The sequence below is a fragment of the Xiphophorus maculatus genome, chromosome 23 (genome assembly GCF_002775205.1).
Source record: "Xiphophorus maculatus strain JP 163 A chromosome 23, X_maculatus-5.0-male, whole genome shotgun sequence".
Taxonomy (NCBI): domain Eukaryota; kingdom Metazoa; phylum Chordata; class Actinopteri; order Cyprinodontiformes; family Poeciliidae; genus Xiphophorus; species Xiphophorus maculatus.
Genome location: NC_036465.1, coordinates 19,771,028 through 19,895,548, shown reverse-complemented (window position 1 = coordinate 19,895,548; position 124,521 = coordinate 19,771,028). Strand labels below are relative to the sequence as shown.

The 124,521-nt window shown below is 37.6% G+C and overlaps 1 protein-coding gene across 5 annotated transcripts; it reads right to left on the bottom strand.

The window, feature by feature from the left end:
• Positions 1-3,968: 3,968 nt before the first annotated feature.
• Positions 3,969-99,430, bottom strand: frmpd3 (FERM and PDZ domain containing 3). 5 transcript variants are annotated; one of them, XM_023328565.1, is made up of 19 exons: positions 99,152-99,430; positions 98,939-99,055; positions 51,943-52,028; positions 47,988-48,064; positions 20,594-20,706; positions 19,486-19,640; positions 19,303-19,405; positions 18,969-19,014; positions 18,228-18,332; positions 15,739-15,846; positions 13,572-13,703; positions 12,427-12,546; positions 11,540-11,676; positions 10,937-11,063; positions 10,509-10,598; positions 10,129-10,308; positions 9,086-9,221; positions 7,576-8,460; positions 3,969-7,035 (listed from the first exon to the last, which is right to left on the bottom strand). In XM_023328565.1, exons 4-19 carry the CDS (start codon positions 48,048-48,050, stop codon positions 4,217-4,219), a joined length of 5,319 nt encoding a protein of 1,772 aa, XP_023184333.1. In that variant the 5' UTR covers positions 48,051-48,064; positions 51,943-52,028; positions 98,939-99,055; positions 99,152-99,430; the 3' UTR covers positions 3,969-4,216. The 5 variants fall into 5 exon arrangements, with proteins under 5 accessions (XP_023184333.1, XP_023184336.1, XP_005795412.1 ...); XM_023328568.1 differs by lacking the exon at positions 7,576-8,460 and having other exon boundaries at positions 99,152-99,429; XM_005795355.2 differs by lacking the exon at positions 47,988-48,064 and having other exon boundaries at positions 99,152-99,429.
• Positions 99,431-124,521: the final 25,091 nt, after the last annotated feature.

The window sequence follows — 124,521 nt, the reverse complement described above, 5'->3', positions numbered from 1 at the left end:
TACAAAGTAGTGCAGAACTGTGGAATGGAAGGAAAGAACACATGACAAAGTGTATGTGCATTTGTTTTTATGGCCAGACCACAAGATAAAATCCAGGCATTTCCCTCTGAAGGCACCTACTTAATAATCTGCATGTGATTTATTCTAAATATTAAATGCTGTTCTATGAAGGCCTCAGAGGTCTGAAGCAGCAAAGAGGGCCATAGTAATTCTGGCGCAGTGACACAGATCCATAGGTAAGGTGGGAGTATCCTTTGACAGGACAATTATTTTCCTTGCAGCTCAAGGAAATAGATATAGGATGGAATTAATAAAGCAGGCTAACATTAAACAAATGAAGTGAAACAAAAAGTTCCAACTTTAAGACTATTAAAAATGTGTGAATGATAATTTAAATCCTGGTACGTGATACATGTAAGGATTAACACAAATTAACACATGGCCAGGGGTGCAGGGGTGCAACATTTTATTGGACATTTTAATATTAGGAGAGGGCGTATAAATCTTATCCTGTCTGTATCCTGTTGACCTTTTGTGGATTAGAGATAATAAAAAAAATACAAAATACAAACCTGTGCATCAATATACTAAATTTAAAAATGATTGAAGGTATGTTTTATAATTATCTCATTAAAGAAAACATGGTAAAAGCCCTAAGTTAATATTGACATTCAGGCATGTGTTGATGTAAGCCTCTGACAGCCACTGTGAAGACATTTTATTTAAAAATTGTACATTGAACATTTATCATTTTTATAGTCATAAAGGTTTTGATTTATTAGGTAATTTCTTCTCTATCTTTGTGTTACACTAAGATTTTAATTAAAATTTTATATGCATGATTTTTAACATCAACATTTCTTTTGTGAATTATACTTAAAAGTTGCAACAATGCAAAAACCTTGATAGAGTTTCAATGTAATAAACTGAGAGTTGTTAATTAGGAACACCTGATTACTGTTACTAGGTACTTTTTCTCACATCACCTCAAGAAAGTGGTTATCATGCTTGTGTGTTGACTCAAAAACTGGTTTTGAAATTTTAAGCAATCAAACCAACAACACAATATATAAACATTACTACTAGCTTGCAATTGAACATTTTACACTTTTAAGTCAACATTACTTTCTGCCCAAGGGAAATGAGGTATGTTTCTTTGTTATCAGTCTTGCATTTGTTAAAGGTTGCGTCAACAAAAATGGCATATTAAATTAAACTTCGTTCATTCAATGGCATTTCCAAATTCTTTGAAATAGTTTATATAATATTCTTTATTGCTCTTAAAACATGAATTAACTTTGTACACAGACAAAAGACCACAGTGTCGACAAGATCATTGACAGTGAATTAAGACAGGAATGAATAAGTGTACAAAAGAAAAACAAAAGACCAAGTCATGGTGGTCATCATTATGTGAATGAAACACAGACTGATCAACTTAGCACAGCGCTGGTCATTTCACTCCTTCACCAATTTGTACTTTTTTGTCGACCTTTTGGGTATGAAAAGGAGCTATCTAGAGACTGTTAGGTAGCCTAGAGGTTATATAACAGCTGTGCATCAATTCATACTGTCCTTGGGGTTTTTATGGCAACCAAGAGTTTAAAATAACTTAATCTTAACTACAATTAACCTACTATAAGAAAATCTTGTGACTCCTATAAACATTTATGAGCAGTTGATCAATGAAAGTCATTTTGCTTTGACTAAAGATCTTCATTGGACAATCTTCAGAGAGTCAACTGCCCAAACTGGGACCACAATCACGTTAAATGGAAATAGGGTAGTCTATAAATATATATAAAACATATTAATTGTAATTTTAAGTTTTTCATACTTTTAGTAATATTTTACGATTATTTGTTGCCATGCATAAATAAAATAATGATTTATCGGGAGAAATGTTTGGATAGACAGTAGTGTATCTAAATACAGTAGGCACAAATTGGATGCACAATTTGGTGAAGGAACAAATTGACCTGAAGTCCATTTAGCAAAGCAACAGAAACAATGATAAACACAGAAAATGTTTCTTGAATGCTGAAATGTTCTCAGGCTGATGAGGAAACATTATCTGATATTTTTTGTTTATAAAAATAAACATGTCCCATGCTTTGTACTGATATTCTTCAAAATATATGATTTCGCTATTAGCCTCTATGTTACATTTAGACTACAAATAATTACCTCACAGACATGTCCTATTTACAAAATAGTGAAGGGCTCGCATAAATCTTAATATTACAAGTAATGATTTAAAAGTATGTCTTATTCTCTCAAATATTTTATCACATCATTTACATCTGCTGTGTAAAATTATACATTCCCATACGGGATACCATTTGCAAATTGTGAACTTGGTTCCTCTTTCAGTTTTGTCTGCTTTTCCCATTTTAAAAAATCTGTACATTATCATCACCTCCAGCTCCAACATGTGTCCCTGAAGGTTGCAAGGGAAAAAAATACGTACAGTGAGAAAAAGAACATTACATAACTGTTATGAAATTGCAGCAATAGCAGCAAAGAAAAAAAAACTGTTAAAAGAGAGTGCTGACAGAAAGTAGTGTCTTCTAAAGCCAAATTTTATTTCAGGGCTAGATTAAACAGTTATTTTCAATGAATAAATATGTGGTGAAGATTATATTTGCTGTATGATATTGTTTGTCTACTACTTTTAATCACATTACCCTTAGACTTACCTTTCCACCAGATTGACATACCGTTTATGGTAATAAGTTTCTTGAATTTTTGAAATAATCATTTAACCTTCCCTTTTCATTTTTACTGGTGCAGAAGAAATGCCACCAATGATTTTGTTTTATTGTACTTTCTTTTAACAGTCTCCATGATACATTATAGGCCAGCACAGGCATAAAGATCATTTTCAGCAACGCCAAGAGGATCTGACAAAAAGAAAGATTTCAGACAAGAAATGGTGTGTTAGTTTTATTAAAATACATAGAAAACTACTTTGTGTGTTTAAATATTTGCTAGATTGCACAATGTGTAACAGCACATAGAAAGCAGATTTTATTATATAGTATCTTAAAATATTAATAAAAATTAAAGAGTATCTTGAAACAGGTCAGCTTTAGCAGTAAGGAGATGAACTGTTGTAATGTTGACTCAAGTAAAGTTTTCAGCAGCAGGATGAAACAAAAACACATATGTAAACATTAAAGGATACATTTAACTCCGAAAGTCATTTTGAGGTTGTGCAAAATCCTAGTCACAGGCTTACTCACTTGCTAGTGAAGGTATTTATTAATGTCATTTACAATCAGTGAGATACAAGTGAGTCATAAATTGATAAAGGTGTAAAGTACACAGTTTGTGTTACAAATTATACTGTGGTAAAGTCTTTTTTACAGCTGAGTGATGTAATCGCACTCATTACTGTACAGTGGATAAAACTGTGACTTGGGTCTCTGCTACATTGTCTGCTTCTGAACGTTTGTGTTTCATATCTGATTTTTTTGTAAAGAGAGAGTGAGGCCCCAGTAGTCAATATAATCACTTTTATAATTTTGTTTTTGCAGTTTCCAACTCATTTCCTTGCATTTTGGCCTCTACATTGTATGTCACACATTGCCAGCACAGCCAAAAGAGATCATGTTTGCATTACAACAGGTAACAAATTCCACAAACACATCACCACCTAACCAACCAACCCTTTGGACTATTCAGTTTACAGAAGTCGCTACTTGACAAGATCTCTGAACTATTTTAGTCCAACGCATACATGTACTTCTGATGTATTGTTAATTTTATAATTATATTACTTTAGTATATTTTAAATAAATGTATAATTCATTTTCTTCACCAACTTTATATTTGCTGTATAGACACAACTAAAATATACATAATATGTATATAAAATATTTTACTATACATATATGTATATATATATATATATATATATATATATATATATATATATATATATATATATATATATATATATTTCATCTTGTGAATGTTCATATGAGGTGATTAGCCCTGTATCACCCAGCCTGCTGTAGAGTTCTTGCTCCATTGTGCATTAGTTTGGTGTATATCTGTTTTCAAAACAAGGCTACCTCAGGGCCTGTAAACATGGGATGAAAGAGTTGCATTGCAATCGAATGATTCATTGCAGATTTAGTAAAAATTGTAAAAGCTAAATAAATAATGAATTTGGCTAAAGTAGCCACCCATGTTCCTGCCAGATTCATTCCTACTGTGCAGGCAGAGTTTTGATGGGTCGTGTAAGTGAGCTCATGTTATTGGTATTGGAGCAAATCTGAGGGCTCATTGTCTTTGTTGGCAAACTGCTTGAGTGTCCCATGGACTCTTCCGCTGCACGAAGAAGTAAAGTGTAGTTGATAGCGACTTCCTCAACTTTCCTCAACAGCTGTAGCCTTTGGGCGTCTGAGCGGACTCCTCTGACCAGTTTGATGAAGGTCTGAGTTAGTTCACATAACACCTGGAAGCTGTCTGAAACAACAGCAAGCATTCGTGTTGGGCTTTTTTCCACACTTGCCACTCGTCGACATGATGCCCTGAACTCTTTGAACCGCACTGCCAGTTCCTGTTTGTACTCTGCAATCCGTGAAGACTGGAGACGAGCTTCGCCGTCAGCATGTGGGCTGTTAGCACACTGTCGAAGGATAGCTAGCAACTCATTAGCATCCAGCTGAGCATTTAGAAAACCATCAGGTAAACTGAAACTTTTCCCTTGCAGAGCCTGTACACGTGCAAGGCTCCCTTCCAGTGTGCCACAGGTTCTTAGGTCGATGTCTTGTGTCTGTGGTTCCTCTTCCTCTTCCTCTACCTCCTCTTCTTCCCCACTGCAGTCCTCTGCATTTAAGACCTGGAGTGTTTTGCTTACAACAGGAAATGTGCGCGAGTCCATCTCCATTCCTGGAAGGACCTGTAGAGGTATGGAATATGAGAGTTCATCTTTCTCACTGCTTTCATCTGCGGCTTCACACTTCCTATAACAGAAACAAAATGAGCAGCATTTGTCTTTGTCATCACTATCTTCACTGGGCAATGTAAGCAAAACCTCCCCAGTTCCTTCTTTAGTATCACGTAGCAGTTCCTCTCCTTGAATGAAAAAGACACCCCTTTTCCCTTTACCGTCTGCCTGATGAGACTGAGTGTGAATTGGCTCTATAGGAGTGGGAAGCCTTAATCCTGTGGCCCTCACTCTTTCCATTTCTTTCTCCAGACTTTTGGGTTTTGCTTTCACCTCAGCATACACAGGTGTGTTCGAACTATTGTCTAGCTCTCCAATGCTGTATCGTCTCTGAAGCTTTTTGTATTGTGGAGCTCCTATGCAGTCGGTTTGAGAAGTACAGGTGGGCAAGCAAGAGCTCTGGTCTCCCCTTGGCTCTCTTGACTCAAGACTGGTAGATCGTATTCTTGTGGTTTTGATCTCTAAAGTTTGAGGTCTCCTTGTAGCACTTTGGGTATGAGGAGTTTTGGAAACAGCTGGAGGGGTCTTTGAGATATTTCTCTCTCTGCCTCGATTTTTTGTCTCTGTGGTTGTGCCAACTGGTGTGTCAGGTAGTCGCATACCCCTGCACATTCGTTTACAGTCACAACTGCGTCGCTGCTCCCTGGATATCCCTGGAGCTTTAAGAACAGGACTGGTACGGAGTTGGCAGGCGCAAGGAGTGCCTGATGGCACAGGAGAGGATCTTTGGGGTATAAATTCCCCTTGTGATGACTTGGGCTTCAGCAATTCCTCTAAAAACTCTAGCTCATATTGCCGAACTTTTTGCAACTGTGCTCTTCGTTCATCTGTCTCTTTTCTCATTCTTGCAGGAAATGTTGCTGAAAGAAGGTTCCTAAAGCTCAAAAAAGGAGCATTGCGCTGTGACTTCTTGTCACTGCCTTGCTTCTTTGAGTCTCTAGCTGGAAGAGTGGAGACTTTTTCCACATTGGGACTTGGTGTTGTGAGATCATCTAAAATAGGTAAGGATTTTACAGTGGATTTCTGATTCTGTGTTTCTGAGTGGGATTTTACCTGGGCACCCTCAGTCTTGTTTTCAGATGTTTCTTTCCTTTCTACCTTTACAGGCAAATGAGGGGATAACTTACTTTGTATTTGAGGGCTTGCCTTTGCCAAAGTAGGATCAGCACCTACTCTTGTTGCATTTTCTTTATTATTTGCCAGTTGGAGGCCTTTGGCTCGAAGACGCTCATCATCTGTGGGGGAGGATGACTGAAACACTATCATCTTTTGGACCTGTGGGTCTTTTAGCCTTAGTTGAGATGTGGGTTCCTGTTGCACAGGGCATGTGCAGAAAAGGTCATCCACTGGCAGAAGATCTGCAGAGCTTGAAGGCTTCATGGTCTCACTGGAGGCAGTCTTGGCTTCTTGGCACATATTAGTGGAGATCTTGACAGAAACACTTGTGTCCACAGGCAAAATTTTAGGTAAGGCTTTGTGTATCGGCTCTATAGCAAGAGGGGCTGCTGTCTTAATCTTCACACCATCAGACAGATTTTGAGATTGGGATATTTCTGAAGAGTTTGATATAGTCTGGTCAGCATTGACTTGAGTTGTCAATGACAGATTAACTTTTTTAGGTTCTTCTGATTTCTTAGAATCAGGCTCAGTTGTGTTTGCTTTGACAGATTCTGATATTGCTTTTAATTCTACTTTCTGTTCAGTCTGAGAAGTGTCTTGAGTGCCACCTTGTTCTGTCACAACCCTAAGTATTGCTGAATCTTGGCCAGGGTTTACTTTAAAGGGAACAGTCTTACTCAGGATTACTTGCTTGGGTGGGCAACCAGCACGAATCTGACCCACAGTAAAAGCCCCAGTCCCTATGGTCTTTGCAGTGCAGCCAGGGATTGCCATGGGGAAGTCACGACGGCAGAGAATACGCTCTTTGTTGATATGGTGAGCTAGAAGATATGCCTGGTTCTGGTTTTGCTTCATTGCTGACACCATCTCAGAAACATCTGTCAATTCAGAGGAGTTGGTCTCATGCCCTGAATCCAGTGATGACTCAGGTGTAATGGCAGCTAAGACAATCAACCCTGAGGACGACACCAACAAAGCACACAGTTAGTATAATCAAAGAACAAATATCTGCACAGAAGTATATGGATGTGGGTCACAAATGGCATAAAGGATTGAAGTAACTATCTTCAACCAGTTATTCTACAGTAAATTTATATGCCTTGTGCAGGATTTTTTATAGGATAAGCATTGCAGTTTTGCATGCAGATTAAAGGTTTTGTTTAATTTGGAAATATTGTAGCTTTGCTACTCATAAAAAAATAATCCTGATAAATGATCTTAAACATGTTTTCTTTCTTTTGGTCTCATTGTGACATACAATGTTTGATTAATATCTTCTTTGTTTATATAAAGCTTATATTTTAGTAAAAATACTCAGGAATATTTTGAGTTTTAGCTATAATTTCGGAGTAGAAAACATAGATAACTACAAATGCTCTATGCATATAGGAAACAGTACATCAGTAATACCATACATTGTTAATTTGGTATCTGTCTGATCAGGAAAATGATGCTGTAAGTGAAATGTGAGCAGTAGTATGACTGAGGCTGTTGACCTGCAGTCTGTGTTGGTTGTTGAGGATGATGCGGGTAGTCTTCTGAGGCTGCCAAAGCCTCAAGTGCCTGTAAGGTGGACACCAGAGCATCATCAAGCTCCTGGGCATGGTCTCGAACTGTTCTTGTGGCCACATTATCAATCAGTGTCACAGGCACATCTTCTTTAGCTTGTGCCTTCTTTCCTGTAGCAATCTCAATATTAGTGCTAGTTCGGGCCTTCTTTGCTCTTTTCGGATCATCCTCATCAGAACTGTTATCCCTGAAGCCAGGTGGTGGGGCAGCAATGGCAGGCGGTGGTGGTTGCAACTTTTCACCTCCACCATCTGCCTCCTCCTCTTCTTCATTGCCAGGAGGTGGGAGGGCCATAAGGTCTACTGCCCCGGCATCTCGAGAGGCACAAGCACTGGAGCAATGTCTCCCCGAGCTCCCACTGCTGTTTGCTGCAGTTGAATGACCCTCGGCCTTTAGCCTGGCTTTGCAGGAATCACAGAAGTACCGTGAAGTTTTCTTTGACTGACCCATTGTTTGGGCCCTCACTCGAAATCCTGTCTTCTCTACAGCTGTGCTCTCTAAAACCCCAACTATTTCCTCTGTAGTCTCCTGTGTGGGATCTGATTTGGTACGAGGTCGACCAGGTGGCTCATGAGAAATGAAGTTCTCGTTAATGTCGAGCTCGGTCTCTGGGTGCACTTGGAGCTCCTGGAATTGTTGCTGCTCTCTAAGGTGAATGTGACACAAGCCTAGATGTTGAGGTTCTGCAGGAACCACGGGTCTTGAACTTCCTGACTCTCTGTGGGAACTTTCCCTCTCCTCCCCTCGCCGCCCTCCACTTTGCAATCCAGCTGCCCCAGCTCGCGGATGGGGATGGTGGGAACTTCTGTAATCTAAGGATAGAATGGTCAGAGCAGTGGAGAGTTTGAGGTGTGAAGAACTAGTTGGGATAGAGAAGATCCAGATGGATAAGCAAAGGCAACAGCTGGTGGTCAGATGGGGGTTATTTACTTCAAAAATGAATGTTAAGGGCTGAAAATTGTCTGAGGTTGGAGGGTTAGATTCTGATGTAATGCAATGATAAAATGGTAAGAATCTTCTTACATGTAGACTACAAACTGATGCAGAAGATGGCTGAAGATCTGTTCACGATTGAACACTAAAAGTTTACCATTACAGCAAAAAGCAGATTTCATGTTACTCTATTTTGGGAAAGCAAAATGGCATTCCAGTCCAATGAGTTAGAATGAAGATGAAAGAAGAGACAGCAGAGGGCGCCATGAGATGGGAAAACCAGCTGGATAAAATGACTTCATTCAGTGAAAAAGCAGTGTTCATCAATCTCCATGTAGACTTGACACATAATGCAGATAATTACAAACAGTATCTAATGCAGACCTATAAGTCTATTTTAACAATTTCAACACATTTACATGCTTGATCAATCTTTGCTTAAAATACTTACCATATATATGTATTTGATAAATATTGCTTGCATAAAACTATTATTATATTTACCTGGCTTGGTCAGCTGAGACTGACCAAAGTTACGGTTGTAGATGCTTCGTTTGGGGTCTACAAATAGCTTATAGTAGCCAGAAATGAGGCACGCAAAGTTACTGGCATCAGGCCATTCCATGAGTAAAACCAGAGGCTGCAAGATTGTAGAAGAGATAGAAATATAGATGGATTATTTTACAGTATTCTGTTCAAATAAAGTTGTTCAAATAAAGTTACAAAGATCCAGACCTATGGTTCTCAAACTGCAAGCAATCTTTAGCAGCCCTTAGTATTTTGTTTGGTAACTACTTATTGTATAGTTAATCATTAAAACTGCTGAGTAGTTCAAGTACTTTGGTACATTAGAAATATAATACGCATAGAAGTGCTATGTAAAAATTCTGAAAATTATATTAAACACAACCAATCATAAGCCAGTATGATTTGCAAAGTGATTTTCTAACTCCAACTAGCAGTAAAAGCTAGTTGTAATCTAAGAATACAACTAACTATAAAAGCTACTTGTAGTTAGCTTTCTGTGTTTCTCTACACTTGTACTTTAAAAATTGTAGCTACATATTTACACATGTATTATATAACGTCCAGTATGCCTTAAAAAATTATATGAGAATAAATTCTAAAACAATCAGAAAATCATAATTTTACCTGCTGCCATCACTAAATTATAGATTAAATGACATTATTTTAAAAGAGGTTTGAGGAACCTTTTGTTTCCTCACTAGGAATTTTGACTTCTAGATATCATAGATATCTTATTGTTGTTATTTCAAACTTCAACTTTTTGGAGTAAAGGTTACCTTGTTGTATCCTTCATGCACTTCCACCTTATTGACTGTTTTGTTAGTTTTATTATTCGGACACAACAATTAAGTCCTGCTGTAGTCCTTTCTTTCAAAAATGTTAGTACAGTACTTGCTGTAAAACATTTGAGAATCACTGCTCTAGAGCAATTGTTTGCAAGCTCTTGTGTTATTACTATGTGAAAACACATTTAAAATGATTAAATTTTGTGTAGCTGCTCACAGGTTACTCTGTATTACCTTGGCCTCATGAATTGATACTTCAACACGAGCTACTCCTTGACTCTCTCTATAAAGCTGGATCTTGGAAATCCTACTGAACTCAGCCAGAACGGTTGTGAGATTGTTTTTGAGATCAATAACATGACTGATTCCATGTCGAGGCCCCACTAGAAGTGTTGTGGCAGACTGCTTTTCGTCCTAAAACAGAGTGCAAAAGATAAAATAACAAGTTGTCACATATTCTGTCATTGGAATACCTCCTTAACAGTTTTTATATATTTTTATATACAGGTCTGAATAAAAGATTTGAAAGCTTAAAAATATTTTAAATAAGGACCTATTGAGCAAAGAAGTAATTTGTTTCTATTTTTGAATGCAAATATTCAAACATATATTACCAATCCCACTGTGTGAAAGAGTATTCCACCAAAAGGTGGAAGATCGTTGAGTATTCGCATGTACTGCAGCTTTCCCTGGAGTGGAGGAACCTGCCAGCATAGTGATAATTAGAAAAAGCTGATCTGTCAAAGTAAAATATTCCTGCTATAAATCCTAAATGCTCTTGGGGGCGCTGTTGAGACACTATTCTGGAAAATAGACTCTTATGCAACTGGTATATGTACATGGCTGAAGAGCATGCCCAAACGGCTTGCGATCTAGCAGTCATAACCACGTAAACAAAAAGCTTTATTTCCTGCAAAGAATCAGTAATGTATTGAGAAATTATGTTGATTGCAATCAAGTGTGTGTCAGCTTGGCATTTTTCATTTTTAAGTAACAGAATTGTTACAATCAATGCAAAAAAGTTTTTTTCTAACAGAGTCACCTTGTTCCCTGATGGTGGTGGATGTTGGTATGTCTTCAGCAGCTGAGACAAGGATTTACACACATTTTTCTCCTTCACTGTGGGAAGGAGAGTGAACGGAAGAAAAGGCTCTAATCCCCACTCTTTCCTGTGACCAAGACAAGAGAGCAAAAACACAGTAGCTTTCCATACGCGAAGGAGAAAATATTGTACAAGACAGACAGTACATCTGAAAGGACAAATAAAATTTTTTTTTCATTCCACAGGAAGGCACAGTGAGGGTAAGTAACATTCTCCTCAATCCCTGGTTTCATTTTGTAATCTGAAGTCTATTACAAGCACAGCGAATCTGATCTGCTACTGTGGATATGATAGCACTAACTAATTACTTGCTAAGTTAAGGTTTGGAATAATAAATGGGCAAATTTAGTGAGATGTAATTTCACAAAGCAATGGATTTTGTGATGGATAACTACCTAGGGAAAATGGTCCTTGAATAATTAGAACTTTTAATACTTCTTGGAATGAATTATTATTCATTTAGACAGTGAATGAGCAGACTTTACTATGGGGCGCATTGATATGCTCCACAGAGGCATTAATGGAGTTGTTTTGAAGACTTACTCAACATGTTTGAGAGAGATCTTCTGATTAGGCCTTGCAGAGGACACAGTGATGTAAATGTGGAGCGCAGCCAGTCGTAACGTGACGTCGGATTTCCAGTCCATGCTGAAGCGCTCCTTGATAACGTCATTGCGACTCTGTGAGAACATAATGGCATGCTTCAATGGTCTCTTTAGAAATCAGAATCCTCCCCATTCAAACTTGGACTGAAATGTTATAAAGAGCTTCTGGATTCCTCTTTACAACTAAAACTATTTTTTTGAACTCAGTCTGTTGGGGTTTATGAACAGAGTCAGGTGGTAGAAAACTCTCAGCATTTTCTTATTGATAAAAAGACTGTGAGGGATATTGGCACACAGTTGCTGAATATCCTTGATACAAAACTTGTGTGCCACTACATCCTAAAGGTTTTTAATATTCATACTAATTGGCATTCTTGGTTGTTACTTTGGCTGGTGTCGTCACAGTTCATAGCAAAGACTTCTAAATCTTAAACAACTTTATGTTCACTATTTAATCAGAGCAAAGAAAATAACAGAGTTACCTACTGCAGGTGAAATATTGTCTGGCTACAACCTCTTAAAAGAAACCTATTTTATAAAATGTGAACTGTCCCTTTAATTAATTGCCTTTAAAGTATTTAAAAAAGAGCACACAACAAAACCTACACTTTTAAAGCCTCATGCACATTCTTATAATGATCTCTTTTTTATCTCTGTCTCCAACATCATGTAACAAAGGTATACACAATCCAATAGCAAACTTGGAAAAAAAGAAACTTAAAAGCTTTGACTCCCACGTGGCACCCACTGCACATCAAAGAGACAGCAGTCCAACAGTGCCGTGAGACTGTGCTGCTTAAATCCCCCAATAATCCAGCATTTTACCTGTATATAGAGGTACTCAAATGCAGCAGGGTCTCTTCTTAACAGGTCTGCAGGGTCTTTGGGGAAGAAGCACACACGGAACAGACACTTCATCCCCTGGAAATAGGTTCTGTGCACCACCTGGGGAAACAGGGCTTTGTCAGCTAGATAACAGCAACACCTTTAGTCACATAACACTGGATCATGTTTTTCTAAGTGGGCCTGATTTCTGAATGCAGTGTTTATCTTTGCAGGGTCACAGTGAGGTATTTTTGTGCTAGGTTTCCAACAAATCACTCAGCTGTACAGGAAAGTAAAGTCTTGAATTAAACAACGAAATGCGTATATGACTGGGATTATGATACACCGACACAAAGGAGTTCATATTTGTGAAGGGGTAGAAAAGGCCTTCTTGTAAATTTCTTTTTACAAATAAAAATCTTAAATTCCTCCATATGTCAATACTTTGTAAAACACATTTGCTGTACCCTAACAAGTTTTCTTCCAGTATTATCTTGTATTTAGATCAATTTGTCTTCCTTTAAACTCTGTCCAGTCTTCTTGTGACTGGCTAAGATACCCATCCCAGAGATGGTGGACAATGGGTGACGGTGGCTCAGGGAATAGGGCTTTGTCTTGTAACCAGTGGGTTGCTGATCCAATTCTCTGCTCTGTCTGCCTCAGTCATTGTGGTCTTTGCAGCAATGACTGACTGGTTGTTGGTGGTTAGAAAGCCTGGTGACACTAAATGAATAGCAGCCTCAGCCCAGGGCAGCTGCGGCTACAGAATAGTTTTCCACCATCACTGTATGAATGGGTGAATGACTGACTGCAGTGTAAAGTAGTTGGGAGTCCTTGGACTTGACAAAGCATCCTACATTTACCATAAACCTGCCACCACAATGCTTCACAGTGAGGATGGTGTTTTATATTTTCTTTGATTACATAGAAAAGAAAGACAGACTATAGTTATTCTTGTTACTTTTCTTTTATCATATTTTATTATTAGTTTCTCCGGGTGCTTGTCTGTATGACCCGTTTGGCTTGTGAATTTTGTGCAGCAATTATGATTGAGTGTCTCCTGTTGCTTTTGCCAATGCCTTCAAGCTGCTTGGTTCAAACTGTTTTTGCACACATCTGGCCAGTCCAGATTACTGGAATCTTACATGTGTCAGTGGCTGATTCTCCTGCAGCAGATGCAACCTCTGATTCTGGTCCAGCCCACCTGCCTCCAGCACCAAAGCAAAGTGCTCAATGTAGCGCAATGAGAGGCGGTCCTGCAGGGAGGAGATCACATCCTGGAAGGAAACAGATGGAAGCAGAATGCATTTTCAAGAGGAAATCACATTTACACCACAACAGAAATGAATTGATCCATGGGAACCATTTTCACCTGAAATCCTTCCACGTTCACTGCAATTTCAGATGCAGTTTGTCAAACTGATACCCCTTCAAGGAGCGTTTACTGTCTTATCTCTTTATTCTGTCATGCATTTTTGCTTTGAGCAATAGAAAGCTTTTATGAAATTTCATTATTCTGCATTGTGAGCAGATGTATTTCAAGGAAATAATGTTCAAAGCAAAAATGTTGCTCTTTTTTGCAGATCAGTATCTGTGAATGATGCAGAGATTTTCTCAGAGAGCCCTATCTAATAGAAAACTCGTTGCTTATCATGTCTGGGGAGGAATTGCCTCAGGTATCTAATAGAAAACTCTGTGCTTATCATATCTGGAAGTGGGCTTTGCCTGAAGATAGAGTTTTTGAACTTCTGTGTGCTCACCATATTTAAGTCAAATTGACTGTGAAAAGGATTTTATAATTGTGTTTTGTCACTGTAATCTGCCTGTGAACGTCAATACAGAGCCTCATTAAGAGCAAAAGAAAGGCTGCATTAGAACAGGGTTCCTTTGAAATGCAAGGATTTTTAAAGCAATTGACAAGCTTGGTTTTGTTTTAAATGATGGTAAAAAAAACCCCCAGACAATCAAGTGAAAGTCTCACAAGTTGTCGAGACCTGAAGATGGTCAGACAACTACAGTAGTTTTCCTGCAGTGCCACTGATTCAGTCTGTGGCAGTGCAATATTGATCTGAGTTTTTTTACTATGCTGAAGTTCCATTTAATTAGACTGACAGGAGAGCGCATCATCCATCTTTCCTTAAAAGTGCCCCTTTGTGTCTCCCCCACGCTTCATGAGCATGGCAAGGGATATGTGAAATCTAATAGAGCGCATTTAATAAGTCTAATACAAGATGTCAAGTTCATGTTAGAGCCTGAAACAGAAATAAATGTGTCCTCTGGCTTACAAAGATAATGTCCCAATTCCCAACCTTAATGTTAATATTTGTATTTTATGTTATAGAAAATGATAGGATGAAGAAAGTTGTTGTAATTGGCTTTTTTTTTAAAACAAAAAACGATTTGTAATTGACAGGACTCAAGAATGAGAAAAATTCCCAATATTGTATTTAATGACACCTTGCATAGAAAATGCAAGACAGACGCTGATGAATTATATTTCACAGTACTCTATATCTATACAAATTCATTTATAATATAAAAGTATAAATAAATAAATAATGATATTAGGCTGCTTGGTAAAACCACAGTAATCAATATTTTTTGTCAAAATGAGTGATGTCGCTGGAGGCTGTAAATGAAACCTTGGTGTACAGCTTCTCTTATGCTTTCATTCATATTTTTGCTACCCTCCTTAATCTTCATCTCCTTACACAGATGCTCCATCAGATTTATGTCCAAACTTTGACAAAATGCAAGTTGGAAAGAAAAGAGCATGTTGGTAAAAATTGCTTTACATCTATCCCCCAGGGGTACGAATGATTTTTGTCTAATCTGATTTTTGTCTAATCTGGACAGATCCCCTCTCAAGCCTGTTTCTGTCTAAGTGGCACCTAAAACCAAGAAAGCTTTTTTTTTAAAAAAAAACTGCTTTTTGTGTTTTCATATAATTAAAAATGTGATTCAAACAATTGTTCAATGTAGAATAATCCAGATCAAGTCTGAGAGGTCAATATATATCACCTTTTACACTATAGATTGTCAAATGCAGTATTGACTCCCTAAAAAACATTAAAAATAATTCTTTACTCAGCACTAATTCACAAACTGCTTGTCTGAAACATTATTATTGCATTTAGTCATCTTTGGTGTGCAGCAGTTTATTCTTACAAAAAAGTGAACTAAATGAAATTGAAGAGCCTCTTTTTTCTGAAATACGTCACTGTATACATATAATGTCAGTTCAATTTTTGCTATTATAAAACTATTACCTGAAATTCTTTGTCACAGCAATTCGGCAGCCTTCATACATACCCTGACAGTAGTGCGGCTGTCAAACGTAAAAGATTTAATCTGTCCATTCTCCAAGAACACCTTCAACACATTTGGTATGAGCAGCAAGGAGTCGTCCTTAAGCATTGTCTGAAAGAAAGATCGAAGAAGAAAAATGGGTTGTTTAGATTAAAGACTGTGGTAATAAGTTAAAAGGTGATCGGGAATGAACATAATCAAATGTAATGGTTGGTCGGCATCAGACGGTGGGAATCAATGGAAAGCAGAGGAGATAAGATGCCTCAAATAAAAAAGGAAGAGATCTTTTAACTTATCTGACTGAGAAGGAGCAAAGCTGTGCCTTAAGACAGCTATCCATGCATTGTATTATGATCAAAGAAGGGATTATTCATTTTCTCCGGCTTACACATCTAATATTTATGCCATGTAAAGAAAATTGGATGTAGGAGAGTCATAAATGAGGGGCTAAATTCAACCTTGCTGCCTTTACTCGGAGCACTCTGACAGAGATAAGATCTGATATGCAGTGCAGTTTTTCTTAACTTGGATAAGATGAAAAAGGAACTCTCCTCTTAATGTCAACTTATTTTACCTTATGCAAAAGAATTACAAAAAAAATGACTCTGTTCTCAAAATGTAGTTAGATTTGTGATCAGAAAAAAAAGGAAACCAAAAATAATAAGACATAAGCAGAGATTTTTCATGACATGCAAGAGAGAGTCTTACACCCAGCATGAAAGCCTTAGCAAGTTTTTGCAAAGATCGCAGAATTTCTCTTAACATTTCGTCTACTTCTTATTTTCTATGACTTTCTTTTATCCTAAATGTGAGATATAGGAGACACTTGGGCAGCTCTTGATCATCAAAGAATAGTTGTAATGTAAGAGCATGTCTCGAACCAAAAGCTCTCAAAAGGCTGTTGTTCTGTGCAGAGTGAACTGATTTTCTGGTTACAGCCATGGTGCATTGGTGAAAACATTAAAACCAGCTCCATTACTTCCCTTTACAAACTCCATTATCCATATCTGTTCAAAAAAAAAAACTCTTAATTGTCTTAATAGCTTGGTTCCCATGCTAATTACCAATGGCCCTGTCAGGACAGAGCAGATGTTAAAGTCAGGTGTAATGAAAAAGCTAAATAGAAGTGGCTCCACAAGAGTCGGTTGTTGCTTTATTTAAAGAATCGTGACTTTGTGGGTGTGATGAGCAATACTGCTGTCTTTGTTCTTCCACCAGTTTCAACTAAAAAAGACCAAAAAGAATTTATCCTTTCATGTTTGCTCCTTTGTTAAATTGATGATGCTTGACATCTTTGTGAACTGTACAGCATTAATGTTATTTATAAATCATTACTGTAAACGTCTTTGGTTGGAAGGTGTGAGCGTTTAGTAAGGAACGACGTTGTTTCTCTGCGCAAATGATAACAACTTTCTAATAACTTTCCTACTTTCTAACACCTAAACTGCAGCCTTGACTTGCCTTGCTGGTTGATTTCACAACCATTCACATTCTGAAACATGTGAGTAAAACAACTCACATATTGGTTTTATTAGGAGGAATCCGCAAGTACCTGCACATTTTAGTAAGGTAAATTTAAAACTTAGAATAAATGTTCAAAATAACTCAAGTTACTGGAATATTTTGCTAACCTAATTTGCTTTATTAAACTTAGTCGTAGTGTATGAAAGTTAGATACTTTGTCTGCTGAAGTTGGATTTTTTTTTTTTAGCTCCGGTGTTTGACATCAGTTCTTTTCCACCTATACCCAAGTTCAATGTTAGAGTAAATGAAGTTGAATTATTTATTAACTGATTTTAGCCAACCAACTTTTTTCATCATAAAGGAATTGGTCATAAATAACAAAAGAGAATGTATTCATTTTCTACCCCCCAATAAGCTGTAGAAGACAGCTTTATTGGAGGGAAGACATTTTTAAATCATTTACTAGATAGCTAAATGTTTTTGCTTAAAGTTCCTTACTAAAGGGTGCTTAGTGCCTTACATTCCAACTTTTGTCTGGGCAGCTACCCAAAAAAAATATCACAGGAAGTGTGTTTGGGTCAGCAACCCACTTGTCCTTACTGTCCCTATTAGTGTAATTCTTCCATCTACCATTTATAAGCTAGGAGCTCCCAGCACATTATCAGAACCAAAGACTTTTGGATGATAGGCGAAGCATCCAGTTGCTTTATATTTAGCACTTAGGATCGTCATTATGTCCTTCATAACTGGAAAGCTGGAGGATTTTTTTTGGTTGTTTTCAAACAACTAACAAAAGAGTCACAAGTCGCACTTGAGAGAAGCCAAATCTGTCAAAAAACAAAAAGCAATTTATTTAGTGTCAAAAAGGTTGACCAAACTTCCCGTCTCTGCTCGATGCACTCACATAAAGAAGAGATAGAAGAGAGAGATGGTTTTGCTCTTTTTTATGTTTCCTGCTAAAAAATAAAAGCTTGCAAAGAAGGGGATGAAAGGGCAACAGCAATTATTTGAATGCAGCTAAAACTTACTGAGTCCGGGTCGCTGATCGACACTTGCTCTGAAAAGCGCACTTTAGGAGGGTTGGTTCGCAGGCGGGCCTTTTTGGCTGCACTTATGAAGGCAGACTTAGGTGACTAAAAACATAAGGAGAGTGATGGTTACTCTGTGAAGCATTGCTGATTGATGTACGACTTACAAGTGAGTCATGACTTGCACTAAAACGACATGCGTTAATGAACTGGCAATAAATTGGGTGTAAAGTTGCAGCTGCAAGATTTAAATGCAAACTTCATCCACAAAAAAGTCTCTTTATTTGAGATTTGTCTAACTTTTAGAATTTTATGCAGACATATCATAACTCTAGCCTCCAAAAGATAAGATGCTTTATTTTAATGTTTGTTTTTTATCTTTATGCAACAAACAACATAAAATCTTCTGGTGGTTCTTAGTAAGATGAATTGTACATGTCTATTGTTTCTGCAGGGAATGATGCATCCACATAAAATTCTTGTTTATTAAAGTCTCATGTGGCTGTTTATGTCCCCACTTGGAGTTGTTGTGCAGGGTTACCAGGAAAAGAAATTACTCCAGTGTACGGAGCAAGGTCATGAATACTAATGTACGTCCTCACTCTGCACCACTGGAACAGAACACTGTACTTTGTTTAGCCGTACGATTCAAATGGAAAGGGAATAGTGCTGCGTCTGACGAGGACAAGGAGGGATCTTTAGGGAGGACAGGATGAAAGGGAGAGCGCCCCATTGTATTACCTGATGGGGCTGCAGCACAGTGAGAACTATGGTGTCTTTGCAGCGTCTGTTGAGAGACAGCCGAAAGTAGAGGGGGTTAGATAATGCCACACGGAGTGCAGCATTGAAAGAACAGTTTTTATCTGCTGCTTTATTGCTGCTCCTTGGCTGCAAAAGGACTGAGTCATCCTCAGGTTTGTTGTTGATGCTGTAAGAAACTGTTTCTTCTTTTGAGTCCATCCTCTTTACCCAAGTCTTTAGAGTTTTGTTCCCATTTGCCATTGTTGCTGGTCCCCTGACTTTAAGACCCTCTTCCTCCTCCCGCCCTCCCTCCTGGGACAGTAAAGGATGTTACCTTACAAGGTCTATGACTCTCTCTCGTGGCGCGTCGCTCACCGTCTCTTCGTTTATGGCCAAGATCTGGTCTCCAGGGAGAAGTTTTCCAAAGGAGGGGCCGTCTATTGACAAAGGACATACAGTAAAAATTATAGTCTCGTCAGATGAAATCCATTTTTTCCAAACATACATGCTGACTAACCGGCAGAGACGGAGCGAACGATGACAGGCCTCTGGCTGCCTGCTATGAAGCCGAAGCCTTGAGTAGGGTGGCGCTTGATGGTAACCTGTCGAGCTGAAGGAGGACTCAGGGTGCCACTGTCCATACCATCGTGGCTCTCCTCTAACATGTCAGTGCTGTGAAGTAAATGCAAATTCAGAAATTCAGAAGTTGCAAATTCAGGCTCATTTTTGATAAATATTGAACACATGGTGTCACTTTGCAATTCCAAACTGGGATGTATTTTGTTGGGATATTATGTGCACATTAAAAGGTGTGTCTTTCAGCATTCCTGAGTCAAGACCTTGCGAATAATCTTTTACTACAAATACAGCTGCCAGTCTTTTGGATAATGTCAACACCAGCTTTGTACACCTAAAGACTTCTGGCTCAGCTCAGTCAGACTGTATGGAGGGTGTCTGCGAACATATATTTTCACAGACACTTGATGGGTTTTAGGTCTGGACTTTGACTGTGCCACATCTGCATTCATATGCTTTGATCTAAATTATTCCATTGTAGCTCTGGCTACATGTTTAGGGTAGTTATGTTGCTGAATGGTGAACCTCTAACCCAGTTTAAAGTCTTAAGCAGCCTCCAGCAACTTTTGTTACTGGATTGGTCTGTACTTATCTCTAACAAGTTTCACAACAATTTTCTGGCTAAAGAAGAAAAAAAAATCAACACAACATGATGCTGCTGACCGCCTCGTTCCATCGTGTATTCAGTGTGATGTGGTTTGCAAAACGCAATATATGACTTTTCATGTGGGCCAAAACATTTCATACTAGTTTCAACCACATGTTTGCCACATGCTGTCTGTGCACTGTTCCAGATGCTTTTTCTTCAGCACCGATATTTTTGTCCTTCACTTCTTGTGTAGTCTGACTAATAGGTGTCGCACCAAATCTGTTGGAACCTAAACCCACTTTAAATTTCATGACAGATGAATCTTATGGTTGTAAATTGTGAAAATGTGAGCAGTTTCAGGAAGCATCGCTATTTAAAAAACACTACCACCTGACCACTGAGCAGGAATAAAACAATCCCATGCTGATTTATTGATAAGCTGCTCGCAAACAATCTCCACCTTTCACATGTGTTCGTGTGTCCATCCTGGACCTTGGCCATTCCCTGAGAGGAGGGAGCAACATGGGACGGGGTCGCGCTGCAAAGGCTGCTCTCTGTGTCGCAATCATTCACCTGTTTAACGGGAAGAAAACAGAAATAAAATCAAGCAGGTGAGACGTTCTCACTCGCAACCGATCTGCCCCGTAAAGTTTTTCCACATAAAACAAACTGAAGTAAAATAAAAACAGAGTCAAGGATGTTGGAAAATATTTGCCTCAGGTATCTGGCAGCAAAACCCGCAATTATGAGGAACCAGCAGCACACAGAGGATGTAACACATTAAGGGCTCGGAATCTGACAGTTTCTGCCTGTGTGGACCGCACAAATGCTGCGAACCACACATGCTCTTTTACAGATGCCTGCGTGGGTGGCCGCGAAAGCAAGGCTACTGAAAAAGAGTGAGTGTGTGTTTCGGGCAGAAAAAAAAAATGGAAATCATTGTGTGAGGGAGAGCAAAACCAGATATTTATGCCCATATCCGCGATGATTGCTGACTCAAGATGAGACGCGGATTGTGATGTTAATGGTGCAGATGGGCTGGAATAGAAAGATGCAGACAAAAAGCATGGCTGAACTGCCCGGGATTGTTATGCAGGGACACATTGTTGAGAGCCAATATCTTTCTGAGTGCTACAGTCAGTGAAAAGGAGAGGGCGAGTCAAAATGGTCAATAGTTTAGATTTATATTCTTCTAGGATGTTGTGCTTGTGCAGGGCTATAGGGGAGCATGGATTATTTACAGTTGCATCATGCATCATTAATTTCTACCTTGTATCACTGTGTTAGATAAGCTTATTCCACATCAAGAAATGCATTACATTAAATACAATTGGTATTTCAAAAAGAATCATTTACATTGGGAAAAGTATTTGCACCCTCAACGATTTTATCCGGTTTCGTTTTCTAGTCACTCACATGTTACGTGCCATTAAATAAAACCTATATAACCATGGTAATTTTTTCAAATAATAATTTAATCTTTTTAAAGAAAAAATCTGGATATCTGGGACAAAATAATGGCTCTTTAGAATCAAGAAATCAGTGAAATGGAACATGTCTGACAACAGGAAGAAAGGCATAAAGTCATGCACTGATCAAATAAAATTCAAAATCAGATAAGAAACAAAGTTAATGATGTCTGTCTGTGTTGAAAGGGTTATAAAGTTACTTATGAAGGGGGATATACATCAGGATTGTTGCATTGTGTCAAATCCCACCTTTTAACACATGTTAAATGAAGCAGACTTCTCAATTCCAGTTTTAGATAGTTCTTTGAGAGTTATTATCCTCAACTGGAGAAAATGTGAACCAGTGATGAACCTTTTCAAAAGTGACAGGCCCAAATTTCTCCAAGAGCGCATTGACTGGTCATCCAAGATGTAAGAAAAGATCTCAGAAACACATTTGAAGAACTGCAGGCTTCTCTTGTCTCGGTCAAGGTCATTGCTCATATTTTAACAATAAGAAAGAGTCTTGGCAAAATTAGACCCATAGGATACTGTAGCTGTAAGAAAAAACACTTCTAACCAAAAAAAGAACAAAAATCTTCATAAAGCATCTTGATCTCGATGATCCACAAGACTTTTATACAGAGCCTTATACAGTAATTCATTCTGTGGACCAACAAAAGAAAATTCAAACTTCTTGATATGGTATCTTTTTTAAAACTAGCACACAGCTTCAGACAAAGGAGCTCATGATGACAGTGGTGAGGTGGTGATGTTTGTGTCTAACCCATAACGTTTTGCCAGCTATGGGTCTGTATCATATGCCACAATTAATGAAATCACGAATTTTGCTTTTTGACAGAAAATCCTGAGGGAAAATGTCTGACAGCCTCTTTGTTGTCTTTGGCTCAAGAGCAAGTTGGTTTTGCATCAGGACGGTACTGTATTCTTATGCACAGCAAGTTCATCTCTGAATGGCTCAAAAAGTAAATGAAAGTTTCGGAGTGGCCTAGACAAAGTTCAGTATTGAATCTCATTGAGATGCTGTGGCATAACTTTAAAAGTGTTGTGCTTTGATGGGAGCAAAATTGATAAATGGTTATTGTAAATGCCACTGGTCTGGAATGGGTGTGGAGGGGGGGGTGTTACTTTTTCATATTAAGCTAGATTAGCTGGGATTGCTTTTTTCTTGTAATAAACACAAAAAACATCTAAAAACTGCATTTTTTTATTGCCTTTGATAGGTTTTGAATGCTACAAAAAAATAATTAATGATCTGAAACATGTGAGGGTGACAAATAAACCCCAGAATAAATCTGTAAAAAAGGAAACATGTTTTAACCAATCTGTTTATAAAATATTAATTTCAAAGAATCTTTCAGTATTCAGAGTTCGTGTCTTTTTCACTGGCCTACTATAGACATATCAAAGGTGCACAGCGGAGATCAAAGATCCTACTCTTGCTTGTTCTGCCTCTAAAAGGAATCGTGTCGTTTTGATACTTCCAATTTATTCTGGCGGAGCTGATGTTACCCATTCATCCTTCCACTCTCTCCTAATGTCATTTTCTTTCCACCATCTGTTACTGGAACCAAACCCATCCTGTACATCTTCCCTCTGACTGGCGGTTTGTGAGGGACGTGCAATGATTGCAGAGGGTTAAGTCAGAAACACCTTCGGAGCCTGATTTGTAATTTCAGTAATGAGAAGATGACCTTGTAGCGAGTAAGGAACACACTGGAACTAAAATAAAGCTGAAATGATGCTTTGCCACCAACCTGATTGTTATCCAAAAAGATGTTTCACTCCTCCCCCTTTTCCCTGTTTACTGTCCTGGGGCTTTTTGGATGGAACTCAGAGTTGGCAGCTTTAAATTCCTATCACAAGTTTTGGGGATTAGTTTCAGCATCCAGAACGAGTGGAGTGGTAGGACCTAACAGATGGGAGGATGATAAAGGCGGCCAACGGCCACCGCAGCTTACATGTCTGCAAAGATAAACAGTTACTCAGCAGAGGGAGCAACCTTTCGCTAAATGAAGACACAGGGGAATTCTATCAAGAAATGATCCCCAAGGACTTTGGCAGGCCTTCTGTTGCTATGGCTACAGCTTTACTATGCTCGCTGAGGCTTTGGTTGACTAGTGGGTGGACGGCAATAGGGATGCAGTGGCTGTATGAGAAAGAAAGCTAACCAGACACTCTGATTGCTCTGCAGCAACCATGGACAGATGCCAGCATTTCCTCAGGCACTGGAGGTCAGAGCCTCACATACCTGCTCTGTTCAGGCGGCAGGGTTTGCAGCAGCTCGCCGCGCCTCAGGGTCTGGAAAACCGACCTTTCTCTTATTAACCCTGCGGGCCTGAACTCAAACACGTTTGTTGCTGACTCCGTAACAAGGGTTGCAGCATTTTTATTCAGCATGTATGTTCCCCAGGGAAATTTTAATTAATCTTAAGGTCTTTGTATTTGGTATTTTTTATTATGAACATTATCCTCAGTGTCTTTTTTGTATGTATAAATTTGCATGGGTACAGAAAGTGTCTGTGCAACTGTGAGGAAACAACTGCTTCACATGAGATTTGCTCTTCAGGACAGATTTGCTTCTTGTTTTATACACCAATCAAAAGAAATATAAATCTAAATCAATTCCAATCACACATTTATACTATTAAACAATCTTTGTTTAGCTCTATTTAAAACAAATTTAGTTTTAGTTCAATAAATGTTTCAACTGTGGTTATATCCTAGTTACATTAGAGTAAGGAGCAGCAGATTTTCTTTAGTACATAATAAAACATGAGTACATTTTAAGACTGTGTTTATTATTTAATTATATTTAAATACATTTCTTTTACATGGTAGACTTACATATTTGCTGCAAAATGAGTAGGAAACTTTCATGAAAGTGTTCAAATATAAATCTTGTCGACAATAATACCGGCTGGTCTTTTCGAAACAGATGAACTGAGAACCATTGAGTACAACATAAAAAAAAGACAAGTTCTTCTTGTCCAGTCCAAGATTCTGTATGAATACAGGACACTTGTTAATAACCAGCTTGTATTTTCTAAGAATTCTTCTTTTTTTTTGTATTTTCAAAAGATTCTGACATTATTGCATCCTACTCTGATAATATTGAAAAACAGAATGCCCTGGATTGAAAGGCCTTACCTCACCACAAAAACATGTCAATGCATGTAGAGCAAGACACTTAAAAGATATTGTATGTCAAAAGAGACTAAAGTTTCCTTTAAAGAAGAAAGTATGGGTAGTAAGTGTTTAAGTGTATTAGGCAACTAAACCTTGGCATGCTGGTTGCCAGCCTATCTAAAGCTATTGTAAGTGAGTAAGTCTCCTTCTCAATTGCCCAGTTGCCAGTGCTGGACTACCATTATAAGCTGAATTCAGAATGGCTATAGGCTCCTGTGACATCGGATGGACAATAAGCACAGGTAAGTAAGAAAGCGGATATACTTGTGGCACAATAGGAAACTAACATATTGAGGGAAAATACAGGGTGATCCATCCATCCATCCATCCATCCATCCATCCATCCATCCATCCATCCATCCATCCATCCATCCATTTTCTAATACCCTTGTCCCCCAGTGGGGTCAGGCGGGCTGATGGTGCCTATCTCCAGCTAACGTTCAGGCCAAGAGGCAGGGTCACCCTGGACAGGTCGCCAGTCTGTGAACAGGGTGAACCAGAAACACAAAAATAAACATAACATTTCACAGATATACCCAGAAATACAAATGTAACAAATCACTAAAACACAATCTCCAAGTAGATCAAAATTAGGCAACTAAACAAAATTTCAACAAATTGTGGCACATTCAACTTAACAAAAATCTAAATATCTTGATTTCGGTATTCTGACTGTTTAATATTGATATTAACTGGTTTGAGGTGATATACGTTGGATAAGAAATTTAATATATGTCCAAACAACTGGACCGAGATTTATGGCTACATAAGGCACAGAAACAAATGCTTTCAAAATAAAACTACTTAACAAAATACTGATTTCTGCCTTTGGAACTTCCAGTAGTTGCTGTTTTTTTGTTTAATTGATACATCAGTCACAGATATAAGGAATCTATTTCAGTTCCAGTGAGCATGACACTTCCTCATGGCACCTTTAATTATCCAACCACTGTCTTGTTACGCTTGAGGAGTTTCTGTTTACTCATTTTATTCCAATAATGATTGTTAATTGTTATACCCACTGATTAACTGTGTTTCATAAATGTAAATGCCAGAATTATAAATTGTAATTTGTTGCAGAGATGAAATCACATTCGAAAACTGGGATTTGGGTGGCACTAATTGGAAACTGGGGAGAGCAATGAATAACTGGATCTTATGGGATCTTTGACTTTGGAATGCACACAATTGCTCATTACTTATTAATTATGTAAAGAGAGAGCTGGTATCCTCCATGTTAGGTCAGACACTAAGAATTACATTAACTCAATTAGAATGACGCTAACCAAGCAGATATATTTAATGTTTAATGTTTAGGTCAAACATGCTTTTTTTTACTGCAGCATCACAGAAAAATCCTTATTCACCCTTGAGTTCAAGCTTCCAACATTTCGCATTAAATGCAGCAAATCCTTGATATTGGAGAAATCCTATTAGTATTACCAAAGAGGCAACACAATAATCTCTCCACTGTACTGTGAAATGAGCCTTCCCAGACAAAAAAATAAAAAAATCTCTACCTGTTTGGCCTACAGTAGTTTTACAAATATAAACACAACGTGGAGACCTGACTACAATATGCTTTGAGCTTCAAGTTTCACTTAGAAATGTGACTTTGTGTTGACATGATTTGAGATTTGTGTCTTAAAGTAATTGGGCTTTGGACTGAAAGACTCAAATGAAAGATTCCACTGGGAGTGAACTTTATCCTGTTATTATATATGAAGGCTGACCATGACAGACACATAAATCCTACAGGAAAGCCAAACCTATTCCTTCTTCAATTGGAGAAGTTATGTTAGAAGTAGTCCCATGGGTCCTCTCAGATCAAGTTTTCGTGGTGTGTTTTATCCGGACAATTGGATCATTTAAAATCTTTGGCAGTCCTCTGACTAAAATTGGATGCAACTCCCATTGTTTTATCATTTTAATATCCTGTCCTGTCTTCCACCATTACTTCGGTTTTATTCAGTGCGCCAATAAAGACAAATTTATTATTTGAGAACAACGCCTGCATTACCCTTTTTAAACTAAAAATTATTTAACTTTTCTTTACGTTAAGCCTGCTTTAGATTTTTTCTGACTCACGGGAATAGATTTACAGGGATATATCCTCCTTTTCTCTCCTGCCTACTAAACAATAAAAACAGAATCTCTTTTGGTCTTAGTTGTCTTGATGTTAATGCAGATATCATTGCTTTCCTTTGAAATATAATAATAAACCATGTTGTGAAGATCCAGGTTTCACCCACGGTTTATGTATTACCTCACTCCCATCACTAACTTCATTTGTCTCTTTGCACAAATGTCCTTTAGAGATTGAGCCAGATTAAGTCCATTTATCAAACTCTGCAAACCTTTTCGTGACTTTCACTTTCTGAAGTTGTTGCCCATACTGCAGCTCTTTTATAAAAGTTTTGGTGAAGATATCCCTTGAATGTTTACAGACATTTGTTTGACTTCTCAATTGTGTTGTCTAACCACACAATGGTCTGCTTTGCTATTTGCGCAGTCAATGTAGAACCATGCCATGCAAATGTTACGTCATGCTAAGATTTAATTTCATGAATGAACATTGTCTGCCTGCCTCCATAGGAATGATTACTACTCAAAGATCCTTGGTGTGGCATAATGGCCGATTGCCTAATAATATTTTGTCCTCTTTTTCATACAAAACAGCAATAAACCATTGAGACATTGGTTCCATCAAACCTTTGAAGGTTTACTGAGGTATCTGGGGACAAGATGTTAGCAGCAGATGCTTTTAGTCTTTTGTGTTATTTATATTCTCAAATTGTTTCTGGACTATTTTTGCTTTGTGGGAGGGCACATTATCCGGCTGAAAGAGGTCTCAGCCATGTATTATTTCCAAGAAAGGGTGTAAAGGATCTGCAACAATGCTTAGGTAGGTGGCTGAACATTGCCCAGAGCATCACACTCCCACGCCGGCCTTGCCTTCATCCTATAGTACATGCTGGTGCCATGTGTTCTCTGGAAAGTAATGATTATACCACGATCATGCATGCAATCTAAAGGAAAATGCCACTTATGAGACCACAGAATTTTGTCCAGTTTTCTTGGTCCAATTCTGATGTGTGTGTATTGGTGCACAGGTTATTAACACAACATAGTCTACAGTTCAAAGAAAAATGAGTAGCATTGACGGTTTGTTGTCAATCATCACAATGGCGAACTACTGAACATGAAGTGATTTTCAAGTGTTAACTCTGAGCTGACAAGGAGTGATGAGAAGGTAATAAAAGCTGGAATCAACAACAACAACTGCAAAGGAGAAGAAAACAAAAAAAAAATCTAAAACTATTTCTCAAAAATACTGAAAAGTAGCTAAACACAAAGAATTGGTTTTAACTGGAATAGAAGACACAAAGAGGCGTCCCTCAGGATGATTTTTATAGATGCTGTAACTCATTGAACATGCTGATGTCTTGTCATTCTGTTCTGAACTCCAAACTTCCTCTGTCTTTTTCCTCCCTCCTCAGTGAGTCACTTTGTTTTTTTTTCAGCACATTGATCAAGACAAATGAATGATGAATGACAGCGGACTAACTCTGACATAAACTCTCAGACTTTGCTAGGGCATTTGTGATGCGTTTCTGCTGCTCATGATATGAATCGTGAAAACGGTTTATACAGCTCATAACATGGACAGAACAAAATGATGTATATGCCTACTTCACGCATCAATAATTAAAAACCTCCCTCCCTCAGTGTGCGTTTGCTATGTTCTGTTATTGTGACAGAGGATTTTTTAGGTGTTCTGTTGTTTGTACTTGCAGATTATGTATAAACAGGCATGCTGTGCAGCATAATAAATGTTTTACCATGGGTTAGATCGCTAGGAAAGTAAATCTTAGGTGTCTTTGTGCCATAGATCCTCACTTACTGTGCCATTACAAGTATGAATATTCAAACAAATATCCCTCTCCATCATGCAAAAAATTTATATCCAACCTTCACAAATTAACTGTTTGCAGCTCCACTTAATCTTTGAAGTAGATGGGGCCCGGATGAGAGGCAGAATATAATTTCAGGGATCCAAGCCTTTATCACACAGGTGTCAAAGTCCAGTCCTCAAGGGCCGCTGTCCTGCAGTTTTTAGATGTGCCACAGGTACAAAACACAGGAATGAAATTGCTTAATTACCTCCTCCTTGTGTAGATCAGTTCTCCAGAGCCTTGCTAATAACCTAATTATTCTACTCAGGTGTGGTGCAGCAGAGGCACATCTAAAAGTTGCAGGACACCGGCCCTTAAGGACTGGACTTTGACACCCCTGCTGATGAGAGCTGGAGAAGGTGGGCCCTCTCCTGTTGAGCATGGTGTATGTAGGATTAACATAACCTGCATCCAACAGAATTACTCAACTCAGTCAGTTAGTTTTGGGAAAAAATTGTGCAAAGTACTTTGTGTTTTGCTGGTTTGCTACCATCATTCTAACACACACCTGTGCACACCTGCACAGCAGCAGCAGGTCTCCTTCGCTGCCGCACAGGTTTAAACCCAGCGCTAGCGTCGTGGCGCTCATGTTGCGTTTAAAGGCGGCTCGGAAAAACAGGTCACGACGTGTTAACAAGATTAAACAGTTTTAATGGCTGAAAAAAGTGACCGAAGGCGCTGATATTGGAAGTGCGGACGCCCCTACTGTATCAAATCGATGTAGGAATAACAGAGAGTTGGCCACTCAAAACATGGAGTGGAGTTTTTTTTTAACGGATTGAACTGGTGAGGAACATAGAATAGCATAGAATAGAATAGAATAAAATAGAATAGAATAGAATTACTTTATTCATCCCAGCAGGGATATTATTTCGCAGTTACAGCAGCATAGAGACAAGACACACAACAACCACCACTGAGTAGCAGTTGTAGACAAAATAAAAATAAAAATAAAATATAACATGCTGTCAATATAAAAAGCAGCTTAGAGCAGTCCTTGCAAAGATTCAAAAAATGCAGATACAGTATGTATATGTAAATATATGTACAGTAAGTGTGCCACAGTGCAGTTGTGCAAAATTGGACTGATTAGTGCAGAACAATGATTTAGCTTTTATTGTACAGTGAGATGGCATGTGGCAGGAAGGATTTCCTGTATCTGTCCCTACGACAGCGGAGCTGGAGAAGCCTATGTGAGAAGGTGCTCCGCTGTCTGTCCACTATGTGGTGGAGAGGGTGCTGTTTATTGTCCATAATAGACAGAACCTTCTTCAGTGTCCTCCTCTCCAGGGACTCCAGCCTTAGTCCCAGTACAGAGCCAGCCAGACAACGCTTGAAATGAATTATTATTATCGTTTGGAACTGAATTTAACTGAACCGAAAAAAGCTGGAGCAACGTCCCACATTATGTTAAAGAATTGTTTATTATTGTTTAATTTGTGTGTGTATGTGTGTAAATATATTTGAGACTTGTGGGGAAAATGGTGGTTGTTGGGTTTCTTTCATTTAATGTTTAGAGTAATAAGCAGTTTTGTTTTACATGCTTTGTGTGGGTTTTGTGTCCAAAGCTAAATAAATATAACTGAACCTCTTATATGTGGAGAGAGACCCCACAAATAAGGTCTCTCTCCTTGATTGTACGTGCAATCAAAGTGTACGTGCAATTTGATTGCACATAACCATCACAGTTGTAATTGGAAAAAAAAACAAAACAGAAACAGTTAAAGATGAAAGAATACTCTCAGAGTCATTATCTTAAGTTGTGTACTTTTAAAAATAAGAAGATGCTAGCAAGGATGAAAGTGACAAGACTTAATGCATCTCATACGTCTTTCCTCCATAGGCACAGTTTCTCTCTGTTCAAAGCTAAGCACATATTATGATCAACATTGAATAAAAACACACTGTCCCTGAACATGATCTGTGCAAAAGCTGGATTTATTTATTTATTTAACCTTAATTTACACAGGTTGTCCCATTGAAATCCAAGCCATTGACAAGAAAAATGATTTATGTTTACATTTTTGACCTTTTACCCAAACTATACTCTCATTGAGTCTTTGATAATTTGCTTATCTCTGAAAGCTATTCATCAAAAATAACTGAAGTAATTAAGAAAATAAATTATATATATATGGGAGAATGTTAATTTGAAAGAGAAGCCTGATTGTGCTGAGAGAATAATTGCCAAACGAGTTGTTTGCAGAGTAAATGGAACCTTAATTTCCAATGATAAGTTGTGAAAAGGAGAAAAGGAGTATTCTAATCACTCTTTAATCAAATGGTTAGCTATTTTATTTAGTTCCGTGTTGACTGAAGTATTGGAAAGAGAACTGAAAAATGTTCTAGTCATTTATCCAGTCACTGGAAGAATAAAAAATTACCCTAATATTAAATTGCTGTTTTATTGTTGAGTTTAAAAATGGCTTCAGCCAACATAAAGTATAAAGAATGTTGAAAATATCAAAGCCTTTTAAGCTTTTTAAAAATGATATGCTTATTAAGACACTATAAAACATTTACTGAAACATAAAATCCTAAAACATCCTGTTTAAGTAACATGCAGGTTTTAGCAGGTTGTTGTCTATGAAAATATTCCTACTTTTTTGTTTTAATTAGGTCAATCATTTTTGACTGGAATGTTCACACTTGAACATAATTGTGATTCACATTTTAGGTCCTTTCTAAAATATTTGGACAGATTTAGTCCCACAATCTACCTTTGGTAAGTTCATCTTGGGGATCAGTTTTGGGGTTTTTCAAGCTTCTGTTGTGTTTTCTTGGCAGCGGGCTTCAAGCCGTAGTCATTTGTAAACCCATGAAATGTGGACTTTATTTTTTAAATATATCTACAGCTTTCTCTCCACAGTGAGTAGGCTGAAATTTATTTTTACCAGAAAGTATTTCAACTACTTTTTTTTCCACACCTGTGGTGCATTATAAAGCCACAAAGCCTGGACAGTATGAGCAGATTTAAATTTGCAGCAGTGGCTGGTTTCTAATATAAGAGGGATGGAACTGGCCAAATGCAAAGCTAAATCGTCTCCACGCTGGGATATTGTGAATATAGAGAAAATCTTCTACTTTATGCACCATGAAGCTGAAGCTCAAAGATGTATAAATAGAAATGTGTTTTTCTAACATTCAAACTCAGATTTGCTTGCTGCTGCGATACATGTAAAAGAAAAATTTTAATAAAAATCAAAACTAAGGTTATACTTAGATAATACTGTATATGTATTGTAGATAATATTCTTCTATTTCTTAATTAAAACAGTCTATTTTTCAATATTGTAGCCCCTTACCAGCACCCCTGAATATGTTTGCATCTTTTAAAGTCATGGCATGATGATGCAAAAGGGCGGCAATACAGACACAGTCCTAAAATAAAACTACATAGTTACAGGGAAGAAATCGAATGCTTACAAGATGAAAAACCAAGACATAAATGATCAGCCATCAGCTCCCAGTGACTGAGAGGAGATTTGTTTTCTCTGACGGTTTCTTTTGGATCTATGATTTGGGTCTTGGGATGTTTGTCTTTTGCTGTTTTGAGGCTTGCATCAGCAAGTTAGAAGAGACTGCTTTCTCTTGAGACATTTTGAAGCCACTTGTATTCTGGCATAAATCCAATACTGAGCTTTACCTGGACTCTGCATATTGTTGAACTTTTTTCTCTCATGTAACTCTTTACTGCACATTTCTTTTCCAGTTCTGTCTTTCTAAGTTTCATGGATAGTATATTTGAGGCATTAGTATTAAATGCTGGTTATGAAACAAGGCTATCAGTGAAGGCTAATACACCTGATCTTTACAAATTCGATTCCTAATTGATGTTTTTTATTGGGTCTTGTTCACAGTAGAAATGGACTGGTTACCGGTATCAAGGTATGCCAAGGTTTTAAAATGTGATGCTTTCAGCGCCATTAAAATTGCTTTTCATGTCATTCCTACAAATTGAAATCATTTTAATACGATTCCAGAGAAGGTACTGTGGAAAACAAAATTGTTTGAGGTATGGAGTAACGTATTCACTTTCAGCTGAAAGTGAATATTCTGATAAGGAACTGCAGAATATTACCAAAACAAACAATATGTAATGATGTTGGTGAATGTTGCTTGCTATGTGATAATGATATGACTTGCAATAAGTAATGAAGTACTCAAGAGAGTTATTTCTTTCTGCTTTAGGTTCGTTGTAGGCATGTAGTTTCTTAATGTCTTTACACTTAGCCACCAAATTAAGCATCAGACACTGTTAGGAAACAATGCATAGTTAAATGATTAGCAGTGATGTTGCAATAAATTTGCATCAGGTAGTGCACCCGCAATTGGCTGTTTCTGAAATGTTTCTGTGAAAACGAATGGAGCTCACCTGCCACTCTATAATGTAACACTGTTCTAAAACTCCCGTTTTTGCTTAAACATAGTGTACAATAATGTTTGATAGAATTTTTATATCATGTCAATATGTCAGTACATTAGACGCAGCAAAAATAATGGTGTTTCTACTCCAATGCTTTTGTGTGCAAATACAAATAAACAGTTATTTTTCAAGGCTATTATACCATGAGAATCTCACAGAGTTCACAGCCCAGACAGAGATGTTGTAGTTTTTCCACACACAAAAAAATAGCACGGATGGCCGCAGAGGTCCAGCGGCCTGTATAGCCATTTATATCATGCAGTCGCCCACGTCTGGAAAGTGAAATGCAGAGTGGCTGTGACAGCAGCAGAGCAGCTCTGTCTCTTTGCTGTCACCCTTCACTGAAGCAAACAGTTCTCTGCAGCTTGCTTGACAGCGGAACGATTCAGAATGACACTCATTCTTAGAGAAGTACAGCATGGCTGCTTCACCCTCCCTCTCTCTGGTGTTCTCCGACCCATGAGATATCACCCACATGCCCCTCCCTGCTCCGCCCTTTTTGTAACTACCAATAAAGTGCTCTCCTTCCGCAGTCTGCAGTACTCAGCTCATTTCCCACACTATCTACACTTTCTGTGTTTGCGCCTCGGCCTAATATCCGTTTCCCACAGTGTAAACACACATTTCGCAAACCCTCTGCGTGTAATATATTAATTCATACATTGTGTTTAACTGCACAGAAAACAGTCTTTGGAGCTTCTATGCTCGGTTTCACACAGCAACATAATGAGCTGAAAAGAGAATATCAGTAAGCTTGGTACAACGGCTCGCTGCTGATTTAAATGTATAATGACAAGCTGAGGACAATCCAGAACAATTCTGTAATGAGATGATTTGTGTGGTCCCCTAACCCAGCTTCAGTGAGACACAGAGCATGTTCTGTATTTGTTGTTGCTGCTTTCCAATAGATTTCAAGCCTGACGAGTGCTGCTGTTTATTTACCTGATGAGATGATTCCACTCATCAGAGATTAAATGTAAAATGTCAGATTTCCTCCTCTAACGCAGCATGTTGGCTCTGCCTGTCAAAAGGCTCCATGCCTCAGGTTCACGCAACAGTCAGGGGTTGATTCATGACCCAGGCTCCCCGCTGTCAGAGGTCTCGCTGATTGAAGCGTCTGTAATAGTTCTCCCTCTGCTTCCTGTTCCCTTCTCTTACCATTGACTTATCGAGGCCTGGTATGTCTTAGTGGGTGTGCAGAGAATACCAAGTGGCTGTGCCATCAGGGTGTGTAATTATATAGCCTGCTGAGATGCTATGCTCCTGCAGCCTGCACGCTTTGGCCCAGGTAGGATCCACTCATCCACCACATAGCTTGGACCAAAGTCTGCTGTGGCGAGCAGTTTTTTTATTCTTTTTTTTTTTCATGCTTTTCTAATGTGTCAGCACAGGTTTCTGTAATGTGTCTCTCTCTATCTAGCTGATAAAACATGTTCAACAGCCCATTAATGGACACTATATACTGAACGTAACGACCCTTTAACCGAAATTTTAGGTTTTCCTACTACATAGCATGTGTTTTATGTAGCAGCTTTAGTGCTCTGACCAGGAACAAGAAAGTTCTTTGTCCTATCGTATGTAGGTACATATCATTGGAAAAAGTGAGTTAAAAATAATTCTTCAACTCAAAAATTTACATTCGTTGTCTAGATATTCATTACACATAGTGATATAATTTACTACCCAAATTTATTTGGGTAAATTTTGGGAAATTTATCTTATCAGTTTGGTACAACAGCACTTTGAACTCCCTTGTTGCTGAAAATGTGCTACATAAATAAAATTATCTTACCTGACCTTATTTCATTTTAGAAAATGTCATATTAGCCTGCTAATAAATTACATTTTTGATTTTTTTTTTATGATTTTGCAGCTGCATGGAATGGCCTGCCTCTGCATTTCTCCTAATAGTATTCCCAAGCCCAATGATGTGTGGCATTAAGCCTCTGATTGAGCTCTTCATCTATTTTAAAGCCCACAAGTTTGGATTTGACCTCGATCAACAAAACGTAACCAATCTCATTACTGTGCAAATACTGCATTTCTGAACTTTATCAATTATTTTTTTAACTTCTTCATTCATACAAATTGATGTGAATATGCCAGAATCTTCTAAATCTTTGAATGACAGTGGACATCAGTTTGGTATACACTTTCAACTGCTTTGTTGCTGAAAACTATGCAAACAAACTTGACTTCACCTAACTATATTATCCCGTTTAAAGTGAAACATTTAATGTTCCCATCAGAATGGCGCTCCAGTATAATTGTAGAAAGTAATGCCTAAAATGCATGCAAAGCATTGTGGGCAACAGGAATAAAGTAGCTAAACTGGATTTGGTTTGTTTTGTGCATTGCATTATGCCAGGAATCAAATTGGTTATTTGATTTTCTTGATTTGATTTGATTCAAGCAGATAGAATTAAATAACTGAGCCAGAGCAAAAACATTACAGTTGCCATTATTATAAGGACTAGCAGTAGCAACTTGCTGTGCAAAATTAGGTAAATCTTCTGCATTATATATCCAGCATTGGTGCTGTTCTGTTTTCTCTCTTCATTACAACATTGATCTATCTTTGTGTGTCTGGTTCTGGCCAGGTCCTGGCCAGAACCCCGGTATCCTCAGATGACCAGTATGCCTGATCCACTGCAGTAGTGTTTCTGAAACTGCACAGTAGCTGAAAGCATTAGCAAGTTAATGACCTGTCACACACAGCAGACCAAGAAAGCCTATCCTATCCAAAGGGAAATATCAGAGATTCTCTGTAATGAAGTAGCTAAAGTTTGTCCAAAAAGTCCATCTGTTTTCACCCATTCAATTCTAGAAAAGAAAAATGTCCTTAGTGGCTGATAAACTTATCACATTTCAATGTTATAACTGTTTTGTGTGACTGCAAATAAGGTGGAAAAGCTTTTAAAAGCTTTTTTTAAAAAAACAATCCATCATGAAATTCACTTCATAAGAAGATATTTAATCTTCCCTCTGATTTGGAAAGATGGTCCTGAGACATTGAGGCACTCTATAATATTCTGGTGGCTGTCTGCTCTCACCTTCAGTGTGGAGGAAATGAATACATGCTTGGCTGCTCTTGGTGCTTTAATCCATTTAATGCACCTTAGGCAGGAGATGAATATGCAGCTTTCTGTGGTCGGGCACGTTTTAGGAGTCTCAACTGTTGTATTGAAGCAGAACTGCTGACTGCATGCAGTTCTGATTGCATTTATCATTGTCCTGCCCAGTCTTCTTTCACACGTTAGTCATGGAGTTCCATATTTGGGAAAATAATATGTAATTGTTGTCCTGGTGCTTGCTGCTCTGACGCTGTTCACCTTTAGTCATGATTTATAGACCTTATCACCAACACAGGTTGCTTGTATTGCATGTACTCCCTTACAGCTATACGCCTCCAGATTTTCTTAGCTTAAAACACTCAAAGTTTTTTTTTTTTTTTTCTGGAAGGTACCTGATAGAAAGTAAACAAATGCTTATAATATTTGTAATCATGGCTGGGCAACTGTATGAAGACTGCTAGGATTTGTGATGAATTAGCCAAAAATTGAGCACTTTTTGTTTTTTTTCATTGTTAACAGTGAGGTCAATAAGATCGTTCTGTATCAGCAACCACAGGGTGATTACTGAGCATGGGGGGAAAAATCAATACCAGTGTGGAGATTACCAACAAGATTGCAGGTATACTAGTGTGCGGCCCATCATTTTGAGCTTTCTGCAAGACCATTTTAAGAGATCACCCTTTTCTGCTCTCATGTTGGTAAATTAATAAAGATGGATCATAAATAGCAAAATTAGATCTATTTTATTTAAGCTACAGTTCTTTTGAGATGCTTTACACTCATTGATATTAATGCCATTTTATCCTCCCATTTTAATTAAACATTTGAACCATGCTATGTTCTCAATAGAATAACAACTTACCAACTTCAAAGAATAAGAATAACAAGAACTGGGTGTACAAGTTTGAATTTCTTGTGGATTTTCTCTTGTCTACGCAGTGTCACATAAATAAATAAAAGCTGCATCTCATCTATACACCTACCATAAGAAGCGTAAATATTACCCATTACATTCAAATGAATTTATTATGCCACAGAATAAATCTTCTTAAACTAGATTTCTCACCAGAATAGAAAATAGACGTGCACTTTCTGACAAGCGTCTGATGCTACATCTTTTCAAAAGAGCAGTTAAAATTTCAGTCAATACTGTGCTCTGCAGCTTACTAAAGGGGCTCTAGTGAAGCGTTGAATGTCTAACTTTAATTGTGTAGATTGAAGAAAATCCACGTTAAATTCAAACTTGTGCACCCAATTATTGTTTTGGATATTTAATGGAGAGGGACTTTTCTAGTCAATATTTAAACCCCTAAAATATATATTTCAATAACATTTCTGCTTGGTGGGTATATGTAGCCTTTTCACCACAGTTGTACTGGCTTTATAGTAATATCACCAATCCCTTAAGTTTGCAGTATTTTCTTCTACTTCCTTGCTTCTTATTATAGACAGCATAATGTGTCTTTATAAAGTCCTGGGAGCTCAAGCTGACAAATGGCAGGAGAAAATGCTGCTGTCTGCCTCAGCATTTTATGGTAAATTTCACATCTTTGAGTCAGCCGGAAACTTGCAGAGGTGGAGTGGCTTTAAGGTAGTTACTAGCTGCTCACTGCCTCACTCCTTGAGGCTAAGACCCTGTCACTGCTAATTGTCACAGCTCGTATCCTCCCCGCCTTTCTCCACCGCTGTGATAGCCGGTGCTTAGCCATGTGTGTGAAGTTTGAGAAACCAGTGTTGATTACAAAGTGGTGGTGTTGTGACAGGTCCATTGAAAGATTTATGCATCAGTATTTGTTTACGCATCTGTGTCTGCGTGTTCATATTCCTGCGGAGACTATAAACTGTCAAAATGCTGACCAAGAGGACCAAACTGATGTCCTGTGCACAGAGTGCCTTTTGAGTCCTTTGGATTTGAAGCTAACACTGGGATTACAAGTTGAGTAAGTGCACTTTTTAGGATTAAAGTTGAAAAAGATGAAGATTTATGAGAATTTATTCATCCACGTCGTGAGGTGCAAAACACAAAAGGAGATCGTTCAGATTATTTCATTGTGTATGTGCATACAAATACATTTATAGTAGCTGGGAAAGCCATGTTTGCAATGGTCAAATAAGCTGCGATGAATGAAATGCGGCAACCTTTGCTTCCATAGTTATAAATAAGTAGTTTTTGGGCCGTGTGCAGCTTAATCTTCAAAACTTTACACTGTCCTCTTTATCTCTGAAATTGAAAAATGTAAAAGTACTTACAGTGATGGTTTGTGTATGGTTGCTGATTAATGTTTGTGACATATTTGCAGAAAAACAGCAGCAAAACTGAACTTCTAAGTCTGCATACCACCTCTACTTCCCTCATTACAGTTTTCCCTGCTGACAATGAATGACACTTCCCTTGCAATCAGCTTGTGTAGTCAGTCAGGAGACAGGTGAACAGGTGTCGAGCTCAGATATGTTTCTTATCGTCAAGCTACCTGCTCCTGGCTCATCAGTGCAGAGCACATGAAAGAACTTTCACACGCATCAAAATCAGCGCACACAACAGTGCACACCCTTAAGTGTGAGAGGGAGGAAGAAAAAGTTGAAAAAGGGTGGAAATTAAGAATGTTGAGAGTTCATGTTTCAGCTTTTCAAGAGTAAAAATTGCCTTTTGTGTTGATTCGGTACGTGAGATTTTCTTTTACCCCGAGCCCTTCATTCACTGTTCATTCCCAAAAATATGGCCCATGGCTGCATAATCCTGATGACATCTCCCCGTTTCATGAAGAGTCATAACCAGGAGGAAACCAAGAAGAATAGCCAGAAGCTTTGAGTTGACATTTACAATTTTAATGTGAGAGCTGTGTGTATTAAGAAATACCATGGGACGCCATCCGGGCTCGTCGTCACTGTTCCCGGAAAGCTTATTTCATGCTCCAGAAATCGCCACAAAACAAACACGCACAAGCAAGTCTGTCTGTCTGCATGAGAAATGTACAAGAGGAGACAAAACGAGGATCAGACAATTTTTAAGGACATCAACACACTGACAACAACAAATTCTGCATCTATGCAATGCTGAAGCATCTATACCCGCTTATCCTTGCAGGGTCATGATTATCTCCTGAAGTCTTTGGCCGAGAGGCGGGCTACACCCAGGCAGTTTGCCAGTCCATCACAGGGCAACACAGAGACACACATAGCACACAACAATGCACACGCATAATTTTGATTAACCAATTAACCCAACAATCATATTTTTGGACTGTGGGAGGAAGATGGAGTTAAATAAAGAATGGCCTTAATTGAAGTAAACCAAACAATTCATATATTGAATATAGAGACAATAGGACTTTTATATACAAACTATTTGCCAAATGCAATAAATATGTAATGTAGCAAAACTATCCCCTCTTCTGAATTTTAAGAATATTTAAAATAGTGACAAATTTCTAAATTAATAAAAGTCATATCCATAACCATAACTGAAATAACCATTTCTGGTTACTTCTCAGGAAATAACCAGTTTTTTGAAAACAAACAGCCTGATATGTAAAGAAGTATGGATGAAAAACAATAAAAGATAAATGAAGAAAAAAAAATACCCAGTGCATAAAATCTAGCAAAATACAGATAAAAGTATGTCTGAAAATGTGCTTGGCTTTGGATATCTAACTTATTTTATAGCACATATTTTAAAAACGTATAAAACAACTGAATTATTTTTGCTATTTTTTTTAAACATTACAAAATCACATATTTGTTAGGCTGTAGCAGAACTGAATTTTTAATAATTTACCTGGACCTCCTTTGTGTACTGGTTGTTTCACCACTGCTGGTGTTCAGAAATCTTCAGCAAGTTTCTTTTCAGCAGCCTGTAATCCCGTTCGACATTTTCTCCAAATAAAATAATTGCCTCCCACTTCTTTTAAAATACCTTCCAACGTGGAAGGCCATAATTTACATGTTCCTTCGGTCAGCGGTCACCATAGCAACCAGCGGAACATGGAGCAAAGCGGCATCTGTGCGGCTCTGAGCTTCAGGGAAGAATGAACGAGGAGAGGTTGTGAGGAGTAAAACCAGACCCCGCGTAAACACCTGAGACTAGATCATCACCATTTTATATCGCCGACTCGTCTCTCTGAACGCTTCTGAGGCATACCTGGAGACAAACGCATGCTGTCAAATTCAGAGCCATCTATTGACAGGAAGTTTCCTTTTATTGCAGTGATTTACATTGATTCACAAACTTTGCACCTTATTTATTTTATTTAAGTCCGTTAATATTGACAAACTGACGCTCTTATCTGAAGGTTATTACTGCTCCTCTCATCTTATGAGAGCACTTTGCACATTGGATTGTGGATGGAAAGTGTGTGTGCGGTTGCTCGAATGTCCTCAGAGGCTGCTGTAGTACGAATCTGCGGCATCGGTTTTCTGTTTTCCAAACCAATCTGAGATTGTTTTCCTCTTTTCTTCTTCGCTTTGCTTGTCTCTCTGTGTCAGTTTTCTGCCGTCAAGCATGTGAATCTCAAAAGAGTTAAAGAAAACGGAGCCTCTGGTAACTTTAAGTAAGTCTGAACATCTTGTTCTGTGGCTTAGTTGAAGAGCATTGTTGCTTTGAATTGAAAACTGCTGCCTCAGAGTTTACATTTATCTTTATGACATTATAGAATAAAAAGCTCACATATATTATATATATTGTTACATTTTTGTTAAATTTACATCTTGAGCTATACTTACAAAATGACAATTATGTTACAGCTTTCATTGACATTCTGCCTTAAAGCTATAATCAACAGTCTATTTAAATCATTTAAAGTAAATGACAAGAGGCAACATTTCCTTTTCAGCAACTGTTTAATTATAATAAAAAAGAATAAAATTCTAAATTTCACATGCTGGATTTTGTAGAAACACCATGACACTTTTACATCATCCATGTTGCTATTAGAAAAATTTATGAGATATGGTGAGGAGATTAATAAACAAATAGCATGTACTGAGAGAAACAAGTTCTAGGTAGATGTTAAGGAATGCAACATTGGACAACTGACTGGTGATTTATTCTAACATGGATTTTGTAGCATTCTCATCAGGTTAGACAAACTCTTTCCCCGAGGAAAACAACTCAAATGGATAAGTCCATAAGAAAGATCTGAGAGATGGAGCGTTTAGGCTGCGAGGAGTACAACATTTCTGAGCTTGAGCTGGAACATGACACACAGGCTTTACATGCCATGATGGAGGCTAACATGTATGCAGAGGCTGAAGAAAACCGTTGAAAGGATTAGTTTTGTAAGTGGAGCTGAAACTAGTACAAATATTTTATATTCTTTGAAGTTTGTAATCTTATTGCCTTCCAAACATCTTCACTACTCATAAATCGTTTTCTTTTGGTATCGCTTCCCAGCCTGGTAAAAGCCAGCCCCTTGTACTGCACTTTGCTCACACACAGGATCTGGGCTCTCAGCTATTGAGAATCGTTTGATTCCTGGAGGCACCGACTCTGTTGAAGTTTTAAATTTGACCCAATTGTGAACGTTTGGCCATGAGGTATGCAACACGGCAGTTCCACGTTATGAAGCTTACTGGACATTGCCTCCACTGTAAACAACAATCCTCAACTGTAAAGACAGAAGTACCGATCTGAACGAAGTGGCTGTTCGTGTTAATTCAATATTGCTGTGGGTGGGTGCAAACCCATCACGGTTTGCTTCCACCCAAACCAAAAATCTAAATTTCACATGCTGGATTTCATAGAAATCCTATGCTTTTACAAGACACTTTCACATCGTCCATGTTGCTATTATAGAGGTCATTTTTCCAGTTGTGGTGAATAATGCAGCAGGCTTGCAGATTCCCATCAAATATATAGTTACTAATTGCCCCAGTTCTCTTCAGTCCTCTTTGTTAGAATTATTATGTTTTGTTATCTTTCTTACATTAGTAGTTTTATATTACTAGTTGGTTTTTATTTAAAGGTTTAGTGTTCTCACACCAGAGAGGAGGAACTTGTTAAACTGTGTGTAAGACATAACTAACCTTTCCTTTACCTCAAGCGTGTTTTTGCAGGTGATGTCTAAATCTTCTTTAGGAGATCTTCTTGAGATACTCCTTAGTTGTAAAATTGTCTGTGTGTAGAATTTAGTTTCTGTTTTTCCCCTTCCTTGTTATCAGGGTAGCCCCCCCTCTTGTTAAGATCACTCTCCCACTTTCCATTCACTCCCTTTCCCTGCTAATAAAAAGACAAGTTCTGCAGCAGAATGGCAGAACGCAAAGAGATCGGCTTGTAGGAGCTGAGCCTCTGTGCCTTCTCAATTCTTGCAAGAATTTGGTTGAAAACTAAGTAACGTTGTCTGTGGTTCCTTTCATATAGGTTGAGAAAATACCTATCACTCTTCACAAACCACTTTCATTCCATTCCATTTTTTCCTGCTAAATTATTTAGAAAACTATGCAGCATTCAGGGGTTACCACCGAAACATTTTGTTGGAAGTTCACTGCTTCTACGTAATTTAATTCTCATCAATTTTCCATATTTTGTCTGACACCAAATTTTGAAAAATATAGGTCATGTTGTTATTCAGCACATCGATTATCTTATAATGGAACCTGGCATCTCCCAGCTTATTGATATCTGTTCATTTCTCTCCCGTTTTCTTCCCAAAACAACTGGACTGATTCACATTTTGCAATGTCTTTGTCATCAGTAAACAAAAGGAGTCTGAAATTTTGAACCTAATGTAGTCCCTTAGAATTGTGTTTGTAGATGCAGACGTTTAAAGCACCTCTTAAACAAAATGTGAGAAAATAGCCACTCAAAGATCTTAAAAACAACATTCATGCTGGATTTTTTTGGCTTTGTTTACCTATCTGATATAGAAGTTATAGAATGAACTGAGCTGTGGCTTCATCAGCCCAGCTCTAAATGTTGCTGAAACTTAAAGTGATGATGAAGAAGGCGTTGTTGTCAAGTGTAAAGTTAGGGGGAAAGCAAAGATTATCAATAATGGGTATCCACAAGGACTGCCTCTGTGTTTATAACAGCTGAACCATGGCTGTACCAACACACAGAGCAGCTCTTGTGGCTATTTCATCTTCCCTGCAAGCTCTCCTTTTTGATGGAAAGTGTTGATTTTGTTTTGGGCATTAAAGATATCCCAAAAATGCAGGTAACTTCTTTAATTCCCAAAGACTCCACCATTAGACGATGCCCTTATGAAATAGGCTACTGCTTCAAGTTCATCAAGTAAAAAAGGCAATTATTCCGTTTCAAAGTTCTCGAAAAAGTGGCTGCATGAATGTGTTCAACACGGTGTACAGAGTACAGCTAAACCCAGAGAATAAAGCAGAAATAGTCATACTTTTAGCACACTGTGGGGACTTATTACTCCATTCTTATATTTTCACTTCTGTTTTCAAGGTTCGATATGAAGTAAAGAAAAAGATGATTATAATGATAGGAAGGAGTTCACTATCTAAAAGACCAAGGCCAAAATACTAACTAATTTAAGATGATAATTTACGAATAATTGTGGCGGGTTCATTTTGTTCTGTATATAATATTGTAAAAATCGTTAGCGAATTCAGAGAAATTTCCATATGCTGGGAAGCTTTATTGAATAGACTTGATCTTTTGTGGCTACAGGCAACACTACATTAAAAACAAGCGGGAAAATTTATGTATGGCTTCAAGAACATTTAAAAAAAACATAGTCGGTGGACACAGTTAACGGCTGCATCACAAAATAAAAAGCTCAGTAATGTAATAAAAAACATATATGCAAAGAAGATGCAGAAATGTGGCCTAGAGAATGTTTCAACAGTGACTATGGGAAAGTAGAAAACTGAAGTAACAGAGACGTTTTTTGTTTTAAATTACAGTTTACTGGGTTGTGTGATTGCCCCGAGAAATTTTCACATCTGTGTGGATACATTATTGATTCATAACAACACATCAAAGTTTTAGAAGAACACACTCGATGTGGCACTACATTTGTGCCTTGTGTTTATCGGCTGTGTTTTTGTTCTGTTTATTAAATAATAAACATTTTATGGCTGAGTTAGTTTTTCTTGATTGTCTTGGGGGTTTTTGGTCTCTTCGCCAGATGTCTCTGTGCACTGAGTTACACCAACTTGTCTTCAGTCACTGAGCACAGTTTGATGTTGATCAAGATAAGGGAGTCAAATATAGACCATTCAAAGTAAAACATGGAGCTTGATCACTAAAATTTCCTAGATGCCAAATGAGGACCAACCACAGAAGGTGTGTGCCTTTCTTTGCAGGAGTTATAACAATTTGAGTTTTTGGGACGTAATTGAAGTTTGAGGCTTGACCACGGCCCTTCAACAGCATGAAAAGTCAGGATTTTGATAACTTTGGAGGTCTGGTGCCTTTTGACCAAACTCACCAATTTTCATGCTGATTGATAAAAACCTCGGGAAGGAGTTTGATCAAACGCAGAGGCTAAAACTGGGTAAAAATTGTTGAAAATCGTAGGTTCATTCCAAAATGGCTGGCCTCCTGTTTGTTTTACAGCATGGGTGCAAGCAAGTTTTGTATAGGTCTTGGAAAGTTCTACATGTTAACCAAATTTAATATGTTTATGATGAAGTAAGGCATATGAAGAGGCTTTTTTCAAAAGGTTACAAGGGGGCGCTGTTGAGCTATTTCTGTTGAGACTTTTGCAAAACTCTTAAAATGCATAAATTTCTGTACAACTGGCATGTCTGCACAATTTTGTGAGTTCTGCACATGATCAGGCCTCCAAATAGCCAAATCGATTGAGGAGAGAAGAGTAGCAAAAAACATTAAAAAATAAAGAAAAAGCTTTCGGAGTGAATGAGCTGTTTCGGCCTCATCTTCCAGCGGGAATTTGCTGAGGTTATAATACAATGTGTTTCATAATGTGGAGTGGCCTACACTGAGATCAGAATCACAACCAAACAAATGCAGGAAAGAATAAAAACTTCCAAAACTGATCAAGAGTTAATTTAAATTAGATATAGGAATTCAGTATTTTTATTTGCAGTTCAATATTAACGGTCAAAATATTGACCTGCAAATAGAAATTAGCCGATTTACAAAAGCTAAGTTCAAAGATTATTTTAAGGTAAGAAAATGAAGTAGTAAGGCACAGAAAAACATCATGTGTCCTCAAAACGAAGGTGCAAATAGGCCTGAATTGACCTCAAGCCCTCTTTTTTTTAATCACACCTTGTGCCATTATTACAATGTTACACAATGTTCTAGTTTGATAGAGAACCCTAACTTTGATGTATTTTACTTAACAATTTTACTTATTTTCTCCTCATTTCTTTCCCTTTGACTGTGAATCTGAATTTGGATCCACCTCTGTTCTTCTACAGGAACGTATATAAATCTGTTAACTGAAATTAAAGCCGAACCAAGGCTCTGTAATAAAAGTGTACCTGCGTGCAGTGAGCCACTTATATTTGCCTCTTCTTAAGGAAAAATGTGAATGCAACAAAGTGAAGCCACAAAGTGGCTCAGTTCTACAACAGTGCGAGTAGGAAACAGGTGATGCAACACAGTTGTAAACATGCTAATTTGCCAGGAGTTTTGAAATGTGTTGCTGGCATCGTGTTCAAAATATTTAACCACAATGAAATGGCTTTCTTTATTTAAAGCTTCAACAGTGCATAAGGTTTGAATTAAACCAATTTACTCAGTTTGGTCTTGTCTGATCTTTCTGAATCTTTTATTCAATTTTACTTTTCATCTCATATGATGTCGAGTCCATTATCAACTCAGCCACCAACATTTTTTTTTACCCAAGGTAATCCATCTGAAAAAAAAAAAGATCAGAGATTTTAGAGGTTGCCAGTCAGATAACTCGGATGACCTTTTAATCCAATTAAATTAAAGTAATTTTCACCTGCCATGTTAAAACATTTGCTAATTTTTATTCTTTTGCAAAAGCCAAAGTTTACAGGGAGAGTGCAGAGGATCAGAAATAATCTCAATGTATGAAGATATAAATCAGGAGGATACAAAAAAAACAACCAAATTCATTAGCACATGGAAGAAAGTCTTCAGCAACTAAATAAAATAGGCAGAGAACAACAAAATATAAAAACTGGACTCTGTTCAAAAACTTACGAAAGACAGAAACTTGTAAGGAAGCCTGCCGAGAGCCTGACAGTAATCATTTTGGAGCTGCAGAAATGTCCAAAACATAGACACAAAAACAATACTAAATAATAAAAAAACAATTCCCACAGTAAAACACTATGATGGAAGCATCACCAGCCAGGTATATTTTTCAGAACTAGGGTTTATTTCAGAAGAGAGAAAATTGTAAATGCTTGTAAATATCAGTCAGTTCTGACCCAAGATCTTTTGTGACTGCTGGAAAAATTAAGATAAAAATAAATGTGTATTATTCAGGGTTACAATTTGACCAAGCCTACACCCAAATCTGTAAGATAATAGCTTAACCAGCAGAAAATGAAAGATTCCAGAGTCCAGAACTAAACCTAAGAAATTATGGGTTCTCCCAAAGATGTCTTCACAATCTGGTAGATTTGGGGAATCCTTGTAGCACAAAGTGTGCAAACATTTACAAGTCAAGATGTTGGATGACATTCAAAGAAATGCTAAAACTGAATCAAGCTGTTCCTCAAGAAAGTTGTAGCTTAAGGTTGCACACACTTATGCAATCAGGTTGTTTGCTTTGTGTATATTTTTTCAGTTGAATTGTATAGAATAAGCATAACCTCATGTGCAGAATGATTTTTAAATCTTGATTCGTTATTTGACATAAGAAATTAAACAGGTGTACTTTGTAAAATGGCCAATCGTTGTATATTTATATTTAGCAGCTTACCATCCATATCAGACTTTATTATATTAGCCCCAAGCTTTTATTATGTATATTGGTGCTTCTATTTTATCACCAAAATAAAACAATCTACCACCCAAAGGAAGCAGAGACCTTATATTTTGGTTGTGACAAACTATAGATCTCACTGCTACTCTAAGTTTGTGCCCCACAACTCTTTATTCATTATCCCACAAATTAAGAGAACAAAAAATTAGAGCAAAGATAAAAAAGAAAAAGAGTCAGCAACACCAGGATGAAAGCTGTATAAAATTAGAGAGTAGGTCTAATCATAACCGACAGCGTCATATTCATAGTTTCATTCATGGTTTCCTTTGTCAACTGCCACTTTTGCTTACTCATTAGCGCCATGCCTTCAAGCCTTTTTACGTGTAGCTTTGTGTCAGTGTTTTTTTTTTTTTTTACTGGGAAAAATGGTTGTCAAGATGAAACTCTGGGAATACATAATGACTTCACTAGTGGTACTTTTCTGTGATTAATTGGAGTGCTGTGTCACCCAGCGTGACAGAGAAGCTCAGCGTCACTGTTGTGACAGAAGACGTGTAGCATGTTGATGAATCAGGGGATGATCACACCCACAACTTGTAAGACACACACATGTACGGTCACACACATCCGGTTTTATATTGGCACAGAAATCCCTCTGTCATCTCTGCCAAACAAAAGATCTGGCTTTAATCCAGTCCAGCTCACAGAAAAGGAAGCACTGCCTATTTTTCATAGGCCGACTGTAGTCTCGCAGTACACAGCTTTGATTAGCAACACTGATGTCACCACATTCTTTCTTCTTCTTCCAGTGCCTCGTTGGCACAAGCCCAGCTGTGTGATCACTCTAAAGATGCTGGCATCTCTCTCTCTAAACAGTGGAGGGAAAAAAAAAATCCAAGGGAACTCACTGTCTCTGAGCTCAAGGGGCCAGATAAATATGTTGTGTTCAACGGTTTCTTGGGGTTCACCATCACAGAGCGTTCAACTGTCAAGGAGCAGAAGGAGAAAACAAAACATATGTGTGGTGTATACAGAAGTCAGGAAGGAGATGTAGGATTAAAGCAGAGGAAGAATGGAACATAGTAAAGTCAAGCTTTGTAGCTGCACGGAGAGGCCAGGGATAAAGCAGAGCGAGTCTTTCAGGCGTAAGATAAGAATAAGCTACAAGAGGCGGACAAGCTGTCTGTTCATTTTGATCTGGTAAATGCTTCCCACAAGGAAAAACCAGTCTGGCCTTTGATGGATTCATTTGACTGCTGCTGTTTGCTGTGACTTTGAACAGGGCGTATGGAGTGAGTGTGGCAGGATGATCCTGCTGCACAACTCGAGAGACCTTTACAGTGTAAATTCAAGTTGATCAATTTTATTGATGCAACTGTTGTGCTGGGTCTGCTTCCACATCAGCGATGCAACAAAATAGTAAGGGACACATCTTGACCTGATGGGATTCCTACCTGAGCCAGTATTAAAGCATTTACTATTCAGGATTAACTCGTTGGCACAGGCTCGATTCAGGGAACAGCTTTATTGGGAGGCTATTTTGAAATGTTTGTATGTCTCAGACATAAAGACTTAATGAAGCACAGCAATCTCATCAATTTTCTAAATTGCATTACATCTGCAATTAGATTTATTTTTTTCTGCAATGGATTCACAAAGCAGATTGCATTAAATACATTTGCAAGAAAACACACACATCACGCCCACATCACTGCCCTCTCTTTAGCCAAAAACACAGTGATCCCAGGGAAGGATTTAAAGACGTTGAGAAAAATGTTAATATATTTTATTATTTGAATCAAACAAGGCTTCCAGGTCCATATCGTTAAAAACAATATCTGACTGGAGTGTCTAAATGTTTTTTTCTTAATCAGTAATTAATGCTGCAGGTTGCATGGGAAATGGTTTGTACTCGTATTGCACTTTATCAAGTTCAAAGGACCCCAAAGCGTACTACACTACACTCAATCATTCACCCCTTCACACACACATACACACACTGATGGTGGTCCTTTGACCTCATGGAATGATGCATTCCTTTAACTAATTAATTTGGAAATAAGCATTTGCTGAAAATAAAATTGTAGAACATTTAGTTTGTAAAAACAGACTGTTCTAGATTATAGTAATGTGAGAATAAAAAAACCACTTTATATTACATCATCTCAATTCCCCTTGATGAATGTAAAGCTTCTTTTTCTGTTGAGCCAAAATTATGACTGGCTTTCAGCAGATGGTATTTTTTCCAGCAGGACGTCTGACCAAGGCGGGTGAATTGTCTTCCCCAGATGAACCACTGCCACCACTTTAGCCCCCAGTCTGTGTCTCATTTCAGAAGTCGAAGCGCGCACAGGGTCTTGACTGCACACATTTTGTGTCTGGTTGAATATGGTCTAATGTAAGGTCCAAGATCTAGCTCTACATTTTTAATGTTTTATTGTCACAAGTAAAATATGCCTGATTGATTGACAGTTGCTTATTAACCACAGCCTTCATACATGCTGGATCCTTAAAGACTAAGATGTTGCTGTTCTTTAGCTTGGTTTCTCATGAACTCAGAGATCATTAAAGGCAGAGATTGCATAAGAATTTTCTTGCTAGAACATAATTCCACACATAGAGATGCAGAAAAACAAACTCTCTTGTGTTTAGAATAGAAATAGTTTTACATTTGCTTGTTATATTCCTTACACAATATTTTTTTATGTCTTTTCTGGTGTTGTTTGATCAGCTTGCCAAGTGCTCTGTGGCTTTCTCTTTTCGTCAGTTTGCTCAGATCAGTGTGAAGTGTTGAAGGACACTAGCCTCTCCTTTCCAGTGGGAACACTGAGATATTCAAGAGTGGCACTTTATTTGTTGGGCACAACTAGAGGAAAATGTCAAATATGTTTACCTCCTAAAATGAAATATTTTTTCTCTTATGCCTGTGAGTTGGTGAGTCTTCCTGCTGTGCTGTCCACCACATTTAAAAATATCTTATAGCTCCATATTCCTATTGTGTCATATTTATTATAACTGGAATTACCTATGTATGGCATAAAGCAGTAGAGTTATATAATTTGAAAAATGATGGATAAAATTGGACTTTAACTCTGGTCTACTGCTTATTGCAGATTAATGAAATATTTCTCTTGCTACATTACGGGTGTAATGATTCGTAAAACAGATGGGAATTCCAAAACCTATGATGATTCCTTTCAAGCAAGACATGAAGAGATAAGGGAACCTTTATAGTTTAATTTTATCACATTAGTACCTATTGGTAAGTAAATGTACTGATGTTGGGCACTGCTCAGTCCCATATGTATTTATGGTTTTACTCATTACATCACAACCATGACAAAAATGCGACAGCCTTTCATGATCACAATTCTTTTAGCATTGTTGCATGATAAAACTTAGTCTTTGCTGAATATGGTCATGTGCAAGTAACAAATGCAGGTACCAAAGAAAAACCTGCAAAACATCAGCAGTCTAGTTTACTGCCAATTTAAAGAAATGTCCTACTAAAGAATATACAACACATTTCTTACTCAACCAAAACTTTTTGCATGAATATATACAGCAGGTAACATTATTTGATTAACAATCTCCATATGTTGCATTAAGAAAGCTTAAAACCCCCCGATCAGAAATAGATTATCAGCTGATCACATGAAACCAGAAATGTCCTCCTTTTGGACAGTTCCTGAAAGTAAATATACCGTTATGAGCTCTCCCTCAGATTTTCTAAATGTGAATGCTACATTTGGACACATGACTTATGACTTAAGTAGGAACATTTTCCATTTCAATTTTCCCTGCTACTGATCTGTATTAAAGAGTGGGGTGAGATTTGTGGCAGTGATTCAGCAGAGAAGAGGTTTTACCTACGCTAAGTGGCAACCACGACGAGACAATAAATGGGCCAGTGAATTAATTATAATGCTAAAGCATTGTGAGGAAGAGCAAAATGTTTTTGATGTTTCCAGAAATTGTATTTAATATGGTAATTAGATAAAGCATTTTACTCTTTCTGCATAATACAGTGTTGGCTTCACTGATGGATTAACACAAAGATTAATGGATGCTTAGAAACACTTTAATACTGGTATACCACAGACAAAATATAAAAAAGCATTTGTAATCTTCATTTAAATGGATTTAAAGTACATTTCTTTTTAAACGCTTATGGTTGCTTCAGATTTGATTACTCTATTGATTGCAGACTTTTGCCCTACAGCATTATTATAAAGTCCCTTGCTCTGTTTAAGCACTGGCAGGTACACTGGGCCATCACAGAGGACCCCATTCGGTCCTGGCGCTCAGCTGTCTGGCATAGAATCAATGCAGAGTTGCAGATGTGAGCAAAAGCCGCAGCGGACAAGCACACACATCACTGCTGTTGAAGTAATCGCACCTTTACTGCAGTGTCATAAAAACAGAGTATTTCCATCGAGACACAGCTTTGAATAGATGAACATAATGTCTCTAAAGAAAGTCAGCAAGGCTGAGAAAGTTAGAGGTAAATCACTGGTATTCATGGTACACTTTGAAAGGCTTATTATTGTATGATCAGACATTGATAAAGAGGATATACGGTTAAGAAAATATTCAGCTTTTGGATGCGGCTCATTGATAGGGGATTTGGCAGTTCGTCTTTGTACAATTAGGTTTTATTTGCCTTTGTGTTCCTGTCAGGTCAAAATAAAAGAGACGGAGATAGGATATTGCCTCACACATAACCCATGCTCTGTCTAATAGCCCTTTCAGCTCTAGATTAAACCGTCTCGCTGCAATATATTAACTCAGTGATTCTCGCAGTAATATAGGGATTTGGTAGAGTTAAAACAAAATAGAATGGAAAATACAGCATTTACTTACGATCTCTGAGTGCTGACTTCTGGAAAGAAGGTCTCTCCTTCAGCAGGAAACTCCCACAAACACACCCGAGGTTGCAGTGTGTGTGTCTGTGGAGAGATAAATAAGGAGAGACACTCAGTTCTTCATACTCACATCGGGCTACTTATGGAGGCTTTTTTTTGTGAACTGTTCTATGAAACAATTGTAAGTACAGGACATCAAACATAATGTAAAAGAACACCCAAGCCTACAGTACACACATACCAGTTTATTATTGAGTTATTTATTCTTTTGTTTGTTTCTGTTAGGAGTTTGTATTTTGTTCAAAAAGTTTTTCAGATACTGTAAGTTCTGTAAATAAATGAAAATGGAGAACTGAAACATATCCATGCGCGTGGGTGGGAAAATAACACATATAGGTATAATGCTGCTTATATAATGGTGGTTATCAAGATGCAAATACTTAGACTTCCTGCAGCTATAATGCATTTGCATTGATGCAGACCTCTCACTGAAGCCACTCAAAGCCATTTACAAGACTGTGTATTGTTTAGCTACTGAAAAGTGGTGTAAAAAGCATTGGTTTATGTCCAGATGTAATCTTCCTGTCAGAGGGCACTTGGTTGTCTTTTGATATCAAAGTTTTGAGGGAAACTCAAGAAATGATTCAATCTCTTGAAAGAAATATAGTACCTTTCTTTGCCAAGGAGGGGTAAATCTGTACCAAATGTCTTTATTTTGATTAACTTCAGCATGACTTCAATATTCAATATTTGTTTGGTTTATATATGTATATATATATATATATATTTATGTTTCTTATATGCATTGTATGTTAGGGCTGAGAAGGGAATTCAGTCAAATAGCCTATGACAACCTTGACCTTGATTTTCTCTCAAATGGAGACACTTGATCCTTCAATGCTATCTACTCCGACCTCAGCAGGTTAAATATTACTGGTGGCCTAGATTTCCTCACATCCATCTCTATTATGGTAGCTATCATGGGTCATAGGTCTTTCAGCTGTTTTGTTTATTTACCATTCATTGGCCAGTTGAGGTCAAACAATGCTGAAGGAAATCAACCCACGGTGCTATTATTTGAAAACTGCTAAAGCCACTTCCAAGTAATGTGTACCCATGTTTTCCACATGTTTGGGAACACTAATCCTGATTATATTTGTTACTAATGCAAACCTAGATTATGTTTTCTGTTACCCTTAAAGAAACAGTTGTGCTAATTGTTTGAAGGAAAGTTTTTTTTTATACTTTATCTCAGGTTAGAATAGTTACAGAAATTTGTTTTTTGAGGAATAGTTTTATATTTATTTGTACTTTCGTTTCCTAAAATATGGTTTGAGCTGCAGCACCTCAATAAGACTATCTTGCAATGGAATCTGTGTTGCAGTGCTATATTAATGTTACAACATTGAGAAAAAAAAAACTCATGTTTAAGTTTTAGGATGCTCATTTTTATGTTTAGATGTAATTTTACTTAAAGTGGAAAGTAATTTAGTTAAACTTAGCTTTGAGGAAGTTTTAAAATCTCTTGCACAGTGGCTCAGCCTTTGCTTTTATGTGAAACTGATCATTTACCTGGGTGGCAAAGGGAGCTGTTGAGTGCAAGAAAACTGCAGAGACTAATTGGACTTATGTTTTGAGTGAGTGTATTCTCACACAAAATCATTGATCATGCTCTATCATGGTATCTGACCACACTTTCTAATTACAGACCGAGGGAAATACTTGGCATCATCAGAGGATGTGATTCAGAGTTCCACCAACTTAAAAAAAAAAACAATTACATTTCTGCCCCAAACAATGTAGCTTTGATTGTGGAACCAAACACAAGAGAGGAACTCGGCTAAACATTCAAAAACTCTCAGTAATAGTCAAGTCAAGCACTGCTTCACGGAGTTTACCCTGGAGGATGTAAAATCTAATACACAAATTTGTTGCCTGAGAGCAGAAGACTAATAACCCTATTCAGCTTCAGTGGCTTTATTCGTGCTTGTTTGTTCACATTTCATAAGGTTTAAGAAAGCAAAGCCCAACTATTCTGGCACAAAGCATGATCTAATTCTTTTTCCACAATTAACCAAACACACATCTGTTTGTGCCCTGAAGCAGATTGTTTTTGTTTGGTTTTGGTAAAATGCTTGTTGATTGAACAAATTCAAGGTCCCTTTAATTTCACAGAACTTTCAAACATATTTTGCTTCTAATTGTTCTAATTGGCTGACCTCCATTTGGCTATATGCTTATGAAAATGTCTTCTTTTTTTTTATATTTTGTGGCACTAGTTCTGATCTTTATTGATGGTAATCGGACAGAGACACGGAGGTGCGGGGAGACCTGCAGCAAGGAGCTCAGGATCAGGAATTCAACAGCCATTTGCATAAACCATCTATACCATTACACCACACACTTCCCCAGAAAATCTATTTTTATGTATTTTTCATAAGAACTACAGCTTTCACCAAAGAATAAATGAATCCAGCCAAATCACCAAGAGCAGCAAATTCATTGTAGTAGCAGTTTCAATTGTTTTGTGTTGAATACTATGGTGGTTTGTCGAATTTGAGTGATATCCTTCCAAACTGGTTTGATAATCTGGTTCAAGTTTAAAGCGGAGAACCACCCAAAACCTAAAGTGAAGCTAAGACACCACCACTGTGCTATCTGAAAGTGACCACTAGGGGCAGACGGGGGCAATGCTGACCTCTGAGTTAATCTTTAAGCCAAAGAGAGAAATGTAAAGGAGCCACGGGAGGATGCAGAAGATTCCATGAGCAGCTGATACCAGAAAACGTGTCAGATTCAAAAGGCATTTTCCCTTCATGACCAGAACAGATACTGATGTGAATGCGAGTGGAATCTCCAGTGACCTTCAACCTTTTCCTATTTTCATACCAAACTCCCCTAAGTGATAAACTCTGAAATAGATCATCCTCAGCAATCTTCCTCCTGGCATCTGATAATCAAACATATATTTTATATCCAAGTTATAGACAAGAAATATTATCTCAGGCAACAAAGTGTTGTGCATCTTAGATTTAGAAATGCTTGTCTGGTAGATAATTTATATAGTTCATCAATGTGATGTACATTTTTGACTTTAAAAGCTTCAGTTAACTGATTTCTCATGCGTAGTCTTTAAATAAATACTAGTCATAAATATAATAAGAAATCTGCTCTGCCTCCTTTTAGAGGAATTGTTAAGAACTCAATGCAAAGGTCAGCAATTCATCTTTGGATTAATTAATTTTATTGATAAGTGAAGAGACAGATGGGACTTTTTGCAACCATTGAGACTGCTTGTGCTATGGATCTAAAAGTCTATTAAAATAATTGATATTCGCTACACATGTGAAGCTCATACATTTGTCTTGAGCAGGCAGTCCTTGTCTGTATTGTTTATTTTTTGCTTGGCTGTTCTCCTTATGGAGGCAACAAGCACAGCCGGCAGTTTGTGCTGTTTTAGATAGATGACAATACCATGCACACTTAATACTGAGAAAAATATTACTGCTTTCATTTTAAGCTTGGTTACACAAACATTATGTAGACAACCGGTCCTAATAAAGAGGAAAAAGAAAAAGAAGCGTGTTCCAGCACATCCGGATATGTCTGAACATTTGCAGCTCTGGCATATTTAATTAACGGGCAGCATTTTGTACGCAACATCCATATATCAACACAACACCCACTGGCATGGCATCTGCAGAGTTTCTATGGTAACCACATGCAACGACTCATTGCAGTCATTATTTGTAATTAGAGCTCACTAACCCATTTGCGTAAACCTTGATTTTTAAGCAGTGAGGCAAAAATGAAGGTAGCCAGAATCATTGTTTAGTCTCCTGAGATTGGCAGAACAAACTATGAAGGCAGAAATGAAAAATATAGTTAACAACACAAACATGAAAGCTTGAAGTATGAATCAGCAGTCCTCCTACTTGCCCATACTTATACTTAAATACAACTGACAATGAAAAAAAAATTTCTTTGTCTTTGGAGCTCAAAATAATTTGCTAGAGAGCAACTTGAACTCTGCGACAGACTGGCGACCTGTCCAGGGTGTACCCCGTCTCTCGCCCGAAACGTTAGCTGGATATAGGCACCAGCACCTCCCGACCCATTAGGGACAAGAGTGTTAGAAAATGAATGGATGGATGGATGGATGGATGGATGGATGGATGGATGGATGGATGGCAACTTGAACTGAAGACGTTCCCTGACCAGCCTACAAACTTTAATATCGTCTTCATAGCAATACCTTACACTTGGCAGGAAATGAGTGGTTAGAAACAATCCTCTCTCTTTGAAGTTAGCTTGTTAGAAGCAGAAAGCAATAGTGTTACAGCTGGTGGCCTTGTATGTTTCCTTTGTCTCTTTCTTTTCTGTATATCTGCAGCTTTCTAATGAAATTAACTCCATTGGGAACTGACTGCAGCCCTAATCCTCCTGCGCCACTCCCTGAGGTCTACAGCAGAGCTGATTGGCTCACCAATTATCAGCTCCACCAATCCCTGATGAGGCCTCCCTTTTTAAACCCAAGACTTCCTGGAAGAAGGCGCAGCTGATTCTTTACTGAGACAGCTTGCCACTTTGCTGAGTGTTTGTTGACTGCTGTATACCGCATTGTCTTTTTGTGAGCTTTTGTAAATCTCTACCTGTGATAGTCCCTGTGGGGGCTATGTATGTAAGCTTATAGTAGCCTACTGGAGTTTTGTTGTTTGTTAACCTTAGGTTTTGGTCCTGTTTTGTTTGGTTAAGACCTTTGGTTCTAACTCCGGTTGTTTTGTGGATTCTTGTTTTATTCAGTGTTTTTCTTTTCGGTTACAACACCTAAATTAATAACCAGAATCGCAACTTGCCTTGTTTCACATAATAATGTTTCACTTGAAATTTTTTTGAGTTGTTGGCACATTACTTAATGCTCTTCCTCTGTGTCCATCAGTGTTCTTCATTCAGCTGTCATCTTCTGCATCTGCTTGCTAATGGAAGCTTTAAATAACTATTAAAAAGGAAAATGATGGTTAAACAATTCAGATGAATTTAACAAACCTCTTAGCCGTTTCATTTTGCGCATTAGTAGTGATCATCCAGCGGTGGAGGCTGAGGTAAGGTGTCAGCTAAAAGCTCATAATGAAGCGAACAGTTTGTCAGGCAGGAAGATAAAGCCTGTAATTGCACAAGGTCCTGTTGTCAATATGCATCCTAATGCTTCCAGGGGCGCTATGGTAATAAGAGCAGGTGCGTTCGCTTTCTTCTCCTTCCAGATAGCACATGGCTTTGCCCTTCTTGACGCATGAGAAGGACTGGGGGAAAAAGTGTTTTTTTGAGTTTGGATATTCATAATAAACCAGGTGAAATATTCAGGCACAGTGGTATCTCAGTGGTCCAGCTGTTTTCAAGCCCACATGCTTGCACTTTGAGGCAATCCTATTGATTAGTCTTGTGTTTTTGCATCTTTGTAGAACTTCAAATACATGCCATTTGGAGCAGGCTCTCTTCATATATAAAGGTCTGAATGTTTTTAGTTTTTCTTGTGCTGCTACTGCAATATTTATACTACCAGTGTTTGCATAATAAATCATGACAGATTTAAGAAAACTGTGGCTTGATTTCGTAGCAGAATGTCAGTGGAGACATTTTCTCTAAAAATTAAATCATTTGCACCTTGTAAATCATTGATAAGCAGTTTGGTAAATAAGGCAACAATAAACGTGAATTTGTCCCTGCATCTGTTGTTTTCTGACTATGATTATCAGGTTAAAGAAGCATCTGCTTGATCTTTTCAGTTCTCGCCCTGCACCAATTAATGGAATAACTGCAGACAATCTTATGCATGTTCTTTACCACGTTGAATGTATTCTTGCTTTGTTAAAGTGTGCATGCTAGTTCATTCAGCCATACGACACAAAGCGTCATCATGGTTGATATGAACAAAATCAACGAACACACTAATTAACGTACTTGAACCTATGAAAGAAACACAGCTTTGCTTTTGATGCTACTGCATTTTGTGTTAGGTTTCTGCTGAATTCTTCAGTCACCACACTTTTTAGCTAATGAGTTTATATCAGCAAAGAGCCTTCCAATACTGTATGTGTTTAATAACAGTTACTAAGTGTGTGCAACTAATTAAGAACTTAATCACAAAATAATTTAGAAATCCTTCCAACTAGGCTCTCTGCATGCCTTGGGCAGCAACTAGGCAAGCGAACTGATTCTAAAAACATTAGTGAAAGAGTTGGTTACTTGTAGGACCTCACTACATTTTTGTAATGTGATACATTCAAAATTTCCCTCTGCTGAATGTCCTACAGTCAACTGGTAGTGGTGTTATCACAGTTAGAGCAGCTGAAACACTCAACGACAAACTTAACAATGTACAACTATTTTTCCTGCAAATATTCTCTACACATGGAAACACTGAAGCGTCCTACATTTTAACAGGCAGTACCTATGACAACCTTAACCTAGGATTGTGCAGCTTCCTCTAAATGAAACATCACCACTGCTGCAGATGCAATGTAAAAGTTCAGTTTTCAGGAACCTCTGTTTTTTTCACATGAACATCAGCAAGGTCAAAAACATGCAGTATGCTGAATAGACGGCAAAGTGAAGAAAGTATACCAAAATGTCACACTTGCTTTACAAAGGGCCATGCATATGTTTGTCTTCCAATAGAAACCCGTGACTATAAAGGATGCTAAGACTTACCCTTATATATCTTCTCTTATTATCTGCACTAGTACCTTCTAAAATAATATGTATATGTGAGTAACTCAGATAATGCTTAATACAGTACAACACAATGCTATACTGTTTTGCCCACAGGACAAGTTGCACAGACCATGAGAAGTTCATTATGAGCTTGCTTTGCAGCTTGATGTTTACACCCTAGGACAATTATACATGATTACCCAATGCATACAAAGGCAAAACAAAGCCTAAAGGAGATCGGTGAATGGGGAGGTGGGCAACTAATTAATACAGCCTTTTCACAGAAAGAAAGTGTGTCTGTGTTGCACATACTTTGTGTGTGTGTGCTTGAGGGAGACTCTGTAGAGATACTTATTGGTGGTTGCTGGATGGTTGCACATTTTAATTCCCTGCACATCTCACAGATAAGGCTGCCGTCGTGGGACTCCTGACACTTTCTTATCTTTAGAATTATTACCAATTACTGAGATAATTTCCACCCAGGTTTTGGCCCAACAATTCACCCGATCTTATTATTGGAACAATGTGAAGAATGCATAAAATTTTGGTCAAGATGGGTTTCCCAAGTACACACACAGAAAGGAAAAAGACATGGAAAACATAGAGGCAGGGAAACAACTAAGAGCACCACATGGTAATAACATGTGTAGGTAGAGGTGTATCCAACAATGACTTAGAGTTAGGAAGCACAAAGCTAAAATCAAGTAATTACATGCACGGCAAAAATATAAAAATCCAAAACAAACAAAAGCAAAACCACACCCACACACAACCTGATCCTCTAAAACGGCGTTTCCCAATTCCGGTCCTCAGGCCCCCCTGCCCTGCATGTTTTAGGTGTTTCCCTTCTGCTACACACCTGGATTGAATATATGGGTGATCAACAGGTTTCTGCAGCACTTGATGGTCATGGAATCATTTGAATCAGCTGCTCTGGAATAGAGGCACATCTAAAACATGCAGAGCAGGGAGGCCTGAGGACCGGAATTGGGAAACGCTGCTCTAAAAGGTTTGTGTATAAAAAAACATGTACAAGTTTGATATTATACACAAACCTGATCTACAAGCAACACGCAAACAGGATTTTCTGTTTGCAAACAGAATTGCGAAAGCAAAATGAGGAGAATCACAGGTGCAATAAATTTAGCTTGTCTGCCTTCATGAATATGCAAACCAAATGCTGATGATCAGAAAGTCTAAAGTACTGAGAGGAGGGTAGGCAAAAGTAATGACCTCCTACCTGCAATACGAGTTATTAAACCAGATTGCTGGATGCTGTATTTGCATCTATGTTTTTACGTAAAAGTATGTGTGAACTGGCATTCAAAGATATATGAGTTTTCCAATGACTGAAGTCATTCCTTGCTTTAAAAAACATAAAATAAATTGTACACTAATTTACATGAATTGTATTATTATTACACATCCAGTATAATGACTTTCTACTTCATTTTTCTTTAACGTGTACTCTGCTCTCCAACATTCTCCATGATGACAGCCAGTGACTCAAGCAAATTCCTCATTTAAATACGGTCGTCTGCACCACTGTTGCTCCTGTAATCAATTTCGCGGTGAATATTTGTAGATTGCGTGCAACGCAACCACTTACTGATGCGTGGATTCTCTCCAGGTACTCCGACTTCCTCCTGTAAACCACATAAAATGGGGACGCTTCCTTAAGAAACAGAGGTTAGGGAAGCTAGGTAGTCCAGCTAGCCAATAGTAAGTTTAGTTTCAGCCAATCAGAATGCAAACTGCCGCTGCAGGTCCCGCCCTTCTTCTCCGTGTCTGCAGCAGGTTTGTGTGTGCAGGAGAGATCCGACATGAGAAGACCGCTGAGCTGTGCAGCGTGAGAGTCTGTGTTGTTTAAGACGGAAAAATACTAGATATAAGCCCTTTTGCAAATAGAATTGCAGTTTATCATCCAACTTCTGAGCTGGAAGTAGTGAAGTGAGTAAACAGACTGAACTTCACTTCTTCTGCCGAGCACTGTTGGAGCTACCTCGTTAGCTTTTATTGGCTATTGGTTTCCTGGAAGTTCATCTCGTTTCCGTTCAGCTGAAGGTAAAGACTAAAATATAGTATATTCTTTCTTTATTCACGATGAAAGTTCATATTATTAAAGTTAAAGCATGAAAAATTTGCCTTGTTACATTATTTAGTGCACCACATGAGAGCCACCATATTGTTGTCCCAAACGTGTGGTATTGAGATGGGTGAGCATATTCTGTGCCCTTCATTTGGGTTTTTTTTCTGTTTTTCACATAGTTGTTGAATAATAGCCTTTATCTGAACTATTTAATTATACAAATGTAAACTTTTACTGATTTTGGATAAAATGTAATGTTTATTATTGTATTTGGAAAAGATTTTTGCAATTAACAAAAAAGTGAATTGATAATGCTATGAAATGCTGCATTGAGTTAAAAGAATTGTTTTATTGCAAATTTGAGCAATTTAATGACAAATTGATGTCAGATATGATGTCTACAGAAACCTGATTTGTGGATTAAAGCTAGAACAGCTTAATAATTATTAAGCATGAAGTTAATAATATTAAAGTTAATAATATTATTAATAAAGCATGAGGTTAAAGCATGCTTTAATCTCATGCTTTTCCTCCTGTGACTTTGATGGCGAGCCTTCCCACCTGGACTTGGAGAACTGGATTCCTTCTTTTCCATTTGGAGTCCTGCTGCACCCTCCTGTGTGGTAGGCCTGCATCACTCACATCTTCACACACAGTTGGTTATGCGTGAGACTGCCGACTGACATTTTTCATTCCTATGGTTTCATCCCGGAATTTTGGAAATTACCTTTTGGACAAGTTTTATTTTGGGACATTATAACAAACTGCTGTGTAGGAAATTCTCCTCAAGTTAACGGTGTTGAGTTGAACCTGAATTGGCACTGAATTTGATCAATCTGTTTGTCATGGTTTATAATTCAGATTACCAGGGTGCACCAAAAATATTTAAAACTGAGAATTAGCACTTGGCGAAGTATTACTACTGTTTTGTGTATTTTATTTTGTGTAATTTTATTTTCATAATTGTGAGTCTTGTACAAGTGTCTATCAATTTGATGGTTTATTTGATAGATAGTTTGCTTTAAATTCCTCCAACTGCTTTTGTGTCTCATCTAAACACCCCACTGTGCTCCGATAGCCGGACCTATTGGCCCATTCATTTAAAATATATATACTACTCTTCACTACTGTGTTACACTCCCTCAGTCCAAAAACTTAACTATTATAGGTTAATTGGTCTTTCTAAATTCTCCTTCGGTGTGAATCTGTTTCTGTGTTGCCCTGTGATGGACTGGCAACCTGCCCAGGATGTACCACGCCTCTGACCTGCTGGCCGCTGGAGAAAAGCACCAGCACTCCTTGCGACCCTTTGAGGATAAGCGTGTTAACGACTGGACGCCAACTTACTGCACATGCTGTTTTTTCTTCACGCTCCTTATTTGGAATCTCATCAGGCCAACATTGTTTTCTTCGCAAGTTTAAGGTGTTTAGCTCATTGTAGTTGGTTTGTCCCCCCCACCCCCCTTGTACGCAGTTTGTGATCCCTCAGTAGGTTTGGTTTTTAGGTTTTGGATCCAGTTCTGTGATTTAAAAAAATCTGCTGAAACAACTGAACTGCAAATCCTTTTAGAATCTGTGTAGACTGAAGAGTTGTGTAGCATGCCCCCAGCTTATGCGTATGTAACCTTGTCAGTGTGAAGAAAGTAAAAATGAAAACGGAGAAAAGTGTAGTTTCATTTAATATAAGGCTTTGAAAAAAGAGGTTATTTGTTTTTGATATAATGTATGTAAATATCTGTGTTCAGCTGTGTTGGGATGTTGATTACTGGAACAGGGAACAGGTGGGTGTGATTAGCAAAAAGGCTGCAGCTGGGAATGAGCCAAGAATGGGAAACTGTGAATGGAGAAAAGACACATGGCCAGTATAGGAATAAGGTAGACCATACATAAACTGAAACATTACCCAACATGAACATATGATAACAATAGAAATCATAAGAGTTTCCTGAAACACAGGTTATGTGGCATTTGTCACAAGGAGAGGGAGTCAGTGCACAGGATGTAGGGGACATTCCACACACTTTTTCCAACCCTGAAAGCTGATGACAACAACTTCAACCATGTGACTGATATGAATGCATCAGTGGCTTCGGTGAAAAGACAGAGTCTAAAGTAGCTTCATCAATTAACTTTTAGAATATGGCACATTTCAGGCTGTGTGTTTGTATGACTTCTAACAGTATATATTTCATTATTTAACATTTATGTGGCCAAAGGTTAACAATATAACAAACTCTGATTCATGTGTATTTGACCTCAACCTGTTGGCAAATACTTTGTTCTCTGTTTTATAAGAATCTCCTTCCACACCACTGCATCATCACTTCTTTCTGGGTGATGCCCTTGCTGACTGTTAAAGTATTCACTTGCAAAATAACACAAATTGAAGATAAAGGTAACCAACTCAGATGCCTTTAACTCGTGACAAAAACGTGCTTTATGTTCCCGAGCAGCTGTATGTTGCATTTGATGATGACTTGGAAATCTTGTGCTTTTTTTCTCTTTACCTGTGGATATTTGGCAGCTGGAAAGACTAACACCAAAAGGGGACAAAAATACAGGGGAGAGGTAGTGTTGCACTATCGGGCTGCTCTCCTCAGAGCTGCATTGAGGTTGAATAAAACAGATCAATAAACAGATGTAAGACAAGCCACTTTTATTATATTTATTGTTTTGTGGCGTTCTCTAGACTCCTCCTTACTTGGACAGAGAAAGCAGACTCTGTGAATGGATTTTTCAATTACATAAATTGCATAGAAATGGGCAGAAAACACTTTCTAATTACATTTTTATGTATTTTAATTTTTACCAAAGAGGCTCCCATAAACAAAAGTTTGATCTTACTTTAAAATATTATTTTATTTTTCCTGAGAACTTGCCTGATTAAAAAGAAAGTGCTAAAGATTTTTACCTCCTGCCATCCGGGTTGAAATTTTCCTGTTTTCAAACACAGTGTGGTCCACTGCCTTGAATGACTGGAAAATTATTAAGCCAAATGAATAACAGTATTAAAAAGAAATAAATAAATAACTTCAGCACTATTGAAGTGGTCTTTTGGGGAAAAAATTGTGTTAATGGACTCTATTGAGGTGCATGATTTCACTTTTTATTGCAATCCTGTAAAAATAAAAATCTGAATCACTAGTGAATTGGCTTTTATGTAACTATTGATTCAGTTGGCAAGCTTTCATGTATGGCTTTGACAGATTTTTGTTTTTATGTCTGTTTTTCCACCTGTCTATTGCAAAGATAATCTGCAAATATTGTGGTATATGTGCTTTACCAAGATATAATCATAACTTCTGTAGTTAAAGTCCAGATCACTGTAAGTCCTTCTAGCATCACTGAGTGCCCCTCATGAATACAAGTGCAATATTAAATTACTTAAGTGACCATTTAAATCTTCAGGAAAAGAAAGAAAAGATTGCAAAATTGATTTATCCAGAAAGTCCTGTTCCCTTCATCAGAATGAAATCTGACATGAGGTGAAATGGATTACATTGACTACATATAAAATTTTCATGCAGAGACATGCAGTTTCTCACTGTTTTCCCTCTCTCTCTCTCTCTATCTATCTATCTATATATATATATATATACTGTATATACAGTATATGTATCTACAGATAGATGGATAGATATCCCTATATATAGGGATATGTATCTATCTGTAGATATACAGTATATAGATATACAGTACAGACCAAAAGTTTGGACACATCTTTCTAATTCAATGAGTTTTCTTTATTTTCATGACTATTTATAAGGCAGGAAATCCCACATATTAACCTGACAAGGCACACCTATGAAGTGAAAACCATTTCAGGTGACTACCTCTTGAAGCTCATCAAGAAAATGCAGAGTGTGTGCAAAGCAGTAATCACAGCTAAAGGTTGCTACTTTGAGGAAACTAGAATATAAGGGGTATTTTCAGTTGTTTTACACTTTTTTGTTTAGTACATATTTCCACATGTGTTATTCATAGTTTTGATGCCTTCAGTGTGAATCTACAATGTCAATAGTCATGAAAATAAAGGAAACTCATTGAATTAAAAGGTGTGTCCAAACTTTTGGTCTGTACTGTATATAGAGAGAAAACAGTTTACTATTTATATTAAGAACCCTGAATTAAGTCTTTTGTGATATATTAGCTTTGAAGTAACAGTACTTGCACTGTGCTTTCAGTTTTTAATGAGTTGTAACTAGTTCACAATTAGGGTGAAGGGCTACTGGGGCACTTAGGAGTCCTATTACTTCATCCAATAATTTATTTTGTACGTACGGCTCTGTAGGTCACAGTTCAATAACAGCCGTTATAGGGGGATCATTTTTTAAAATTTCATTATTGATTATTCTACTAAAAAGACTGCACTTTACTCTTGAGGTTGTTTTGTATCCACATGGCATTGTTCCATCACCATCTGTAAGAAAATCAGTCTGTGTATGGATTTAGCATGAACACATCCAGTTTCACTAAGTAATGCCTCTGTGTATTTTAAGATGGAGAGCATTTCAATGCATTGTACCTCTGTAACTTGTACTTAAATGTACACCTCATGGTGTCTGTTACAGCCCACTCATCTATGCGCTGGAATCTGTCCTTTATTACGTGATTGTACCCGGGGCCCAGCATAAGGAGTTTACGTCAACAGCCAGAACACCTGTGACTAACCACGTCTTTCACTGCACTCTTCCCTTTTTATCTTTTAATGTCAAACTGCTCCCAAAATACGCCCACGCACCACCACCGCTTACTCTGTGCAGAAAAAAGGACTATTATTCATGCTGTACTTTGCTGTGGCGTAACAACAAAGCAACAAAGGAGGCAGTGAAGTCAAGCAGTTTATGATTTGCATTTATAAGGGAAAGGAAAACAATTTAATAACAGTGTGCTTAGCTATTTACTGAACAAATGAACAACAAGGCGACTCATTAAGGCAGATATAATGCAAATATCCAAGTTATCTCAAAGTTTTGTTGCTTTTTATATCAGTTTCTTAACTTGACAGCCTATTATTAGACCATTTTAAAGATAAAGCTACAACAACAACATTTGTGTAATTGGTCAAGCTCGGTAAAACTTGGTCTGAAAAACTGGAATTCATTTCACAAGAATATCCATTTAAGATTAGCAGTGTACAGCGACATGATTTTGTTTATCATCAACACATCAAACTAAAACAAAGCAAATACCGTTTTCTACAGTTTCCTGTAATCAGCAGCTGTTTGCTCATAATCACTTTTTGTATTTCAAGCAACCATTTGCTGTTGTAATCACAACGCATTCAACCATTGCCCTTTCATGATTATAACACATAGATATTTTGCATAGAAAGGGTTTGACAACTGCAGACAATTATGAAATTTAGCCTTAAATCAGAAAAGGCCTGTGTGTTTTGATTTGGTTTAAAAGTAATTAGATTAAACATGAGTTGAACGTGTTATTCTGAAGACTCGCTTCCTGACGTAATGTCTGTGATCGCACCAGCTGACAGCTTTGCCTGGACCAGGGACAAGATAATCTTAGATGTGTGCCCCCACTCGCAAAATGCTGTAACTAGTAGGACATTTATCAATGTTTACAGTTTTAAGGCATGATTAATCTTGAACACACAGGCAAACAATTCTTTGCAGAATTTTATTTGTAAAATAAAAACCATTAATAATTTTCCTTATATGCACAATTATGTGTTGGTCTACAACAATCTCACTAAAACATGTTGAAGTTTCTGTTTGGTCAAAATATGATAATGTGAGTAGGAATACTTTGGAAAGGTGCTATGAAAGCTGAAAAGAAGACAAAGGCTGGTTTGAACTGTATTAAGATTGGATCAAATTCAATTTGCTCTTTTATTGAATGTGAATCTATGCTGAACTCAAAAGCAATGATGACAATTGAATGAAGTGACTTGGATTGAATTTCATATAAAGGGTCTAAAGATTACGTTTCTTTCTGATTTCGTGTTATATCAGTAAATTGAACCAAAAGATACAACTCGCAGCAACAGCCTGTGGATGATTTATTACCAATACTTTGCATTCTATCTGTGTTGCGGCTTTTGTTTCTTTCTTCTTAGGCATTTGTAACATCTGTGAACAGCTGCACTCAAAAGCAGCTGCTGTATTGTTAAGTCCTTCATGTTGGTATTGAGCCACACCCAGAAAGAAACAAAACTATATCATGTTTTTGTGACACTTTGCTGATATAGTGCGTACAAATAAGTCAGTTGCTTGTAAAGATTAGAATAGCGTCTCCATTCATAGGTGCAGCTTCTGAATAAGATAAGCATTAAACTATTTCCTCCAACTCCTCTAGATGTTTTTAAAAGATAAACTTTACAATAAATGTTTCAGTTTTGCATCTGATTGTATTTTCTTGTGTCACTCAGTGCATGCTCTTTTCTTTGAATGAATGACAAAGAAAACTGTGCAAAGCATCATTCGATGGTCCTTCCATCTATTAAGGTCAGGGGTCTCAAACTCCAGGCCTTGAGGGCCGCAGTCCTGCAGTTTTTAGATGTGCCACAGGTACAAAACCAGAGCCTTAATGACCTAATTATTCTGTTCAGGTGTGGTGCAGCAGAGGCACATCTAAAAGTTGCAGGACTGCGGCCCTCGAGGACTGGAGTTTGAGACCCCTGATTAAGGTGAATGCTCTGTGAATTAAAATGAATCACATCATATCTAAAATCAGGTGACACAAATCTCACTAGAAACATGAGTCCTCTGATTTACTGCGAAGCACTTTGGTGTCATCTTATGCAGCCAATTATAAGTCAGTAGCATAAGCTAGAATTTAATGCTTTATGCTTCAAAGAGCACTGCATTGACCTCTTAAAAAGTCAGGTCTAAAGGAAAGTGGTAAAAGCATTGCATCATAACAGGTTTGGCCCGTTAGAGCGCTCGAGGCCATCTATTGCTCATCCAGAGAAAGCCATTACACAGAGAGGGTCACAGAAACACTGTCTGTGGACCTTTAACAATGTTGAGCACTGCAAGTAATCTGCAGAGAGGGAGCTATTTTCTTGAAATAGATTTTTTATATATACATATATAAAAATGAAAGGACGTAAATGTAAAGATGCATAAAAGAAATTTTAAGATCAGGAATATTTCCTTTGTAATGTGCTATTTTATATCATAACTTATAAACTGTGCAGTCGAAACCATTCATTTAATAAACACCAAACCATTTTTTTTTTATATAATCATCAAACATTTAATCAAAACTAAACCATCTGATTGGTAATCAGGTTTAAATATATTATTTCTTGCTGCTATAGTCCAGGAATTATGGCCTTATTTAGGAAACTTACAATGAAAGTTTTACATTGTTACTTTCAATATAATGGTTACAAAACCAACAATTTCAGAAAGTTCAGTTGGTGAGGTTCTGATTTATTCTGATTTGAGTTGAATGGAGAGACACACTATCAGAAGAAATCACTACAAGTGTCCTTTGAAAAGTTCCAGATGCCTTAATATGCCATAATCATCAAAAAGGCCAGTATAAATTCATAGGAAAGTCCCGTCAACATTCAGGATGAAGACTGGCCTTGTGTCTTAGAATTGAATGTGCCCTTATGCTAAATGTATATGAAACAATCCCAGAAAAAACAAAACAAAAAAAAACAACCTCAAGACTTTGTGAAGATGTTTGTGCTTAAGAGGGTGAAAATGACATGGAGGAAGGTCAACGCAGAAAAAAAACTCTACTGCAAAATCAATATTAAGAACGTCATTTTACTAATGTACCCTGGGTAAAAAAAACAACTTGATTTGTGTAGATATGTCTTGAGGTCTGATAAAAGTAGAATGTGTTTGGACATAATGAGTATCATTATTACATTTAGAGAGTTAAAGGGGGAAACATTCAGACCTGACTTCATCCCAGCTGTTAATTGTAGGGATGTCAGCCTCAGGATTTATGTTTGTGTTGCTTGTGCATTTCACAAAACATATGGCATCATCAGTGCAAAACATTTTGTGAAAATACTAAAGCACATCCCTAGATATCAGCCAGGAAATTCAAGCTTGAACACAACAGGGTCTTCCTAAAGGGTAATTATGCTTATGAAGGATAATTATTTGCACGCCTCCAAATTACTTACAAAAGCCAACAAAGTCAGTGCTTTGGTGTCGCCATCACAAAACCCTGATTTAATTTGCATAGAACAGTTTTGAGCAGAGCTGAAATGCTCACAAGAACATTTTATGCTCTGAATTTTTTGAAAATGATGAAAACAAAATCTTGATTCAGCAAAGTGATTAAAATTAGGAATGGTTTACTCTGATTAAATGTTAGAGAAAAATGTCTTGTGCCACAACATATGCAAATATATGGCTTTCAAGCAAATAAAACATACTTCAGAAAAATATTTAAGTTTTTTTCTTACAACAGAGAGCCTTTTTATGTATGAAGCAAAAAAAAAATATAGCCCATACCAGTGAGTAGACCTACAGGGATTTTTCTAAATGAAGTGCAATAGACTAACTGTCACAGCAACATAATAAGAAGCTTCTGCTTTACATGTCAGGAAATTGTTCTCAATTCAACAAGATGATGTATCCTCTCCGATAGCTCTGAAGTGATCTTCACATGCTGACGCACAGATAGGACCTAATGACTCAAAGAGTGCTACTCTCCACCTAAAATGAAACTGTTCATGCTGAGAGAGGAAAACGGTAAAGGAGAAAAAAAATGAAGACAAAGGTCTTTGTTTAAAGCTACATGCACAACTTCCAAGCCTTGCTATGCTCTTTGTGTGGACAACTAGGTTTAGACACCGAGGTAACATTACATTGGTTTAATTGGAAGATTAGCTCAAGTTGTTTGTTATTGACTGGCTGTTAAATTCCCCATTTTCACCTCATTAACTGATAAAATACACCATTGCTGCACATAATGTTTTGTTGAAAAGCTAAAAGAAAGTTCACTTAAGGTAAACACATTCCTTACGTGTTTATGCTGTACAAAATGCATTCAGAATATTTTTTTTCTCCTGCAGTAATGTGAGGAAACATGATATTTATTAATCTGTGATATTAGTTTGCCTGAATTCATGCTTTGTAGTTTTCTCTTAGCTCAGATGTGGAAATTTCAAAAAACACTGCCTCTTCTGATTTTACCTGCGTAGTTGAGCAAACCAGTGATCGTTCCTGCTTTCCCCGGAGCTGATGGAGAATATGCAAAGCAGCTCAGGTTGCGCTCTGCAGAAACCATAAATTTTCTGCGAACAACTGAGAGGAGCTCATAAGGGCTGTGATTAGGAAATGAAGTTCTGTTGTTGCAAAGCTGTGCACCACCACATCCCTCCTGCCTCCTCAGCATTCCCGTCACATGTCCTGTCACGTCACGCTTTTACACATTCCCATAAAAACAGAGATCATCAAAGGCAGCTGCACTGAATCACTGAGGCTCAGCACTAATTTTAACAAACAGACACAGGAACGACTTTCACACTCCTCTTTGTTGATATATCAGGCATCTGAATGCAGCATAAGATTCTGCATCCCAGCGAACGCTGAAGGTTGAGGTGAACATTGATCAGTCGAGCAGGTCATCCCCTAACGCTGCGTCAATACGTCAAAGTTGCCCTTTTCCTCAGCACAGTCCCAGTTGTGACTGCAGATTGTTTGGCTTTTAAAATGTACGACTACTGACAAAAAATATTGAGCTATAAAGAAAAAATTCAGAGAGGTGATAATTTAAGTGGAAACCTGAACCCTTAAAGTGAAGAGATCTATTGCACCATGTGGAGCATTTTGCTAAAACAGTTTAAATCCACTTGTTAGCTCAGAGGAAGGGTCACCATAAATCTATATTGGCTTATTCTTAGTGGTTAGTGAAATCCTATAATAAAACACTTGAACAATAGAGGAAGGACTGAATTTGTGACCTGGCATTCTCAAACAGCAAGCCTTGCACTGAATGAACACAGATGGCTTCTTGCCAATATGTAAGGATTTTCTAAAATGCTTCAGCTTCAAGTTGAAATTCTTACCTGGGCTTGTCATAAAAATGAAAAGAATAATAAAAAATTAATAAACTACTTAGAAGAAAATAAGAATAATAACCAATAAAATGATGCTGTGATATTACAGATTACTGCAAATATGTATGATTAAGAAACAAAGTTTTCTTTTGAGGAACTGGGATTGATTGATTTAACTCTGATAGGTAATGAACAGCTGTTGCTATGTGTTCAAATAAGCAGTACTTAATGAAAAGATGAAGGGAAAATAAAATGTTTTTAATAAAGTAATGTTTTTTTTAAATACCAGAACTAGAAATCAATAACCATTTGAACAATTGATGGATTATCAAGATGATACCTTAAACCAGATATAGACTCATAATTAGATAATCTATCCTCAAGCTTATTTTCAAATGGGATTTCTGTAACTGAATATGCAAACAACAGACCCTTATTTAATTTTGGATCCAAGGTTTCTTCGAATAGGCATTCTTTTACTCAGTGAGGACACACATGTCCAGGCTGCGGCAGCCACAGATAAGAAAACAAAACAAAACAGCAACACTGCTGCAATCCCTAGTTTTGTTGTGTTACAACGTCGCATGCATTTCCACTGTGACTCCTCTTTGCTGGGAGATGTGCATGGGCATTCTGGTATTTAGAAATTTTCATCATTCTTTTGTCTTCTGTGTGCAGTTTAATCGTTTTTGTTCCTCTCCTGGCTTGACCCAAACTTAGGATCTCTAACATGACTTGAAAACTGATGTTCTCCAACCAATCTGACTAAATTTGAGCAATTTTCCATCCACTTTTACAATTATGTACTACTTTGTGTTAGTCTGTCACATAACATCCTAATAAAATACACTGAAAGTTGTGGTTATAATGTGAAAAAATGTCCAGAGTCTATCAGTACTTTTACTTTTAGGTCCTTTAGCCATGTAAAATTCATGCATGTTACATCATATTCTGGTAAAAGTACAGAAGCGAATATAATTCTAAGCTATATTTAGTTAAAATGTAAAAGTACTCCTTTTGCAGCCAAAGTGACTGACGTTCTGTAATATATTACCTCATTAATATTGATGCAACAGTGCATAAGGAGCAATTTTTAACTGGTTTCCATGGGATTAGCTAGTATTGTGTGATAGATTCCAACAGGAATGTTGTCCCATTTAAAAATGCATCACTACTCTATGATACATAAGGATTATTTATCAATGGACTGTTATCTGATGGCAGATCTTTTCCAGCTAATTTTAATGTTTAGTTTTTGGTTTGAGCTGGAATATTAGCCTAACAGTTGAAATAGTAGCCTCATATTACCATACATCATCAATCACTGTTTGAAGGGATAATCACAGTATTTGTAAGGGGAAGAATGGCTTCGTTTTGGGGGCATTCGGTACTTTCAGATAAATAGATTTTCTCCGCACAATGAGATTTTGTGTTCTCACTGCATTTATATCACAGCTTAGCCTTGCAGCCTCCTGTGAGAGCCCAAACCCGAGGCAGTTAGTCACATTAGAGCTGCCTCCTTCATGCATCACAATGCCATGGACCTGTCAGCTGATGGCAGCGATGGTTTTTTTTTTTTTTACACTCTCACCTTTCCCCCCCTCAAGTTATCAGAAAAAGAGCCCTCACTCAAAGAGGCCCTGAAGCTGCCAGTCAAAGAGTGATGGGTGTTGAACACAGAGTGTTTGTGCGTGGGTGTGTGAATGCTTCTCTTTTTTTTTTTTTTTTTTTTATCCTGTGTTACTTCTGCCGCATTTCGGCCTTGTATCTCTGATGAAGTCACATCTTTGCTGCTGTGGCGTGCTCAAGTCCTCCTTCCCAAGCAGCTTGAGACGATTTAGGTAAAACAGTGGAGATTAAATGCAGATTTGAAGTTTCTTCCTTTTCAAAACCAGCCTTCGCTCAAGCAGCTGCGATATCTCCCCACTTCCCCATCTTAGCCAACTTCAAACTTTGCAGCAAAAACTGTTTGAGTAGATGGTGAATCCTCGAAGATTCCCGGGTTCAAACAGCTTTCACAGAGGCTGTAAAAATAGAAACCGTCACAAATTCATTAATCATTTAGCTGTGCATGACTCCCAATCAGCTGGGCCCTGACTGTAACTGTGCAGCAAGTATTCCCCAGGTTCAAGCGGGACTGGGAGCGTAATCGCAGGAGGCAGCTTTGTCCTCACAGCCACATTCGATGCTTTGATTGCTATCTGAAAAGAAAATCTGTTGAAGTCACAAGTTTTATGTCATAAGAGACTCCAGCTTTTTGCTCAGTGAAAAATCTACTTAGCGCTTGTACTCACACAGGCACTCGCACAAGCAGATAACAAATACGGATCAGAAACCAGCTGAAGCAGGAACACAGGGACCGCGTGTCAGTTTCTCCTTGATCCTGAGACAATCTGCAACCTGAGGAGCTGCTTCAAAGAAATCATGTGACGTTCTCAGAAATTCAGAGTTCCCCTCTGGGTGAATGCTATCCTTTTAGTCTTCTCCTGAATCATAAATTATCAAAATGTTTTAGTATTTTCCTTTATAAGAGCTATGGAATAAAGAAAAATATACCCAAATGCTTTCTTTGAAAGCATTAGGGCACTAGAGGCAGGAGAGACAGGAAGACTTTTTAGTGCACGTCTTATTAATGCTTGAAAAATAAAGCCTCCAGTCACTAGGTGGCAGCAGTGCTCAAAATAATTTACATGCATTATGTTTAATCCGGTTGGAAAAGTAGCACACTGGTGTGCAGCACTGGGAATTTTGGTATCAGTACATTACCAAATAAACACAGGGCAATTATCACCGATGCCAATTTTCATACCAATACCAAAAAGTTTTTTTTTTTAAATTAACCAACTAGAATATTAAACAATATAGCAGAAAAAAATAAAACAATTCCCCTTTTACCTACTACTATACCCATTGTTTATGAAATAAGTCAGCAACTGAAATCTGAATGTAACCTGAATAAGAACACTATCTTTTCTTCAAAAGCCATATTAATATTTGGAAGCACTGCAAAGGTATGGAATCCAACTCTCAAATTGAAACATATAAGCTCTTGATATTTGGCATTTTAATTCCTATAGGTGATGGCATGAACTCTGAGCAAATTTTAGTAATTTACTTGACAGAGAGAAACTGAAAACAAAAGTATTGACCTCATCATGTTAGCATTGATCCAATACCAGTACTCACCTTGTCGATAGTATTGATATTTAGATCAATAAGCCCAGCCCTACTGGAAGAGTTTATGACAGTCAAAAAAAAAACAGTGGAGGATTGCTAGGTTTAAAGTTGACAAAAGACCAATAAACACAACAAAGTCTATATCACCTTCCAGTTTACTGTCGATGTAAAATGTTGTGCCCTTTTCATCTCTTCTAGCAAGCTAAAGTAGGGCCAATTTTTACACAAAGTTCTGCACCAAAATGGTGAAAAGTATATACCTTTTTGAAAAGGAATATAACCAATGTTTGCAGTTTCAAAAGGTTTTACAGTTAAGTGTGAAAATCACATCTCAGTGAATTATTTGCACTTTTTTTCCTTCCAGAACCTCACACACTGAGCTGTCTTAATTAAATATTACTGAGTTAATGACCTGAATTTGAACACTGTGTTGAGACTTAAAACTTAAAATGAGCTCTAGCAGCTTAAAATTGAAGTTGTCTCGTTTTATTCATCAGCTCTGATAACTAGGTGATGCTTTTGCCAGTAGTTTATTCGGATAAACAATTGAACATTATCATGTTCTCAATATTTCAATTCAGTGAGGACATAAAAAAATTATGTTCCCCAGAAGGGGAATAACGTAAAATTGAAAATAATTAAGAAACACTGCTTTAGATTAAGGTTAAAAACTAATTTGTTGCCTTTTGTTAATAATAAATAGAGCATATATAATTTTTTTATTTTATTATAATGATGATTTTTGTTTTTCCTTGATGGCGACATTTGAGAAATGATGTTTGTTACTTTGTCGTTTTTCTTTTGTTTGTCTAATATTGTTCATTATTGCATTTTGTTTGTTTTCCTTGTTGCTGAAATATGCTATACAAATAACCTTGCATTATTTAGATTTGCAAAGCCAGCAAATCTCTGTCAGATGGGAAAGCCTGCAGGAATGTATGTAAGTGCAGCATGTGATATACAGAAAGGCTCCTGGGCTTCTGCAGGAGACCAAGCTGATTTATTGTGTGCCAGACTGATGAGTCTGTGAGCCACGCAGTTATTGGCCACACTTGGCATGAGGGAGAGGGATTACAGCTTTTAGCTGGGAGAAGCACCTTTGCCCAGTGAGACGTTTGGCAAAAGGCGAACTGGCCACATGTTCAGGTTCCAGCCTCAAATTGGCAAATAGGTTTATGAAGCCGTCAGCTGCCAACACACACTTTAGACACCAGTGTTGTTTCACATCACACTGTAAAAAGAGAGTGTGGACCAAACTAAATATTTGTCACAAAAATTATTCAAAATTTAATCAAGCATAGTAGTTTTTAAATTCAATGTTTAAAAATGGGGAAATTCTAAAAAAAAAAAAAAGAAATTAAAAAATGCTTCCTTGTGTAAAGAATATTTCTTATCTGAACATTTCAACAAGTTGTTTTGTTCCATGAACAGTCATGTCTTCCCTTCATCATATGCCAGTTGTTTGGATGGATTGCATTATTGAAATTTGGAAACTATCATAAGGGTTTAGAAAGATTCGGTACAGAAAGAATAATAAAATTTGTATCCAGCTCTAGCTAGTTAAACAATATTGTAAAATTGAAACCAAGTTGTGCTTCTTAATGCTGAGTTAATAATTGACAATCACCAACATAATTATCTTAGTAATGTTCTGAATACCAATCTGTCAGAATGCAAACTTTATTATGTTTTCATTAAGGTTGCATGCTTTAACAAGAAACCAGTTCTGGTTTTGCTAACATTAACATGGAAAACAAAAATCCCAGATAAAATGGCTTTAATATATAGTTAGAATTTAACAAACACAATTAAATAAATTTTTAAAAATGTATAAATTTCACTTGTTAGGTATTATTTTACCTTACAGACTCATGTAATTTCTAAAAATAAATATTGACTGAAACCTACTACACTAAAATATAAGACAATAATTGCACCACTTTGGTGATTAACATTTGTTTTATCAGTGCATGCTATTAAAGTTACACTATTGTTTAAAAACAGATTGACAGAAAACTAATCAGACTGCAGACTGGAATGACCAAGATCCAGCAAGATGTTTAAACCTTAAATTCATTATGATCTTCCTAATGAATTAAGTTTAAGTTTTTGTCAATTTGTTTCTCATCATTGCTGTTCAGACACATTGTGAAAATTGAACCAATCTAAAAAAAATAAAAATGCAAATGCCAGTAGACCAGATGGACACTCAGCTCAACTATATTTGGATCACTGTAGTAGCTGCCCTCACAAATGCAAATTTTCTAATTCCGTGTTTCCTCTGTGTTCAACTTCAGCTTGAATGGTCTGCAAATGTGCAACTTAAAAAAAAAGCAAGCAGGCTCAAATTCAGCACATCATGGCAACATTAAACATTTACCTACAGATCCAGATTTTATTTTGTTATGGATTGTAGCTTCTGATGAGCATTCAGTTTAGCTGAATCAGATTGGTTCATTTGAAAGTGCCTTGCACCTGTTTATATTATGCATCTGTCATTGTCTTCTGGCTGTGAGTTTCTCTAGATTAAAGCATTATGTTTTTTGGTTTTTTTTTTTTACTTGGGGCTAGTTTTTTCCCCCTGATAAATGAAATCATCATTTGAAATCTGCTTTTTGTATTCAATCTGGTTGCCTTTGTCTAATTTTAAAATTCACAATAAGTTTATACTCCACTTTTTTTCAATGTGAGATCATTAAACAACAAAGCAACTTTAGAAAATTTCAATAGTAAAACTGATTTCATAGGTTTAAATATATTTTCTATAATCCAGTCAAGGTCAAAATTATACACACAGACTCAAATATTAGATGCACCATAAACACTAGCATTGATTTTGAGAGAGATCGCTAATAAACCAACCCATAAAAATGAACTCTTCCATTTCTGCTAAAAAAAATTAAAATATCCAGATAGATTGATCCTAAAAGCTTGTTAATGATTAAAAAAAGCATATGGTTAAGATGTTGTTTTGTCAATGACATGCCCATACATTAGCGGATACAATTTTGTCTTCATGTATACTTCTGACAAAGTAACTTTTGAAGTTCACTGAAGTTGTTTGATCATTTCATCTGGAAACAAACAACAACAAAAAAACATTCAAATGCATCAACAAAAAACATACAAAAAGAAACCTAGAGCATAACTTTTAGATGACAGCACAGCCATAGATCATCAAAATCTGATCTACCTTGTTTCCAGAATAATGTTTTGAGCTTGAAAATCTTTATAGTAATGCTGGAAAAAGTCAGATAGAAAAACTGAGAGAATCCTTTTATCTCCAGGGGGAAAACCATACAAAAATAATGCTGACTAAAGCAGTTAACTGTCATAAAAGTGATACTTCACACATTGAGAGGCTTTACTGTCTCCATACCATCTGCTATGCAACACTACTACAGAGTGCAGAAATGTATCATTATCATACAAGGAAGTATTTCCCTTCATAACAACGAAAGAATGTGTTATGAATGGAGAGATATTTTAATATGTATTTTTTGTATGTCTTATTGACTGGCTATGTAGCACTTATAGAAGGCAGAAATAATACTGCTGCATTTCATGGAGACAAAGACAAAACACTGCAGATCAGCTGCTGTGATTGCAGATGCAACAGGATTGAAGTGATTCGGCCCAAATTAGATGCAGTGTTGCAGCAAACTCTGAAAACTGATTACAGTTTACTCATTCAGATTAAAGCTCCATACACAGACATCCCAATAGGCTTTTCCACGAATAAGTTCTTATTCTAGCTTTCCCCTTTCATTAGTGTGTGCATTATTCATCTTCCATATTTGCTGTTCTGAGTATTGTCAGCATATTTGCTTGGAGCAATTCACTCTGAAATATGACTTGACATAGACAGGATTTAGTGTATTCCTTGCAGGACTAATAGGGTATTACCAAAGGGATTTGTTTGACTCCAGACTCTTTAACTTGGACTTGCTGAATGAGACAGGACACTCCTAAAAAATGGTGGTTCACCACCAGTCCTGTAATTATAAACAAACATGTCCTCAAGGTTTCATCTATGATTAAACAATTTAAATAAAGAAGCAAATGTTGGCGATGCTGCCACACCATGTCTCAGTTGATCATCTTTGATGAATCTGATTGAGTTTGAGAGAACTCTTAGTGACTTTTAATCATGGCTGTAGTCTCTTAGCAGGTGGTCTAAGTGCCCTTCATTACAGAATGATTCCTCTCCAGAGAATGGACTGCACTGGCTGATGAAGACGGCGCCTCCTATTTTACCTGCAGACCATTAATTAACCAGAGGAGCGTTCCATCTCAGCAGTGGCCCTCAGTTCAGATCAGACATAGCCTGTAAAATCCTGGAACAAGATCAATGGTCGTTCTGTTTTTTATAAATCAACATAAAGACACCCTGCCAGGTAGTAACAACCAGCTAATGTCAAGAGGGAGAAGATATTAGTGAGAGATGATCCTGCTTTCTGCATGACTCCACCTCAGGGTGTGCGCTTGAATTTTTTAAGTCTATTTACTTCTCAGTAGGTCCACAATCTGCTCACCACTGGAAAGTGGTGGAAGATCTTTAAGTCTTTTACTTACCGACTAAAATCTGGAGTTTGGGATACATTTGACTTCAGACTGAATGTTAGAACACACTGACATTAAATATGTAGAGCATGATCACAGTCTCATTCTGAACTCACTGAGATAAATATGTTGAACCAGAAGCAACGCTGCACAACTTCTTGGTTTCACATCACAAACAGGCTGAAACACATGTAAACACCACAGGGTTGTTCATTATTGCTACAATTATAAAAGTTCAGATCCCTTAGACATTTTCACACTTTGTCATGTTACAGCCAGCCACTGTTACCTTGAAAAAGTAGTCTAAGTAATGATTACTGATTAATCCTTTAAAAAGTAACAGTTACTTTGCTGACTGCTTGATTTCAAAAGTAATTAAGTTACATTATAAGTTACTTTAATAGATACTTTGAGTAGCTGCCAAAAACAAACCTAAAAATAACAGCTGGTTTAGCCAATACTCACTTTATAATAAGTGCATTTGTAACAGCAACTAATGATAGGATGTCTGACTCTTTGAAGGGAACAGAATCGAATGCAGTTCAAAATATAAAGATTTGAAACTAAATATAGTTCTATAAACATTTAGAAAAACTAGTTTTTCTATCTGTAAATCACAGAAAAAGTTTCATGATCTGCATTAAGTAAAGTTAATATTATTCATAAAATATACAAATTTTAAAAATATAAAAGATCAAATACCCAAGTGTTTAACATATGAATCCTGCAGCTGCCACCATGACCTGATCCTGGAAAAGTGGAAGATAATGAATGTGATAGAGAAGCAAAATAAAAGGAAAATGTAACAAATAGTAGGGAAAAAAATGGACATGAGAAACTTTTGCAGAAATAAAAATCCTCTTCTGCACCATTAAATGTAATAATTAAAGCATTAATAGTAAACAACACTCACTCAAGCATAATAAATAAGGAGCAACAGGCAAGGAACAAAAACCCCCCAGAAAGGAACACACCATTAACCGTCTGATCATATATAATGTCCAGACCATTTCTCCCGCCGCATGAAATTTGTGTGTGTGTCACAGCCAGGTCACACACAGTCTGCTGCCCTGACATATGAATAAAATAAAACAAACAGCAAATGGCCTGGCATTCTGTATACCCATACGTCCACCCTTGTATGTATTTGCCAAATATCTAAATATAATTTTAAATTGAATAAAAATAATACTAGCAGTTGCAGAACAGCGAGAACAGCTCTCACGAACTGACTCGAGTCCCATTGTTAAAGGTAAAGAATCAGATTGGTCGTGAACGTTGGATCACTAACTGTAACGTCAGCGATGTCTCTCCTGATATTTCAAGTTTAACTTAAGACCTTATAGATGAACAAATTAGTTGGAAGTCACATATAAACCAAAGTATCAAGACACCTAGCAGTATTATACGTATAAACAGATTCTGAATAGAAAAAAAACTATATACTTTGCACCGCTCCCTGCCATCAAGGACATCTACAGGAAGCGGTGTTTGAAAAGGGCCGGGAAAATCACAAAGGACTTCACTCACCCAGCACACACACTCTTTTCCCTCCTGCCCTCTGGGAGGCGTCACAGAAGCCTACGGACCAGAACCACCAGGCACCGGAACAGCTTCTTTCCCACAGCTGTCACGCTTTTGAACGCCTCCTGACATAAAACATAAACTATAAGGACTGTACTCCCCTATCCTCTCATACAACAATAACACATGGACTATCCTCACACACACACACATCACGGACTGTTTTCTTCACACACACATACAATCTGTAAATTTTATCTGCCATTATTTATCTTGTATTATATTATATACATATATAATCCATTTCCTAACATTCTTGTATATTCTGTATAATCTGTGCATATAGCTCCCATATTTATATTTATATTTATACATAATATCTACGTATATCTCTTTGCTATAACCCCTTATAGTCTATACATACATAGTCTTGTACATCTGTAAATAAATATTTATATCTTGTAGAGCACTTCTGGATGGATGCAAACTACATCTCGTTGCTTGTACTTGTGACAGTGCAATGACAATAAAGTTGAATTCTATTCTATCTAATATTTCCATATTTAAGCTACTATGCTGAGGTATGAAGAAATAATTATTGAAGGGTCATTTCTCCTCTATTAGCAATATTTTGCAGAATAAAAAAAAATCACTGTGTTTAGCATCAAAACTGGTAAAACATGTGGATTGTCTGGAATTATAAATTATACAAAATATATTTGAAGCCAAACACAATCTACACACGTTTCTTTTCACACAAATCTTATATTACATTTAGTAGTATCACAGTAAAGGAGGCCAAAAACAAATGTGACCCACACCTTTTAGGTTTTCGGTACAAAACAAAAACAAATCTTAAAAGCTGCACTGAAGTTTGAGGTTGAACAAAATATGAAAAAAAGTCAAGGAGCAGGAATATTTGTGCAAATACCATAAAAGCTCTAATAATATGAATGTAAATACGTAAAAGAGTATTACAATGTGCACAATTCCCCTAACTTCTTTGTAAATCAGTCGTTAAAGTGAACCGTTCTCTCATTGTGGGAGCTGTTCTAGTCAGAAACTTTGGGTTCTCTTTCATCTCTGGAGATATATTTTAACAAATGGATTTGTTGCCTTTTCTCTTTGACGAGATAAACACCCTTTATTATTTTCGTTGTGAGTTTCAATACTGAAGGTAATAATGTCCAGGAATAAATAGTGAAACATATGTAATGTGGATCATTGTGAATTTTGTTTAAGCTGAAAAAATTGTGAGACCTGTAATCATAAATTAAATTCTTCTGTTAATGACAAAGTACAGTTTAAAGATTCAAACAGCTTTGACACGATTAAATCTCTTGTGTTAAAGCAGAAAAAACTATGAAGTAGTATTTATCATTCTCTGTTAATCAGATGACACTTTATTCCCCTATCTTAGACTTTTTTTTTTATAAACTTCATGGTTGTGATTATTTCTCTTTGCTGCAAGGAATCTTTGTCAGATACAAAAGGTTGATTTCATACTAATAAGACTGGAACCAGATCCTCTCTTCATTCGACTAATTCACTCTGATTAAGTCTTACATTGCCTAAAATTAACTTCAGAATGCATTTCTCCGCCTAATGAGGGCAGTGGATTTGGTTGATTATTATTTCTGCTGAAAGAGCATTGGGGAAGGATTTATGTTTAAATAAGCAAAACCAGCACCAATGCTTACATTAATACCCAAGACCAAAACCCTGGCTGTAAAGACTGTATACGTCTAATTTGTTTTGGAGGAGACTATGTTTATATGCTTATATTTGTTAGGCATTGCTTTTATACATAGGTGTTTGAGGTGGAGACTGAATTAAACACCTGAATATATATTTTAATAACTGGACAATAAATAGCGTTCTGGCACAGACTGGAGAAAGTCTAGCGTTAGACAAAAGTGTTTTCCAGTTCTGAAAAAATCTGGAAGAAAAATAAAAAATGGCAAATATTTAATTTCCTGATTTTATTCTTTAACCCATTCATCAAAAGATCCATCCATATGCATATATGTATGTGTGTATGTACTGTATAAATGTAATATATATTGAAAAAGTCAAACAATATATGGTGTAATAATTACAGTTAACATATTTACCAGACTGAATACTTAGTCTATGCTAAATAAAACCTCAGTCACTGGGAATCTATCAGTTTATTCTAGCCAGGTAATATTGCAAAAGTGAGGCATTGCTCAAAACATTGAGGTTGTTCTATTTTCTTTTTTGTCAACCTTCATCCATACTTTGTATCCATTTTTCTTCTTGGAAACAGAAATTAATCCCTTTTCCATTAGTACATCAAGACAAAACTGATTTACAGTAATAGATGGGATAATAAATGTGTATTTCATTGATAAATACACAAAAATCTTAAAATGTTGTCAAATCACAGTTTCATAATATGAATAGATGGAAAAACATTTGAGAAATATCAGTAGACAAGTGGCAGTGGAATTGAAGTCAAGACGGATGTTTTGGTTCAAATCACAGCGGAGCACAGCGGAGTGCTATTTACAAGAGGACACATTCTGCATAATGTAACATTTAGTATGTCCAATTACATTATAGTTTTGCACAGGGCCGCATCCTTTCCTCTGGGATGTGGAAATGTAGGTGTGGGAGGGTTGGGGGCCCACATGGATTCAGTGAAGCCACTTCTCTATTTTCCTCAGAGTTTGAATGCATTAAAGACTTAAATTAGCCATCCCTGAAGAGAATGAATGTACCTCCACACAATTACTGTGTCAGTGAGGCTTTTATCTGTGTGTTTCAGAGAGTGTGTGTGTACAAGCATCTCTGTGTGCATGAGAGAGGATGGAAAGACTTGCAGTAATACAACCTTTTGGCCTGCTTTAATCGAGCATGCTTACGCATGATCACAATCACACATACATACATTTGAATTTTCCAGTACCAGATGATGCTGAAAGTTCATCTGAAAATTACAGCTTTTTGGAGTGGTTTGCAAAAGAAATCATCCATAAAAGCAATCAATCTGATTGAAATCTGCATAGCAGCTTTCAACTACAAATCAGAGCGATTTCTCGAGCTGTTTGCACATAGATGTGTTGACAGCAGAACTCTGACAACAGAAGCTTTGTGTTTGATTGTACAGAGGAATCAGACGGTCTGCCATCACTACGTTGACAGAATTTAGTTTCCACATCTTCCATTTAATTACACTTGTATGAAAGCACAGAGAATGCATGTGGAGCCAAGTTTAAAAGTCCTTCACCATTTCTAATTACTGAGAGAAATATAGGAAAATGTCCAATAATTGTCCAAAATATCAACTTAAAGCAAGAATTCCAAGTTAAATTGTCATATTGAAGATTTGCAGATATATGTAGAAAATGTGTCTCCAAATCATCCTGCTCGTTGCCCTTCCCAACAGAGGGAAACCACATACAAACACAATCACTGTCCCATGTATTGTTTACACTGTGCACACAGAAAAAATAACCAAACATGGCCCAGTTGTTAATGTTGGCAAATGAATCACCATAAGTGATGCAATAAACGCATCTTAATTACCTAAAATTACTGTGCACATATCCAAACACATTTGTGATGCAAAACTGAAAACATGCTACGTCTTGGTCTGGACACGATGGACCAAATGGTCTCAAAATGGCTCCTGAAACACAAGATGGGCTTACTCAACCTTGAACAAAACTACTTTAAATTCAACCGGCGTCAAAGAAGCACTTCTTATAACATACCTTACAGATCTTCCCAGTCCCTGTTACACAAAATCAGGCAACTAAATAACCATTACAAAACCACTGCTTAAAAGTAGATAAATAACATATAGAAACACACCTAATTTTACAGAGCAGAGAATCCTTTAAAGACAGCTTTCACTGACAGTCAGCAGCCTAAAAGAAGCAGTGGATTTTTATCACCTAGGTAAATGAGATAAGACAGAAACAAACTAAATAATAAAAAAGACCCTGCAACAAAATGGCCTCCTAAAACAGCAGCGCTCTGGGAGCACTCCGAGTTGGAGATAAAAGTGTTTCATCTGTCTTTCTCTAAGTGCCAATACAGTTTTTTTTTTTTGCTTGTTTACCAGTGAATAAAGAATGTATATGAGCATTGGGATAAAAGAAACGCAACATCTTGTTTCAGGTTGTCTGAAAGATTTCATAACGCCTCAGAAATGTATGAAATGTATGTATGTCATAATTTTTTTGATTTAAATAAATCATCTCGGCAGAATTTGCTATTCCGAAGCAGTTCTAGTTGACTATCCTGGATGGAGCTTGTAGGAAAAAAAAGCTAAATTCAAATTTGTAAATATAGATCTTTTAAAAAAAGAAAAAGTATAAGGCATAAAAATGCAAAGAAAGGTGTCAAAGATAATGGGTGAAAATACAAAAGCTCTTGAACCGTGACCCACCTTAATGATAGTTCACCGTTATCTCAACCTCGCAGCTGAATTTCTTATTGAGGAAAAGTTTTCTCTAGGAAGCAGCTAAAGTCAATCTAGACTGACCCAGTGGGGGGGGGGATTACATTCAGTCTCCATTGTAAATGTTCCCATGGTCTTGATGACCTCCATTGTGCCAAGACACTTCTCCTGAATTCAGAGGGCAATTGATTCTAGGTAAAGATAAAAAAAACAACAAACAAGCAGAAAACTAATCTGATTTTAGAACAAACATAAACAATCCTAAATCCAATACACTGGCAGATCTGTAAAACAAACAAACAAGCAGGTTAAATTGTAATGCAGAGTGAAGAGTCAGCAGAAAGAATACCAAAGCTTGGATGCACCTAGAAGGGGTAAGGTAAAAAGAAATGGATCGTTGTCAATATTAAGGATTTATCAAAGGTGTGGCCCAGTATGACAAGATGTTCAAAGGACTGCAGCTCAATATGAAATCCATTTGTTTTGAAGATGGGATAAAGAGAGCTATGATGGCGTTCCTAAAACAAGGTGAAAGCCTTGTTTCAGAAATGTTTCATTTTGCTAACAGAACACAGAAGATAAGTGGTTTTAAAATTAAGTGTCGTGTTTTTCAAGTGGCTTGTACCACACAGAGCTTTACAGCAAAATAACATTTGTTCAATATTTTTGCTTTCTCTGTCAATAGAATTAAATAAGCAGAGATATTGGCCACTCCTGCATGATTTGCCCATGAGAGGAAATACGCAAGTCATGTCTGAGACAAACCTGGCATCTTATTTGCATGAGCTGAATCCAAGTAGTGGTGAACAGCTGCTTCTGTTGGATTAAACCAATCAGCTTTTTAAATGGGCACAATGTCATCATCCACAAGTGATGAGATGTTGGCTTGTTTAAAACGGCATTGTTGTTTTAGTCTGATCTTTTGCCATGAGCTGAATTTCTTCAAGACTTGTACGGGTAGAGACATAAGCAGACAAATATCAACAGAAAACTGCAACAATAGTCTAAACTATCTGTTTAATTATTAGAAGGACTTTAGTGGCTGGAAAAGTAAACCAACACTGTTACGTTTCTGAGTTGCTAAGCAAGTTTACCCACCCATAAGGACTGAGTTTGGTAAGAGCTCACCACCTGATTGGACTGCGGGTGTGATGTAATAATTAGAGAAAGTCTGCAATAACCTGGACATACATGGGCATAATTACTTGGGAACAAATAATGCAGAGAGACAAGAATTAGGTGTTTAATAGGATGAAGCACTGAAATACAACACCATTGATAATGTTGCACTCTTTAGACTTGTTCACACAGCAGGTCTTAATGCTCAATTCAGATTTTTACCTTAGATCTGCTTAGTTTGTATGGATATTAGTAAAAATTAGTATGGATATCATTTACAAATAATAATTAGTAAATACTTATAATAATAAGTAATAATAATAATGGAAATTAGTAATTTACAGTACATGCTGTAAAATTTGATCTGTGTGGATGTGGCTAAAAAAGGCTTTACTGTCTAACTTTGAACTGCTGTTGCTCACTGTCATTCTGCACAAAGCACGCTCCTTAATGCACCGCTGCATCTTCTTAAAAGAATAATAAAAAAAGGGTTTTAACCTTAATAACCATTGGGCTTCTATAAAGAAGAATAAATAAGAATGTAAACACTAAAATGTATTTTTTTTTAGGTGCTAATCAAATTCAGTGTGTATTTCATAAAATGCCTACATTTAATGTCTTATTTCTCAGTGTGATGATCAAAAAATTTGATGGCAACAAAGTCTACAAAAGATAAACAAATTAAATCTCTCTATGATTTTGAAAAAGTAGGCATATCCTCACATCCTACTTGACAGCAATAGAAATACTGTCAGTAGAAACATTCAAATATGTCAGTAGTATTTACTGTATTTTCAGTTAATCTGCATGTTCTTCTTTGAAAGAACAGAAGGGTTTTTGCTAAGAGTTGCATTAAAATGTGTGGACTTATCACAACATTTGCGCACACCTGTGCATTAATTTTTAGACCTTTGAAGTGAAGGGCTGTATTATGTGGAAAAGCTTTATCTTCGGTTTGTACTGCTTCAGGGAGTGAGCAACGTGCACATCAAAGAACCTCACAGATCTCAGCAGAGAGACTCTAGCGCCAGATTGAGAGGAATCCTCAGCCTTATTTACTCCAACAAATCAAAGGTATCAAGAGTTTCCTGTCTGAAAAGCAGCTTTTCTTTGAGGCAACACCGTGGTAGCATAGATTTATGTTTTTAATTTGGCTTGTTTTAACTTTCTTATATTGTAGCACTATTTTAGCAAAATACAATGAAATGTTACAACAATAAGTGTAATAGCACACCTAATAATGAATCCACCTAATAATGTTAATTAAATATTTAAAGGATTACCAGGTTTAAGATAATTATTACAGATGGTATTGCAGCCTGTTTTGTTGAAGAACATTTTATGAGCGTGTCAAGGCAACCGTAAAAACAATGTGAGCAACAAACCACAGACAAAGATTTCAGTGTTTAATGTATGCTAATTTGTTTTACTGCTCACAAATGTATCTTTTCAAAGTTTTGGTGCAAGACTCAGTTAGTAGTACATCACAGAAAAGTGGGTTATCGTCCTCTTGTAATGTTTTAAAACATCATTAATGTCCAAATTTTAGTGAGTCACCCCAAAACAAAGAATAAAATGTGTCACAGTACAATAATACATTAGCCATATCGTTTAAAGAGAATCTTTTTTTATAATTAATAGCAGATCTGCGTAATGTTTTGTGTAAATGATGATTAACAAACAGAAGATTCTGTAAATCTACCGAAAACGAAAGTGAAGCGATCTAGCATACCCACATGCAAGTCAGCAGATTTTTGTTGTAAGATATTTGATAACTTTTATGATAATGATGATTTTTGTTCTCATTGAAACTTCCATCGTTAAAGGTGAAATACATTTGCAGCAATCAAGGGTTTTATAAATGGACACAGGACAACAAATGAACATAATAAAGGTAAAATCTAGGATCTTGCCATAGAAGTTTATATCAGTGTCATGAAGACAGATGATGTTAATTATGTCGTGTAACAGACTGAGACAGCTAAATCATGCTTTCACCTCAGTTTAGGTGACTGTGCTTTTTATGTTCTGGTGTATTGTCCTGGTGTGTAAGTGCGCAATACCTAACTGTGAATGCTCTCAGCATACTTATGAAGTACCACTGCACTTAAGCTGTGTTTAAAATGCTAGAGCAGCTGACTACCCCATCTCTCTTACTATGCAGAGAGAGAGAGTAAACGTGTGAAACACTGCTAAACATGAAAAAAAAAAAAGTCGTGATTTGAGGAGTTCACCTGATACCTGTCACTTTTCTTTTTTCTTTCTTTCTGGACTTGATTGGTTGTGACATAATGCTTGCAACGTTGGTGGGAAATGTGGACGCTATGCATCATTTTAAAGGTTAGAGAATAATGTAGTTTTCTGCTTCAAATAGGACATAATTAGAGTAACCTTCCTTTGGTCAGAACAGAAAATTATTGAACATTATTTGCCTTGTTATCAAAATTTGTGTGAAATACAAGAGTAAAAGGTTTTTTACTAAAATGGCTGTTAGAATAAGTTTGGTCGAAAACTCATAAACGCCTGTGGTTCTTTCTTTTTATTTAGGTGAGCAAAATACCTATCAATTGCATTTACTTTGCAGTTGCTTGTATTGCTGAGAAAGCAGCACAGATACCCAACTTCTCTTTCATCTACCTGCTTGTTAAAGTCTATATAAAATATACCATACGTTTGATCCTCTGAACAGAGAAATCCACCACGAACAAAAAAACGTTTTAAATCTTTTGTAGAAAAAAAAAAAAAAAGACCAGACATAAAATACTGTGTCATATAATACTTCTAGGATTTTATTAAAATCTGTGCCGTGTGAGTCAACCACCAGCAGGGTCACTGAAAGCTTTGATACAGAGGAGTCTGGAGGAGCTTCATTCTCTGCAGCGGCTGTGGTGGTTCTACTTCACAGAGCCACGTCTGATTTAAGTCTGATGCAATCTAGTGTTTGACAGCTTGTTAGAGAATTCTGCAGAGAACTGTAGCCACAACATATTTAGAGTTTTCACCTGCTAGACAATTAAATATAACTAGAGGCTTTGGAAAGATTTAGTAATCCCTGAAGTAAGGCCAGATTGTTTTGTTTATTAGACAGCTTAAGCATGTGTCCCTCTGCTAGGGTTAAAAAAAATGTAATCAATAGGTTTTTTGCCTGATGGAGGGATGTCAGACAACAGATTGAGTTGATGGAAGTGTTTAAAGGTAAAATCTCGGTTGCTTTGTGGAGTATTTGTGAAAGATTTATGCAGTGTATGCTGAAACATGTTTGCACATATTCAAATAAAGGTCTTAAGCTCTAGTCAATATTCAAAGGCTCTGTTTCCCAGGCATGGATTAAGCCTACTCACATTCAAAAAGCTTGTGCCAGTGAAGATCTTCAATGAATGTTTCTTTTCATCAAGGACCGGAACTTAATCTAAGCCTTGAAAGCAGACTGAATAAGCTAAAAACTGTAAAAATGTCAAGCTTCTAAGGTTATCATTCCAGTGAATGTAGTTCTAAACATACTTTAATCAAGAAGGAGAAAAAGTGTATCACAGTGGGAGTTTCTATTGTTATTTGAGATTCGAGACGGAGTTTGATGTAAATCAGTTTATTTATATAAATTATAAGCATGTAGAAACAACAAACCATAAGCATGTACGAAAAGCGCTTTCTGCCAAAGAACGTGGTAATTAAAATTAACTAACGCTAAAATGCTGAAGCATTCTGTAATTTCGCCTTTCATTTAAAATTAATCCAAAACACAACCCAGAAACTCCAGAAACACTCATGCAGAGAATTTGTGACCAGAACAACATGGTGATATTTGTTTTACTAATGCCAGATGCTAACAGTACATAGTTAATTTCAAGACAGCATGAACTTTAATTTAATTTAGCAAATAGGGACAGGTGGTGCGCCCCTATGTGTGCTATGATGTTTGACATCCCACCACCTAAAAATGTCCACAAGCACGTTTTGCACGTAGTAGCATGTTCTTCCTCCAAGTTACCATCTGTCTTCTTACCGAGGTAGCCGAGGTATTTCCACATAGCAGACTTTACTTTTTTTAGATGGGGACGATAGGAGGCGACTTGCCTGAATTTGCAGAACTAGTAGCTATGTAGGGCGTAGAGGTCGTGCTGTGAATGTAACTCCACCTTATCTCTGATCAGACATAAAAAAAAATGCTCATACAGCAGGAAGAGTATGACAGAAAAGTTTAGTGCTTTTGAAATCGTGACTTTTTAACATCACAATATACCTTCTAACCTGTAACCTGCCCATGCCTAAATGTTATTACGGAATGCAACATTACAATGCTGAAAGAAAATGGTTATTAAGCAAACGGATGGTTGCTTCATCAGTGAATATTCCAGGAGTTCATCCATGCTAATGTTAAAGGTTATGCCCACATCATTCACAGAGATGGCGTACATCCCCCAAAATGGCTGGTGACCCTGAGTCTTTCACAGCACATTGCATTTTCTCTTTGATGGATGTTCAGCCATATAGATTTGGCAAGAGAATTTTGTAGATGCTGTAGAAAAGCTTTTTGTTGATGGGGGTTCATCGTAATTTATGCATCCCCTTCCCACTTTGTGCTCTGAGGGTTAAATGGTGAATAAACTGAATTTTTGTAGCACTTTTCGAATCTTGTCGACCACTTTAAGTGCTTTTACACTACATTCCAAGTAACCTACTTAAACACACACTTTACCATGTAAAAGCCCTGGAATATATCAGTAAAGAAGGCACAGACATGTTCTTTCCTCTGCTTCGGTGTGTATTGACTGAGTTATCATAACAGAACAAGGACTCATCATAGTACAAAGATATAAAAGTAATAAATAACAGATACAAACTAAACCTATTTACTCCAATACCTAGGATGCATTTTCTACAACCAAATTTTAAACTTTAGTAATTTTTTATACACAAAGTAAAATTAATGGACTAAAGCTAACATACAAGACTGTAATATCAGAACACCTGTGTTAAAAGATAGACAGTCTATCTTCTGCAAACTGTGTAAACTGCAAACCCAAAACCATTTTTTTAATTTTCATTTTATTTTGCCTTTGATATTCAGCATTTCATTTTACAAAGTACACAGATTAGAATCTAATCAAAGTTTTAACAGCTCAGATGAAAAGCAGCCCAATTACTGGGATTAATTTTGGCTTAGCAAAATGTATTCATTTAATTTGCCTTTAAATTGTGACGTTCACTTGAAATTCATGTTACATTTAATCGGTATTGTATAACTGCAATTGCTGTGTGCTCTACTTCATTCCACAATAATGGCACATTGAATAATCAGGATGATTTTGTTCCTGTTGACAGCGACCAAGACTTTGTCTCCTGAACGTTTCTCGACGGTATCCTCCGCTCCATCATTGTTTAACTTTAGCTACAATGTTAAAACAACACTTTACTAAAATATGTAGCTGCATTATTTGTCTCTGAAGGACTACCTAACTTGACACATGCAGCAGCTACTGTACAAGAAGTTTTTAGGTGTCCTAATTATTTAGATTGTATTTTTTTTTCTTTGCTGTTCCAATTAATCATGTGGGGGCCAGACTACAGTCATATTCAATAAATTAGAATAATACTGAAAAATGTATTTGTTTCATTAACTAAGTGAAACTCATCATATAGATTAATTACACACAGACTGATCTCAAGCTTTTGTTTTGTATTAATGATGATTTTCCACATGCAGCTTCTGAAAACCTACATTTAATTACAATATTATGTTAGACCAATTTGAAAAAAACATACAGAAATGTGAGCTCAATGAAAAGCATGTTGAATGTCTACTTTTTCAAAAGATGCTTTTAATTTGAGCATCATCGGAACACACATTATAATTTATTTAATATGACTGTCAGCCCTGTGCTTTAAATGTTGTGTCTATAATTGATCGATGTTATAGGTTTGCTATATATATATTCAGGTTTCTTCCAAATAGCTGAGTACTAGCCCAGAAATAAGGTGTGAATTGGGTCTGTATCCAAATCCGGATCAATGTTTGACAATTGTCAAGACTTTATATTCAACATACAGATACTCAGAGCCATCATAACGTTACTGTGTTTATTTTCTCTTTACATTACAACACAAGGAGTGGTGCAACTCAAAGTGGCTGACTGCTGCTCTTCGCTGCACATGCATAACATAAAGTCATTTAAGAAGGACTTGGTTGACATAAAAGTGCAGCTAAGAATAAGAAATTTTTATGGAAGTTTGAGAGAGACATATGGCTGTGCTAAAACGTAAACATCTTGAGGCGGATTTAGTATTTATGATGCATGCAAAGAAGCTATAGATTCCTACTGTTGTTCATTTATTTCAGAAGGGACACTGCACATCACATAATATGCCAGAGTTAGCCATAATGACTAGTTTTCATCTGTAGTCCCTCAACGTGCAATCAATATAAATGTAATGCATTACATCTCAATGCAAACAAATGAACAAGCTTCTTCCAAAAGAAAAGATAATGATGATAATAAATAAAAAGCATTTTTATCTAGAGTCAAGCTACAAATTTAAAAAGAATAAAAAGCTGTATAGCACAAAAAACGATACATAAAAACACTGAAGAAAAATAATAATCACATGATCAGTGCCTGCACTTTGATTATCTAGGAGCCATACTTTTAAGTTATTAGAACATTATTTAAAATGCTCATATGTTATTACACTTTTTGGTATTTTATTACATTCCTGAGAAGTTTTCATTGAAATTAAGTTCTGGAGCTCCAGTGGTTCTTACAGACAACGATGTAACAAGTGCTGTAAGTGGAGGAGGTGAAATACTTTTAAAGACCAAACAGAGGTTTGCATATACAGTATGTTTCCAACTCAATAGATGATGTTGAATGTTGAATGACGAAGTTTTGGGTATCAAAACGGATTAATAAGTCAGCAAACCTTCAAAGGGAAGTCAGTTCTGTGGTAGTTTTTGATGAGGCTTCACACCGTCGAGTGATTTTCAAAATGATTCTCCAGCACCATACTACGTTTCATTAGTATCTAATGTACCTGTGCTCTGCGTGCTACTGAGGTAGAAATGTTTCTGGTTGGATAGCAGGGATCGCTGTAGACATGGTGTGAAGTTCTCTATTAGCCAGGGACAGTTTGCAGCTAAGCTGAAGTGTGGTTACACTTTTGTAAAAAAGACAGACTGTTTTGCTAAATGTGGCTGACAACAGACGACCAAAACACCCACAGCTCGTACAATCTAGTTTTCAAATAGTAAATTTATCGTTTGGATTCACTTCAAATTTGTGTTCTCTTATTTCTCCTTTTTTTCCCCAGTTGATTGTTTGGAATTTTGGCCAAGTTAAGCAAAAGCTCCACATGGCATTTCTCTCCCATGGAGCATGAATCTGCTGGCACAGAAGACCAATTAATATAATTGTAGTTACTTAAATATTTATCACTCTAGTAACACTTTCAGTTTATTACTATCGTTTTTGCCCGTCTCGTGTTTGTCTCAGGTCTGATTGCCAGCTTGCAAGATTCCCCCTCAGAAACAGCAGCAGAAAATGATGGTTGTCAGGGGTGACCACAACCGAGGGTGAACATGATTTTTTTTTTTTGCATTACCACAGATGATTAGGAGGAATTGTCTGTCTGTCTGTCCGTCCGTCCGTCTGTCTGTCTGTCTCCCTGCCTTCATCATAGCACAGATCTTACTGTAGCATTGTGCTGTATATAAAATACATTCCCTTTATGTTAGCATTCAATCAATCCTATTTCTTTATGTTACCCTGACCCCTGGCCTTTTACCTCTAACTTTGTTTGTGGTTGAATTGCTCTAGTCTGACATGTCGTAGTAAAGAAGCCAGTGTCTAATCAGTTGTTATTTATTCCCATATGCATCATTTAAACAGTTTCTAATCCTGCAAAATCAATTTGTTGCTTAAGAAAAAAAATGACCACAATAGTAAATTGTAAAATATCAGGAGGTATTTGTTATGTTTCCTTGCGACAGATAATATTTGTAAAGAATGAACACATGGCTCTCTTTGCTGTTTTTGAGAGCTGGTACTGCTGCTAAAGAAAAGAGACTGACATAAATCACAACTGAACATTAAACTTATTTTCTTTCTAGATTTTGCAAATAGATTTAATTTCTACAGCATTTTTACAGTAACCCTGGCCGCACAAACTGACACACGCACCCAGTTTCATTTAAAAATGTGTACACCTCCTTATTCCAATACACAGATTGGCATGCAAATTGGTGTGAAGTGTTTTGCCTAGTAACACATCAACTTGTGCCATTAAAAAACTGGAATTAAACCTACAACTGTACGAGTGCAAGACTGAAATGCTCCCCAGCAAGCAAGAGTAACTCAGATGATTTAAAGACAGTCTGAGAATAAAACTAAACTGGTCAATGGTCAAATAAATATAAGCTCAGTTGATATGTATTCAACTGCAGCTTTTTAAGCATTCATAGCAGACATCCCAGAATCTTCAATAGTAGAGACAGAGTGTCTGTCTGCATATTATAAGCACACGATTAAGTGTTGTTGCGATTGCTGCCACACGCGAGTAGCTCATGCACAAGTTTCCTGGCAGTTATGCATAACTGTGCCATATGCAGTTTGGCACTGAAGTTGTAACGTTTATGAGGCAGAATTTTTAAGTACCGTATGTCCAGAAAGTCTGTGGCTAATCCCACAATGAACACTTTTTTCAAAAACTTTTTTTATCCTAAACCTTATTGCTGCCGAGTTACTAGTTTATTGTGCTTAGACGCTCATTCTGACACGTTAGCCAGTTACAGGAATGTTAGTTCTATCATCATTGTCCTTAATAGTCTTAACCTACCACAATATTTTAAGTTGTAAAGGCATCAGATTCTACCTTTGTTTTCCTTTACTTCAGTATCTGTCCATCAGTTAAACACAGACTGACACTGAACCTGTCATGCTGTCACTCACACATACTGCTAGGTTGGTCACCAGTTTCTTCTCATACATGTTCTTGGACTGTGTGAAACATATTGAGCACAAAGTGAAAACCTATGTCAGCATTTAGAGGAATGCCACACAGAAATGCCTCGGCCCATCATCAGGTTAAAACCATTGATGTCACGAAGTATCGCCCTTTTCTAACTACCTCCCTATTTATTTCCTGTATTTAGGATCTTTTCAGCCCATATAATGTTATACATAACAAACCTTTAAAACATCATCGTAGTACATGATGTCCTTCAACACATGAACTGCATTTTGGAAATGACCTCTTTGAGATGTGTGTTGGTAAATAAAGTGAAAAATATAAAAGGTTTCATTCCAGGAACACTCTGGCTTTAACTATAGTAACCGGCACAACTGAACATAACATCTGATTTAGTCAAACAAAACAAAATCCAAATAATCGTAGACGTTTCTGCAGAACCAGTATACAATATAGCCTTTCCATACAGTGTTAAACAGATTAATGTATCAAATTAAATACCTATCTTTTTAGATATAGGAGATTAGTTTATTTATTATATAATCTTAGTGCAAGACAAGATGTAAAACTATAACTTTTTAAGATACCTAAAATAATATAAATAAAACAAAGTAACAAATAGTTTTTAAAAATCTTTTGCAAATAAAAATCTGAAAAGTTTTGCATACAACCACCTCTATTGTAACTCCAGATGCAAGTCTTTTATTGGTTCTCTACAGCTTTGCACATTTAGAGACGTTTTGTAAATTTGTATTTGAAAAATAGCTCAAGCTGGGTCAGATTTGATTTAAGCCTGAAAAACTGTTAAGTACTGTGAGAAATTCTTTACTGGATTTAGGCCTGATTGTTCCATGCTCAAATATTAATGTAAATATATTTTTGGCTGTATACTTAAGGTCATTATCTTCCTGGAAAGTGAACCTCCATCCCAGTCTAAAGTCTTTTGCAGAATCTAAGAGATTTTCTTCCTGTATTGCCCTGTCTATATATTTTGATTTTCCGTCTTGCTTCTCTTCCATAAGAGCTAGATTTTTCGAGTACAACACTAATAGTTGCTCAGTTGAAAATGTTTCAAAACCTGTTGACTAGTGGATCTCAAGAGGACGTCAAGAGTTATAATTTGTTCTTTGGCTGCTTGTCTATTTACGTCTCTCCTTGCCCTGCCATCAGTTTGGATGGACTGGCTGTCTTGAAATGTTTGCAGTTGTCCCATGCTCTCTTCACACTGAGCAGCGCTATGTGAGATGTTCAAAACTTGGAATATCACATTGTCAAACTGTTCTACAATGATGTCCTTGACTTACGTGATGCATCCCTTGGTCTTCATGATGCTATTTGTTGTCTATGTTCTCATGCAAACTTCTGAGGCATTGTACACAGATGGATTCTATTAGTTAATTTTTTAACTTCGGGAAGCAGTCGTGTCACTAGATGTTATTTAGGACATAATGCTGAAGAAGCATGAATAGACATAAACAAGTTTCAGCTTTTCATTTAAAACACATTTTCATACCACACAGAAGTATAATTTTCATTCTATTTCATAGCTATGAGCCGTTTTGCATTGGTCTACCGCAACATTTACAACAAAAGCCATTTTGCAGTTATACATGGTAAATAAATTTTGTCTGGAGCCATATAGCCTGCATGACACTTTTTTAGTTGTATGAACACCTACTACAACAATTATTTTACGTTTTTAGTTAAGTTAAAGAACTAAAAAAATAAAGAGCAAAGTAACATTTCCAAATTTTACACATAATAAAACACTTTTTTGAATGAAACATTCCGTATTTATGGAAGATGTTCAGTTTGCAGCCTAATGACAAAATAAAAGAACTAAACAACTTTTATATTTAAACATATTTCTCAGGACTTTAACACTTTTGGCCGACACATTGATGAGTCACGGTGGCTAAAGAGCCATAGGTTGCAGACACCTGATTTCTCATACAAAATCCTTTAGAAACAACCATACACTCAGGTATGGATAGCTTTTGCAAGTAACCATATATTATCTCTCTATTTAGATCACATAAATAAATTATCCCAATTAATCTGAGATAAAGACATGCCATTTATCCTAACTGATCCTCTATAACACATCTGCAAATGGCAGATGTCATTTATCATGCAGATATTTTCATTTCCTTTGATATGTATACAATTAGTCAACAAATCACCCAAATGCATCAATTAGGAAAAATAAAAACACAGGCTGCATCAGACTAATACCAGACTGAATATCTAGTAGTTTTCTGGAGAAGTTGGTGTTTTCATCAGATTTAATGATGGTAATAAATGCATAAAATACTACAAGACTTATCCTTGAACTTCACATCTGTAATTCCAAGTCAAAAATCATTTCGTCCAACATTACAAGATTAATTTTAGATTTAAAATAATTTCTAGCCAGGAAGACCCATAATGGTTGATTGTGTCTGTTCACGCTCGTCTCTGGGGAGGAAGTACTCAAGTTATTTGTAACAAAGCCATCCATGAGCGCCTAACTACTAGCAAAATATTTATCAGAGCATGAAAAAATTGTCTGTTTTTCCCCCTCATTTAAAGGCGTTCTTGTAATTGGTGTAATCTCTAGGTTTTATTTTGTGCCATTTCTCTTTTTTACTTTGCTTTTATGCAGATTTACAGAGCTCTGGCCTGTGCCAACTGGTTCTCCTTACATGTGCATCAGACCTTGTCACTTTGATGTTGAATGGATTTTGAAAGCATGCCCTGGCTTGGTATTTATCGGTGGCAGTCATGTTATACCGAACGCCTCAATGAGCCATGTTATGAGAAGCTGGCAGGTGTGTGAACTTGGGCTAAGGCAGTTTTGCAAATGGTGTTAATTTGCTCCATACCCTGCAACATTGGGGCTGTTCTGCTTTTTGTATTGACTAAACAGAAGTTGACAGTAAACAGAACAGGGGCTGCCCCTGAGAGTGAGACATGCAACAAGATTGCAGAAATTATTTTGGATCTTTAGACTGAATTTAATTCAGGATACTAATGCATAAATAAAATAGTGATTTGAATCTTGTCTGGTAATTGCATCCCTCCTTGATAGTGGTGGAGTTTATGTGTAAGTATAATGTATAAAGATCAACCAAGCATCTCTGAAAAAAGCTTATAATTCCTCAGACGTCCACTCTGTCAAACAACAGACGAGTCGAGCAGATGAAAATCATCGAAAGATGCTCCAGTATTTAAATTCAAACTGAATATCATCAAATAATCATAATAAAACAGACACCATAATAAAACAGGTTGATATTTTTGGTCTGTGTTAACTTCTTTTTGTTGTTGTTGTTGTTTTGAGAAGTGAAGATGTTTATTGTTACTATTCTCTCCATTCACCCCTGTCCAGTGTCTTCAAACCAAACACATTCATGTGATGAGATCACAAAACCATAGTCATCTAAGTAATGGATTTCTTTCTGTTGATTCCTCCTGGGCCTATAGCTCTGTGTTTAGTGATGTATGCACCGTGCAACAGCACTGGACAGCTCATCTCTCTGAAGCACGGGCACCTCTGCATAAGCACATTCGCTCAGAGCCAATCTCTGAATGGAGCTGCTGCTGCTGTGGCCATTGACTTTCACAGAGAAAGTGACCCCCCCCAAAAAAAAACATTTAAGAGTCATGTGAACAGCATTACAGATAAACATATGCTGTTTAGAGACCTTTTCTCTTTCTGTTTTCAGACTCTTAAAGGTCTTCGTAGACCTTCTATATTTTAGTAACATGGCAGATAATCATTTGAATCCTCTGTTTGAACCTCTATTTCCAGCATATGTTTTCTGTTCTTAATTTCAGTCTAAATTCAGGCTTCCTCCCCAACTTCCAGCTTTCTCGTGGCTTGATGTATGCACACGCAGGAGCTCTTCCTGTTCTTCAGCTTCAGTAAGCACTGTCTCTATAAAGTCCCTTAGAGCTTTTCCCCCAAACATTTCTTCACTATAAGCACTTGTAGCTGCCTTGAAACATAGAGAAACACAGCCCCAAGTGTTTGGAAGATATCGCCAACCGAGGAGTTTCAAATAAATATGAGACCAATCACTAAGACAGGATGTGGCACTTTTCAGTCTTTTCCTTCTTCCTTTCCTGGTCCTTTTATGCTTCCTCTTATTTCCCACTGACATCATGTAGACATCTGATGGATATCAGAGCATCTCATCCAGGAGACATTACCCATTGTCATGCTTCCACAGTGCTCATCCACAAACCCATCTTCTTATCAGTCAATGTTCATGCAGTGCAGCACACAAACACAAGCATAAACCAAACAGATCAATCACTTTTTAAGCTGAGACCTGGATCAAAGACAATAATTAAATGACACACTGCCAATTCCTCTACATCTGCACAACTCAATACTGATGGAAATCCAACAGAGCAGACGCAGCTGTGCTGCCCCTTACCTGTGTGTCTCTGTGGAGGTCCTCCTCTCAAGCTGTGCCTGTTGAAGACCGTTGGTCTGCACAGCAGTGCCCTCCTATATGGGCATGCATCTGTATTGTAGATCAGAGCTCTTCTGTCTGTGTGTCAGCATGGAGAAGAGGAGGGATCAGGGATCAGAGAGTCCTCCCAGCCGGCAGCCCCATCTAGTGCATCTTCTTGTGTCTCCTACTTACCCGGGTCATTCCAGCCAGCCCCTTAGCAACCGCAGACCAGGGAGCGAACACTGGGGGGGATGGGAGGTGCTTACAGGACTGAAACAGAGCTGGAACGGCGAGCAGAGCAGCTACTCCTCCTACATGTCTGACTGCAGCAAGTGGACATTCTGCAACTGAAGTCTCTGTCCGCCTCCTGTTGTCTCCCTGGGCATGGGCATCAGAGTGCGTGTGTGCATTTACACATTGACGCCGACTCCTCCCTGTGCTGTGTGTGAAATCAGAGTCTATTCGCTCTCTGTTAACGCCTCTGGCAGCTCTGAAATGCTGTGGCAGGGTGAGAGAGGATGGGAGAGAGGGAGGGGTGTGTGGGAGCAAAAGACGGAGACCGGCAACAAAGACAGTATAGGATGGAGTTTTGTTTTTTTTTTCTAACCGATCTATTGGTATTCGTCTGTCACAAATGTATGATTGAGTTCATGAGTCACTCCAATCTGTGAGCACAAATAAGGAGACAAGGGAGAAGGCATACACAAAGAGTATATATTATTCACATTGGTATGCAAAAGTTTATAAGCATATTGTAATTTATATAAACTTACTGAATCCAAATAAAATGTTTCAGAGTGAGTAAATAAATAAAACTAATATGAGGTAAAACCATCCAATGTCTATACCGGATATGGGATGTTAAATTACAATCTCATTTACTTAAAATATATGAGCTTATAATGATATTTACCATAAAATGGTAAAATGAAGATCAGGCAACATCTGAAGAAATGGAGAGAGGCATTTAAACTTGAGAAAGCAAAACTTGGTAGAGAAAAACTTGCAATAGAGGAAGAAGAAAGTAGAGACATTTGCATTCAGAAAATACCTGAGAACCGCAATTTCTTCCTTTTTCTAAGAATAATTTCCCCAAACTGTCTCCTTTATGTAGCTTACACTGTCATCTTCTTGTTCCATATAAAAAAAGAAAACATGCAATACCATAGTTGACCTGACATAGAACAGCAATGAGAGATAAATTGTCAAGACATACTGAAATAACACATAATTTTATGTCTGTAAAATGCAAGTCAACATACACATGCTCATTTTTGTAAAATGTGTATTCACTGATCCACAGTGAGTGTTCCACTCGGACATAAACAGCTTCTTTGGGGATTGTGCTGTTTTTTTCAGTTGTCAACATAATAATAGAACTGGCTAGTAAGAATAGGTAATTTAATTTATATTTTGTGTACCAGTTCGTTTTTTGGTCTTTTGGTTCCTCTTAGAAAATTACGATCAAAGTTTAAAAAATAAACTGCAGGTCTTCTGTGACTATTTCTTAAAAACAGGTGTTATTGCATAGTTTTTTGTTTTTTTTACTCTGCTCACAAGCTAACCAATGATTTTCTATGTCTACAATGTGTTTTTTTGCCAACCGTTGACTGGTAGTTTTATTGTCGCTACAAATGTGAAGAGCCAGGCTAGTCATCAAAATGTCTGGGTTGCATGCAAAGTCTGCAGTTATTCCTGGCAGAAACTAGTGACAGACTGCAGAGTATAAGCACATTTTTAATTCGAAGACTAGAAGTGCTTCAAATTGTGAGTTTTTAATGGATTTGAACAAGCATTTACTGGCCTTCTTGACAAGACTGATCCAGCTGATCTCTTAACTGATCATTTCTTCCTTAGTAATATTTCACTTCAAATAGTTTGTGTATTTTAGAGATATTTTCTTCTTTTAACATTGGGGGGTAATACCACTGCTTGCTGACAGTCTCCCCCAACCCCAGCCCAAAATATTGTCTTTAATGTGTTTAAGTTAAGGTGTTGGATGGGGCCAAGGTATAGCTCTACATTTCCTGTGAGAAAAAGGTATACTGCTTATTGGGTGGGTAAGTGTATGATGCAATGGCCGCAAAGTTCAGAAACACACATCATGGAGCCTGCTGTGGTGTGGTGTAGCATTTGCATTGGTGCATTTGCAGAGAGAATGGAGGCCAAGGCATCAGCATAAATTTACCAACTGGAGGTCAGCTCCCAAACTGACCCCAGCATAAACCCATCTCTGTTACATCACTACAGCGGACACCATAATTAGGGTCCTACTTGCCCTTTCCTCAAAAAGTCCCATGGATGCTGGAGAGAAGCCCGCATTGGGCGAACAATATTTGTAGTGTCAACAGGCAGGTAGAGTAAAGGTTAGACTGGGGCTCTAGAGACGCTGATATGCTTAATTTTATTTAATTTATTCGACAAGGACCATGGACAAGAAAATATGAAAAGCTGCTTTTTACCATACTGAAGCTCTTGCAGCTAATTTAAAATATGCCCAGAGACCCACATGATCTCATGGTACATAAAAATATAAAACATCTTCACATACTTTTAGACAAAAGACAGATGAGTGTTAGTGCTAGACCGCAGATAGACAGCCATCAGAGAAATCTCCCATGCAGTTTGGATATGTTCTAGTTTGTGAAAACATCTGAAACATCCTTTGTTATGTATTATGTGTTTTATTAATTATATTGCGATGCTTAAGCTTAAGATTGGCTTTTGGGTCATTATAAAAGTATTTGTGTTTGCTAATGTTAGCAGAATGTGACATTAGCAGACAAACAGTTGTCCTATCTATGTGTGACAAAATCTATTTGGAGTCAGGGAGAAGCAAAAAAAAAAGAAAAGAAAGATTAAATAAATCACAAAATTTTAAAGTATTGTTTTGATTTCTTCTGATCAAAATATATATTCCAGCTATAAAAATATGTGATCATGTCTTCAGCTGTGAGGCTGTGACTGTCTGAAATGAATTACAAAGGTGCTGGTTGTTTAAATGCATATGAAGAGGGATTAGAGTAAAGAGTAGCTCTTGCAAAGACATGTGTTCTTTGTGATTTTCTTTCTACTGAATTATCATTATTCTTTCTATGCCATATGTAGGTATTATATTATGGTTTTCCTGACTGATCGCTAGAGGGTTTTTTTTTTCATCCAAATCAGCAAAAGTTGGACCTTGATATTTTCCAGCATTGCGTCTCAGTGAAATTCAGCTCTTTTACCCACACTAGGAAGCGAGAGGATTTGCCAGCACAATGTCCCAGTTATGATTGCACAAAATCTGATTCAGATTGCATCCTGTTGGAGATATATGCAATATCTCCTTTGTTATGAATTATTAAGTTTGTGTTGATAATCTAACCCTTTCAGCCTTCCAACAGACACACTATGCAGAATAAGACTTGACGTTCCACGACATGAACCTCATTTCATCGTATTTATACTCACATATAACACATTTTCAAAAAACATGGTTAGTTTAAAAAATAGCTACAGTTTAGAATTTGAGGTATTAAATATTTTTGCTCAGTTCTTTACAGGGCTTTGCTAAAAGTATTATTGCATCTATACAAGGTCTTGTTCACATTGTTTTGTAATCTGGCTCCACTGTTCATTCTGCTCCATCAATTTTCCATAATTCATGCCTAACCTCTCTCAGATAATGGTTTTTGAACAATAATAACTCACATGTGGAACCAAACTAACACTTAATATCAGAAATGTGAAATATAATAACACACACAAAGCAAGAGATCAAAATTGTAGCTACAAAGAAACTATTTAACAAGTGTTTAAAATTCCTTCACAGTTTTTCCTCTGTGATTCATCACAAATTGTAGCTTATTGTAGCTTACAGAAATCCAGACCTGATCCTTCAGGGGAAACAATGACCTGAAGTCTGACTTTAAATCTAAATCCTTGTGCTTGGTTGTGTTAATCTAATTCCACATTCTGCTTCTAATTCAGGTTTAGGAAATTGATGAGGCAATGCCTGAGGAAACTTTGGGAAGACTATTCTGTCTCGCAGAGTGTGTGTGTGAGGGGTGGGGAGACGGGGTAATTACACATGAAGAAGATAGTTACTGTTGCATTAGATGTCAGCAGAGGGCTAACAGATGGTAATACCCTCTTAGTCCTTCACTCCTGGCTAACCTTTGGATTACAATGCTAACAATACAATCATTTGCATGCAGATGTGCTGCTGAGAAATGAGACCAGGCTGATTTAACTTAAGTCAGCATTAATGATATTCTGCTGTTATTAACACAGACAATTAGAAATATACGAGCTTTTTTTCCTCGCTCCCCCGTAATACTCTGTTCTGATGGGTCTTTCTTGGTTTCTGATAAACCGTCACGTCTGCAGACATTAGTGTCAGTCATTAATAAGGGTTACAAAGTCATACTTTCTGATAAGATATCAGCAGCCATTACTGGAGTTAATACAGTTATTATTGAAGGTCCATTTAGTGTCTGCAATTATCCCAATTGGTGTGATATCTTGGTATCCTTCTCTACACATTTCCCACTGAGGTTTTAGACTTTTTTTATGTGGATATTTAATGTTGGATCATAATTTACATAGAATGGTAACATTCATTTTACTTTATTTAAGACGCTTTACAACATTCAGAGTTCATTAGGGCAGATATTTTGCAGACAAATTTGTTGAAAGAAGGTCATTATTCACTCACAGTTTAAGAGAATTACAAATAAATAAGCTTTTGGAGACTTTTTTGCCTCTGCAGTAGGTCTCATCTCTTATTTGTGAGTCACACTTAGCCTTTTAGCAATGATACCAGCTCATTCTCATTCTTCACAAACAGCAGCTTAGTCAGAGGGCCTTGGTGTCGGTGTTTATTGTAATGTGTGCCCTCCTATATTAGGGTTAAGCAAGCATAAGATGTTGAAATAAATATTGTTACTGCAGAAAACTTCCATTGGTGTAACACTGGTATGTGACCCATATAACACTGGGAATATTCTAAAATTGTACTCTGAACAAGAATAGAAAATCGATTTTAATGTGACCACTATGCTAAGCAACAATATAGAAGACTCCCATGAGACCACACAGAGACCTCCCTATGGTCTCAACAATCTCTCCTGCTTTTTATATATACGTAGTTGGACAGTGGCAAATTTTGAAAACCTCCTAAAAATAATGACAGCCATCTATTTTACATAGAGTTTGAAATCTTTATTTGATGTTGAAGGAGTCATTGCTCGTTTGAACAAATTACCTCTAATGCTCTCTACATTTCCAGGGTTAGGTGATAAACTTTGCTAACTGGGACAGCGCGAAGACTGAATTTTACACCAAACTTTTAATTTCATCAGCAGTAATTTAGCAAGAGAAAATGGAGCTCTATACAGAGCAGTTTCAAACAGACTTTTAGCTCAAAGAAATGACTGCTGGAATGACTTCTTTGATTAATAAAATTTTTTTAATGCCTGCTCCGCTTCACTAAAACAAAATCACGTCAGAGAAAACATTATTCAATCCAGCTAGCTTTAAAAGTCCCTGAACATATTATACTGCTATTATGAAGCAAAGACATTTGATAAGAGATAGCCTGTATCGGAAGCTAGCTCTACATAACCTGAATTATGTTGCATTCACCATCAGTAGTCAGTGCACTACAACTGCAGGCTTTCACACCCAGACTACAAATCCAGATCTAGCATAGACTGTGCAGAATCACAAAGGAGAGCCCCATAAAGCCCTGGAGTCCTGAGAGAACAGACTGGAGCTTGCTAAAAAAAAGTTAAAGTGAAGTTTGATCAAGCACTGAGTTTCTGCAGGGGAGAAACTGACACAAAAAGAAGTCTCTTTCCTTCAGTTCATAGCTAAAGGGCTACAACTTGACCACTGAGATCAGGATGACTGAATCTCAATAATGAAGGACCGTTAGGTTAAAACCAATTCAACAATAAAGATATATCATTACAACTTTAATAGAAAGAAGGTTTTGAGATGAAGAATAACAATACATATGAATATGTCACAAAAACTGTCCCATTGCAACTTCAAATCTCACTGTGTTCTGTGTTTTATCTGATAGACAAACAAATTAAACCATGACTATGGTTTATTATGAAATAAACCATATGAAATGGAAGAAAATTTATAGCATAAATTGTTTTCAAGATTTTTTTCTGTCAAGAATACAAATGGTACATCATCCATATGTCATTCAGCCCTTTTTATTTCAAATCTAATCATTTGGAAATGGACAGTGGGCATGATTACTATACTGGAAAAGTTTGCAGTAATGGAGAGACTTAAGAGGAGATCTCATGAGTTCTGCTATCAAATCCCTGTGAAACATTACATATCAAAAGTAACTTTGTTCTTCTCATTGGCTTTTCAAGAAAAATAAATTAAAATTCAGATTTTTGCACAGTATGTGCAGGCCTTATTTGGGAAGCACCCATTGTAACTGACGGAGCAGATGCAGAGCTCAAGCAGAAGAATCTACTGAAAGGACAATTATTAGTCATATATTCGACAGACATGGCTTTCATGGAACAAGGGTAGAACCAAAACTATTGTTGAAAAAGAGACATATGAATCCATTTTCAATTTGCTATAAGTCATGCAGGTAATACGGCTAACACTGTGAAATACTGTATATTCTCTGGTCAGATGACACCAGAAATAAACTTTTGGCCAATACGCTATGCGAGTTGAGAAAACACTGCACATCTCCATGAACATTATATCCAATGGCAACATATAATTTTGGCAGAATCTTGCTGTGGAGAGAGTTGGCAGACAATAGATTTAGTTAAACGCGGCAACAGGGCAATCCATGAAGATAATCTTTTTTAGAAGCTGTAAAAGACTTACCTTTCAGCAGGACCTCAACTAGGACTGAATTATAGCAGAAAAACATGAAATTGCGATGTTATTTCTGATTGCCGTGATGATGATGCATTCTATGACTAACCCAGATTTTTGCCTCGACTCGTTTTCTTTCCTTTATCACAATATTCACACTGTTCTTTGTGAACCTTAGCATCCTAGACACTAAAGATAGATCTCAATCTTGGGTATTCAGGCAAGGTTTCCCACAGAAAACTTGTTAAGCCTTGTTAAGGTTGGGTGTTAGGGCAGTCATTCATCCAGCGGCCTGACGTGTTTTTGAGTTAAAATATGTTTAAAGTTGACATGAAATTTGAAAATTTCACTTGATAATTATATGTTATTGAACGATTGGAAGATTAACACTTGAACACCAACCATGAAGTCTTAAAAAATACAAACATAAAAATAAATTAAAAAAACTTAAATAAATAAGCAATGCTTAGCCTGGTGGGGGCACAAGTAAAGCCTGGTGGCCCTCCAGGCTTTTAATACACTGGGAGAAACCTTGTCATGGTAATAAAAACACCATGAAATGGGCAAAATATATTACTGGCATGCAATATGTGCATGCATGACACTTGAAATACAATAAAGCAGCTATTTGGGATTACCATACTGAAAACATTTATGAGCGACTCAATATATTGTGTGGTTCTGTAATGCAAAGCATGAATCTTAGCCAGAGCTGCAATAGAATGGTTTAACTTAAACATAACCATTTGCTAGAATGGCAAAAATCAAATTCAATCATACTGAGAAACTGTAAAAATACTTGAGCGATGAGTGACTTGCAGCTGTAATGGCTATAAAAGGCTTTGACAAAGTATTTGCTCACAGGGGCAGAATACATAAATATGTCACACTTCAGAGTTTTTTAAACAAAACAGTTTTTATTAATTATTTTAATTCTACTGACCAGTAACTTGCAACACAGTGATTCTCTTTCATAAAGTCCCAATATTATCTTATGAAATTTGCTTTTTAAAGTAAACAGAGAAAAGGTTTGTGAGGTATAAATTCTTTTGCAAGTGCCTGTAGCTGAGACAGTTTTGCACATTAAGTACCTATTTCAACAGTAACATTTATTATCTAGGAAGCCCTATATACAGTAAATATTACTTACAGGATACATGTTTTATCCTTTTTTAAATGCACCTAACTAACCATTATGGGAACGTCTCTCTTTACTTACACGGACAAATTTAGGAACTTGAAAATGTATCAATCATCAGTGTATCTCATTAGATTTCCCCAACTAAGCATTTCGTATTTGTCAACAGTGTTGCTGTGACCTGAATATTCAGTATTCTGCACCGCTTTTCTTAGAGACAGAAAACAGTTGTTGCCATTTTGTCACCTAGCCAGGCAGCAGATGATTATTCTGTTGACATTAGCCAGTTTTCTACATTGCTAAAAAAACAACAACTACCAGCTCATTTATTTTGTTCAACGCTCTTTCATTGCACTTTACTGAGACATGTTGCTTTTGTTGGACAAACAGTTGCATATGGAAAAGATTATATGACAAGATGTTGCCTGTCCTCAGCCAAAAACGGCATGGATTGGAGCCCATCAATGAGAGTGACTGCAGTACATAGGAAGATTATGCTTGTGTGAGGAAAATGAGAATGAACAATCTCCATTATCCATCTGCTAGGCTTAGAAAACAAACGTTAGCATAAAAAAACAACAAGGTTACAGAGCTAGCACCCCTGTAGTGCTCATAAAGGAGTTAGAAAATTCACAAAACTAAATGCAAACTGACTGTTTGGCTCAAAAAGCATTTGCTAAAATTAAAGTTGGTGAAGAAAAACAACAGAAAGAAGTTCATGGAAATCATGTAAAAGGTTTACATAAAACGCTTGGAAAATAACAGCAATCTATTGCTGTTTGTCCAGTTTAACATGAAAACAGTGTTCAGCTGAAAACTCAGCTTCTCCAGACTAGCAGCAGCAATTAGCCGATACTTGCGAGTCCACTGAACCCAACATACAAGCTATTTCTCAGTCCAGTGCTCCTAAGAACAGAATTAAATGCTATAATAAGAAGCACTGTGGTGACGACGTGAGGAAGTCGTAGAGATGAATAGAGAGTGAGCTTTTTAAAGAGATAGCGGCCCAATTCCAAGGTGTCAAATTCCCTTTAGTTCATGTTTTATATATACAAAATTTTTATAACAACTGAAGGTAATATAGTTACTTGATTTTGCTATAAAATAGGGTACTGTGTCCCTGTAAAACCCATAACACTGCCCCTTAAATATTTACTAGTGCTTTAACTATAGATTGTTCCAGCAGAGCTATTTTTTAGCAGCTTTTAAGTACATCCCTTCTCCAACCTGAATCAAATGAGAGCCTCATTACCAAGCCTCTGTAGAACTGAGTGTGACTGTTAATGAGGAAAGCCAGCTACTTGATTCAGGTGTATTAGAGGAAAAACGTATTCAAAAACCAAAGGATAGTAGCCCCTGGTTTAAAGTCAGTTATCTGTCATAATTTAGCTCTTTAAAGATACAGAATCTACAGCTCCAGTAATATTCTCTATCTCCCTGTCTTCTCTTCTCTTCTCTTCTTTTCTCTTCCTTTTTTACAATCACCAAGTCTGACACAGCAAAATTTGTTCTTTTTGGTTGGATAAGTTTTTGCATAGGAGTGGCTCAAAGCTTCTCTTTTGTTCTCAAGGTTTTGTTAAGAGAACCTGTCCTCAAATGGAGCAGAACAGGCTGCCTGAAGCAGTTTAATATTCTAATGATCAGCTCACACAAACACACAGCTGCACACAGGTGGGATTCATCAAGTGGAGACATGCTTGTGTAGTTATGAGCCATTTACTGACTGGGAGCTGAAACCAAAATGCAAAATGAGAGAAACAAAATAAAATAGTTAGTTGAGTTGGGGCTGCACGGCGGCGCATAAGGTCCTGGGGTTGAGTCCCAACCCCGGGGTCTTTCTGCCTAGAGTTTGCATCTTCGCCAGTTTCAAAACACATGATCTGTCCAGGGTTTACCCCACCTATCGCCCGTTGACTCACAATATCAATTTGCAGACTATTCAAAAATTTTATTGTTCTTTAATGTGTTCCTGATATTGTGTAACCTTAAAAACAATACAATACAGTCTTTTTTTTCCAAAAAAGGGAAATTGTCTTAGTGTCAGTTCTTGCTATTTATAATTATTGTAATTTTCAAATCCTCTTAAAATGTATTTCCTTTCTCTAACAAGTAGCTTATACTGAATACTTCCAGGTATTTAGTATAAACTAATTAACTTCTAAAATCTAATAATATTGAAGAAAATTTCAACATTTGTGCCTTTTCCATCCACACCTACAACTACATGTAGATATGTATCACAATCCAAAAACATTCTTATTTTAGATATAAAGATATAATATAATGTAATAAACTTTAAAAAAAAAAAAAAACGGAAAAGCAGCAATGGCTCTTATGTCTACTAAAATAATTATACCTGTTTTGATGCAACTTTTATCATTTTTTTCAAACTGTGGAGGAAAACTGAAATATTGTAACTATTACAAAATGTAAACCAAGATAAAATTTAACAGGGAGTGAGAAAAAGGTCCGTTTGTGATTTCAGATTGATGTAAGTAGCTCTTAATACTTAAGAACAGATCATTTCTGTTTGGTTAACATAGACAGAACAGTAGAGCTTGGGTTGCTTGAATAATGTGTGTTTTGAGTTACATGTGTCAAACCAATGAGAAAAGGTTAACACATTTGCACTAGGTGTCATCTGCTCTGCTGAGATAGTGATGACGAAAATAAAATACAATCTTGCCCGGGGTGCCACAGTGGCAAGGTACAGTGTTATTCTTGCCTACCGTAGAGCTGAAGTAAATGTTCAACGCTGCATCCAAAGCAGGTTTTAAATAGCTACTTGAGACAAATTCACTAATAATATAATGAGAAGCATATTAATTGTGTAATAAGATAATCTGACAAAGCTGAAAGGTTCCAATGGCCATATTTTATCTTGCTGTGTAAAATTGTTGAAGGGAAGAGCTGAAGAGCCATTTAGCTTATTGTGCCTTACTCAGAGAGAGGTGTGTCATTGGTGACCTTGTCAGGGAGGATCCATCAGCAGCTTGGATGAAGTAGGTGCTGATTGTGATCATATGGCAGTTATTAACACTCAGTGTTAACTGTTCCCTCTTTTATTGTCTTGGCTTCAATCTGAAGTTTGGTAAATTACTCTACCCTTGTGTGGTAAGCAGCTGGTAAAATAACGCTGTCCATATTATAATATCTGTCCAATAAGTGGTAAATGGCCCGTACTGGGATGATGCTTTATCTGGTCCAGAGGACCCTAAAGCACTTCACAGTATATTCAGTCATTTACCCATTCACACACACGTTCACACCCCGATCATGGCAAGCTGCTACATTTTAGCCACAGCTGCCCTGGGGCAGTCCGACAGAAACAAGGTTGTCATGCACCGACATGTGAGTGAGTAATGAAACCATGAAGAGAAAGAAACAATTCACTAAACAGACCAATATGATGCAGGTGCATCCTGATTCCTAATGGGACATTTATATCTGAAGAGAACACACACACTGAAAGAGAGAACATTTCAAAATCTCTTATTATTCTTTTGTGTGTATATATATATATATATATATATATATATATATATATATATATGGTTATGTATGTGTTGACAGCCAATATGGCCCCACACTCTGTCCTTGGTACAAGGGAGAGCAAACAACTCAAAAACCCAAACGGCAAAGCGACCAGGCGCAAGGTATTTTATTACCAAAAAATAATAATAAAAGTCACGAATAGTGGCACCATAAAACCGCCCTCTTGTCCTCAATAAAATCCAGGGCTCAGTAATTATCTAAAAGTCACCAATCCGAGGCCACAGGCTGGGCTCCGCTTCTTAGGTTGCTTCTGGTGGAGGTAATCCGTCTGCAGCGCACTCCGTCGCCAATCCCCAGCTGACGGGACGATGCTCCAGCACCGCTCCACTCTTCGGCGTGCAACGCCCCTCTTCCGCCCGATCCAGCTAAAAGAAAGAGCAGGAAAGCGCCAGCATCCCCGCACCAAAACTCCGCCGGAAGACGTACTTCCTGCTAATGGCTACTTTCTGATCAAAATAGAGCGCTACTTACAGGCGCGGGCAGAGGTTCTCCTCTGCCCTAATCCTCTGTACTGGGCCGTTTATCTAGCTCCCGATCTTCTGCGCCTGACGTGCAGATTCCGTCTTCCCCTCGCTCCGCAGCGTGTCGGTTTCTGTAGCCTACGGAAAACAGGTTGTTTGTTCCTCTCCCTCCTTCCATTCAGGCTCCTTTTATTTTGGCTTTAATCAGCCTCTGCTGACACCTGTATCGGCGGCCAATTAGTGCGCTCCGCCTCCCTAGACAAGCACCTTCAGTCTAGTGCGTTTGGATTGTTAACGGGAAAAAAAGAAAAACAAACCCCAAGCATGCAAAGCACAACAAAAATAAAAACACAATCATATTTTCCCCTGTACAACATCCCCCCACACTTTTACAATGACAGTCCCTGTCACTAATCTGCTGCTCTATAGCGAGCAGGTGGTTGTCCTAGGTTTGCTCTCGCAGAGCGCCGAGGTCCTAAAACCTCTTCCTGAAAAGGAGCTGACGGGGTAAACATAACACCAAAAAATGGGGGACTTATGCAAGTCTCTACCACACTCTCCTTACTAGCCACCAGCTGGGGTTCCTCCTTTAAAGGAGCAATACAAAGTTTCAATGCATTGCGGTGCAGGGTCATTTCACGGCCTCCCTTTTCTGGCTGCACTTTGTATACCACCCCTGTTTCACCTACTTGCTCCAGAATAACATGTGGTTCATCATTCCATCCTGGATGCAGTTTACCTTGTCCTTTCCTATTTCTATCTCTCACCCACACCCTCTCACCAGGTGCCAAAGGCAGGGCCTGCGCTTTCCTGTCATATTGCTTCTTGCCATAAAAAGCAGCTTTTGTCATGTGCTTTTTAGCAAGTTCATAAGCAAAGGACAGCTTTGCATGATGGTCTTTAACCCACCCTCCCATGTCATGCTGAGACTGGAGTTGTCCCACTCCTAAGCCCACATCCACCGGCTGCCTCAAGTGTCTGCCAAACATCAGAAACGAAGGGGCATAACCTGTAGAGCCATGAACAGTGTTGTTATAAGCCTGCAACAGTTCAGGTAGATACTCTGGCCACCTGTGTTGTCTCTCTGATCCAAGGGACCGCAACAGATTCAAGAGAGTTTGGTTCATCCTCTCCACACTTCCGTTCCCTGAGGGATGATACGGAGTGGTCCTGCTTTTAGTGATACCATAGCACTTACAAAGCTCTTGCAGTAAAGCAGACTCAAAATTGGCCCCTCTATCTGTATGAAATCTAGCTGGGCAACCAAATGTCTGTATCACATGTGACCATAGCACCTGAACTGTTGTCTGGGCAGTTTGATCTTTTGTTGGAACAGCCCATGAATATCGTGTGAACCAATCAGTCATGACCAAAATATTCTGGTACCTATCTGTAGGTCTACCCAGAGAAAGAAAATCTAGGCCTATAACCTCAAGGGGGTAAGACACAGATATGGGGTGCAGTGGGGCCTTAGGCTCTGCCCTGTTTTGCAAGCTACAGGCAGCACAGCCCAACTGAAACTGATGCACCTCCTTCTCCATATTGGGCCAATAGAAGAACTGACGAATTCTGGACAATGTCCTCTCCCCTCCTGCATGGGCAGTTGCTTGATGGTACTTCTCCCACACCTCCCTGCGCTTGCTTGTGGGGCATACAACTTGAAAAAAAGTTGCATTAGTTTTACAGTCTGTTACTTTTCGACACACAACACCATCCCGGAGTACGAGTTTCCCCCACTGTTTCAGAATTTTGCGTGTACTGGCTGGCAAGTCCTTTCTAGTTTGTGCTTCTGGTAAAGTCCCCTGCCTCACATACCTTTGCACAGCTTTCAAGTCCACATCTAACTCTTGAGCAGTCTTCCAATCCTGTGTCTGTAGTCCAGGCTCCGAAGGATTTGGAGAAACTGCTACATTGGTTACATAGGCAAATTGGTCCTCTGATGACAGGCCTACAGGAAATCGGGACAAGGCATCAGCATTAACGTTTTCCTTCCCTGCCCGATATTTCACGATAAAATCGAAGGAGGCTAACTGCGCTACCCAACGTTGTTCTGTTGCCCCCAAGTGGGCAGTTTGAAGGTGTGCCACTGGATTGTTATCTGTAAAGACTGTAAATTTGGCTCCTGTCAGATAATCCTTAAACTTTTCGGTGATTGCCCACTTTAAGGCTAACAGTTCCAGCTTGAAAGAGCTGTAATTCGCATCGTTCCTTTCAGCAGGATGCAAACTCCGACTAGCATAGGCAATCACATGTTCTCTCCCATTTTGCACCTGGGCTAGGATAGCACCCAACCCATGTTTACTTGCGTCAGTATAAAGGACAAATGGTAGAGAGAAGTCAGCATAGGCGAGAACAGGGGCTTGTGTAAGTGCAGTTTTTAACTGTTCAAATGCTTCCTGACAATCGGCTGTCCAAGTAATCTTCATTTCTGACCTCTTATTAGCGGGTATCCCAATCAACAAAGAGTTCAAGGGGCGAGCCATTTTGGCAAAACCAGGAACAAACCTCCTATAGTACCCAGCCAGGCCCAGAAAAGCTCTGACCTGGCGAATGGTATTTGGAACAGGGTAACTCTTGACAGCACTAATTTTTTCAGGATCAGGTCTCACCCCATTCTTGTCAACAAGGTGGCCAAGGAACTTTACCTGAGTTTGAAACAACTTGCATTTGTCCAATCTAAGTTTCAGGCCATGCTGACAAAGTCTCTGAAAAACATTTTCAAGGTGTTGCAAATGAGAGGAAAAATCTGGTGAGTATATAATAATATCATCCAGATAGACCAAGGCAGAGTCTGTAAGTTCGCCACTTAAGCATTGCTGCATCAAACGCTGAAACGTGGCAGGGGCATTACAGAGCCCAAACGGCATGCGTTCGAACTCAAAGAGTCCAAGTGGTGTAGTAAATGCAGTCTTCTCTTGGTCCTTAGGGTCCATCTCCACCTGCCAGTAGCCGCTGGCCAGATCCAGTGTTGAAAACCATTCAGCCTTTGTTAAAGATGTCAAGGTCTCCTCGATCCTAGGAAGGGGAAAAGCATCCTTATGAGTGACCGCATTAAGCTTCCTGTAGTCTACACAAAATCGCAAGCTCCCATCTTTCTTCCTCACCAGAACGATAGGTGCAGCCCATGGGCTCTTGCTCTCACAGATAATTCCTTTATTCAGCATATCTGCCAGAAGTGTCTTCATCTCTTTGTACATTAAAGGAGGCAAAGGTCGATGCCTCTCTTTAATAGGTGCTGCGTTACCTGTGTGTATGCTATGCTGGACCAAGTCTGTTCTGCCAACATCTTCTTCATCCACAGAAAACACCTTTTTCCACCTCTGCAGAAAGGCCTGGAGCTCCCCCTTCTGCTGTGGGGGTAAATCCACAGAAGTTAAGAGTTTGTTCACCTCTTCACAGCTGTTTGTTTCTTCCATCCCTACAACTTCTGTTACACCAACTTCGACCACCCCATCAGATCCCACAGTTAGACTAAGGTCGCCAGTACCCTGAATTTCAGTCTCCTCCACTTGATGCAGTTGACCCAACTTCTCGTAGGGCCCTATTTTTATTGGATATGGGTGAGGGTTGCAGACTCTGACAGGAAGCCGACCCCGATCAACCACTGACAAAGTTCTTGCCACCCCCCATTGTTCTGATCCAGGTAGTGCCTCAATAAACACCAACCCATTCCTGGACCTCATCTTCTGAGGAGCACGGCCCCAAATCATTGTTTCACAATTAGGGGGTACCTGTATTCCTTGGCGACAGGCAGGTCGGACGTACCCCAGGGAATCCCCTTCCATCTTAGTAGCAGAAATCCTCTGGCAGATGGTAAATGCCTCTTCCCAGACCTGGTAGGACTTCCACTTCTGAGGGGAGAAAGCTGACGTGCCACTTTTAAAAACAGTGTCCCAACAAGCACCAATAACATTCATGCCCACAATAAGTGAGTGGGTGGAGCAGTCATCTTTTACAATCACAACACCTTTTTCAGGTATTTTAAACCCTTCGACCTCAAAATCCATAATAGCATATCCAGAATATGGGATGGTGAGGCCATTTGCAGCTTTTAACGTGAACACCAAAGATCTGTCACTTTTCATTTGAGGAAAATAAGAGTCCATTACTTGTTGTTGGACCAGTGTGACTTGAGAACCAGTATCCAACAAAGCTGTCATTCTCACTCCACCCATAGATAACTCTATGGTAGGACATTTACCAATGAATGGTGCTGTGGCCCCTTGGCCATTTGTTATACAACCCGTCCCCACTGCCTGGGCCTCGGCAGTAGGGTTACCTAGTTTAAAGCTGGCTGTTCCCCATCAGGTGCTTGGCAAAACCTGGCAATATGGCCCGCCCGCTTACACTGCCTACAGATAGGTTGTCCATCTCTGGTCCAGCCCCGGGAGTACCCAGGCCGTCTTTGTGGTAGTCTTGACACCCCTGAAGCAGCAACATCCCTCTGACTTTGTTGTAAAAGAGGCCTGATCTCATTAATTACTTCTTTTGCCAAATCTTTCATTTGTTCTTTAACGTCATGCATTATTTCTTTTTTAAAATCTTCTTTCCAGTTAGAGTCGGACAACAATCGGTTATGTGTTGGCTCACTTACTACAAAACACATACTCTGTAGTCTTTGTGAGCCATTATGCTCCTCTTCAAGCTGCAATGCCTCTCGATGAACAGCGACAAAATCCTCTCCAGGGTTGTGTCGCACATAGGCTCTGAGTGTGTGGGACAGGGGACCTTCACGCAGGCCAAGTAGCATCTGGTCCAATAAGTTTGCGTCAGTAGGTGCATCATCAGGGCTGCGCTGCCTCAACCTGCAGCACAGTTCTCTCAACCTTAAAGTAAAGGACTTTACAGATTCATCAGGTTTCTGAATGCAACCAAAAAATTGTGACCTTAACACAGCAACCGGAGTATTATCACCATACAATGAGTCCAAATAATTAAAAATCTTACGGACCCGATCTCGCTCACCCTCATCTAAAACATTAACCTGTTGCTTCGCTTCCCCAGCTAAGGCCCCTATTAAAATGTCCACTTTTCTTGCCTCTACTAATTCTTGAGCATTTAAAAGTCCGTGCACTTGTTCTTTCCAGTCCTCATATTTTAGTTCACTTTCAATCCCTTTGTACTTGGGCACCCAAGGTGCACCAGGGAAGACTGGCATCATCATGTTGTGCTCTTACTTTTGGGAAGAGTGTTGCTCCCTGCTTGTATCCTGCTCACAGCGCCAAAATAATGTTGACAGCCAATATGGCCCCACACTCTGTCCTTGGTACAAGGGAGAGCAAACAACTCAAAAACCCAAACGGCAAAGCGACCAGGCGCAAGGTATTTTATTACCAAAAAATAATAATAAAAGTCACGAATAGTGGCACCATAAAACCGCCCTCTTGTCCTCAATAAAATCCAGGGCTCAGTAATTATCTAAAAGTCACCAATCCGAGGCCACAGGCTGGGCTCCGCTTCTTAGGTTGCTTCTGGTGGAGGTAATCCGTCTGCAGCGCACTCCGTCGCCAATCCCCAGCTGACGGGACGATGCTCCAGCACCGCTCCACTCTTCGGCGTGCAACGCCCCTCTTCCGCCCGATCCAGCTAAAAGAAAGAGCAGGAAAGCGCCAGCATCCCCGCACCAAAACTCCGCCGGAAGACGTACTTCCTGCTAATGGCTACTTTCTGATCAAAATAGAGCGCTACTTACAGGCGCGGGCAGAGGTTCTCCTCTGCCCTAATCCTCTGTACTGGGCCGTTTATCTAGCTCCCGATCTTCTGCGCCTGACGTGCAGATTCCGTCTTCCCCTCGCTCCGCAGCGTGTCGGTTTCTGTAGCCTACGGAAAACAGGTTGTTTGTTCCTCTCCCTCCTTCCATTCAGGCTCCTTTTATTTTGGCTTTAATCAGCCTCTGCTGACACCTGTATCGGCGGCCAATTAGTGCGCTCCGCCTCCCTAGACAAGCACCTTCAGTCTAGTGCGTTTGGATTGTTAACGGGAAAAAAAGAAAAACAAACCCCAAGCATGCAAAGCACAACAAAAATAAAAACACAATCATATTTTCCCCTGTACAACATATGCAAAAGGAGAACATGCAAACTCAATGCAGAAAGACCTGAGGTTGAGATTCAAACTCAGGACCTTCTTGCAGCAAGACAACAGTGCTACAAACTGCACCACTGTGCAGTTTGTTTTTTAATGTTTTTTCTATCCATTGGTAAGAGTAGGCGTCAGCCCCAGTGTGAGTATGAACTGTATTTAGCATGCATTGAAGATGAGTGATTAACTGAGTTGTTTAGTTGATTTTTAAAGCTTTTTCTATCCTACATAAAACTTTGTGCTTGCAGTAGTCTCCTAATGAAGCATTCTTCCTGTTTTTATCTACTAAAGTCAATCAGTAAGCAAGTACAACCTTGACAACAATACGTAAAGTCACAAAGTATGGTAAAATTGGTTCTCTTCACAGATTACAAAGTAGAATACATTCCATCAATTTTGTGATGTAAACAGTGACTCAAAGATTTGTTTAACAAATAGGTGCAGAGTTGTTGCTGCAATCTCTTTTGACACTTTGACAATATAGGTTTTCACATACCAATAGGCTGTGACACAAAGGGACACACAACACTCTCTAACAAAGAGAGAGGTGTGTCATTGGTGACCTTGTCAGGGAGGATCCATCAGCAGCTTGGATGAAGTAGGTGCTGATTGTGATCATATGGCATGAAAGTCTTTGATCTGCACAGCACAGAGGCTTAACACTCAATTAACCCTATGATCCCATTTGATTCATGTGCTGTACAGTAAACACAGCCCATAAAAAACACACTATAAGTTTGATTCATCTGTCAAATTTACACTCCAGATTCATGTCCACAGACGTCGATCCACCTTCATCCTCTCCATCGTTTTCAGGAGTCATGTGTCGCACAGCCTGGAGTCTGTGCTCCAACGGATCAATGGCATTTCATGAGCGACTGAGTAATGAAACCAGAATGAGAAATTAGATTGTTAATACCCACTTTGACCACAGGCTGAACTGACATGACGACCAGCTGTACTGCTTAATGACATATTGACTGACTGACTGTTCTGATAATGTGGGGCCTGAAGTCAAAATGTTCTGCCTTTAGAAGAAAAGCATATCATAAACAACCACTTCATATCTTAAGATGAACATTTGTGAAAGAAAAAAATAGGCTTGATGGATTTTCTCGTTTTTTTATAATTCTGCAGTACAAAAAGCTATTTACTTTCTTTTCTGGGGAATTTTGTAATTGGGTAAAACTAAAACTCTTTCTTCAGCACCTTCAAGTTGTCAACATTAGTAGTCAGTTTCAGTATCAATCAACCTGGGCATTTTAATGAATCTAATCAAGCAATGTGATATATTAAATTCATCTTTTGATGAACAGATTAAAATATTAACTACATGGATTAGGAGTATTTTTATGTGCAGATATTTATTTCATGTGCTGCTTGCTAATAAGGCACAAATTAATGTTTTGACAGAATTATTTCATAACGGATGAAATAAAGCCCAATCAAGAGAAAGATATCAAGATACCTGGTGTCCAAATTGTAGAGGGAAATAAGAGGAGCTATAGTTTTAACAAACCTATATATAGAGAGAAAGACAAAAATTACAACATAAATTCCTACAAGATTTATTTAATATCAACAAAGTTTCTTCTTGGTTTTGAATTTAGTAAACTAAATATAAGCAGTAAAACAGTCATGCACCGCCTCTAATTCTGGCTTGTAAGGGTGTGTGTCCTTTGTTATTGATGTCGAAAGCACAAAAAGAGCCTTCAAAGAAAACAAATCCTTTGTGTTGTGCAGTTTCTTCTCTGGGTTTTGTGTAAGCCTTCAAAGATATTCTCCAAATCCCCCCCAAGAAGTAAGAATGACCAATCACTCTGTACTGTAATTGTTTTTGCTTTGAATCAACCCATCTGTGCTGCTGAAACTGTCTTTTTAAAAGAAAGTGTCGGCTCGTGCTGTCCACATTAAGAGATAATGCAGGACAGTTCACCGAATGTCTCCTTGCCCTAACAGACGTGGCTGTCACCGACATGGGAATGATGCTAAAAATAACTTCATGGACTCCATGCAGGAGATTAGACAGACAGCCACAGAACGGGCTTGTTTGTCTAAAAAATCTTTCAGATCTTTGACACTGTCCTGGATCAATTTAAAGGTCTTTTTGAACCCACACGAGTCATGAAACTGTCCTGCGCCTTTTGTTTGGGATGAGAGTGACAGCAGGTCTGGTTGTTGCTGATTACAGTTGACACCCTTGTGTAGCTGCATTTAGACTGTAGCATGGCAAATACTGGTTTAACGTCCTGTCTGAGGATGAATCAGCAGCAGGAGTCTGACACATACCTTTAGAAGTCTGTGTAACACTACAGTTATGGGTCCTACTTTGAGTCTGAACAACTGAGCCAGTTGAGTAATGAGATCAGACAGTCAGGTTTTTCTTTTAAACTCACATTTTCCATCATGTAGCTAAAGCTATATTTGCTATTCTGGGCTTTTACCTTAAACACAAAAATCTACTATTACTTATTTGGAAATTTTGACTTCCCTATCATCACACATTATTCAACAAATAACATTCAGGATTCTTTTGTTCATGTGAAAATTAAACAAGGCTCTTTTAAAGGGCATGTGATAGAATCTTATTTAAGCCAAATATCTATCACCTCAGCATACTTTGCCTCATACATGGTTATTACTCCTCTAATCTCAAGATATGTAGTTCATTATCTTGTTATCGCAACATGAAAAGAAAATTAATGGTTTTTCAGGGTCAAAACTCCCATCTAATTGCTGTAACCTCCCTGAAAAGCAAATGAAGCAGAGTTGAGAGTGGAATCACGCTGCACAGGAACTAAAATGAAAGTGACAGGAAATCAGAAACAGAACCTTGCTCTTTCGCATCTCATTTTACCCAAAATCAGCACAAAGTAACTGCACCCCATCCTGTTGGCAATGTGGAGCAGATATTAATCTGATATGGGTCAAATATTTGGGTAAAACAAGCTACTGACAAGTAACTGTGACAGACGAGCTGCCACTGTACAGAAATGGATCTGCCAGGCCTCATTCATACTCTTCCAGTACAAGACATTTCTTTACTCTAAAATGGTGCCATATTATCAGTCATTCACAAGGTGGTGCATGGATCTGTAATTGGTTCTTGACTGCCATTTTTCATTTGAATTGTGAACTATATTATGTTCACGACATTTTTTTAGTACGTAGTTGTAGTGCACGGAACTTATTTGTTTACTCCAGATTCAGACTACAGTCTGAATGTCACAGCTCAAACTGACATTAGTCATACAACATTTTTCCAATCTGTTTTCAAGAACCTCTGAGTTGTAGCATTTGTTTCCTCTTAGGAGATGATGAGAGTCGGGTCTTTTGTAGTGTTCTGCAGAACACTACAAAAGACCCGACTCTCATCATCTGCTTTGATGTTCCACATGACTTGGGTTTTATCTGAGCTCAACAATGGTCACAAACAATATTTGCTCTTTTTCCAGTCTCTGTAAACCAGAGAAATGATTTTACATGATCAACAGCGTCTGAGATACTCAGAGTAGCACATCTGGTACCGACAACCATTCTATATTTAGAGTGACTTAGATCCATTTTCCTCCATATTCTGGTGCTCAGTTTGAGCTTCATTAAGCTGTCTTCATCACTTTTTGATTCTGCACTGGATTACTGCACTTCATCAATAATGTTGCAGCTAGTGCTCTAACCAAACTAGGCAAATGGATTGGGGTTCACTTCTGGTTACAGTAAATTGCTACATAGGCTCCCTGTTGCTAAAGTGATGGCATATAAAATGAAGGCACTGAATTGTCACGAGCCTATATAAACTTCAAAGTTGCTGCGCAGGAATGAACCATATTCCTCCCTCGGGTTATCTCAGGCCTGCTCAGTCAGTGTCTCAAGACCAGAACTAAAAGACAGATTACAGACTTTAATTTCTCTGCTCCTCAGTTTTTCATTATGTTAATCTAAATCAGGGGTCCCCAAAGTCGGTCCTCGAGGGCCGGCATCCTGCAGGTTTTAGTTCTCTCCCTGGTGGTACCAACAACCTTTTCAGCTGACTGAACCTCTCTGTCAATGTTCTTCTTAGGCCTTCTAACGAGCCGTCATTTGATCCAGGTGCGTTAAACCAGGGAGAGAACTAAACCATGCAGGATGCTGGCCCTTGAGGACCGACTTTGGGGAATGATAATCTGATCAATGAATCAAATATGTCAACAAATAATTAATTTAAAAAATACTGAAGAGGAAAAATGTGCTCATAAGTCAGCTAATGGGTCAATGAAGACTTATTTAAGGAACAATATTGCTGTAATCACTGCTTAACAGCATCGCTTTGATTTCAACTTATAACATAATTTGCAATAGTAATAACTGTCTAGGTCATTCCAGTTGAATTAATAATCTTTTGATCCAATACCTAATGGCAGACTCACTGGTCTGTCACAGTCTGTCAGTCTCTGATGCCCTCAAATAGTCTCAGCTTCTCCAACTTGAGCAATCTGTCTGGGTTATGCTTCTGGGAACTTTGCTATTAACCACGGGGCTCTGCTCTTTGTTAGTCTCTCAGCAAAACTGCGATGTCACTTGACCTTTATTAACTGCATTTCATCCTTGAATTAGTTAGTCCTCTTGAGGAATTTAGCCTCCGGACGATGTTGCGCTAACCATGAAAACAAAAAACCAAGGTCAGTGAACTGTCCCTAGGTGCAACACCAGTCATCTGCAGATAAACTACTGTGACAGCATGAGCAGCAGCCGGTCATAACACTGGTTAGAATTAGGAATGAGAAGCAGAAAATTTACGGAAGTGTGGAGATGTGCGGTCTCTGAAACAGGATGTTCTTTATGTACAAAGGTTCACATTGTTTTTTAAGATAAGGTTTAATTAGACAATAAGGTTTTGAACCTTATTGAGTAATTATGGCTGCCAGACATAAAGTAAGAACAGCTTAACACCACTGTGTTCAGTTAATTTTTTATGATATGGCTATAAAAAATAATTGTACAGTAGAAATATAATCTTTGACACCTTAAACTAAAGATGGCCATACTTCTCTAGTTTGAGGTGTCAAATATAGTTAACTTTATTAATTAAAGTATTGTTGCTAACCTTGTCTGTTCTTCTTGATACTTTGATTACTTTATCAGTAAATATATTTCAAACAAAAACATTTAAGATTGAGGGCACGTTTAATCTCAGCAGTTTCATAAGGACCCGTTGAATCTATTGTGAGAAATGTCATTTGTCATTGTTATGTTTTTGTGGAATCAAGTAAAAATAGAAACTATTGTCTTGTCAGTCGGCATTCTTGCTGGTTTCACATGATGCCACACAATGCTAAAGAAGAAAGAAACAAAGCTGTTGCATTTTCTTTCTTTGCAGTCATAAACTTTTTAGTGCTGCTTGGGATCTTTGCCTCTTACCAGTGGGGGATAACTAAGCAGTAACAAGGGTCAAAGTTATGGGCTGTGTTAACCAGCACCAACGTGACAGTATGGCTGATCCAATAGAACTCATTATCTTTTGTAATAATGAATGGGACAATTTTGCCTGGAGCATTGCCATTTTTCATTTACAAATATACATTTTTATCTCAGGAGAGGCTTAACACATGAAAGTGACTGATGCAACCCGACACATTTTTCCTCAAGTGATCCAAAGGAACATATGGACACATTTACTATGCTTGAAATCATTTTTACAAAAGCTTCATATAAATATTTTCCACAGCGATGTTCTGTAATGATGTCAATGACTTTGTGTAATTGATTGTTTTAGAAACGGTAAGCCCTTCAAATCTCAACCACATTTTCTTTTTAATAGAAATTTAAAGAGTTTTAATGAGCATGATATTTACTATGGTGATTTAAACCTTGGTGCTTGAAACAGAATGGAGCTTTTTAAAACTGCCTTCATAAAATAAATGAGTTAAAATTACAAAGAAATAAAAATTCTAGTTCTAAAATATTTAGCACACCAATCTTTTAAGGTTGATATACATTTGGACAAAGGAGCAGAAATATTGAAAAATGTTACAATATTTTGAAGGTGCTGTATGTTTTGATTGTACTGGTGGACCACCGTGTTTTTAATTTTTACTAAATATTTTTTATGTTGCTGCACAAGTACTTTCTGCATTGGTCTTTTAATGCAGTGTATACGTCTACTTCTAAGTAAATGTTTCAGCAAAAGTTAGGTACTAAAAAGTAGCTGATTACACCACAAGGAATTAAAGCTTGCAAACATAAAGGCTGGAACTCTACTCATAGTTATTGGTAATTATTATTCGCCTCATAAAATTGCTGCCAACATCTACATTAATGTCTGACAGAGCCCTGTTTTATGCATTTTATGGTTAACTGAAGAGACTTGTGCTATTTTGTCAGGCAGAATGATAAATGTTTGGCCCATCATGAGTGAATAAATCAGAAGCAGATGTATAGAGAATCTTTTCACGGTCCATGTAGCATGGATCATTAACATTTACCTAGAGTAAAGGTTAGGTTTCTTATATGAAAACATTTTTATTAGCAGTTAATAATATGAAATTAAATTATAACATAAACAGTTATATGCCACATAGAGGTATACTGTTCTTCTCTCACATAAAGAATGCAGAACATCAGGCACTGGGTGGCTCAGCTGGTTGAGAACATGGACATTCCTGTTTGATTCCTGGTCTTGGATCATTTGCTGCTATCTTCCCCTTCTCTCTTCTGCCTATTTCCTACCCATTTACTGTACAATAATGATCATTACAGTAAAACAAAATCAGAATTGTATAGATTCCCTATTTATGATCATAAGAAGAATAAGAGCGAATGACCTCCAACTCTAGATCAAACTTTGTTGATCTTTGTCTCAAGCATGTCAAAATATTTAAATGGGAAACGTATTAGAAACACATATTGAAATTCTGAAACGTAAAAAAAATCAAACATTTTTCAATTTAAAACTCTCTATAAACAGGAAGTGACCATAACTTATAGTTGATGGTGTAATTAACAAGCTATGAAAAGAAGGAATTTTAAAAGAAAAACAACTTGAGGACTAATTAACTAATTAATAATTGAACAATGTCAGAGACAACAATACAGCAAATCACAACTAGAAAATTTCGGAAGAAATTTAGACGGGGCCTGCCAAGGCGCGCCCGTGGGGTTCGGGCCCGGCGTCGTCGCGCCACAAATCGGCGTCGACGCCAAAGAACGCCGCGACGTCACCAGTGGCACGCGGAGAACCGCAAGAACGTTAAGCGAGGCGGACGTGCACCGTTCGGTACGATTTAAAATGTTGTCGAGGCTTTTATTTTGGAAGTTTCAGTATGCTTCATTTCAAAGGGCCAAACTAATCCCATGCGTAATAGTCCTTGGGTTAAAATAGTTATATAATGCTCAAAACACAAGTAGCTGATGTAAAAGTATTCAAGGCTTTTATTTTGAAATTTTCAGTATGCTTCATTTTAAAGTTCTGAACTAATACCACGTGTAAGAGTGCTTTGGAT

Excerpts from the sequence above, each read along its gene's own strand:
- frmpd3 (XM_023328565.1), bottom strand. The coding sequence starts at position 48,050 with ATGGTGAACCCCAAGAAACCGTTGAACACAACATATTTATCTGGCCCC. Across the intron at positions 20,707-47,987 it reads GCCCCTTGAGCTCAGAGACA|GTGAATGATTGCGACACAGA; the intron begins GTGAGTTCCCTT and ends CCCGTTAAACAG. Across the intron at positions 11,677-12,426 it reads TTGAGTACCTCTATATACAG|AGTCGCAATGACGTTATCAA; the intron begins GTAAAATGCTGG and ends ATGTTCTCACAG.